The 144179-nt window shown below is 42.9% G+C and overlaps 2 protein-coding genes across 4 annotated transcripts; both read left to right on the forward strand.

Annotated features, from left to right (window-relative positions):
• The first annotated feature begins 2765 nt into the window (after positions 1–2765).
• Positions 2766–71529, forward strand: LOC130106794 (constitutive coactivator of PPAR-gamma-like protein 1 homolog). Of its 3 annotated transcripts, none has more exons than XM_056273049.1 (17): positions 2766–3527; positions 5676–5922; positions 6033–6115; positions 17131–17259; positions 22927–23017; positions 24156–24253; positions 24363–24610; positions 28978–29071; positions 29177–29398; positions 30038–30209; positions 30330–30579; positions 30836–30950; positions 35827–36036; positions 38375–38573; positions 52601–52724; positions 58430–58526; positions 69863–71529. In XM_056273049.1, exons 1-17 carry the CDS (start codon positions 3054–3056, stop codon positions 70163–70165), a joined length of 3156 nt encoding a protein of 1051 aa, XP_056129024.1. In that variant the 5' UTR covers positions 2766–3053; the 3' UTR covers positions 70166–71529. The 3 variants fall into 3 exon arrangements, with proteins under 3 accessions (XP_056129024.1, XP_056129025.1, XP_056129026.1); XM_056273050.1 differs by having other exon boundaries at positions 52604–52724; XM_056273051.1 differs by lacking the exon at positions 58430–58526 and having other exon boundaries at positions 69863–70029.
• A 956-nt stretch (positions 71530–72485) lies between these two features.
• phf2 (PHD finger protein 2) lies at positions 72486–110931 on the forward strand. Its single transcript, XM_056273541.1, has 22 exons — positions 72486–72583; positions 94786–94871; positions 95077–95191; positions 95496–95656; positions 96954–97095; positions 97354–97540; positions 97635–97797; positions 97998–98085; positions 98446–98552; positions 100193–100284; positions 100375–100464; positions 101982–102329; positions 103135–103257; positions 104388–104503; positions 104708–104886; positions 105081–105148; positions 106471–106637; positions 108077–108390; positions 109298–109393; positions 109507–109616; positions 109722–110037; positions 110653–110931. Exons 1-22 carry the CDS (start codon positions 72486–72488, stop codon positions 110739–110741), a joined length of 3255 nt encoding a protein of 1084 aa, XP_056129516.1. The 3' UTR covers positions 110742–110931.
• Positions 110932–144179: the final 33248 nt, after the last annotated feature.

A 144179-nucleotide genomic window follows, 5' to 3' on the forward strand; every position in this document is an offset into this window, starting at 1 on the left:
TCCACTCTGCGGGGAGCCACAGTGTATTCGGTGATTGATCTAGCAAGTGCTTACCATCAGGTGCCTCTACATGAGGAAAGTCGGGACCTCACCGCTTTCATTACCCATGATGGTCTCTTTTGCTACTGTCGTGTGTCCACCAGGACATTGCACACCACAGAATGTACTACCCTGCTGAAAATGGCGCCATCAAGCGTTTCAACCGTGTCCTGAAACAGAGTGCGCAAATGGCAATCTCACAGTCTGAGCCATGGAAACCTGCCATTACTGCCTTCCTGATGACTTATCATGCCACACCACATGCAGCTACTGGTGTTTCTCCCTTTCAACTATTGCATGGCTGGAGCCCGGGGGATGCGTACGAAGTTGAGTGTTCAGCCGCCCTCACGTGCTGACTGTGTCTCGGATGAGCAAGTATGAAGGAAGGCCACACGTCATCAAAACAAGATGAAGTCATATGCTGATCAAAAGTGAGGTGCGCCCAAGGCTCACACAAAGTTTGGCAAACCTCAACGTATCAAGAAAAAGGTGGCCCATAGCACATACCTACTGGAGGATGGTCAAAGATGGAATGCCTGCCATTTAGCTCCTGATGTCTCTACAGTTCCAAGTCCACAGGCCACTCCTGCTCCACGCACTCTTCCATCCTCTCCAGACCATCCACGAGTCAGAAGGAAGCCTGCTTGGATGCAGGATTATGTGACTGCTTAACTATGGGTCTCAAGATAGACTGCATACAAATATCGTTTCAGTTTTCCAAATGTGGAAACACACCTGGGTTGTGTTGATGCTTTGTTATGCAGAATAATACATGATAATGTTGGCTAGAGTCTATGAGTAATAACACTCTTGGTTATGTACACACAATATTATTTTCTTTGTTGTGTTTGTTATTTATTACACAGTACTGCATAGAGATAAGGAACAATCAATATGTGTTACCTGTGTTGCAGGTTTACTAAATTCATTATGTTACCCCAGAGGAAATTTCTTTTTTTTTTTTACAACGAGGGGAAATGTTTCCTCTTATTGCTTGTATTATTTAGTTGCATTTTAATTTAAACCACTAGATGTCACTGTAACTTTTGAGTATTGCTTTGCCAGAAGCGTTGTTGTGTGGTAGAAAGGAAGTGACATACATGGAAACAAGAAGTAGAGACTGGAAGCCATCCATGCTGCAAGATGTTCATTAAACTGTAAGCTAAAAGTCATCCATGTTCTCCTGCGTGTTTTATATGCCACCCATCTCTACAAAAGGATCATACATACTGGTGTCATTTTGCAAGTTTAAACCCATTCAATATAAAATGAGTATAGCCTACCAATTGTCCCTATTTTTTAATTAAAATCTTCAGTTGATAAACTCATCATAAAATTCAGGCGAATATTTACGTTAACTTGGGGAATACACGTATATACGAACATCATAAGACATTATACACCCTGGATACCCTCTGTTTCAGCCCCTCCCACCAGGTAGGCGCTTCAGATCAACCCGCACACGCACAGAGAGAGAAAAACAGCTTCTTGATTCTATTTTAAGATTTTTATTTATTTTTTGTATTGTTAGTACAATTACTTAATTTTCAACTTATTTAGAATGTCATTCATCTCATATATAGGTTTTTTTGTTGATGTTATCAGCTCTCCTGTATTGTATGTTTTTGTTTGTACCTGACATATTATGTATTGTCTTGTTGAATAAAGTTATATTAAAAAAAACAGCTTATTTCAAGCTGTGGCACTAATGAACTCAGACATCTCCTCAGTCCGATGAGAGTGATGTGCTGCTACCACTGGGTACGTGCAATATTTACTCTCAGGTCACTTTAAGCCACTTAATACCTGTCCACCGCACCTTTACTGCATTCTTGCTGATGTTTTTGGACCTCGTAAATTGTATTTTATCGTTAATTGTATAGCATTGTATACCATATACTGCTTATACTTTGCACTTATATATTGTTTAGACTGTACTTTTTATTGCTGATATTTTATATATGTCATCTCTTATGTATGCACCATTTTAAGGTTGACATACTTGCAATTTCGTTCTGCTTTGAACAATGACAATACAGTTTTTTTCCTTCTTCGTCTTTCTTTTTTCTTCGTTGGATTTCGTTTGGAAAACAATCTTTTCCAGGGGCAATTTTCTGAAATTAATCTTTCAACTGTATTAGTAACATTTAAAAAAAAGTGACAATAAATGTTTGCTGTGACGGATCACCTATCTCAAGCAGGTTTGAGGTAGTTGATTTTCATACTACGTCACGACGGAAACCAGAGGCTGTCTGCAAGGCAGAAAAACGCGTTTAAAAATCCTGACTTAGACACTGTGGTGTGCTTTGGAATTTATTTTTTTAAATATTTTTTAATAATTTTATTTTTTCCCAAAATGATACATCACGTGTAGGATGAGTGAGCACAGTGCAAACACAATTACAACCTGAGCAAAATAAGAAGTAAACAAAAAAAACAAACAAAAAATAAGCTAAGGGGGCTCTTCTAATAAGTGTTAGGCATCAATAATATTCAGTCATTTCTTTGCAGTTTTCTTGTCCATAAATTGCAGTTACAGTTTTAGTTCTCGTCGAGGGTAATGTTAAGTTGGAGTAAGGTGGGCTGTAACGTGCACAACACCGGTATGGTTCTTTAACAGAGGACAACCGAGGTACACTTTGACCCCACCGCGAATCAGGAAGTAAATACCGATACGTGGGTACTTGCGTCACGACGTCGCCATGGTTCTGGTGTCATCTGCCAAGAAGGCAGAGCACATCCAGAGACATGGCTCCGTGAAACGGCACGTGGCAGCTAGCAGCCATGGACCAAAAAAGAAAAAAAGGAACGCGCGTAAACCAGAAAATGTCTAAATAAAGGCTTTATTCCGGTTATTTTGGAATCACTCCAACACCTGCAATATTCATAGCCACAACTGGTTGTCACTGTCAAGGGGAGAAGGCACCCGGCTGCTACCTAACAGCTGCATTTAGTTTGCTATTCGCCTTCTGCGGTCAGTTTTTAAAGCACTATATTTCTTAAAGAAGCTCAACATGGGTGTGCAAGGTTTCCAAGAGTACATCGAAAAGCACTGCCCAAATGCTGTCGTGCCGGTGGAGCTGCAGGAGCTCGCTCGGGGGAGTATGGTCGGAGGTGGCAGGCAAAGACCACCACAGAGACCGCTGAGGCTGCTGATGGACGCCGAGAATTGTCTCTACCGTCTCTACGGCGGTTTCAACACTGACTGGGTTAGCGGGGGCCAGTGGAACCAAATGCTGGGTTACTTAGCGGCACTGTCTAAGGCCTGCTATTACGGGAACATTGAGCTTCTGGTGTGCTTCAATGGCGCACTGGAAAAGGGCCGTCTTCACGAGTGGGTCAAGCGGCAGGCGAATGAGAGACAGACCGCCCAGCAGATTGTCAGTCACGTACAGAACAAGGGGACTCCGCCGCCAAAAGTCTGGTTTCTTCCCCCAGTATGCATGACCCATTGTATCCGACTGGCGCTTCGCTGGTTCCACATCGGGGTAAGTTCCTGGCCTGGCTATGTCTGTTGAGTTTCGCCGTATTAACGTTGGCAGACATTTGCAGTGTTTCTTGAAATGCTAACTGACGCTAACACGACATTATTGCCAACTTGATAGTTGGGAACACCCCCCCCCCCCACCACACACACACACACACACACACGCACACATACACGCACGCCCGTCAATTTGGCAAGTATGGTTCCGATTACTTGAAATTGTTGAGTAGTTTAACTCCGTGACATAGCAGAGCCTTAGTAAGTCCTATAAACATCCTAATGGATTTTTTAAAGAAGGGATCTGCCATTTTACTTTGTAGCTGTTGCTAGTAGAGCTCAAAGAACTACCATAGTCGTCATGGTGTCAGTATTGGCTGTCAGTCACTGTCTTTCACATGCAAACAAAATTGCACTTTGTGGCAAAGCTAATGTTAGTATACGAGATAATGTCAGGGCCACAACAAGGGCTGCAACAGACCTTTGTTGGCAAGATTGATTTTAGATTAATCTTATAGTCTGTAAAATGTCAATACATATCAGATGCCCATTACAAGTCCCCAGAGCCCAAAAGTAGTGTCTTAAAACTGTTTACTTAGTCTGACCAGCAACCACAAAATTCCTAAAGTATTCATTTTATTATGATGTGAATTGGGAGAAAGGCAAGCAAATCTTGGGATTTTTGAAGCTGTAACAGGCAAATGTTTTGCATTTTTAATTGTTAAGTGTCTAAAATGATTGAGTTACCAGAAATATATTGATTAATGTTCTGTCGGCTAATCTATTAATTGATTAATACTTTGAGCACTTGTCATAACATTACCAAACTGTCAATTCACATCTTTGGATGAATTTTGTATTTGAAAATAATGGGTTTTTATGGAAAGAAGAAGGTTCTGGGTTCGAGCCCCGGGGTAGTCCAACCTTGGGGGTCGTCTCGGGTCGTCCTCTGTGTGGAGTTTGCATGGTCTCCCTGTGTCTGTGGGGGTTTCCTCCGGGTGCCCTGGTTTCCTCCCACAGTCCAGAGACATGTAGGTCAGGTGAATTGGCCGTACTAAATTGCCCTCAGGTATGAATGAGTGTGTGTGTGTGTGTGTGTGTGTGTGTGTGTGTGTGTGTGTGTGTGTGTGTGTGTGTGTGTGTGTGTGTGTGTGTGTGTGTGTGTGTGTGTGTGTGTGTGTGTGTGTGTGTGTGTCAGCCCTGTGTGATGACCTGGTGGCCTGTCCAGGGTGTCTCCCCGCCTGCCGCCCAATGACTGCTGGGATAGGCTCCAGCATCCCCGCGACCCTGAGAGCAGGATAAGCGGTTCAGATAATGGATGGATGGATGGATGGGTTTTTATGGAAATATGATGAAAAATATGGTCATCTCAACTGGCAATTCTTAAAAGTCCCACACTAGTACTCCTATAATATGGAGGCCAACACTTTACAGCAGTAGTAGGGCTGGGCAGTAATTCTGTATTATCATTTATCATCCTTAAATGGTATTGGTATCAGGATGAAATTTGGAAGCTGTCATATTGTGATACACAATTTGGTTGTCTAAATAAATGAGGTTTGAAATATTTGAGGGCAAATAAATTGAAAACTAGTTACCAAACCGCTCAATATGATGAATGTCAGTTGGATTGTTAAAAATGCTAGTTTTACATATGTAACCAGGTATTGTGATACATATTAATATTGTGTAAAATACCCTGTGATTATCATATATTCCATATTGGCCAGCTTTAAGCAGTAGTAGTCCTGTCATCAATACTGCACAAGACCTCATCTTACACTAGCCTGTCTTGACAATACAATGTAATGCATGGGTTTCAGTGGTTTTTATACTTTGAAAAACCTTGGCTCTGTAATAGTTGTTGGACATTCTTAAACATTGTGTTAACCATTGTTTATGATGACAGATAAACCTAGAAGTGGTAATAAAATACTAAGCATTTTTTAAAGATTGTTGATGTGCGCAAATTTTTCCAAGAGATAGGATTTTCTACTTAAAATATATATTCAGCGGTCATAGAATACTTTTTCTGATCAGTCTGTTTCTAACGGCTGTTGTTTAGTGATCTCTATTATTTTTTTATATCAAAGAGGTTAATCTTGTAACATTCTCATCTAATATGTAAGTCTTTTCTTGGTCATTTTTTCAGGTTGTCCAGAGCATCGAGGATCACCACCTGGAAGTGATAGCCTTACGCAGGGAGAATGGGTTCCATGGCCTGGTGGCCTATGACTCTGAATATGCTCTCTGCAATATCCCATGTTACTTCAGTGCCCAATCCTTCAAACTCAGCCGCAATGGCAAAAGCCTGACCATCAGCCAATGCTTGGTGCATGAAGTGGCAAAGCAGCTTGATCTCAATCCAAATCGTTTTGTCATTTTTGCATCACTTTTAGGTTGGAAAAATGCTCTCACATGCTGAGAAGATATATTTATAAATAAACGGTTTACAATTTCTGTGGACAACAGATTAGGGCCTAATCGTACAATTGTGCCTTTATTACAGGAAATCACATACTGCCCGATGAAGACTTGGCTGCCTTTCACTGGAGCTTACTTGGTCCAGAGCATCCATTAGCATCTTTAAAGGTAAACTGCTGTTTGATTTCTTGTTTTAAAGTTACACTGTGCAAGTTGCACAGTACTGTGCACAGTAACAGTACCTACTAGTTTGCTGCAAGTGATGCTTCCTTGGTGTTTTCAATATAGATCACAAAGCTTCAGTGGCACACATTTATGAAAGGCCTGGTGCCAAAACATCTATTTTTAGATGCAAAGCACCTTATGGACTTGGCCTGTAACTCACTTACACACTCACTCACATTTAGCAGGCTCGAGATTTTCCAAAATGGGGAACTGACCATATGCACAGGACCAGGGGTGCTATGTAAGAACGATACTTCAAATCAGTGATGCTGTATGTGCTTGATTTGTCTACCTCCATGTAATAACCTATACATATCTACTGAAGAGACATTAGTGCTTGTACCTTCCTTAGTGTGTGAGAGCTCTTTGTTTGTTACTGACAATATCACAAAACCAGACATATACGTGATATGCGAGAAGATTGCAAGAAGGCTGGTTGCACCAGACCATTTGAAACTCTAGCAGCGGAACTACTTGGTGTATTGAATCATCAGTCGGTGCAATTTTCACAATATAAACCCAAAAAGACTTGATCAAAAAATTGCATTATGTAGCTTTAATTTAGGAGAGCCCTGGGAATCAATATGGATATCTAGATATTAAATGACACTGGGAGTAGAAGATTTTCCAAAAGTTGTGTGTGTGCGTGCGTGCGTGCGTGCGTGCGTGCGTGCGTGCGTGTGCGTGCGTGTGCGTGCGTGCATGTGCATATATATCTCTTCACTCAACTCTTCACTACCACCCAATGCCTTTCTTAACTCCTCCCTGAACTCCACACAACAGTCTTGCTTCTTCAACTTCCACCATTTGAGCCTTGGCTCTGCCTTCATTCTCGTCCTCTGCTTGATCTCCAAGTCTCCAAAGTCATCCTACAGACCACCATCCGATGCTGCCTAGCTACTATCTCCCCTGTCATAACCTTGCAATCTCCAATCCCTTTCAGATCGTGCCTGCTGCATAAGATATAGTCCACCTGTGTGCACTTTCCTCCACTCTTACACGTCGCCCTGTGTTCTTCCCTCTTCTTGAAATGTGTATTCACCACAGCCGTTTCCATCCTTTTAGCAAAATCCACCACCATCTGTCCTTACACATTCTTCTACTTGACACCATATCTGCGCATAACCTCCTCATCACCTCTGTTCCCTTCACCAACATTCCTATTGAAGTCCACTCCAATCACCACTCTCTACTGTTTGGGTACACTCTTCACCACATCATCCAAAACACTCCAGAATTCTTCTTCTTCCATCTCACACCCAACTTCTGGAGCATATGCGCTGATAACATTCATCATCATTCCTTTGATTTCATGCTTCATACATGTCACTTTGAACGACACCCTGTTCACCTGCAACACACTCTTGACATACTCTTCCTTCAGAATTACCCCGTGTCTCCTCCTATCCACTGATAGAAGAGTTTAAAACCACCTCCAATGCTCCTGGCCTTACTCCCCTTCTACCTGGTCTCTTGCGCACACACGGTATATCCCCCTCCCCCCCTTTTTTTTCTCTCCAATTGTATCCGGCCAATTACCACTAGGGATGCCCCCCGAAACCCGGTTCTAAACGGGAACCGGTTCTAAATTAGTAAAAACCGGAGCATTTTTAAGATCCGACGTTTTCAGCTCTGCTATCGGTAGTCGGTAGGTACTCGAGAAATCATGGAGTGAGATTTATATTGTGGCAAATGTGTTTTTCGAGGAATTTGAACATCGCGAACATAATCTTGTTTGCCGTTTTCTCCATCTCTCTGTCTCTCTCTCTTACTGCACGAGGGGCGGGGCTGTGCTGTGCTCCACACACTCGCTCACACACGCACAGACAGCTCTGCTCAAGTGCTCATCATGGCGGAGAGAACTAAACGTTCAAAGGTTTGGGTATATTTTTCAAAAGTCGATGACAACAACGCTCGTGGCCACAAGTGCAACAAATCATTTGCCAGTAAGGGTGGCAATACAAGCAATCTGTCGAAACATCTTTTGTCGAAACATGGTATTAATCTGCAGAAATGCGGAGTTTTCCACTGCTTTGCTCGTAGTGTTCCATCCACGTCCACTGCAGGTAAGCCGTATGAGCCATAAATACGGAGTTAACTAGGCTAATAACGAATTATTACGAATAGGCCAATAAATAAAATATAATTGCTTAGCTAATTGTTTAGCTACAAATATATAAGCCATAGATACGGAGTTAGCTAGGCTAATAACGAATTATTACGAATAGACTAATAAATAAAATATAATTGCTTAGCTAATTGTTTAGCTGCAAATATTTGAAAGATTTCACAACTTTTTGTAGATTGTCAGGCTGAGGCTGCAGCCACCATGTCCCAGCCCACCCCGCCTCCCTCTACCACCACCGGTCCCAGCCAAGCCCAAAGTTCCTTCACGCTAGCAGCTAGTGGAAGGATGACGGAGGATAGGGTGAACGAGTGTCACAGGGCTGTGACCCAGTTTGTTGTCAAAGGCCTGCACCCCTTCTCTACAGTGGAGTCCAAGGGCTTTAGGTAACAACTAATCAGTCAGTGTATATTGAGTTTTTTTTTAATACATAGTTGTCAAAAAGGGGAGCAGCTTTGTTATAAGTTATTGAAGCAGCTATTCCCACCACTCCACACAAATTTACAATAATTCAATCCTTTCTTTACTTTAGGGAGATGACCAATGCTCTCAACTGCAAATATACCCCTCCCTGCAGGAATGTCCTCAGTAGCACACTGATTCCTGCCTGGTATAATGTTGAAAAGGCCAATGTTATCGCAGAGCTTAAAGATGTGCCAAAGTTAGCCATTACAACTGATGGGTGGACCAGCTTAACTCAGGACCACTACCTCACTGTTACAGCACATTACACAAGCCAAGGCAGTGTGAAACAAAAGGTGTTTAAAACCAGAGCTGTTTACCAGGCACAAACAGGAGATGTAGTGGTAGAGGAGATCACAGATATTCTTGAAGAATTTAGCATAGAAGTTGGCAAGATTGTAGCAGTGACAGTCGACAATGCTGCTAATATGGATGTTGCCATAAGGAAACTCCATGTCCTGAAAATCGGATGCTTTGCTCACACTCTGAACATAGCAGCGCACAAAATCTATCAGATCAGCGCCATTGACAGGTGGGCAGGAAGAATCACAGCAGTGGTTGTCTGGATGAAGAGGTCATCCATGGCTAAAACAGTCCTGAAAGAAAAGCAGCAGCTCCTAGGTAAGAAGCCAGTTCAACCTATTAAAGCATTTTTTTTAAATTCCCAATCAAATTTTAATTAATTTAATTATATATTCAAGTGTGCTGTGATGAAAATTTTGTTTGTTTCAGACCTTCCCCAACACACAATGATCCTTGATGTGAAAACAAGGTGGAATTCTCTCTTCCTTATGGTAGAAATATTCATGGAGCAATACCCAGCAATCCAAGCTGCATCCATGGACCCACGACTCAGGAAACAGATGGAAAAGGATAAATTGGGCCGGCTAAAAGATGAGGATTTCCAGAAGGCTGAGGAGTTTGTACAACTCATGCGTGTCATGTACACATCCACCCTGTGCGTCTCCAGTGAACAAACTCCCACCTGTGGCCAAATCCTCCCGATCCTCAGGAAACTTGAAGACCATTTCACAGTGCAGGAGGAAGACACACTGTTTGTGTCGAGCATTAAAGAGAAGGTTTGGGGGAATCTCTCTGGACGTTACCAGGAAGAAACCATCCAGGCCTTCCTACTCGAGGCGACAGCGATGGACCCCAGGTTCAAAGGGAAGATGGAGAGTGATGCCACCTGGGACCGGTTGAGGGAGGCAGCTGTAGCAGAGGAGGAGGGCCACACAGAGGAGCAGGGCCACACAGACAAAGACCAGCAGCAACAGGAGTCAGAAGAAGAAGGAAAGGAGGAGACAGCCACTCCACTCTACAAACCAAGGAATGCCTTGGAGGAGCTGTTTGCTGATGAAGACATGGAGCTGCGGACCACCATGCAGCAGAACACCTTGTCCGTCAGTGAACGAGTTGATCACGAACTCCAACTCTACAAAGGCCTGCCTTCCATCCCCATGTCAGAATCCCCTGCTTTGTGGTGGTGGGAAAAGAGAGGTACTCTGCCCCTGCTGACACAGCTTGCAACCACCTACCTCTGTGCCCAAGCCTCCTCCACCCCCAGTGAGAGTGTCTTCTCTACAGGCGGGGACACTATAAGTCAGGAGAGATCACGACTCCTGCCGGAGAAGGCAGATATGTTGATTTTTCTGCAGAAGAACTGTTAGGATAATCTTCTAGGTTCTTGTTTGTTTGCACTTCCGTTAGCCTTTTGCTGTAAAAATTTATTTTTAATATATATATTTCTTTATCTTTATCTACTTTTATTTTTTTATCTTGTTTGTTGTTGTTGAATGTTGATTATAAAGTCTATAATTCAGACGCATTTAAAACATTGCTGCTGCTGTTGCTGCTGAATAAATAATATTTGTTTATATTTATATAAAGTTATATAATAGAATAATAAAGCAATGTCGATTCTGTTCTTAATTGTCTTTTTTTCTTGCATAATAATCAAAAAGAACTGATAAGAGTATCGATAAAGTACCGAACCGATAAGCAGTATCGATAAGAGTAGTAGTATTGATAAAATCCTAACGATACCCATCCCTAATTACCACACTCTACCAAGCTGTCCCGTGGTCATTGCTCCATCCCGTCTGCTGAGCCGGGGAGGGCTGTAGACTACCACATGCTTTCTCCCATACATGTGGCATTGCCAGCTGCTTCTTTTCACCTGACAGTGAGGAGTTTCGCCAGGAGGATGTAGCATGTGGAAGGATCACACTATTTCCCCCAGTTCCCCCTCCCCCCCTAAACAGGCGCCCCGACCAACCAGAGGAGGCGCTAGTGCAGCCACCAGGACACATACCCACATCCGGCTTCCCACCTGTAGACACGGTCAATTGTGACTGTAGGGACACCTGTCCAAGCTGGAGGTAACATGGGAATTCGAATCGGCGATCCCCGCTATGCCACCTGGACACACACATAGTATATCTACCTCCTTCTCTCCATCATATCAACCAGCTCTCTCCCTTTAACAGTTATATTGCCAACAGTCAGAGTTCCGACCCTTACCTCCTCACTCCTTCCCTACCTCCTCTCCCGCTGCCTCTGGATATGCCTTCCCCCTCTCCTTCAACCTACAGTAGCATAGTTTCCACCCTGCTGGCCAACAGTACGGTGGCAGTTGTTGGTAACCTGGGCCTTGACTGATCCGGTATGGAAATCTGATTTATGATCTACATATTTGGTTTGGCAAAGGTTTTATGTGATATGCTCCCTGACGCAACCCTCCATATTTATCCCGGCTTGGGAACAGCACTAAGAATGCACTGGCTTACAGTGGCACCTGTCAAGGGGTGGGATATATTAGGCAGCAAGTGAACAGTCAGTTCTTAAAGTTGTGTTGGAAACAGGAAATATGGGCAAGTTTAAGGATCGGAATGACTTTGTCAAGGGCCAAATTGTGATGGCTAGACAACTGGGTCAGAGCATCTCCAAAACAGCAGGTCTTGTGGGGTGTTCCCAGTAATGCAGTGGTCAGTACCTACCAAAAGTGGTCCAAGGAAAGACAACTGGTGAACTGGCGACAGGGTCATGGAAGCCCAAGGCTAATTGGTGCATGTTGGGAGTGAACGCTAGCCTGTCTAGTCCAATCCCACAGAAGAGCTATTGTAGCTCAAATTTCTGAAAAAGTTAATGCTGGCTATGATAGACAGGTGTCGGGACACACAGTGCATCTCTGCTTGCTACGTATGGAGCTGCATACCAGAGTGCCCATGCTGACCTGTCCACTGCCGAAAGCGCCTACAATGGGCACGTGAGCATCAGAACTGGACCATGGAGCAATGGAAGAAGGTGGCCTGATCTGATGAATCACATTTTCTTTTACATCATGTGGATGACTGGGTCCATGTGTGTTGTTTACCTGGGGAAGAGATGGCATCAGGATGCACTATGGGAAGAAGGCAAGCTGACGGAGGCAGTGTGATGCTCTGGGCAATGTTCTGCTGGGAAACCTTGGGTCCGGGTATTCATGTGGGTGTTACTTTGACATGTACCACCTACCTAAACATCATTGCAGACCAAGTACACCCCTTCATGGCAACGGTATTCCCTGATGACAGTGGCCTCTTTCAGCAGGATAATGCACCCTGCCACACTGCAAAAATTGTTTAGGAATGGTTTGAGGAACATCACAAATAGTTCAAAGTATTGCTTTTGACCCCAATTTCCCCCCGATCAAGCATCTGTAGGATGTGCTGGAAAAACAATTAAAATCCAAGCCCCACCTCGCAACTTACAGGACTTAAAGGATATGCTGCTAACGTCTTGGTGCTAGATACCAGAGGACAACTTCAAAGGTGTGGTGGAGTCCATGCCTCGACAGGTCAGAGCTGTTGTGGTGGCATGAAGGGGACCTACACAATGTGGGGCAGGAGGTTTTAATGTTTTGGCTGATCAGTGTATATGTATCTGTGTATAGTTCGTTAAGTTGCAAGTTTAATTGTACTGTAATTTTCAGTACCAGTGCCTGTTGTATTTCATTGATTCCGGAGAATATGCTCATTTATCATCCCAAAAGAAAAAATGTAGATTTGTATGTTGTCACTGAGCCATTTGGGGGAATTTCTAAATCACTAAACAGGTGAAAAGGGCAAAGATCGCAAGTTAGCATAGCTACTAATACAGATGGGTACCAGTGCTAAATTAGTAAAGACTGTAGTATTAATAAGCTCTGACGTTAACGGTTCTGCTATTGGTATTGGAGAAATTAAGAAAATAAATTTCCTATTTATTTAGGCCACTTAAACTTTATCTTGCACCTTTTCTCATCAACTCCGTTTCTAATTTGCCATAAGGTTAAGACATTTGTCTATGATATATTTTCACTATCCCCAATCCAGAGGAAAGATCTCTCTCGGAGACTGTCATATGTGCAGGCCGAGGGATGGGGCCAGCTCTCTGCCTCTCTTTATCTTGATGCGCAAGCACACAACATACACACACACACACACACACACACACACACACACACACACACACACACACACAACCTGCTCTTAGTGACAATGGCTGAGAGAGAACTAAACTGTCAAAAGTCTGGTTATATGTCATTAAAGTCGATGCTGACAATCCTCGTTGCCACAAGTGCAACAAGTCTTTTTCATGTAAGGGTAGAAACACAAGCAATCGTTTGAAATATCTAGCGAGAGAAATGCACAGTTTGACTGCCTAACTCATAGTCTCTCTCTTGTTGCCCCATCCACCTCAGGTATGTTATGTATGCTAGCAGCAATGAGCCCACACGGAGTTAACTAAATTATACAAACATGCGTTAATGATTTAATGCAAGGCTCTGGCCAGATATGAGTAAATAAAGCAATGCTAATTCTGTTCTTAAATTATGTTTTTCTCATAAAACAATAACAAAAAGAACCGATAAGAGTACCATTTAAGTACTGGATCGATAAGCAGTATCGGTAAGAGTAGCAGTACCATTAAAATCTTAACGATATCCATCCCTAGCTACTATTTACCACCATGCTAGTAATGGACAAGTAGAATACAGCTGGCAGAATAATAACTTTTGAGATGTAACACGGTAAATTCTAGTGAAAACGCAATGTGCCCACCAGGTGGCACGGTGGCCCAGTGGTTAGCGCTGACGCCTCACATCAAGAATTACCTGGGTTTGAACACCTGGCTTGGCTAATGTTGGGGGTCATCCCAGGTCATCCTCTGTGTGGCGTTTGCATATTTTCCCTGTGTCTGCGGTGGGTTTTCTCCGGGTTCTCCGGTTTCCCCCACCATCAAAAAGACATGCATGTTAGGGTTTATACTCCTGTCTGTGCCCCTGACTGAGGCATGGTAAGACGAACTGGAGTAGGTCCTCGGGTGCTGTACAGTAGCTGCCCACTGCTCCTAGCTACACAGCTAGGATGGGTTAAATGCAGAGAAGAATTTCCCCACGTGGATGAATGAAGTATATCAAAATGAAAAAATAAATAAATTCTTCACCGTTCATGAAAGTAGATGACTGGAACTAGTCTATACTTTTGGAAAATAACTAGCATCAATTGAGAAAAAAAATGCAGTCTTGTTTAGGGTGACATAACCTACTGAAGGCATATACTCCTCCACTACTGCGGGGCACTGAAAAGGACTTAAGAGTACAACTGTTATACCACATCTATTATCTGTATTTTGTTATTGTGGACGTAATCTTTTTTTTCTGAGGTGGAGTCTGTGACTGTTTCAGAAACTTAGTATTAATTTTTCCACAAACTACTTTTGTGTCATCAATTATAAAAGACCTTCAGTTCAAACTGGCCTTGCAAAAACTTTTGAAAGAGCCAGCCTTTTCTCTCTCTCTCTCTCTCTCTCTCTCTCTCTCTCTCTCTCTCTCTCTCTCTCTCTCTCTCTCTCTCTCTCTCTCTCTCTCTCTCTCTCTCTCTCTCTCTCTCTCTTTCAACGGATGTCACTTGGCCAAATAGATTTCTTCAACAAATAACAAAACTGGTGGTGTTCTTTGATTGCAGTCTTCAAGCAACTGATGCACCCTAACAATTGCTACTACTACTACTACTTTCGGCTGCTCCTGTTAGGGGTCACCACAGTGGATCATCCGTTTCCATTGCTTCCTGTCTTCTGCATCTTCCTCTGTCACACCAGCCACCTACATGTCTTCCCTCACCACATCCATAAACCTCCTCTTTGGCCTCTCTCTTTTCTTCTTCCCTGGCAGCTCCATATTCAGCATCCTTCTCCCAATATACCCAGCGTCTCTCCTCCACACATGTCCAAGCCATCTAAATCTTGCCTCTCTTGCTTTGTCTCCAAACCTTCCAACTTGAGCGGTCCCTCTAATATAATCGTTCCTAATCCTGTCCTTCTTCATCACGCCCAGTGAAAATCTTAGCATCTTCAACTCTGCCAACTCCAGCTCTACCTCCTGTCTTTTTGTCAGTGCCACTGTCTCTAAACCATATAACATAGCTGGTCTCACAACCATCTTGTAAACCTTCCCTTTAACTCTTGCTTGCTGGTACCCTTTTGTCGCAAATCACGCCTGACATTCTTCTCCACCCACTCCACCCTGCCTGCACTCTCTTCTTCACCTCTCTTCTGCACTCCCCGTTACTTTGGACAGTTGACCCCAAGTATTTAAACTCATATGCCTTGGTCACCTCCACTCCTTGCATCCTGACCATTCCACTGACCTCCCTCTCATTCACACATAGGTATTCCATCTTGCTCTTACTGACTTTCGTTCCTCTTCTTTCCAGTGCATACCTCCACCTCTCCAGGCTCTCCTCAACCTGCACCCTACTCTCGCTACAGATCACAATCTCATCCACGAACATCATCGTCCATGGAGGCTCCTGCCTGATCTTGTACTTCAACCTGTCCATCACCATTGCAAACAAGAAAGGGCTCAGAGCCGATCCTTGATGTAATCCCACCTCCACCTTGAACCCATCTGTCATTCCAACCGCACACCTCACCATTGTCACACTTCCCTCATACATATCCTGCACCACTCCTACACACTTCTCTGCAACTCCCAACTTCCTCATACAATACCACACCTCCTCTCTCGGCACCCTGTCGTATGCTTTCTCTAAATCTACAAAGACACAATGTAACTGCTTCTGGCCTTCTCTATACTTCTCGATGAACATTCTCAAAGCAAATATCGCCACTGTGGTGCTCTTTCGTGGCATGAAACCATACTGCTGTCCACTAATCATCACTTCTGCTCTTAACCTAGCTTCTATTACTCTTTCCCAAATCTTCATGCTGTGGCTGATCAACTTTATACCTCTGTAGTTGCTACAGTTCTGCACATCGCCCTTGTTCTTGAAAATCGGTACCAGTATGCTTCTTCTCCACTCCTTAGACGTCCTCTCACTTTCCAAGATTGTATTAAGCAATCTAGTTAAAAACCCCACTGCCATCTCTCCTAAACATCTCCATGCCTCCACAGTATGTCATCAGGACCAACTGCCTTTCCACTCTTCATCCTCTTCATAGCTGCCCTCACTTCCTCCTTGCTAATCCACTGCATTTCCTGATTCACTATCCCTACATCATCCAACCTTCTCGCTCTCTCATTTTCTTCATTCATATGCCCCTCAAAGTAGTCCTTCCACCTTCTCAGCACACTCTCCTCGCTTGTCAGCACATTTCCATCTCTATTCTTGATCGCCCTAACTTGCTACACATCCTTCACAACTCGGTCCCCCTGTCTAGCCAATCAGTACAAGTCCTTTTCTGCTTCCTTAGTGTCTAACCTCTCATACAACGCACCATACGCCTTTTCCTTGGCCTTTGCCACCTCTCTCTTCGCTTTACACTGCATCTCCTTGTACTCCTGTCTACTTTCTTCATCTCTCTGACTATCCCACTTCTTCTTTGCCAACCTCTTCCTCTGTATAATTTGCTGTACTTTCTCATTCCACCACCAGGTCTCCTTGTATTCCTTCCTCTGTCCAGATGACACACCAAGTACCTTCCTAGCTGTCTCCCTCACTATTTCTGCAGTGGTTGCCCAGTATTTCCCTCACTATTTCTTCAGTGGTTGCACACTAACAATTGCTGTAACTACAAATTATACCCCTCTGAAATTAATATAATCCTTCTCTGTCCAGCTGCATGAGTCCCCTTAAAATTGGAAGACTATACCAAAAAATTGGCTGAGAGTACAGTGATTTTGGTGGGGAAAAAAAAAAAGGAACGGTAGAAAGTCCATCTATGTATATATGTAATCTATAATTTAACAATTATTGACTGAAGTGAGTCTTGGACATATGTCCAAAACTCACTTCAGTCAATAATTGTTTTGCGATCCTTATTGCTTGCTAATTGATTTGAACTGTTCATGTTTGAAGAGAAAAATTGGTTTGTTTTCTAACCGCAGGTGCGTGCCCACCAGCTTGTGCTTCCCCCTTGTGATGTCGTCATCAAGGCTGTGGCCGACTATGTGCGCAACATCAAAGACATCAACGACTTGGAAGCCATCGCTAAGGACATTTTCAAGCATTCACAGGTATATAGATATATATGGAAGGCACATTAGTTCACAGTAATCATGGTTCCAGATATTCCAGCTTTCATTTTTTTCAACATTTAAATTCAAAATATATTTTAGGGGGTGTCCGGGTAGCGTAGCAGTCTATTCCGTTGCCTTCCGACACGAGGATCGCCAGTTCAAATCTCCGTGTTACCTCCAGCTTGGTCGGGTGTCCCTACAGAAGACACAATTGGCCGTGTCTGCAGGTGGGAAGCCGGATGTGGGTATGTGTCCTGGTCACTGCACTAGTGCCTCCTCTGGTTGATTTGGGCACCTGTTTGGGGGGGAAGGGAAACTGGGGGGAATAGCGTGATCCTCCCACATGCTATGTCCCCCTGACGAAACTCCTCACTGTCAGGTGAAAAGAAGTGGCTGGCAACTCAACATGTATCGGAGGAGGCATATGGTAGTTTGCAGCCCTCCCTGGATTGGCAGAGGGGGTGGAACAGCGACCGGGATGGCTCGGAAGAGTGAGATAATTGGACAGGTGCAATTGGGGGGAAAATTATAACTTTGACAGCTAATGATTGCTTATGGCATGAAACAAGCTTGTACTGTCTCATAAAGAATTTACTTGACTAACTGGATTATCAGTATTATATAGTGCTTTTCTAACACTCAAAGTCACTTTATAATAAATGGGGTGAAACAAGACAACAGATAAACATAAACATACAGAGGTGGATGGGAAGGGGGGCTACGAGAGGGAGAAGCGGCAGCCACACACGACGCCAGCAGTACTGTCCGACTTAAACAGATACAAAAGGGCAAGAAAAACAAAAAACAACAGCACTGTAGATGTTGATTTTCTGTAGGGGTTTACTCCCGTAGCCTATTCTTACCCCGAGGTATCCACTAGGCAGTGGCACTATTTATCCCATAGCTGGGGGCTGGTTCGTGGGCATCAGGGAATATCCACACACCGGTGGGCCTGCGTACCGCACGTCTAGGGGCCAGACCTCCGAGTCCCTTGTAGTTCAGCCAGGGTCCAAGGTGTACCCAGTTACCACGAGGAGGCACTACATAGGGCTTGCTGTTGTAGAGGCTATGTACGGGCAGGGAGAGACTTAGGTGCTCAGCTCTCCTGTTTGCATTTCTTTGCGGTGAAGGTTGAGAGTGAGACGTGACAGGCACAGAACACTACACCAATACACTACACGCTTCGCAACAACCCGACGTCTTACAGAAGAATGTCAGACACACACACACACACATATATATATATATAAAATCCAGTGAGTCAAGTAAATTCTTTATGAGACAGTACATGCCTTTTTCATGCCATAAGCAATCATCATGACTCACTGGGTTATTTTGGTCCTTATTTGTTGAGCACTTTCCCTACTGTTGAGTGTTTCTTTTAACAACATTATATACACTCACCGGCCACTTTATTAGGCACACCTGTCCAACTGCTCGTTAACGCAAATTTCTAAACAGCCAATCACATGGCAGCAACTCAATGCATTTAGGCATGTAGACATGGTCAAGATGATCTGCTGCAGTTCAAACCGAGCATCAGAATGGGGAAGAAAGGTGATTTAAGTGACTTTGAATGTGGCATGGTTGTTGGTGCCAGACGGGCTGGTCTGAGTATTTCAGAAACTGCTGATCTACTGGGATTTTCATGCACAACCATCTCTAGGGTTTACAGAGAATGGTCCGAAAAAGAGAAAATATCCAGTGAGCGGCAGTTCTGTGGGCGAAAATGCCTTGCTGATGCCAGAGGTCAGAGGAGAATGGCCAGACTGGTTCGAGCTGATAGAAAGGCAACAGTAACTCAAATAACCACTCATTACAACCGAGGTATGCAGAAGAGCATCTCTGAACGCACAACACGTCGAACCTTGAGGCAGATGGGCTACAGAAGCAGAAGACCACACCGGGTGCCACTCCTGTCAGCTAAGAACAGGAAACTGAGGCTACAATTCGCACAGGCTCACCAAAATTTGACAATAGAAGATTGGAAAAACGTTGCCTGGTCTGATGAGTCTCGATTTCTGCTGCGACATTCGGATGGTAGGGCCAGAATTTGGCATCAACAACATGAAAGCATGGATCCATCCTGCCTTGTATCAACGGTTCAGGCTGGTGGTGGTGGTGTAATGGTGTGGGGGATATTTTCTTGGCACACTTTGGGCCCCTTAGTACCAATTGAGCATCGTGTCAACGCCACAGCCTACCTGAGTATTGTTGCTGACCATGTCCATCCCTTTATGACCACAGTGTTCCCATCTTCTGATGGCCACTTCCAGCAGGATAACGTGCCATGTCATAAAGCTCGAATCATCTCAGACTGGTTTCTTGAACATGACAATGAGTTCACTGTACTCAAATGGCCTCCACCGTCACCAGATCTCAATCCAGTAGAGCACCTTTGGGATGTGGTGGACCGGGAGATTCGCATCATGGATGTGCAGCCGACAAATCTGCAGCAACTGCGTGATGCTATCATGTCAATATGGACCAAACTCTCTGAGGAATGTTTCCAGTACCTTGTTGAATCTATGCCATGAAGGATTAAGGCAGTTCTGAAGGCAAAAGGGGGTCCAACCCGGTACTAGCAAGGTGTACCTAATAAAGTGGCCAGTGAGTGTATATATATATATATATATATATATATACACACACACACACACATTATTATTATTTTTTTAGGTCGTATGATACAAAGAAAATGTCACACGCTCAATGCCCAAGACAGGACATTTATGTTATTATTTTTTTAGGCTGCCTATTCTCAGGGCAATTATTGGATGCTACTAAATATACAATTGAAGGCTCAAATAAGCTTTCTGGAACTGACAAATGTGATACCGCAAACTAAACTATGTATAATGTTAGTCACAATTATGATGTCCTCCTAAATGGAAAAGTGGCCAACTGATAGTTTTAGGGCACCATAAACAAGTAAAACGTTGGATGGAGCCATGTGTTCATTTTTAGTAAAAATTATTTTTTTCCCCCTCACTTCTGACACTCTTTATGACCAGGCTTCATTCGTCATTATGTGTTCCATTGTGGAAGAATTTCAGTTTTAAGTAACTATGAAGAAAAATTCATGGTTGAGGACTTAAAAAAGTTACTCGGCCAAGTTTTTGAGTGTGAAAATATCACTTAGTTTTAATTAAAGATTCAGTTCAGAATAAAATCTCTGTACACATTATATTTTCCATATTTCCATTAGTAAATCTGTAAATATTGACTTATGTTGGGGTGTCTTGGTGGCGTGGTGGTATAGTCTATTGCTTACCAACACGGGGATCGCCAGTTTAAATCCCTGTGTTACCTCCGCCTTAGTTGGGCGTCCCTACAGACACAACTGGCCGTGTCTGCGGGTGGGAAGCAGATATGGGTATGTGTCCTGGTTGCTGCACTAGCTCCTCCTGTGGTCGGTTGGGGCACCTGTTCAGGGGGGAGGGGGAACTGGGGGGAATAGCGTGATCCTCCCAAGCGCTACGTCCCCCTTGTGAAACTCCCCCCTGTCATGTGAAAAGAAGTGGCTGGCGACTCCACATGTATCGGAGGAGGCATGTGGTAGTCTGCAGCCCTCCCCAGATTGGCAGAGGTGGTTGAGCAGTGACCGGGACGACTCGGAAGAGTGAGGTAATTGGCCAAAGTAAACTGGGGGGAAATAGGGGGGGGGGATCCCCCATCCCCCCTCCCCCAAAAAAAGGAATAATGTTAAGGTTTCCCAGCTATGGTGGATGATGCCATCTTAAATGAGAGTCTAGGGACCGGGGGTGTATCTACTGCTACTGTATCTATTGTTTTAACTGTGAACATCTGTGAAACTAATTGGGTTTGGAGTCTAGATAAATGAACCTTGCTTGACTAGTTGTAGTTAGCAGTCACTGTGTCAGAATTAAAAGTTGCACCCATGTTGGTTGAACTCTGCCATAGACGCTCATTCCCCAATGTGTACGTGTCTAAATACTTTTGTTCATAGACACAACATGCTTAAAAATATTACTGCCCCCAATGAACAGAGACAGTCTGATCCCAGCTAACCACTCCTCGTTCCTTGTCTGTTGGTAGAACAGCCAACCCCCACCCCCCTTAAAAATTTCCTATTTCTGGGAATTTATTTTAAGATGAAAAGGAGTGTAGCACACTGATACTGGAGGTAATGTTACTCTTTCTGTGTATATGACAATACTGTATTGCTTACAGGCGTCTACCCAGGGAGGTTAAGTATTGTGTTTATTTGACTTATTTCAGAAGTGCAAACTTACAGTTCAAGATCAGTATTCTAAGGATTAGCTCTTGGCTGTTCATAAAGATCATTTTGTGATTCTGTAACAGGCCTGATGTGATTTCAAAAGCTAACAAGATGGATCACTCTTTGTAAGCTATTTAACTAGTCTTGGCATGAGGGCCTGTTGTTTGAGAGAGATATTTGTCTGGTCACCAGTTTTTCATTCCTTGGTGTATCAGAATTATGGCAGGTTTTTTGTGTGGGGTGAAATAAGCACAGTTTCTGTACAGTCCCTTGATGCATTTGTGACAGTTTGCTGTTAAACAAAGCACCCTATTTTCTCTCATATTATGTCTTACAGACACATTTTCTCACTGCATCTTGTACAGATTTGATAGTACATACACATACATTATTAAATTGTTTAGCATTTTTCGGTTCACGTTACGGGAACTTTTCCAGGCAGTTTTCTTGTCATTTTTAGGATCTTTAAGTTGAAAAAAAAAAATCTAACAGCAACCGACAACCAGCTGTGCAATAATAAAATTGAATAAATTACAGCCTTAATTAAATTAAATAAATTACAGACTATAACAACTAAATTGCTCATATGTTTGCCGTATTGATTAGGTCCTACTATCCTTAGGCAGGGCGGCACGGTGGCGCAGTGGTTAGCGTGGTCGCCTCACAGCAAGAAGGTCCTGGGTTCGAGCCCCGGGGTAGTCCAACCTTGGTGGGTCATCCCGGGTCGTCCTCTGTGTGGAGTTTTCTTGTTCTCCCCGTGTCTGCGTGGGTTTCCTCCGGGGGCTCTGGTTTCCTCCCACAGTCCAAAGACATGTAAGTCAGGTGAATTGGCCATACTAAATTGTCCCTAGGAATGAGTGTGTGTGTGGGGGGGGGTCAGGCCCTGTGATGGCCTGGCAGCCTGACTGCTGGAATAAGCTCCAGCATTTCCGCAACCTTGAGAGCAGGATAAGCGGTTAAGATAATGGGTGGATGGATGGATCATTAGGCTGTTATTGTAATTATTATGCTATTGAGAGACAAAGGCAAAATTGGACAGTTTTCAGGTGATTTGATGAACTCGTAGATTTGTTGATATGCCAGTTTGTTTTGGTATATCTGGCAGTGAGCTTTTTGAGGGTCATCTTCACAAATTTTTAAGTTATTACAGATTCCAGACACTTGACTTTTTGGACATCTTGCCAAACTAGCTGTAAGTCACATCCCATGATGTTGCATTGGGTGTGGAAATGACAAGAGCTAGCATGCTGCATTCACGTGGACATCGTTTTTCACGTTTTTCCCATGCCGTATTGCCAACTACCGTTTACCATCTCCTGGGAGGAAAAGAAAAATTCCAATTACTGATTTTGCTGTTGATTACCATGGCAACGATTTGGGTCAGCCCTGTTCAGATGACTTTTTTGCTTTCTTTCCTCTAGTCTTGCAAAGATGACAAAGTTATCCGCTTCAGGAAGACAGTGGAGTACTACTCAGCAGCCAGCAATCCCCCTCAGATCACTCCACGGTTAGGTATGTTTACCATTTATCAGCTGCTCATGTACTCTGATGGTATGCTATTGATATTACTAACATTATATTGCTAAGCTGACTGCTGTTATTGTTTGAATGATCACGGGTATATACTAGCTCCAGTGCCATGACACATGGCTTACCTATTCCATGGCATCCTAAATTAAAATGTATGTACAGTATGTCACAGAAATATAGGAAGATGTCCCTGCCTAATTTCACAGATCCTAGTTTCACAGTGTTTGATATGGCTGCCGTGTTCTCCAAAACAAGTAAAGTATTCCCAATGGTTTACTGCAGTCTTGCGTTCCTCTGGTGGGGATCGCTGTAACAAATGGCCGTGATCTGTATGTTGGCTGCCAGGGGCCAGTCAACAGATATTCCTCTCCCACTTAACCCTGCTACTGAGTTTTTCTTGCTCTTTTGACAATAAAATATCCCAAAGTTAGCAGTATGAGGTATTTTTACATGGGTCAAACCTTTAGAAACGATTACTTTTTCCAGCAGAGTTAGCAGAGAGGCTCTCACTAATGTGTGGAATGTTCCCACTTGCCTCAATGTCGTGTATGCTTTGAAATGGCTGCTATGCACTGTGCATACAAATTGTCTTCTTGGAAAAAGGTCCCTTGCAGAGAGGCAGTATGTTTGGTTGAATTCCTCTCCACTGTTCCTAAAAGAAAGGAAGGGCCAACTAGAGAAGTACATATAATTCTGGGAGACTTTTGTGTGTGTGTATGTATGTGTGTGTGTGTGTGGGGGGGGGTTCTTTTCGTTTGCAATGTGACAAAGTAAAAGGGTTTTTTCAGCCATGTCTACATGGAAAAGTGAGTAATATAAGGTGTAAGGTATGTGAATAAAGTTGTTTGTATGTGTATCTATTATGTTTTCAAATATGTTTTAATTTGCCTTCAAACAAAGCTAAAGGTGGTTTCTTTTTCTAATGTCCTATTTTTGTCAGCCAAGTTTAGATTTAGCAATACAATCTTTGACATACTTGATGGTAAACAGAAAAACCTGCATGGTGTTGAATTGCACATTTAATGAATTTAATTTGGCCCAAGATCCTGTCAGCTGTGTCATTAAAAGGACTTTTAATGTTGTATGTAGTCTGTGATGAGGCTTTGTCTTTGTTTCACAGTCAAACCAAAACAGATTGGAGTGCCTGCTACCGTGCCACAATATACATCTCCAAAAATGCTCAACATTCCGCAGGCTCCTCTGCCCATGAAATCTGGGGTGAATCTCATGACCATAACCTATGAATATTCATTATGCAATGCTGAATATTCAGTGCAGTTTTTTTTGTGATCAGAAGAACAAGTTGTATTTGTTGTCACTCTTCCAGGTCCATCCTGTCTCTCCAACCCCACCAGTGGAATGTAGTTTGGCTGTGAACTCAGTAGCGAAAGGCCTGCTTGAACAGAACAGCTTCAGCAACATTCCTCATGAAGGGAGGTACACATCCCTATATGAGAGGTCCTCTCCCATCAAACCTGACCAGTGCAGCAGCCCCAACCATGTAGACACCACTTTCTTTAACACCTGTTCCACATCCTCCTCAGAGAATGAGGAGACCATGGCCACAACTGCCAAGTGAGTTTAGCATAAGCACTTTTTGTTAAATATTTGTGTGTCCGATATGGAGATGACATTTTTTAGATGTAAAGCAGTATAAGGCTGTGATTTATGTTAAACTGTTGGCGGCATGGTGGCCCAATGGTTAGCACTGTCACCTCACAGCAAGAAGGTACTGGGTTTGAACCCTGGGGTTGTCCAACCTTGGGGGTCATCCCAGGTTGTCCTCTGTGTGGAGTTTGCATGTGTCTGCGGTGGATTTTCTCCGGATAGTCCGGTTTCCCCCACCATAAAAAAAAGACATGCATGTTAGGGTTAATGATCCTGTCTGTTCCTTGACCAAGGCATGGCAAGACAAACTGGAGTTGATCCCCGGGTGCTGTACGGCGGCTGCTGGCTGCTCCTAGCTCCCCAGTTAGGAGGGATTAAATGCAGAGCATAATTTCCCCACGGGGATAAATAAAGTATTAAAAAAGACATGTGTGTTAGGGTTAATGCTCCTGTCTGTGCCTCTGACCAAGGCAATAGGAAGAAACTGCAGTTGGTCTCTGGGTGCTGCACAGCAGCTGCCCGCTGCTCCTAGCTATAAAGCTAGGAGGGGTTAAATGCAGAAAGTAAATTTCATTTGTATGTATGTACAAAATGACTAATAAAGAGTATTCTATTCTATTCTATCTAAAAAAAAAGGGGGGGTGTCTGGGTAGCATAGCTGTCTATTCCTTTGCCTACCAATACAGGGATTGCCAGTTAGAATCCCCATGTTAGCGCCGGCTTGGTCGAGTGTCCCTGCAGACACAATTGGCCGTGTCTGCTGGTGGGAAGCCGGATGTGGGTATGTGTCCTGGTCGCTGCACTAGCGCCTCCTCTGGTCAGTTGGGGTGCCTGTTGGGGGGGGGGTGTAGCGTGATCCTCCCACGCACTACATCCCCCAGGTGAAACTCCTTACCGTCAGGTAAAAAGAAGCGGCTGGCGACTCCACATGTATTGGAGGAGGCATTTGGTAGTCCGCAACCCTCCCCAGATTGGCAAAGGGGGTGGAGCAACAACCGGGATGGCTCGGAAGAGTGGGGTAATTCGCCTAGTACTATTGGGAAGAAAAAAAGGGGTAAAAATCCCAAAAAAAAAAAAAAAGATTGAGAAAATTGAGATTGGCAGTGCCCACAATTGTGGCCATTCTAATGGGATGCTCACATTTAAGGCTGCAACTAGTGATTATTTGGTAATTAAGTATACTGCCAAATCAAATTGCAATATCGTATTTTTTAAACTTAAACCTTCTGTGTGTAGGGTTTTATGTGATTGCATCATACTCGAATATCTCATGATCGCACATATGTTGGTCTGTAAAAAAAATTAGAAAATTGTGATAAATATTACACAAAATTCTTTAGTGTGGTCATAGATAATGCATTGGCTGGATTTGAATGAATTTAAATGGTATTGCCGAGAATCAACATTATACTCAGCCATAAATAAATTGTAAAATCAAGAATCATCATTTTCAATTAAAACTTCTTAGATGTTAGATAGAACACTGTGGCGACCCCTAACAGGAGCAGCCGAAAGTAATAGTTGTAGATGTGTTCTGTTAGAGTTGCATAAATGTAATTTCGACTAGTGCTATTTGTTATATTTGTGACTAGTTAAAAATGAATAATGGCCAATGTTATGATGGCTAATTGCCTTGTTGCAAGTCACTTGTGTTCCTTAAGAAGGCACCATTGACTTGTGAATGAATGAACAAATTGTTAGTATTTCCATTTGAATTAGTTTTGACTTGAAAAGTTAACATTGCAAGAGCCTGCTAGCACTCTTCATTATGGTAATTGTCGTTATTGTAATGCTGAACTGTGTTCAATATCTCGCATTTGAAACTACATCACAGAAAGTTGAATCAGTTCATCTGGACACATTTGAGAGAAACGTTTCATCACTCATCTATAAGTGACCTCTTCATTCTCAACTGACTGCAGGTATCCCCACCCTTATAAACAATACAGTGGGTAAGGATGAGGGTATAAGGGTGGGGATACCTGCAGTCCGCTGAAACTGAAGCGGTCACTTATGCCCCTTTTCCATTACATGGTACTGCTCAACTTGACTCGACTCGCTTCTGTGTCATTTTCCATTACCGTAGCAGTACCCCCTCAGTGTAGCTGGTCGTCATAGCGATGCCTGGTTTTCAATTTCAAAATGTACTTTTAAGATAACTCCGCTTCGGTATTGAAAAATGCCGGGTGATATCTCATGTGTGCATTGATGATGCAGTGATGCAGAATGACACAGTGACGCATTTCTCTGACCAATCAGAAGTCTGCATTGATTTTGGTATCCGCTCCAGTTTTTTTTGGAACCTTGACAAAGGTGGTACCAGAAAAGTGGCAACAGTTACCAAAATGCCGGTACTTTCCAGTAATTGAAAACAAAAAAAGGTCGAGTCGAGTTGGGCCGGTATCAAGTAGTGGAAATTGAGCATGCATAAAGATCTTTGAAACTACAGTTTCAAGCAGGCTAGATGCCGCAAGGCTTACTGTAGTCCTCCACAATTGATAGTACATATTGCATGTAATTTTCCCCCTGATCACGAGCTCAAGAAAAAAAAAAGAAGAATGTAACCCAATGTTTCTAATAGTTAAATCGATCTCTGTCTGTTTATTTTCTAAAAGTCAAAAATTAACAGTAATTTTTGTGAATTGCCCAACACTAGAGAAAAGTTCACTATTCCAAGTAAGATGAAATCAATAAAAGCACTGCTGGAAAGCAGCATTAAGGGGCTATAAAATATTGCTCCAGTGGTTGTAGTCACAGTTTAATAATAGATGGAAGGAGATCCTACATGAGCTACATTCAAATTATGTTGCAACAACCAGTGTTATGGAAATAAAACCTGAAATTATATACCAGTCAGTGGATACTTTATTAAGTACAACTATCAAGCATTAGGTAGGAACCCTTATGCCTTCAGAGCAACCTGACATCTTAAGGTGCCAGAAACATTCCACAAAGATACTGGTCCATGTTGAATCATTGGCATCACACATTTCAAGCAGATTTTTCCTCCACATATTCATGTTGTGATCTTCCCATTCGAATTATCCCAAAGGTACTCCCAGTGGGTCAAGATCAGGGTACCGTGCAGATCACTGGTGTAAAATAAGGCACCATCATCAGTGTTTCCCCTAGAATCTTTTCAGGCCGAGTGGTATGAGCCAAAATCCACCTAAACAGGTGCTGGTATATTGCTATCTGTTTCCATCAGATATAAGGCCGCAAAACTCTTTTTTTTTGTTCACTTTGTGTTTCACAAAAATTGAATAGGCCTCAAAAATCTGGAAATACATCTTATCCAACCTCAAAAATTGTCAGAAATATTATTTGGCCAAGTGGTGGCTTATTTTAGACCAGTGGTGCACTGGGCCTATACAGTTGTAGGGGAAACACTGATTATGTTCCTTGAATAATGTTGGTGATTCATGCCATGTGACATTGCACATTGTCCTGCTGTAAGCATCCTTATGAAAATGTTAGTCTGTTGTTATGAAGGACTGCACCTGGTCAGAAACTATGCATAGGTATGCTGTGGCATTCAAGTGATTCTTTTTTTTTATTCTGGATGCTTGCTAAGAAAACATTCTCCACGCCATTATAACACTACTTCCAGTGTGTACATTTGAGACAGAATGGGATGGATCCATGGATTTGTGCCGTTTATTCAACAAGCATGTTGTAACAGAAACTGAAGTCCATAAAACCCAAGTGATGCTTTTCCACTTATTAGTTGTCCAGTTTTTGTGATAACCTGCCCACTGTAGCCTCATCGTCTTGCTGACAGGAGTGTAACTGGGTGTGGTCTTCTGATGTTGTGGCCCATCCACCTAAGGTTTGATGAGTTGTGCCTTCAGAGATGCCCCTCTGCATGACACTGTTGTACTGAGCTTTTATTTGCGTTCTTGTGGCCTTGCTGTTGGCTTGAAAGAGTTTTGCCATTCTCTACATCTCATTAAAAGGGCGTTGTCACCCACAAAACTGCCACTGACTGGATGTTTTTTTGTTTGTTGCATCATTCGGCAATGCACGAAAATCCCAGCAGGGCAGCTGTTCCAGAGGTGCTTGAGCTACTAAATCTGGCATTCACGATCATGTCATATTCATGGTCACCAGGGATACATATCTTGCCCATTCTAACATTTAGTGAAACAGAGAGTGAACCTCTAGACCTTGTTTGAACAATTTATGAATTGAAATGCAGCCACTGATTCAGTCTGGAGGAGCAGGCGGTTTGCTTTAACAGGTAGTTGTATCTAATAAAGTGGCCACTGAATGTATTAAGCCGTGTCCTTTTTACTTTGTGTTAAAATAAATGCAAACCTCTGCTATTGTTTTAGCCATGTTAATGACCATAAAGGAAGATGGGACAAAAATGGAAATGATTCTCATTCTGAAAACACATCAGAGCGAGAACTTGAAGACCAAACAAAAGTGAGTTTAATGTCAAGAAATGGCAACATATAATTAAACTGACACCTCACCAGTTAACTAAAAAAAACAAAACAAAAAACAACTACTTGTGTTCTAACTTCTCAGGGTGACCTTTCACTGATATCCCCTGTGAGTCCAGAGTCACAGGCAGGAAGCCATCACAGCCTGAATGCCCAGATCCCTTCTCTTCTCTCCATGCCAACCAGGAACCACATGGACATCACCATCCCACCTCTTCCTATAGTGGCCCCAGTGGTGCTACGGGTTGCTGAGCACAGACACAAGAATGGCCTCATGTACCCTTACATCTACCATGTCCTCACTAAGGTAAGAGGATAGTGTGTTCATATTTTAAGTATAACAAACATGGGTGAAATTATTGTTTTTAAAAAGCAAATATTTGATAATTTTGCATCCGATTTAATATGTTGCCATTTACCATTATACAGAATATGACATAGCAGCCCTTGTGCCACAATTGAGAGCACACATTGAAACGCAAGCCTCAAACAGAAAACAAATATACAAAGCCCTGCCTATACACGTTGTACAAATTTATCAGTGGTTACCGTGCAGCGACATTAGCCTTACAGTGTAATAAATCTATTGGACCTTCTCATAGGGAGTGTTGTTCCCTAAACTATCTGATACTGGGTTGAACATGTATGTTTAGACCTGTCATTGTGTTAGCAAATAGGAAGCTTTCTTTATAATATGCATGCAAGTGAGAGGAGAGTAAGTTGGAGTGAGTGTTGTATTTCTGTGTGTGCTAATGGGCATTGCTCGAGCAGGATATAGACTGGGGCTAAGGTATTTGGCGATGTTGATCCTGGTTTGATACAAACCCAACCAGGTTAGTGTCATCTACACAGGAAAGCAATATTTGTTGGTGGAATTAGACATAATTGTAGCTAGCTGTTTGTTGTCCTTTTGGTTTGGAAATAATGTAACAACATTTCTTTGCAGGGTGAGATTAAGATATCTGTCACCATTGAAGATGAAGCTAACAAAGACCTGCCTTCAGCAGTGCAGCTGTTTCGGCCTATCCGGCAGTATGTTTATGGAGTGCTCTTTAGCCTAGCTGAGGCCAAGAAAAAGGCAGAGAGACTGGCCATGAAGAAAAATTGCCTCCCTCAGTGTGAGTCTTATGATCCGACATTGCCATTATTTCTCTGTGTAACCTCCTGTCTTTGCCTCATCCACATCCAGGTTGAATGTTGAAGCTGTGATCTCATCCATTCTTTTGTTTTTCCTGAAGATTCACCTGTGATTGTGAAGGAGTGGGCAGCGTACAAAGGAAAGTCTCCCCACACACCAGAGCTTGTGGAGGCCCTGCCCTTCAGGGAATGGACCTGTCCCAACCTGAAAAGGCTGTGGCTGGGGAAATCCATGGAGTACAAGAACCGCAGGATGAGAGCTTTCTTGGCTTGCATGCGCTCTGACACCCCAGCTATGCTGAACCCTGCCAATGTCCCCACCACTCTCATTGTGCTCTGCTGTGTGCTGCGGTGAGTGACTAGAGTAATTTGCCAGTGTACCCCACGAGACAGGCAGCCAAAATGGACATGACAGACAGACTGTGGCCTGACAAGCTCTTAAACACACTAGTAGAGCTTACTGTCTTGATTTTATGAATTAGTTCTACTCTCAGAGAACTAGAAAGGATCCACTGCACTAAGACTGAGACATTGTAAAGATAAAATAAACACAGAATAAACTCAGTTCCTGCAATTTTTAATAATTTCCTTCTTTGTTTTGCCTCAGGTATCTGTTACATTGGCCAGGAGTAAGAATTTTGCGTCGTAATGAACTTGACGCTTTCCTAGCCCAAGCACTTTCTCCTAAACTATATGAGCCTGACCAGCTCCAGGAACTGAAGGTGATTTTAGTAGAATTTTTTAATGAGGAGGATCCCTGAAACGTCTATGATTATTATCCACGCTTTCAATGCAAGAAACTGATCAGAGAAATGGCAAACTTCTCCATTTTACAAGTGTTTCACAAAGAGGAGATGGTGTTGACCTCTGTTTCTCTGGATGCTCCTCATATTGTTAAAACACAGCTATGTGCTTAACAAAACATAAATGTATCATGTTTTGCACAAGCATGTTTCCTTTGGAGACCTAGCTTTGCGTTCATTGATGTTGCATCATTTCATTGCTTTGAATGACTGAGGGATCCATTTTGCATGTGTGGATAGTCTACTGATCTTTTTTCCCCTCCAATTATGACAGAGCTCTAAATTCTCATTTTGACTCTGTATTATGTTGGCCATTTGATAATGTAAACCATCCACACAAGCCCTGCACTTCGGTCTTCATGCTGTCTGTGTGTCCGATTTGTCAGTCTGTGACTGTCTGCTCTCTGCCTTGCCAGACTGATTGTTTGCTGGCTTTTTTGTGTTTGCTAGATTAGGTTGTCAACTACTATCATTTAGGCAGTCTGACCTTGTTTGTGCTATCCTTTTTTTGTCCTTGGTTGGTTGAAATACTCACTGGGTAGCTAAGGGGAATGTTTTTGTTTTTTTTCTGTTGAGCATTTTAAGTGACTTGAAGTTGAATCAGTTCATCTGGAAACGTTTATTGAGAGAAACATTTCATCACTCATCTAAGTGACCTCCTGCAGGTATCCCTACCCTTATAAACAATACAGTGGCATAATTACCGAAAACAACGATTGGTTTCATATGCAAATTGCCGTGACAGTTAGCTAGAGTTACAACAGCAGTGTGTACCTTTAACAGAGGAATGGGGAATGGTTGCAATCACAGCACTGTAAGATGGCGACAGATGTACTCTTAGCCCCCCCTCCCCCCCACACACACACAGTTCAGTGATAGTCATTCCCTCTTCACATAGATGGCCTCTTTGACTCCCCATTCAAACCTCTTGGCCAGCATTTGTTTGGTTTCCCCAATGTACAAGTCCCAGAAATCCTCCCGGCACTTAACAGCCTACACTATATCTGTCGCCATCTTACAATGCTGTGATTGCAACCAATTTCCCAATTTTCTGTGAATAGTACAAATTGCCATTATAACTCTAGTTAATGGTCACAGCAATTTGCATATGAAACCGATCGTTGTTTTCAGTCATTATGCCGCTGTATTGTTTTATAAGTGCGTCAGGAAAGACTATTTGGCGTAAAACCTTTGCCACATCAAATATGCGGATCATAAATCAGATTTTCAAACTGGATTGGTTGAGGCCCGGGTTACCAACAACTGCCACTGATACTGTTGGCCAGCAGGGTGCCGGTGGGAACTATGCTATGGTTGGGAGAAGGGTAAGGAGAGGGGGAAGACATATCTGGAGGCAGTGGGAGAGGAGGAAGGGTAGGAGTGTGGTGGTGAGAGTCAGAGCTTTGAATGTTGGCACTATGAGTGGTAAAGGGAGGGAGCTGGCTGATATGATGAAGAGAAGGAAGTAGATATACTGTGTGTGCAAGAGACCAGCGGAAAGGGAGTAAGGCCAGGAGCATCGGAGGTGGATTCAAACTCATGTGCCATGGTGCGGATAGGAGGAGAAATGGGGTAGAGGTAATTCTGAAGGAAGAGTAAGTCAAGAGTGTGTTGGAGATGAAGAGACTGTCGGACAGAGTGATAAGTATGTCGCTGGAAATCAAAGGTGTGATGATAAATATCATCAGCATATGTGCCCTGAAAGTTGGATGTATGATGGAAGAGAAGGAAGAACTCTGGAGTGAGTTGGATGATGTGGTGGAGAGGGTACCCAAGGAGGAAAGAGTGGTGATTGGAGTGGACTGCAGGGGACATGTTGGTGAAGGAAACAGGGGTGATTAGGAGGTGATGGGTTGGTATGGTGTCAAGGAGAGGAATGTAGGACAGATGATGGTGGATTTTGTGAAAAGGATGGAAATGGTTGTGGTGAATACATATTTCAAGAAGAGGGAGGAGCACAGGGTGATGTATAAGAGTGGAGGAAGGTGCACAAAGGTAGACTATATGTTATGCAGGAGGCACAATCTAAAAGGGATTGGAGATTGCAAGGTGGTGACGGGATAATGTAGCAGGGCAGCATCGGATGGTGGTCTGTAGGAGGACTTTGGAGATCAAGAAGAGGAAGAGAGTGAAGGCAGAGCCAAGGATCAAATGGTGGAAGCTGAAGAGGGAAGACTGTTGTATGGAGTTCAGGGAAGAGTTAAGGCAGGCAGTGGGTAGTAGTGAAGAGTTGCCGGATGGCTGGGCAACTACTGCAGAAATGGTGAGGGAGACAGCTAGGAAGGTACTTGGTTTGTCATCTTGACAGAGGAAGGAAGACAAGGAGACTTTGTGGTGGAATGAGGAATTACAGTAACACATACAGAGGGAGAGTTTGGCAAAGAAGAAGTGGGATAGTCAGAGAGATGAAGAAAGTAGACACGAGTACAAGGAGATGTGGTGTAAAGCAAAGAGAGGTGGTGGAGGCAAATGAAAAGGTGTATGGTGAGTTGTATGAGAAGTTGGACACTTAATGAAGGAGAAAAATACTTGTACTGATTGGCTAGACAGAGGGGCTGAGCTGGGAAGGATGTACGGCAGGTTAGGGCTATCAAGGGCAGAGATGAAAATGTGCTGACAAGCGAGGGGAGTGTGTTGAGAAGGTGGAAGGACTACTTTGAGGGGCTGATGAATAGAGAGAGAGAGAGAGAGAGAGAGAGAGAGAGAGAGAGAGAGAGAGAGAGAGAGAGAGAGAGAGAGAGAGAGAGAGAGAGAGAGAGAGAGAGAGAGAGAGAGAGAGAGAGAGAGAGAGAGAGAGAGAGAGAGAGAGAGAGAGAGAGAGAGAGAGAGAGAGAGAGAGAGAGAGAGAGAGAGAGAGAGAGAGAGAGAGAGAGGGTTGGATGATGTGGGGATAGTGAATCTGGAAGTGCGATGGATTAGCAAGGAGGGTGTGAGGGCAGCTATGAACAGGATGAAGAATGGAAAGGCAGTTGGTCCAGATTAGTATTTCCCAACCCATTCCTCAAGGGCCCCCTATCCTGCAGATTTTCTTTGCAACCCTGAATAGGTACCTGTTTATAGTTATTCAACCAATCAGTGATGAATGATGTCAGATTTTGCACATCTTGCATAATTAAGTGCCATGAGATGATTGGTTGAATAAGTACAAGCAGGCCTACCTATGCAGGGTTGCAATGAAAATCTGCAGGATAGGGGGTCCTTGAGGACTGGGTTGAGAAACACTGGTCCAGATGACATACCTGTGGAGGCATGGAGATCTTTCGGGGAGATGGCAGTGGGGCTTTTAACAAGATTGTTTAACACAACCTTGGAAAGTGAGAGGATGCCTGGGAAATGGAGAAGAAGCATACTGGTACCAATTTTCAAGAATAAGAGTGATGTGCAGAGCTGTAGTAACTACAGAGGTATAAAGTTGATCAGCCACAGCATGACGATATGGGAAAGAGTAGTGGAAGCTAGGTTAAGAGGGAGAGGTGACTATTAGCAAGCAGCAGTATGGTTTGATGCCACTTTTTTTTTTCTTTGCTTTGAGAATGTTGATGGAGAAGTATAGAAAAGGTCAGAAGGAGTTACACTGTGTGTTTGTGGATTTAGAGTAAGCATATGAGCGTGCAGAGAGAGGAGGTGTGGCATTGTATGAGGAAGTTAGGAGTGACAGAGAAGTATGTAAGAGTGGTGCAAGATATATATGAGGGCAGTCTGACAGTGGTGAGGTGTGAGGTAGGAATGACTGGATGGGTTCAAGGTGGAGGTGGGATTACATCAAGGATCAGTTCTGAGCCCTTTCTTGTTTGCAATGGTGATGGACAGGTTGATGGACAAGATCAGGCAGAAGTCTCTGTGAAATGTGATGTTCACGGATGACATTGTGATCTGTAGCGAGAGTAGGGAGCAGGTTGAGGAGAGCCTGGAGAGGAGATATGCAATGGAGAGAAGAGAATGGAAAGTTGGTAGGAACAAGATAGAATACATATGAGTGAATGAGCGGGAGGACAGCAGAATGGTGAGGATGCAGGGAGTAGAGGTGGCGAAGGTGGATGAGTTTAAATACTTGGGGTCAATTGTTTAAAGTAACGAGGAATGTGGAAGAGAGGTGAAGAAGGGAGTGCAGCCAGGGTGGAGTGGGTGTAGAAGAGTGTCAGGAGTGATTTGTGACAAAGGTACCAGCAAGAGTGAAATAGAAGGTTTACAAGATGGTAGTGTGACCAGCTATGCTGTATGGTTTGGAGACAAAGGCACTGATGAAAAGACAGTAGTAGGCAGAGTTGAAGATGCTAAGATTTTCGTTGGGAGTGATGAAGAGGGACAGGATTAGGAATGAGTATGTTAGAGGGACAACTCAGGTTGGATGGTTTGGAGCCAAACAAGAGAGGCAAGATTGAGATGGTTTGGACGTGTGCGTAGGAGAGATGCTGGGTATATTGGGAGAAAAATGCTGAATATGAGTTGCCAGGCAAGAGGAAAAGAGGAAGGCCAAAGAGGAGGTTTATGGATGTGGTGAGGGGGGACATGCAGGTGGCTGGCATGACAGAGGGAGATGCAGAGGACAGGAGGAGATGGAAACAGATGAGCCTCTGTGGCGACCCCTAACGGGAGCAGCCGAAAGTAATAGTAGATGCCACTGTATTGTTTATAAGGATGGGGAAACCTACAGTCAGTTGAGACTGAAGATATTATTGAAATGAGTGATGAATAAATCTTGTGTCCAGATGAACTGATTCAACTTTCTGTGATTTTTACCTGGATTATTGAGCATGCATGAAGACATTTTAAAAGTGATTTTTCCTCCCCACAGATTGACCACTTGGATCCTCGTGGTGTCCAGCTTGCAGCTCTGTTCATGAGTGGAGTGGACATGGCTCTGTTAGCCAATGATGTGTGTGGCCAACCTATTCCGTGGGAACACTGCTGTCCATGGATGTACTTTGACGGAAAGCTGCTTCAGAGTAAACTCTTAAGGGCCAACCGGGACAAGGCCCAACTCATTGACCTCTGTGATTGTCAGGTACCTTGATCCATATCCAGCAGATTTTAACAAAACCTCACTCATATTTATCTCATCTCATCTCATCTCATCATCAGCCGCTTCTCTGGGGTCAGGTCGCGGTGGCAGCAAGCTAAGTAGGGCACTCTAGACATCGCTCTTCCCGGCAATGCCCTCCAGCTCCTCCTGGGGGATCCCAAGGCGTTTACAGGCCAGATTGGGGATGTAGTCTCTCCAGCGAGTTCTGGGTCTACCCTGGGGTCTCCTCCCAATTGGACATGCTCAGAAAACTTCCAAAGGAAGGTGCCCAGGAAGCATCCTAATCAAGGTGGTTCAACGTGAAGGAGCAGCGGCTCTCCTCCGAGCTCCCTCCGGATGTCTGAGCTCCTCACCCTATCTCTAAGGCTGAGCCCAGACACTCTATGGCGGAAACTCATTTAGCCGCTTGTATCCACGATCTCACCCTTTCGGTCACTACCCAAAGCTCATAACCATAGGTGAGGGTTGGAACGAAGATTAACTGATAAACTGAGAGCTTTGCCTTCTGGCTCAGCTCCCTCTTCACCACAACAGTCCAGTACAATGTCCGCATTACTGCTGATTCTGCACCAATCTGCCCGTCAATCTCCTGCTCCATCCCACCCTCACTCATGAACAAGACCTCGAGATACTTGAACTCTTTCACTTGAGGCAACAACTCATCCCCAACCTGAAGGGAGCAATCCACCATTTTCCGGGAGAGAACCATGGCCTCAGACTGGGAGGTGCTGACGCTCATCTCGTCCATTTCACACTCAGCTGCAAACCACCCCTGTGCGCACCGGAAGTTGCGTTCTGATGAAGCCAACAAAACCACATCATCTGCGAAGAGCAGAGATGCAATTCTGAGGTTCCCAAAATGGACACACTCCTCACCTTGGCTGCACCTTGAGATCCTGTCCATGAATATCACAAACAGAATTGGAGAGAAGGGACAACCTTGGCAGAGTCTGACACCCACCGAAAACGTGTTTGACTTTGTGCCGAGAATGCAGACACAGCTGTCACTTTGGTTATACAAGGACTGGATGGCTTGTAGCAACTGCTCTGGTACCCCATACTCCCGCAGTACACTCATATTTATGAGCAGATTATTCTCCACACAATTACTTGTGTACAACTTTATAATGTGACTTAAGTTAATTACATGACATCGACCAGCAACCACTGTGAGTTTGAAGAAGGCTCAGTTCCCTGAGTTTACTAATCTTAAATCACATCCACAGTTTCATGTGATAAATGCCACCATTACTTAATCTTAGGTGCTCAGCTCACCTCAGTGTGAGGAACAAGTAGTCTAGTGGGTCAACTTGAAATCAGATTACCAGCTTACTCACCCAACATTCACATGCTTTAAAAAAAATAATATATTTTTTTATTTATTTTATTTTCCCCCTTTTTTCTTCCAATTGTACTTGACCAAATAACTTCACTCTTCCGAGCCATCCCAGTCCCTGCTCCACCCCCTCTGCCGATCCAGGGAAGACTGCAGACTACCACATGCCTCCTCTGATACATGTGGAGTTGCCAGCCGCTTCTTTTCACCTGACAGTGAGGAGTTTTGCCAGGGGGACGTAGTGCGTGGGAGGATCACGCTATTCCCCCCAGTTCCCCCTCCCCCCTGAACAGGCGCCCTGACTGACCAGAGGAAGCGTTAGTGCAGCGATCAGGACATATAACCACATCCAGCTTCCCACCCGGAGACTCGGCCAATTGTGTCTATAGGGATGCCTGACCAAGCCGGAGGTAACACAGGGATTCAAACTGGTGATCCTTGTGTTGTTAGGCAACAGAATAGACCGCTATGCCACCAGGATGCCCTAGAATTCTCATTTTAGATATAGATAATGCACAGAATTGGAAAGACTAAAAATATTTTGAAAATCCAAAATAAGACACGACCAAGGCAAGAAATTGTGCTAAATGGTCTTGATCACAATGCTATTAATATCCACACCCAATCAGAAAAGAAGTAAAATAATCTGGGTGCGTAGGAACAGCAAAACATGCACCTGGTTTTTGAATTCTTGGCTGGTATGTTTAAACAAATATAAACATACCATGTTTACATGGAACATGTACAAGGAACATATTTTTCATGAAACATGGAAACGGATGATCTGCTGTGGCGACCCCTAACGGGAGCAGCTGAAAGTAGTAGTACTAGATGTTTAAACAAATAACTTTTCCAGAGAAAGTGAGAGTATCTTAAGCCACACCAGTGTTCCCAGTCCTTAAAGTAAAAGCTTACAAGAGTTATTGATAAGTGTCATCTGGGGTTTTACTGTAGTGGCTTTGATCTGCTTCTCTTTGTCTTTAGCCTGAACTGGTTGCTAAGGTGGAAAAGATGCGTCAAAGTATCCTGGAGGGACTAAACTTTCCTCGTCCACCTCATCCTCTCCCATTCCCACCGCCGCCCCTACTTCTTCCTCATCGCATGCCTTTCTACCCACACACTGGCTCCTTCTACCCTCCACACCCAATGATACCTCCTCAGAAGAGAGGAAGGGGCATTCCTGGTAAGAACTGTCAAATTTTAAGCTTTTGCAATGTTACAAGTATGTACAATATTTATGGAAATGTAATCACAAATTTAAGTTGTCTGTCAGAAGACTTGTCACCATGGCACCATTGTAAAACTGGTGTTGCTACCCTTAAATGCTGTTTTTAACTGGTATTACTGCCTTTTCTAAGGAGCATTGTTGGTCTTATGTGCATTTCAAATTCTCTGCCATCATGTTTTACAATGACTCTCAAAGTTTAAATTCCTCATTTCCTGTAATTGACCCCAAACTCTGTTGTAATTTGATACCAGCATCTGTTGTTTATTAGTGATCAGCACATTAAGTTCCCTCATTTAACCTAGGCAACCAGTGTTGACAATGGACCACTACATTTTAATTTTGTATTGACAAAATGATGGCATAAGGGGATTTAAATTTTTACTACATGTATTCCAATACCATATGCCACCAGAAAACTACTTCATGGCGACAAGCCTGTCAGTCAGAATTAGGGCTGCACGATTATGACCAAATTGATAATCATCATTATTTTGATCAATATTGAGATCACGATTATTTATCTCAATTATTCATTGATTTTAGGGACAAAATATAGAAATTTTTTATTGAACTTTCACATTTTAAATAAACAGAGCACTGCTTTAACTTCCATGTTGTGCTGCATTCCTGCTCATTAACAATACTTTGCATCAAAATAAGACGGTTCTTATTCACCTGAATTCAGTGCATCTCTTAGAAGCAAAATATAAATGAAATTGTATCCGAAATATAGGCTAACTAAAAATAAATATGCTGCCACATAATGCAACTAAATGAAAACAATTCAGGCCTATGCAGAAAAGGCAATAATACCGAGTTTACAGGTTTTTGGAAAGAAACACCAGCCTGTCAACATTTTCTGGCTTGAGAGACGAGCGAAGGCAGGTCATTTCATGTTCCCCAGTGCTAAAGACCCTCTCTGAAGGGGAACTTGTGGCTGGAATGCATAAGTACTTTTTTGCCAGTTTTGAGAGTCGTTGAAGAGTCTCTGGTGTTCCCTCCACCAGTCCAGCGGGTCCTCCTCACTGTTAAGGTTGCCTAATTGTAGGCAAGACTGTAGCTCAGAGGCTATAGCTTGTTGTTCCTGGTGGGGTCTTGGTGTGGTTCCCTTAGCGGTCTTGAAGAAGCTCCTCAAGGTCTTCTTTTTCTTTGAAGTGGGTGCATCCTCAGCAGTCACAATGTGGGTTGTCAGTTGGGCCCATCTCCTTGAAAAGCGTATGGTAAATAAAATATTGATACCAAATTTAGTCAAATGAAACATATTTAACATCCATATCCACAAAGTAGAAAACAGCACATTGCAGAACTTGATTTCATAGCACATTTTAATCCACTTCATTTCATTCATTTATAATAAATTCTGTATCTGTATGTAATCACAATAATTACTACTACCATGCCTGCAGGTACAGTCCTCGCCATCTCAGAAGTCAGTCTGGTTTGGATTAGTGCAACATTGTCCTTACTGTTTGTTTCTCATCTTGAACCGTGGATCAAGAGCAGAGGCCATTTCAAGCAGTTCTTGTGTCAGAGGATCCTTGTACTTTTCATCCAGGTAGCTCAGGATTTTGGTCTTGATGGTGCATGTTAGATTTGGATCATCATCCTTCACTTTCAGGACAGAGGAGCTGAAAATGTGGAGGACTGGCTTTACAGAGGAAACACTGACACACTTTCAATTGGAAAGCGCATCAGTAAACTCAGTCAGAGGGTGGAGGGATTTGTTGATGACCTCCAGGACATCCGTGTCCTGCCATGTGGGGATGAGGGGTTGTGCCTTTCTGTCAGTAGACAAGACATGAACAATGGCCTTCTGCTGCTCCAGGACTCTTTCTATCATGGCCTGCCTCGATCCCCACCTTGTGGGTCACTCCGTTTTCAGTGCATGCTCTGGAAGCTTCAGGCCCCTTTGCGCCTCTGCTGGCTCCTTTTTATGCCTCCAGCTGTAGGAAAAACTGCTCACCGGCTTTTTGCAAAGAACCACTGCATGGATCTGTCATTACATTCTCTAAAAAAAGAACATGAGAGATTCATATGTAAAATTAAAGCACAGAATAAAACCTTATCTGCTTCACTACACATTTGATAAACAACCCTTATCATATTATTGATATATTACTATTGTTATTAACAAAGCATTCACTTTTTAACACAATCAGCACAGATTACATACAATTAATCTTCACAGATTACACAAAATATTTCAATTAATTACATGCACTTTTTTCTTTTTTTAAATATATCCTGCTACTCATCTATTGCTATTGCTAGATGGAGCCTGTGGCCAATGCACTGGAGCCTCGTCCATTTATTCAGAGAAGCTGCCTTCACAACGTTTGAGCCGTTGTCTGTTGTAATGCAGATAAGTCCTGCAAGCTCCAAGAGGCCACCGCTTCCCTCAGTCCCTGGGCAATTGATTCTCCTGTGTAGTCTTGTGGGAAAAATTATGTTTGCAATCATCAACTATTCATTTTGATGTAATTAATTGTCAGGCTCAAGTACGGCTCCATTGTTCTGCTTGACCATAGGTCAGTGGTAGTCGCAAAGTACTCGACAGCTGTGACATCCCTCTCTATTTCCCCTCGACATTTTGCATACAGCACAGGTAATGGCACTTTGGAAAAACAGTTGCGTGAAAGGATCACATATCTTTTGTCCAGTGTGTTGACCGTTTTCCTGAAGCCTTCATTGCTCACAGTGTTTATCGGACACACATCTTTAGCCAAATGGAATTTGATTGCATTGGTTGTTTCAGTCTGTCTTTGGGAGCTGGATGGATACAGTGACGCGCTGTACAGTGTAGATGTTATGGATGTCTGAGTTGACTTTGGACAAGGACGGGGGCTAACTTTAGCAATGTTATTCTTCTTGGCCTTCATGCATTCATCGTACTGCAGTTTGTGGTGTTTTTCAGGTGTTTGAAAAGATTAGTTGTGTTGCTTTGTGGCTCACACACCATTCTGCGTCACTCTTTGCATATGTCTTGTTCTTGGTTGACATCACTACCCCGAAATCCAAAATATTTCCAAACAAGGGATGATGATTTGTTTTGAGGGACTAGCTCTTCAACTTCTGCTCCAGATATTGGATATTTGTTTTGTCCTTTCTCGTCTACTCTGGACTGCAGTCGCAACAACCAAAAATTTTTTTGCACAGGCTGCTGCTGCAGGGTTGGCACTTAAAGGGAACAGCTGTGATTGGTAAGGCAGGTAGTTTAGGAAGCACTTGATTTGATATGAGGCGACGCGTTCCATGAGCAGAGCACGCATTTTAAACGTCAGTATCTCAGTCGATCATGTGATCGCGACTAATATTCAATTAATTGTGCAGCCCTAGTCAGAATTTGAGCAAGACAGAAGAAAATGGAGAATTTATTTGTGTTTTGATCATGTTATCATGTTTATAATTGCAGTGAACCACTGATCTACAAAAAAACTCTAGATAGATGATAACGTAAAATCCGTGAAGCCACCACAACGCCATCTTGGTACTCCCTAACTACATGAGTATTGTAGTTGGACACAGATAAGTGGATAGGCATCGCCAGCAACTTGTTTCCCACTGGGCAAGCATTTACACTGCCCATAATATTGTTGAAGTTATGATTATCATTGTGCTTAGTATGCCACGTTAATACCATTAAATCTCAAAACATGCAATTCACAACTACTAACGTTAAAGTAACATTGCAACCATAATAAATTACTATTTATCCTCATGTGGCTATTAACCTCTGTATAGTTTTACCACATCTTTTTGTAAATGTAGTCTTGCAACTGTATACTGCACAGGTGGTCATAGTGACAAGCCAACAGAAACCTCAGACACAATTGCCTTTTTAAGGAATACCAAGATGCTGTTTTGGTGGCCTCAACCACAGTGGGTGTCTGTCATAACTTTATAAATCCAGGGCCGATGCTGATTTTGAGAGGGCAAGGTGGGCCGATGTAATGCCGCGTTTTTTTTTTTTTTTTCAGCCAGTGTCTCCCAACACATTCCTCTGTCCTGCAGACTTTTATTGTAAATTGTAGGCCTGCTTTCACTTATTCAATCAATCAGCAATCAATTATGCAAGGTGTGCCAAATCTGGCCGAATTAAATGCCAAAATGTGCTTGGTTGAGTAACTACAAGCAGGCCTACTTATACAGGGTTACAAATAAAATATGCAGGACGGGTGATACTTGTGTTCTCGGCTGGGAAACGTGTTCGGCTACTTTGATTTTATTTATCATCTTGCCTTTATGGCTGAATTGTAACATTTACTTACACATACACATGCGTGCACACACAGGGTGTAGATTAGCAGCAGTTAGGCCCTGTACATGTTGGGGTTTTTTTTGTTTTTGTTTTTTGTTTTAGTAGGGGCATTTTGGGTGTTTTCAGTGGAGCCGTGTTGTAGGCGGGCTAAGCTGTGCGGCTTTTGAGGTCCCGCATGCAGTCATGAGGTCCACATGTGCCTCTGCACTTTTTTTTTTAAGGGCATCCAGAGGAGGGTGCCCTATTGGGCACCTCTCTCTCTCTCTCTCTGGATGTCTCTCTGTCTCTCTCACTCTTTTTCTCACTCTGGTCTGTTTTCAGGTGATATTTTTAACAGCCACAAGCATGGCTTGAAGCACTTCACTTGAAAAGTGTGACCAAGCTGCTCCAGAGCAACGCACCTCTCATTTTCTGTGCTGTAAAAGGAAGCTCTGTGTACGAGGCCTCACCCCTCTCTGCATTCTGAAATGAATGTGTTCAACATGTTTGTAAACAAATGTGGTTGTTGATAATATGTTTGTCAGCAAACATTTGTGGCACAGTGTTGGGAGGGTTACTTTAAAATGTATTCCGCTACAGATTACAGAATACGTCATGAAATGTAAATTGTAACATATTCCGTTAGATTACTCAATGTGAGTAAAGTATTCTAAATAGTGTGGATTACTTTAATATTTTCTTACATTTTGTGTAGCAGTATACGTAGCATTCACACAATACTACTTACTTGAGTAGACTATTTTGTTTCTTCTATTGTATCAACTGGCTGAATGCTTTGAGTCACCTTAAATATATATTAACAAAGGCTAGAAGAGTATGTAAACACAAAAGATCTATGATTTTTTTATCTGGTAAAAAAAAAAAAAGAAAGAAAGAAGAGAAGTTTCCCTTTTCTTTATTTTCATAGCTGTTAGAATGAAAAACCTTCGACAGAGATTAAAATATAGCATACTGTTTTACTGAATTTACTGTTGAACTAACATTTAGGTAGTTAGGTAGTAGAGTTTAGGTTACTGTCTCCTTCATTCTCTGAAATCCTTTATCAGTATGCTGCATTAATGTTTTCCTGCACATGGGTGTCTTTCCTCCACTGATTCTTTCGATCATCTTACGGAATAAGGCATTCTCCACTAAAGAAAAGGCTTGCACATCTCCAATTATGAACTCAAAAATAAGTGCATTCACTTTTCTCTGGGTGATAGATGGGGAGCTGAGTGTTGCTTGTTTCAATGGAGGTACACAGGTGAAATTGGCACTGCATTCATCACCATCATCTGATGGCCTTTTAGTTGCTCGCTGCATGGCACTGGAATGCTTCCTCTAAGAAGACAAAAAAAAGTGCAAAAGAAAAAAAGTTGATTAGGTAGGCTACATATTGCTAACAAAGAAATGAATGGAGTTTGTGAGAAACATTAAGTAGGTTACTGTTGCAGAAAAGTTTGCTGTATAAATCTCACAAGAACCAACCTAATGGTTTCATTACACTTACAGACAATTGACTGTCATATTACAAGTCACACTACATGAGAGCCTATTGCACAGACATCATGTTCATCGCCCAGTGGAAGCCCTGTGTAGTTGACCATGTAAGGAAACCGTTTTGCTTGCTCATTGGTATCACTAATTTACACAACTATAAACACATTTCAATAGGGGCATGCATGAATACAACTAAAACAGTGTTTAAAAACATTTTAACATTCTAACAGTTTTCAGAGCAGTACTGCACCTTAATACCCATAGAAATAGCTATAAGTTAATGTTAGCTGTCTCAAAATGGCAGTCGAACGACATGGCTAACGCTAGTTAGCTAGACATAAATAGCCATGGTTGAAAATGCTTCCAGATAGTCAGTTGGCAATTTGGCTAAGTAGGTAGCTAGCTAGTAAAGTTAGCCAAACTAACCAGTGAGTTATCAGACAACTTTAGTCAGACAAAAAAGAACTTAGTTCAAGATACCTCTTCAAGTTCGAAGTCGAATCTTTCAACGCTGACAGCAGGCAAGCATAGGTTGCACTGCACAGTGATGTTGCATGTGTCACCTTTTTCTTTTTTATAATTACATTTTTTTTTGGAACTTCCATGATTGAGAGGCATTCTTCTCTTGGCTATCTGCCAACTCCATCTCATTTACTTGGTACGTGCATGCATTCCGTCAGAGACTTTGATTCCGTTCATGTAGTTGCACTAACCCGAGGGCTTCTGGGAAATCCGCTGAATTGCTGTTATTTAATTTGAAAGCGAATAAACAAGTAAACTAAGAAATAAATCCTTTCAAGTAATCCATTAATTTCAATAATGTAATTGTATTCTGAATACCATACATTTAAATTGTAACTGTATGTGAATACAGTTACTCATATTTTGTATTCTAAATACGTAACGCCGTTACATGTATTCCGTTACTCCCCAGCACTGGTGGCACATGACACATTCTGGCTCCATTTCAGATTAGCTAAAAGTGAACAGCCTTGTGGAAGGGGTTGTATATCAAACGGGACATGAGGGAATCATGATTCTAATGTATGATAGGTACCTGTGCCAAGTTAAAGCATAGTAATGTGATACAGTGCAATACTGCACAGGTTTTAATACTGTAATGTCCAAGCGGAAATCTAGATAATTCTAGAGGTGACCTTTAGTGCTAATGCTATTTGACTTTTTTATGTTGTATTTTGACAATACACTTGGATATACCATGATAACACAAAATATTGATGTGGATTACTATTACTGAGAATCATCTTCCCAGTAATGGAACCATTGTATGTAATATATACAAAATATAACATAAAACATAAATAAAAACTAAAATAATAACATGAATCCAGTGTTGGGGTCGGAAGGAACCAGAGCAACTCAGGGGTTGGGCATGTTCAAGCCCATAGGCGTGTTTATTGGGAACAGGGAGGGGAATTTGCGGGACGTGTATGGCGCAACTAGAATTCTGGATATGAGATGTGTCACTGACTATGTGTATGAGTGCAAAGCGAGTGTAGTGCATGTGTGCCAAATGGGAATGTTGGAAGTGTTGTTAGTGTGCGTGTAGGCTAAGGCGTGAGCCCGGGAGACGAGGTGTAGTCAAGGCAGCGTGGGGCACTAGAATCCCGGGGTCTGCGAGGACACTCTGGGGGGACCCAGAGGACAGGCCCGGGAATCCGAGGGGGCACAGGAGACACTGAGGAGGGGAGAGACACAGGGTCAGAATGGCACGACAACTGGAAGCACAGCAAGGTAGGAAACGTAAGTCTAGAATCTCAGGTACATACCATCAGGACCTAGAAGGCACTATTGACTCTAGGTTTGCTGGTTACAGATGAGCGATCAGTACGCCCATGCGCCCTCAGTGCGCGTGCTGATGTGGAGGGATGAGCAGTGCACACAGGAGATCTCGGTGGTGATGTGCTTTTTTTCTGGCGGCCGCACCACAACATCCAGATCAAGATCTGTTTCTTCACCGTTAGTATCTTCAGTGCCAAGCTGCACGGGCACATCCACATGCCCCACTGCAATACAGTCCTCTTCTGCGACAGAGACAATGTCTGGTACTGCACTGACTTCTACTTTCCTTGCATCCACACACTGTCAGCTGTAAGCATGTGGCTTGTACAGGTTCCTTGGTAAGAAGCTGGGGGACCAGCATACCATTCATCATGTGCCAACCGCAATTGATTGGTGAGGGCAGCTGTGGATGTGTCACTAGTGACTGTTTCCAAACCTTTGTTTGGTAGTGGGCCCTCATGATGTGCATTGACAATGCATCTTCAATTGGTGGTAAAGTATCAACATTGGCTTTAAGTTTCGGAAAGAGAGCGCAGCGAACTTCTTGTATAGAGTTGCTGGTTGACTTAAGGTCATAGAACTTACATACAAACTTTTCTGCCAAGGATAGAGAAGTGGGACTTGGTACTTCATCCTCACCAAAGTTGTGGAGAAGATGAGGGTACTGCTGGAACACATTCCATGCTGTCCTTTTTCCGATTCCGGTGAACTGGCTCGTAGTGTCACATCCAGTGATGGCATGAAATGCCAACAGACCATCGAGCATCTCATTTGGCAGTTTGATATCATGAACTTTGATGTAGCGTGGTTTCTTAGCTGTCCCTGCTTTCATCCAAATTTCTTGGCTCAGTTGGTTTGCAAATACAAGAAGTAACAGCAACACATCTGTGTCTCGGCACTGAATGATGAACCTCTGATACCCTTTTGTTGTTGCATCAGCTGCATGTAGCAGTATGCGTGTATCCACTTCTTCATGTGTAGCTTGTAGGTGAGATACATCAATCCCAGCCACTGACGTGACTTTTTCAGGATCCTCAAATCCTCCACTGATAACAATTTCCTCATCATAATGCTGCACATGATTCTCAAGCTCAGTTCATAGGAAGTGGGTAAGGTTGGCTTTGTTTTCATCCATTTCATTGAAGCTATTCCAGTTGGCAGGTAGCTTTACATCTCTACTCACAATTGTGCAAACCTTTCGCTGAGTAGTGCTGCGTTTTGTTCTTGTTCCATTCTTAATGGAGTTCTGTTGGTACTGATCAAACACTATACCACTCTGGTGATGTTCCCATGTAGATTACATGTCACTCTCTGTGTGAACACATCTGCATATTCCCCAAAGGTTGATGCATTTTGAGGTTTTCCCATGGCTCTTACTAAGGCCATTCCATCAATGATGGTGCATGTTCTCATAACAGATGGACTGAGCTCTGTTTCCTTTGCTCCAGCTTGTAGTATGGTGGCTAAGTCAGCTTTGTTTGTAGGCCTGAGCACTGAATCTGTTGTGGCAAGTGACAGGGGGACTGCACACGTTTCTTTTTGGAGAAGCTCATCCATATTGACCTCTCTGCCACTCTCCATGGATACAATGATGCGGCGAAAAATATCCCTGTCAGGCTTCACACACTTGGATCTGAGTTTGTTCAAGCCTGGTGTCTGTGCTGTATAGGCTTGAGAATGTTTTCGGTTTTCTTGGTGAGACTGTCTTGGAAGTCTGTGTTCTTTGTTCCCAGTCGGTTTTTCACCAACTCAGTGATTATTTTTTTTGCCAGACTCTGCAGCATGTGTAAGGTCATTCAGTATCTCTTCTGAGGCAACATCACCAGTTGTCAGGGACACTAAATCATACGTTCTTGTTGGAAGACGTATCTCTGGAACTGATCAACAAGTTGAATGACATCGTTATTATCCCTTTTGATTCTTGATTGAAGGCAGTCTTTGTTGGTTTCCTCATCATCGTCGTCATCATGTGTCAGTCCAAACAGGAATCTGGTATCCTCTGCCAAGGATGCACGTTCATTGTAGGTGATGGACCAACGGTTTCTTGCTGGATCATTTCTAGTGATGCCTTGCAATCCTCCAGCAACCTTTCCTGTTTTATTGATGTGTTCAAGGCGAAGGTCGAAAGGCACCTTGTTGAAGCTGTTTTTGGTCTCCTTGGCTACAAAATCACCATCTAGGAAGCCCTGGTAGACCTCTGGTGCTGTCTGTGCCAGCTGTTCCATGTCTGCTATGAATACAGCACCCCATCTTGTGTAATGGGTGTGATCATACGCAGCAAACCAAGGCATCATGCTCTTGAAGGCTGACATGTACAGGTTCCAATCACCACATCTCAGTGCCCGGGTGAACGCAAGGAGAATAGACACAAGGTCCATGTACTGTCTCCAGAAGATAAAGGTTGGCTTCTCTTCATTGGCCTTGTCAAACTCTGCAAGGAGATCTTGAAGCTCTCCAACTTTCAGCACAAGTTCCTCATAGCATGCTGCAGCTGCTTCCATTTCTCCACTTCCTATGTGCCCTGACGGTGCATCTGCCAACTCAAAGCAACTGTTGTCTATTGTGCTGTCATTATCTTCCATCCATTGCAGAAAGCTCGGCCACAGTATTATCCAAAGTGCTTCAAAAGTTAGTTTGTGTGCACGGGCTACACGGTTCCATCCCTCTCCCTTCATGATGTTTTCAGCTGTGTTCTTTCCAAACACAGCACTTTCCTCAAGGATGTCTCTCAGTCCAGAATCAGCAAGATGCTGGCCAATGACCTTTGAAAAGTTCATTTGCACATGAAAGCCACCCAAGAGAATAACAATACTCTCACACTCTTTTTGGTGATGCCACTGAAGCATCTTTGCTTTGCAGTAGAGCTGCTCATCAAAGGTTATGACTGTGTACCTTTGGCCCAGTTGTGTAGTCATATGGTGGCAGTTTTGTAACACCGTCCAGATTGTGTTATAGTCGTGTGCTGGAGAATTTGTGATATGCATCATTCCAGCTACTGTTTTTTGGTGATCTGATTTTGACATAAGGTGGTTGAAGCCACTCCAAGATGGAACAACTTCCGAGTTCTGTTGCCTACACAGAATCCAGGCAAGATCCTGGTTCTTTGATTATTTAGTTAGTTGTGTGTCTGCATCATATATTTCTGGTGTAACTGGCCCATGAAATTTTGGAGGGGGCTTCTGTGATTCCATTTTAGCATCCTTGAGCTCAAACATCCCTGATGGAATTGAGAGTGACTTTGATCTGCCTGATTTCAGCTTCACTTTGGGGATTTGTTCTTGAGGTTCACTTCGTCTGAAAGCTGCAGTCTGGGAGGCATGAAAGGTTCCTTTCCCATCAAGGGTTTCTTCATTAATGTCGATGTTGTCATTTGCATACATGATGTATCCAGGGAGCCTTGCATTGACAAAGTTTTGTGGAATAAATACTCTACCATTGTCAAAGTATTGCTTCACAGCCTCGTTTGCTATAGCAGTATCTGTTTTCAGCATTGACTCGTAGCTTATACTGTGCCCAGCAGCATGAAGTAACTGCGCTAAGCCCTTTGAGCGTGTAGCTTGGTGTACTGCAACTCCAATTCCAATGTGCTTTGGTGTTGGTCTCTGTCCACCAGATGCCAGGAACACAATGTCTTGAGCAATGCTGAGTAGCTTTGTGTTCACGGTTTGTTTATCCATATTTTCTTGGTCGCCATCATCAGTGCATAGAAGTCGTAACAGCAGGTACAGACTCTCAGGCACAACTTCTTCTGCAAGGTGCTGATCAATCTCTCCAATGACATCATGTCTTGGGGACTCCCTCATGTCTGCCTTGATCTTTAATGACACCCAATACAGCCAACTCAGTATCTCATCATCACAACTAGCCATGCTAATTCCTTTAGTGTCATCTTGGGATTCCTGTTCATCATCCATTGCTTTCCTTAGGTTTTGGAGAGCAGCCTCAGCTGTAATTTCAGGAAATATCATTAAGGGCTCAGTTGGGCTCAGTGATTGCACAAATAATGCTTTCCCTTTAAGCAATTTGTCAAGCTTTGTCTTGAAATGATGACATTTGTATATTCCTGGTTCTAAGTCAAAGTCTTCAGTAATTTCACAGTATCTTTCCCAAACTGTTTTCAAAGAGTATATTTCACCTCTGGCAAGGCCAGTTCTAAGCTCATCTGCCAAATTGTCTAAGCAAATGGCATATGGATTTTCTCCTGGCGTAGTGCTTTGGTACTTCCTGGCGAATGCCCTGTAGCAGATAAGATGATATTTGCCCTCTGCAGCAATCAAGTCATTGACTCCTGCAAGCCTGCGTCTCAATACTGTGTCTAGCCGAGCTAGGTGAAGAATATTTTCCGATGTACATAAGACTTGAATGTTGTGAAGGTTTTCCCGAGGCTTATCCTTCTGACAAAAAATACATTTTTCCCAAATGACTGGAGCAATTGAGCTTCTAGTGGAACGAGGGTGGCTTGCAGGTTCCAGTGTGTCCTTAGTGTTTTCAAAGTGCCGCTTAAGACAATCAATGACAACGGCATGGGTAAAATCAGCATGGCATGTCTTGTGCCACTGGATCTCTTCGGCTTTTGTGTCCAGGAACTCCTGAATTCGATCTAGAGTATCAACATATTCTACATCTTTGTATTTTACTCGTTCACTTGCTCTAAGTCTAATGCATTTCAGTCCATCCTCAGATACTTTTCTTAGCAGTTTATCTTGCCTGTTTTTCCCATAGTCATGTTGACAAATAAAGCATTTTCCCCAATTAATATCATTTGCCATTCTTCTTATTTTTTACACACTACAGCTCCCACTGGCTCCATATTGGCTCATCTGAAAGGCAAATACATAGTATCACTACTCTAGTCTCTATTCTACTTGACCACTTCTTGTGAGGAGAAATAAAAAAAGTGGATCACTGCAACATCTTCAGCTGTAGCCTACATTATCTCAGGAGCTGGCTAGCCAACCAGCAGATTTAAACTTCTAGTATTCTAATAAATGCATAATAGATGCTGTAGCTATATTCCCAGTACACATGCTCACAAAAACTCATGTGCACATAGTACTCCTTAATTATAACTGTTGGTGAAGTGAAAAATTGGAAATAAAATAAGATGAAATGATCTGTGCTTGCTAGCAGATGGAAAACTGTTTAGCATACCTGTTTTTTGGCAACACTTGGTGGTCGAATCCGGAGGAAACTGTTATTTGGTCGTCAAATAACAGACTTAAACCATTTATTATCTCAAATCACCCATTACTTGATAGTTTTGTTTGAACTGTAGAACTCTTCTGTGATTATCTTCACTGTCATTGCTGCTGTTTTTTGCTGTATCAAATCACAGCTTTGCTGATCGCAAACAGCACCCCCTGTGGTAGGCTATGATATTGTTTTACCATTAGTTGATTTTTTTTATCAATAGTTAAGATCATACTTTCACAGGAGATATATTGAGGGATAATATTACAAATTTGCTCAAAATTGCCAGAGCAAATTTTTACTTATTTGGCAGCATTGTGAAAAAGGGTCCGATTTTTACCACTTACAATGATAAAAAAATCATTTTCAAAGATGTCAACATAGCTAGAACATATGTCAAGGGTTTAAACATGAATACTGGATAGGTTGACAGCTTCTACCCAAAAGCGTCAACTTAAGTTGCAATTTCAGTTTTGGCCCCCTGACTAACAGGCAGATATCAGACAGTAGAGCAGGTTCCAGCTACTCATCTACCATAGTTCTCAACACAGGAGCACCACAAGATTTTTTTGGTCCCTTACTCTACACTCTGGTCACACATGACATTGTTTCCAAATATCCTAATAGCATAGAGAAATTCGCAGATGACACCACAGTAATTGGACTGATAAATGACAACAATGAAGATGCCTATAGGAAGGAGATGAGGGACCTTTCCATATGGTTTCAAGATGACAACCTCCCCCTAAATGTTGAGAAAACAAAGGAGATAATTGTTCATTTTATGATGTATATTAAATGCCTTTTGCCTTGTTTATCCATTCCTTAGTTGTCAGGTCAGTGTCTCCCAGAGTTTATTTACATATGTTGCCTGGATATGTGGGGTGTCAGCATATTCTGTTTTACATTTGTTGTGCTCTATGTATACTAACTCGCACATCCCTTTGTGCCCATTTATGTTTGTGGCACATCATTGGTGTTCATGTTAAATTAAGTAGGCTAAATAAGAATTGTAACTGTGGAGGTGTGTATTATTCCATGTGATTATAGGGTTGACTTTCAGCTTTGCTTCGGCCTTCTTAAGAGCAAGATCGGTCAATGCCTGTATTCATAAAAATGTTAAATATCAAACATCATATCTGCCAGGGCCGATCATCGGTCGACCTCTAATGGGATGAAACCCATGTCAAATCACATTTGAAAATTAACATTTTAATACTTTTTCTTTTGTTCTGCCAATGGGGACTTCAAGCAGTTTCATCACAGGGTGGGAAGCTGGAAATAGCTGGCACTGTGGTGGGTCAGTGGGCAGGCAGCAGACATGGAAGAGGAGGCTTCCCCATCCAGGTGGTGTCAGTTGGTGGGCCAAATAGAGGGTAAGAATAAAAAATGAAATGAGGAATCCTATGTAGGTAAACTATTTTTATGCTATTTGAAAATAAGGTTATGGAAAATATTGTATGAGCATGATGATGTGTATATTCTCTATACTTTCTATAACTAGAAGTTACACATGTTTTTATGCATGCTCAATAACCCCCTTTAAGGAAATCACAGAAAGATGAATCAGTTCATCTGGACACAACGTTTAGTGGGAGAAATGTTTCATCACTCATCCAAGTGACTTCATCAGTCTCGGCTGACTGTAGGTATCCGCAACCTTATAAACAGCACAGTTGCATAACGACTGAAACCAATGATTGATTTCATATGCAAATAGGTGTGAAAATTAACTAGAGTTACAATGGCCATGTGTACTATTTACAGAGGATTGGGGAATAGTTGCAATCACAGCATTGTAAAATGGCGACAGATGTACTCTTAGCCCCCCCAGTTCAGGGATGATCGTTCCGTCTTCACTTAGATGGCCTCTTTGTCTCCCCATTCAAACCAGCATTCCTCCCTATCAAGGATGTGTACATCCTCATCCTTGAGGTGGGCCAATTTCTGTTGTCCTCGTGTGAAGTTAAAAACTGCTGTTGGCCTTCTGGGCAGTTTAAGGAATTGCATGGACTGACTTGTACACCCATATTAACTTGTACATTCCTCCCTGACCTCTTTGGCTGACATCCCAGTTTTAAAATTTGAAAATGAGATGGTGTCTGATTTTATTGCTCTGCAGCCTATTGCACCAGCTGAACGTATTCTCTATCGTAAGTTTCGGTGTAAAGTCCACACTAATGGCTACGTTGAAACTAGTTAGTTTGCGGTCTATTCCATTGCGTACCAACACGGGGCTTGCCAGTTCGAATCCCCGTGTTACCTCCGGCTTGGTCGGGCATCCCTACAGACACAATTGGCTGTGTCTGCGGGTGGGAAGCTGGATGTGGGTATGTGTCCTGGTCACTGCACTAGTGCCTCCTCTGGTCAGTCGGAGCACCTGTTCAGGGGGGAGGGGGAACTGGAGGGAATAGTGTGATCCTTCCACATGCTACATCCTCCTGGCAAAACTCCTCACTGTCAGGTGAAAAGAAATGGCTGATTACTCCACATGTATCGGAGGAGGCGTGGTAGTCTGCAGCCCTCCCCACATCGGCAGAGGGGGTGAAGCAGCGACTGGGAGTTACCTCACTCAATAACTGGCCAGATACAATTGGGGAGAAAAAGGGAGGAGAAAATTGAAAAAAAAATGGTTAGTTTGACACTAAAGCTGTATCTTTGTTTTGCTGCACCACAGAGACTTAAGTTACATCTTAACTAGTAGACTGTAAAGGGGCCACTAACCAAAAACATTGTCGCAGACAGTGACGTCATCGCCTGCTGCAGCAAATCCAAATCAAGGGTTTCTATAGTAAGATCAGCGTAGCTTCAGAAATAGATCATGTGACATTATAAACTATTAACATTGTAAACGTCAAGCATAGGGGTGTGTTATAAAACACAAACATGAGAGGGTGAGCACATGTAGCCTTATAAGCATTGTAAGGATTCGTTTTTAGCTTACCAGAGTTAATGTAGGCCTAGGCAACAGGGATATCAAGCGGTTATATCAACAGAGTAACATTAGCTAAAAGCTGTGCAATCCCCTCTCATTACCAGGTGGATAATCTTAGAATACCTGTGGTACTGATAACTAAAGAACATCTGAGATTTGTTAAATGCATTATTAGTGTGTCTCAACTGTGGTTCCCTTTTCACTATCCAGCATCTTGGCTATGTGGACTATCACTGCTTAGCAAGTTGCATCGCGGCACATGGCTGGTGCTTAAAAAGGAGAGTCAACCCTGTGAAATTGCGCACAGAAATTCTTAATAATAATAAACCCCGCTATTTGGTAGAATTTCTGCTGCACTTTGTTTTGTTGTTCCAGCTGCAGAGGAAATCACACATAATCATCCAGGCGCCAACACAATGCCAAAGCCACCAATCTTATGGTCCTGCTAACTGGATTTGTACTGAATCCCCCACTAAACTTTGAAATGCCTCTGTGGCAAAGTATCTCAGTGAAACACAAACTTGAAGCGATGGACTAAGAGCTCCATTCTTATCAGTTTCATGTTGTAAATCAACGGTCAGTAAATCAGTTATCTTCTGCATCTCTGCTCGATGAAAGTGGAATTGAGGGTGGATGTCAGAGTCATCAAACATATAAAAGGGATGCAGTCTGTTAAAGAAGCGTGCATGGCCGGGGTAAATTAAAGAGAAGTTGTTTTTCCGCATCATCAAATGATAGTCTCTGTTGTTGTTCCGACTTATCAACAGTTGGTTTAGGAATGACTGTACACATAGTAGGAGGTAGGTGTACATTTAAAGTTATATCTTAGCTAATATTGGAACTAACTTATCTAGTGCAACCAGTTTAAATAATTTTATAGCGTAAATCTACCCCTTACGTTCAAACTAAGCTACGGTCAAGCTTATGCATAGCTGGCGCAACAGGCTGCTGGGCACAAGTTGTTGTACAAAGCAGTTTCTCCCATGCATCACCAAGATTGAATATTTTTTATTTGGCAAAGAGATGAGACCATTGTACTGGATCTGAAGCCTGACAGGATGATCTGATCCTTATGAGAAGTCTAGTTGAGTATGAAATTATGCTGAGGCATCTATCATAAGAATAACTGGCTGTCTGAGGTGAATGTTGATCAGGATGTATGAGTTTGTGCATAAAAGGAATCAAGATTTGCTCATTGGATTCCAAGCGAGATAGTAGTCTGTATAAAACCACTTTCTTTAGGTCTTTTTTTTTTTAACAATTGTTATGTCTTCAGATAATGTTGAGGGTTCAGTACCATACACAGTTGTCATAATGTACCAGGCCTCTTGAAAAACTCTGACTCTTTCAAATATTTATAACTATGTGACAAAATGTTAGCCTTGTTTGCAAAATGTCTCCATGATCACTGCACATGAAATTTGGCTGAATTTAATTTTAGTTACATGTTTTTGAAGAAGAGTTTTTCACAATTTTCTTAATCTAAACAAGTCCCTTTATATATACCTTAAGTTGTTTAAATAGAAACAGATGCTTTTTCTGAGTAATTTTTTTCCCACTTATCAATGAATATTCTTCACAATATCACAATGTTCCTCTTTGTTTTATTTCCAGGCTGGTAGCTTAAGATGCTATGCATATTGAAGTTCAATACTGAACCAAATAACACACCCAGGTTTACCATCATTTCCTGCAATTCAAAAAGAAAATACCACACAGATCTGTGAGCACAGTGCACTAGAAATGATCCCTCCAGCTCCAGAATACCCATTAACATTTTCGCCCTGACATCCACCACGTCTTTTTTCCCTTCTAGGGTTACAAGAATTACTAAGCTACATTTATGTCAATGTAGGTCCTTCCATTTTTCTGTGAGTATGTTAACTTTAGAGGGTAGATATTTAACCTTATCTCCAGAAGCAGTAGCACTACCAGGTTTTCGGTGATTGAGTTTTCACTGATTGCTAAATTCCGCCAGGTCACGGTAGGTCATATATATCTGTAACACTGAAATTTTGCTATCTTGGCACTGAATTCAATCTGTGAGTCAGTCTGTGGAGGCATGGAGATGTTTAGGAGAGATGACAGTGGGGTTTTTAACTAGATTGTTTAACACAATCTTGGAAAGTGAGAGGATGCCTAAGGAGTGGAGAAGAAGCTTACTGGTACCGAGTTTCAAGAACAAGGGCGATGTGCGGAACTGTAGCAACTACAGAGGTATAAAGTTGATCAGCCACAGCATGAAGATTTGGGAAAGAGTAATAGAAGCTAGGTTAAGAGGAGAGGTGATGATTAGCGAGCAGCAGTATGGTTTCATGCCACAAAAGAGCACTACAGATGTGATGTTTGCTTTGAGAATGTTGATTGAGAAGTATAGAGAAGGCCAGAAAGAGTTGCATTGTGTCTTTGTAGATTTAGAGAAAGCATACGACAGGGTGCCGAGAGAGGAGGTGTGGTATTGTATGAGGAAGTCGGGAGTTGCAGAGATGTAGGAGTGGTGCGGGATATGTATGAGGGAAGTGTGACAATGGTGAGGTGTGCGGTTGGAATGACAGATGGGTTCAAGGTGGAGGTGGGATTACATCAAGGATCGGCTCTGAGCCCTTTCTTGTTTGCAATGGTGATGGACAGGTTGACGGACAAGATCAGGCAGGAGCCTCCATGGATGATGAAGTTCGCGGATGGCATTGTGATCTGTAACAAGAGTACGGTGCAGGTTGAGGGGAGCCTGGAGAGGTGGAGGTATGTACTGGAAAGTCAGTAAAAGCAAGATGGAATACCTATGCGTGAATGAGAGGGAGGTCAGTGGAACGGTCAGGATGCAAGGAGTGGAAGTGACGAAGGCATATGAGTTTAAATACTTGGGGTCAACTGTCCAAAGTAACGGGGAGTGCAGGAGAGAGGTGAAGAAGGGAGTGCAGGCAGGCTGGAGTGGGTAGAGAAGAATGTCAGGAGTGATTTGCGACAGAAGGGTACCAACAAGAGTTAAAGGGAAGGTTTAAAGGATGGTTGTGAGACCAGCTATGTTATATGGTTTAGAGATAGTGGCACTGATGAAAAGACAGGAGGTGGACCTAGAGGTGGCAGAGTTGAAGATGCTAAGATTTTCACTGGGAGTGACGAAGAAGGACAGGATTAGGAATGATTATATTAGAGGGACCGCTCAAGTTGGAAGGTTTGGAGACAAAGCAAGAGAGGCAAGATTGAGATGGCTTGGACATGTGTGGAGGAGATATGCTGGGTATATTGGGGGAAGGATGCTGAATATGGAGCTGCCAGGAAAGAGGAAGGCCAAAGAGGAGGTTTATGGATGGAGTGAGGGAGGATATGCAGGTGGCTGGTGTGACAGCGGAAGACGCAGAAGACAGGAAGAAATGGAAACGGATGATCCGCTGTGGCGACCCCTAACGGGAGCAGCCGAAAGTAGTAGTAGTAGTAGTCTAATTTCCCCTCTCATTGTCATAGACATTGCTTTAATCCTTGCATTTTCATTTTTCCATATTTCTGCCTTTAGAAACATATCTGCCTTAGAATATAAAGTCTTACAGCAGCAACAGTGCTGAATTTCTTCCGTGGCAGCTGGGTGATCTGCAGCTTTTAAGGCAAAATCAATGTTGCAACAACTGCTGCCCCATCCTTTCTTTTGGCAATTGTTTGACACTGTGCAGTGATTGAACTCATCCAGAGTATTGATTTTACTTAGAGGATTTTGAAACTATTTCAAACAAAAATAAAGCACTGAAATGTTTTCTGTTTGCTTTTTATTTTTTCGAATTTTCCTGCAACAGCTGTTGTCATTGTTGTCATCCCTCAAAAAAAAATTTTTTCACCATTTTTGACAGATTTATCAATCACAAAACGAACAAATATGAATACAGATAAAACTTAAAAGAAGGCAGAACAAGCACATCAAGTTTCATAATTGCTATTGGAACCAGTGCTTGTGTCTACATGTGCATAGTTGACAAACTCCCTCAATATGTCTCTATGCATGCTCAGTAATCCAGGTAAGGAAATCACAGAAAGTTGAATCAGTTCAATAGCTCAGTTCAATAGTTCAAAACCCTCAATAGCTAGTGGCAACAGAGCAAGGTTGAAACTTCAGTTAATGCCATGTTGTATTTTGTCTTTTTTTCCATTGTGTAGTCGTCCAAGAGGTGTGATTTCCGTGCCTGTCATAAGGACCATTGATCAGAGAATGAAATACCATGGTCGAGGTTTCAGGAGTCAGGGTAAATACCAGGTATGTTGGTAATGAATGATACTGGCACAGTCCTTGGTAGTTATTTGTTAGATGTAATGAACAAATATGCTATTTTCATCACAATGAATGGAAACTTCCCGGGAAATAAGATCATGAACTTCTCAAAGTAAAATCAATAAAAGTGCAGCCAAAATATAGTTTCCAAAAGCTACATTCAGACAACACCTTAAATTCAACCCAATTACAACTTTTTCTCAAATGTGCTACAGATCAGTCTTTTTTTCTTTTACTTTTTTTTTAAGTGTTTTGACACAAACACAAAAAAAAAATCACCTTTTTAATCCAATATTCACAGTCAAATTTGGTCCTAGATCTGAAACATGTGGCCATGCAACTCGAGTCAACATATGGTTAAGTTTGAATTTGTGTTCTTTGTCACTGTCCATGGAAAAGATTGGCGGATTTGTGTCAGCAATATGGCTAGTCTTTCACTGACCCATCATTATTTCTCAGGTTTGAGGAAAATACCTGTATCATGTTGAACCGGTAGATGTGATTTTATGGCAGAAGTAGGGGAGAAAACAACTCTGATGGAAGTCAGTGGACAGACAGCAAAGTCATGATTTGTATATCTATTCGGGTAGATGCCTCTGTACAAGCTAAACTTTTGGGCACATAATTGCAGTCAACCAGTATTTCAAAAAATTGTAAGTAAAAAGATGAGTGGTCAAAAAACATCAGATGTTGTTCGTTTGGTTATGTGACTCCTTTTGGGATGGAGGTCTTTTCCCACTCTCCTGATAAAGTTTAAATTCAAAATTTACATGATTAATGAGACAAAAGAAAATTGTGATGAACAAATAATCTTAATTGAGCATTGAGGCAGGCAGTCTGCAGTCAGATATGCACACAAAACTACAAGGTTACAAATGATGGGCAGTTAAGTTGTCTTTTTAAATAGACAGGACACACGCATAGTATGTCAACTTTATATGCTGTAGGTAACCACTGACCTGCAGTGAGGTCAGTGGCTGGGTAGGCAGTGGGCATTCACAAATCTAAATTACATCCTGTTGTGCTCTCTAATGTTGTATAACAATCTGATCCTTCTTCATTCTTCCAACTGCCACAGAATTCTAGAATATTGTGCCCCTCTGACTGAACTACATTCCAAATGAAAACCTAAACAAAAATATTGTCAAAGTATATATGAAGTACTTTTTTTTTGTTTTATATGGTTTTTGATAACTGTGAAATGACTAAATGACACCATTGCCTTTCCTTAGAGCTCCCAAACCATTGTGGATTTCATTGCGGTCACTACAAACAGCAGTTATGAGATTCTGTTTGTAAATATTGTTGAAACATTACCTGAAAAGAAGAACAGAGATTTTTCAGACATACCACACGCAATACAATGATAGCTGCTCTTTATTGGTTGTGTCAGTGGCCTCATACAATTCGATGTTCTGGAAAACACTGAGAAAACTTCAAGATGCATCGCCAACCGCTGGTCTTTCTCCACAATGAGGTTTAAGAGCTGCACATAGTTTCCCCGGTTTGATGAGCCGGTGCTTTCCTTGTTTCCCCTGAAGGCTAATTCCTGTTTTTCTAAGTAGCAAGTAGCACGTATCAAGTCCTTCAGAATTTCAGATTTTCCCTCACCTCCGTGTTGTGTGTGGAGACTTGCTGTTTGTTAGCCTCGTTTAAAGCTAGGTTGATTGGAGTGCAGTTTCCAAATAAATGCTATTTGATGTTGAATGTGTGCACTGGACCACTCATACTTGACTAGCACTGCAGGCAGGTTGTTCAGGTCACAGTAGCCGGCACCTACCCATACATTGTCCCACTCTCTGGAAAACAGCAAACAAGGGAAGCAGTACAGCCTGCTGGTAGCATCGGAGCCGCAGCCGCATAGCCACTCTTTCCTTATGTACCACTCCGGCTTGGATGATTTTCTGCCCTTTACGCTGGTGGAGGTCAAGGAGAGCTGGTGTAGGCCTGCCTTGCTTGATGACAAGATGTACGATGGTCGACATTTCGCTCTGAAGTGTAGCTAAGCTGCTCAAATTCAAATGAGCGAGCTTGCTTTATTGATAGCACAAATATCTATGATGGAGCAATTTAGCACCTTGATGGCTCTGATTGGCTCGCACTGCTGCCATAAGCAGTGCCTTTTCTCATCTGTTGATTTTGCCTTAAGTTACGCAATACACTTGCACGAACTCTGAAATTCACAACGTTAAAGGCAATCCTGAAAAAAGTAGAGCCTACCCTTCCCATTGAAAAAGTAGGCGAGCTTGTGCGCTATACAGCATTTCGTTCTGAGAAGTTTAAGGACTTAAAAAGGACAAGCACATAAAATATCATTGAATATGTTATAACCCAGCATACTTGTAACTAGAGTGAGATTTTGATGTGTTATGAATTTGTTGTATGGTTATTTTGATTAAATTATCACAGGGTAGACACTGCCTACCCTGAGCGCACATGTATGTAGGTGACACTGGATTTGATTGCTTGTTTAACTCTCTCTTTGAGTGACTCTGGAATGGAACCAAAAGAAAAAGAACATCATTCACAACAGCAAGTTTTGATGTGTTTCATATGGAAAATAATTAATTGTCTCAAACAGGGACCTAAAAGGCAAATGGGGAGATCAGATGTCATGCCCAAGGGAAAAGTTCCTGCTGTGTAGCGAGGGCCAAGTGTGTGAAGTCTTATTGGGTGGGATTTATTTATAATCACCAAGAAAAGGTGTTTTCAGTGAGTTACCAATGCTTTTATATATATAATGGCCTCTTAAATTCAGAGTGAAAGGAAGGCAGAATGAGATTTGGTTAGATTTGTAGGATTGGTAATACAATTAGTAATTACTGTTTGCCTCTGAGCTAAAAATGTCTGGAGCACCTCTTTCATTCCAGTTTTAGTGTGACTTGTTTAATTGAAGTGTTCATCTCCTATTGTGCATTGGTTTATCAACAAGACCAGTTTGGCAACAAAGGACAAAGGTGCACACCCAGGAATTGTAATTGTCCTCTAACTTAATAGCGTCTCTTCTGGTTGAACTGACAAAATGTTCCACACTGAAATACAAAGGGATGAGAACTTGGGCAAGTAGACCCGATTTGCATTTTTAATACCACCTTGAAGAAGACTACATTTAAAGTTTTATTGCTGCAGTGCACCTGGAAATGTATGAAATGGTAATTGAGAGAAGCAGATACCCTGCTTGCATTTTCAATGTTTATTAAAATCCGCAATAATCACAATTTTGATAAAATCCTCCAGCATCACTTTGTTAATCTAAGAGATATCTATATTCTAATTAGAGACTTCGAAACAGTTAATGGTGATGTCCAATTTTGCGTGCAATGCTTATATTATTTGATAGGCTCCAGCATCCCCGTGACCCTGAGAAAGGATAAGCGGCTTGGATAATGGATGAATGAATTAATCTTGTTTTTGGCAACAAGCAACTGACACCTGTTCATCCATTTTAAGAAATGGGTATAATTTTGCTAAATTCATGCCTATGTTGGTTTCACAGCTGTTTTTAATGGGAATTACAGGGAGTTACTAGATTTTAATTGCTGCTTTTTTAGGTATCTGTGGCCGAAGCTATGATTGTCAAAAAGATTTGATCAAATAACCTATTACATTTGAATTTTGGCTCTCATTGTAATTGCCGATCACTGCCCCCTTGATAAAACACTCACCTCACTTCTGGCTTCAATTATGTTATGATTGTTTGAAATGACGTTATTTGACCCTTAGTTTTATTGACAGAACCTTTGTTCATGACAGCATGTAACAGATAGGGGTTTTGCCTAACCGCCACATCAATTGGAAAGGGGTTTTAACAAGGGATGCACGATGGTATCGGCAAGTCATCGGTATCGGCAGATAAAGGGTTTAAAAGTAAATATCAGCATTGGCCCAAAATGCCAATATGACAGGCCAGTAAGATGATGCTTTAATTATGTGCACACGATGTGAACCGTTGACTAGGCACAGATGCGACGTGTCACGTAGGCGGGGCGCATAGGTGCCGATTTATGTTTTTGCCTGTGGGTACCCAAGTTAAGTGAATACCGCCAAGGTGATGATTGTCACAAAATCACTTTTATTGCTCTTGCTTTAGTAATTACTGTGATGTAGGCTTACTAGGCTGCTGTCTGTTGGCTATAGACACAAACTATAACGAAATGCGACACTGCTCTGCTACAATTACCCCCCCCCCATCTTTTTCTCCCCAACTGTCAATTGTCCTTGGCCAACTACCCCAATCTTCCGAGCCATCCCGGTCACTGCTCCACCTCCTCTGCCGATCCAGAGTGGGCTGCAGACCACCACATGCCTCCTTTGATACACGTGGAGTCGCCAGCTGCTTCTTTCCACCTGACAGTGAGGAGTTTCGCCAGGAGGACGTAGCACATTGGAGAATCACGCTATTCCCACCAGTTCTCCTTCCCCCCCGAACAGGCACCCCAACTCGACCAGAGGAGGCACTAGTGCAGCGACCAGGACACATCGACATTCGGCTTCCCACCCACAGACACGGCCAATTGTGTCCATAGGGACACCCAGCCAAGCCGGAGGTAACACGGGGATTCTAACTGGAGATCCCCGTGTTGGTAGGCAACAGAATAGACCGCCATGCCACCCGGACACCCCTCTGCTACAAATTTTAACAGACTACACCATACCAGCACACAGTCTTTTTTATTTATTTATTTATTTACCTTTTTGGATCGGCCTTCTCCGTGGGTGCTCAAGCATCCACTGGATTGATGCCTATGGTGTGGTGGAGCGGGTTTTTTTTTTTTACCTGCTACACCAACTACGTCTGTGTTACATGTGGTTATGTCATGTGCCAGCTATGATTTCTGAGTTTTCTGAAGAGATTTCAAGTAGACTACTTTGGAAAATGGGTAAGTTAAGCGGCAAATGCTGCATGTTCTCCCCATGTCTGTGTGGGTTTCCTCTGGGGGCTGTGGTTTCCTCCCTCAGTCCAAAGACATGTAAGTCAGGTGAATCGGCCATACTAAATTGTCCCTAGCTATGAATGTTTGTGTGGGAGTATGTGTGTCTCGGCCCTGTGATGGCCTGGCAGCCTGTCCAGGGTGTCTCCCCGTCTGCCACCCAATGACTGCTGGAGTGGGCTCCTGCATCCCCACGACCCTGAGAGCAGGATAAGCGGTTCAGCTAATGGATGGATTTTAAATACAGGATCGTGGATACATAACGATTTGATTTAGTATTTCAATGTGCAATAATAAAAAAAAAAGGGTTTCATTGCTTGCTGCAGTCGCACTGCCTCTGGTACAATTAGGTATTTATTTTAATCATTTTTAAACAGATTGTACTCATGTTTTACACAGTTCTATCTAGTTTTTACCTGTTAGAGGGCCGCATAGAGGGAAAAAAAATAGACCAGCCATAGAGATCAACTGCAGCAGCTTCACTTGAGTCCACAACAGGAGAGACTTAAAGTGCATATACCGGTATCGTCATTGGATGCCCTTCCTGACGCAACCCTCCCCATTTATCTGGGCTGGACCGGCACTAAGAATGCACTGCGTCCTCAGTGGCTGGGTTACAGCTACTATGTTATATGGTTTGGAGACAGTGGCACTGTCGAAAAGACAGGAGGTGCAGCTGGAGGTGGCAGAGTTGAAGATGCAAAGATTTTCATTGGGAGTGATGAAGAAAGACAGGATTAAGAACAAGTATATTAGAGGGACAGCTCAGGGTCGATGGTTTGGAGACAAAGCAAGAGAGGCAAGAGTGATGGTTTGGACATGTGCAGAGGAGAGATGCTGGGTATATTGGGAGAAGGATGCTGAATATGGAGCTGCCAGGCAAGAGGAAAAGAGGAAGGCCAAAGAGGAGGTTTATGGATGTGGTGAGAGAGGACATGCTGGTGGCTGGTGTGACAGAGAACAGGAAGAGATGGAAATGGATGATCCGGTGTGGCTACTACTAACGGGAGCAGTCAAAGGTAGTAGTAGTAGTAGATGCCATGCACTGTATTGTTTATAAGAGTGGGGATACCTGCAGTCAGTTGAGACTGAAGAGGTCACTTAGATGAGTGATGAAACGTTTCTCTCTCAGTAAACGTTGTGTCCAGATGAACTGATTCAACTTTCTGATTTCCTTACCTGGATTATTGAGGATGCATAAAGACATAAATGTTCAGTGTTTTGAGTTTGCCAATGGACAATGTTTGAATTTCCATTGAACTTGAACTTGCTATCACTGTCAGCTACACCGATTTGACAGATTTGTATATCATGTCTAGATTCCTTACCTTTCCTTACCTACTACTACTACTACTACTTTCGGCTGCTCCCGTTAGGGGTCGCCACAGCGGATCATCCGTTTCCATTTCTTCCTGTCTTCTGCGTCTTCCTCTGTCACACCAGCCACCTGCATGTCTTCCCTCACCACATCCATAAACCTCCTCTTTGGCCTTCCTCTTCCCTGGCAGCTCCATATTCAGCATCCTTCCCCCAATATACTCAGCATCTCTCCTCCACACATGTCCAAGCCATCTCAGTCTTGCCTCTCTTGCTTTGTCTCCAAACCGTCCAACCTGAGCGGTCCCTCTAATATAATCGTTCCTAATCCTGTCCTTCGTCGTTACTCCCAGTGAAAATCTTAGCATCTTCAACTCTGCCACCTCCAGCTCCGCCTCCTGTCTTTTCGTCAGTGCCACTGTCTCCAAACCATATAACATAGCTGGTCTCACAACCGTCTTGTAAACTTGCCCTTTAACTCTTGCTGATAATATTCTGTCACAAATCACTCCTGACACACTTCTCCACCCACTCCAACCTGCCTGCACTCTCTTTTTCACCTCTCTACTGCACTCCCCGTTACTTTGGATAGTTGACCCCAAGTATTTAAACTCAAATGCCTTTGTCACCTCCACTCCTTGCATCCTGACCATTCCACTGTCCTCTCTCTCATTCACGCATAGGTATTCCGTCTTGCTCCTACTGACTTTCATTCCTCTTCTCTCCAGTGCATACCTCCACCTCTCCAGGCTCTCCTCAACCTGCACCCTACTCTCGCTACAGATCACAATGTCATCCGCGAACATCATCGTCCATGGAGACTCCTGCCTGATCTTGTCCGTCAACCTGTCCATCACCATTGCAAACAAGAAAGGGCTAAGAGCCGATCCTTGATGTAATCCCACCTCCACCTTGAACCCATCTGTCATTCCAACCACACACCTCACCATTGTCACACTTCCCTCATACGTATCCTGCACCACTCCTACATATTTCTCTGCAACTCCCAACTTCCTCATACAATACCACACCTCCTCTCTCGGCACCCTGTCGTATGCTTTCTCTAAATCTACAAAGACACAATGTAACTCTTTCTGGCCTTCTCTATACTTCTCAATCAACATTCTCAAAGCAAACATCGCAACTGTGGTGCTCTTTCGTGGCATGAAACCATACTGCTGCTCGCTGATCGTCACCTCTCCTCTTAAACTAGCTTCTATTACTCTTTCCCAAATCTTCATGCTGTGGCTGATCAACTTTATACCTCTGTAGTTGTTACAGTTCCGCACATCGCCCTTGTTCTTGAAAATCGGTACCATTATGCTTCTTCTCCACTCCTCAGGCATCCTTTCACTTTCCAAGATTGTGTTAAACAATCTAGTTAAAAACTCCACTGCCATCTCTCCTAAACATCTCCATGCCTCCACAGGTATGTCATCAGGACCAACTGCCTTTCCACTCTTCATCCTCTTCATAGCTGCCCTCACTTCCTCCTTGCTAATCCGCTGAACTTCCTGATTCACTATCCCTACATCATCCAACCTTCTCTCTCTCTCATTTTCTTCATTCATCAGCCCCTCAAAGTATTCCTTCCACCTTCTTAGCACACTCTCCTTGCTTGTCAGCACATTTCCATCTCTATCCTTGATCGCCCTAACTTGCTGCACATCCTTTGCAGCTTGGTCCCTCTGTCTAGCCAATCAGTACAAGTCCTTTTCTCCTTCCTTAGTGTCTAATCTGTCATACAACTCACCATACGCCTTTTCCTTTGCCTTTGCCACCTCTCTCTTTGCTTTACGCTGCATCTCCTTGTACTCCTGTCTACTTTCTTCATCTCTCTTACTATCCCACTTCTTCTTTGCCAACCTTTTCCTCTGTATAATTTGCTGTACTTCCTCATTCCACCACCAAGTCTCCTTGTCTTCCTTCCTCTGTCCTGATGACACACCAAGTACCTTCCTAGCTGTCTCCCTCACTATTTCTGCAGTGGTTTTCCAGCCATCTGGCAACTCTTCACTACCACCCAGTGCCTGTCTTAACTCCTGCCTGAGCTCCACACAAGTCTTCCTTCTTCAACTTCCACCATTTGATCTTCGGCTGTGTCTTCACTCGCTTCCTCTTCTTGGTCTCCAAAGTCATCCTACAGACCATCATCCGATGCTGCCTAGATACGTTCTCCCCTGTCACCACCTTGCAATCTCCAATCCCTTTTAGATGGCGCCTTCTACATAAGATATAGTCCACCTGTGTGCACTTTCCTCCACTCTTGTACGTCACCCTGTGTTCCTCCCTCTTCTTGAAATATGTATTCACCACAGCCATTTCCATCCTTTTCGCAAAATCGACCACCATCTGTCCTTCCACATTTCTCTTCTTGACTCCATACCTTCCCATCACCTCCTCATCACCTCTGTTCCCTTCACCAACATGTCCATTGAAGTCTGCTCCAATCACCACTCTTTCCTCCTTGGGTACCCTCTCCACCATGTCGTCCAACTCACTCCAGAATTCTTCTTTTTCATCCATCTCACACCCAACTTGCGGGACATATGCGCTGATAACATTCAGCAATAAACCTTCAATTTCCAGCTTCATACTCATCACTCTGTCTGACACTCTCTTCACCTCCAGCACGCTCTTGACATACTCTTCCTTCAGAATTACCCCTACCCCATTACTCCTCCCATTCACACCATGGTAGAAGAGTTTGAACCCACCTCCGATACTCCTGGCCTTACTCTCCTTCCACCTGGTCTCTTGCACACATAGTATGCCTACCTTTCTTCTTTCTATCATGTCAGCCAGCTCTCTCCCTTTACCAGTCATAATGCCAACATTCAAAGTTCCAACTCTCACCTCCACATGCCTACCCTTCCTCCTCTCTAGCTGCCTCTGGACATGCTTTCCCCCTCTCCTTCTCCTTCGCCCAACAGTAGCATAGTTTCCACCGACACCCTGCTGGTTAACAGTACCGGTGGCGGTCGTTGGTAACCCGGGCCTCGACCGATCCGGTATGTAAGTCGTATTTATGATCCGCATATTTGATTTGGCAAAGATTTTACGCCGGATGCCCTTCCTGACGCAACCCTCCCCATTTGTCCGGGCTTGGGACCGGCACTAAGGATGCACTGGCTTGTGCATCCTCAGTGGCTGGGTTACCTTTCCTTACCTGAGATTGTTAAATATTTTCAGATTGACCCCACAAAAACATAGTAAGTAGGTCACTGATACCATTTCATAAAATATTATTTTATTGTTTTTTATTTGGAAATGAAATTAGTTAGAATAACTGAATGTTATACTACTATTGTCGTTGTCATAAATTTAGAGAAGTCTTACAGGGTGGGAATGTTATAAAAGAGCTTTTCAGCTGACTGGTTATTGTCTCTTAATGATCTAAGTTTTAAGTATTTGTCCTGATTTTTAGTTCAGCACCTAAACAAAGGGAAGTAACTTCAGGGCACACCTTCAGATAACAAAATTTGGTAGGCAAAATAAAATAAAATAAAAAAAAACACTGAGTTTGAGTAATACCTTTCATGCCTCATTAGAAATAGGAGGAGGGTCAGTAGTGGCCTAAACGTATTTCTCCTACTTTACTACTGAATTTATGAAGATTGATGGCGTATCTTTTTGTCTAGGATTTCAAAGATGGTACCTGTGCAAGATAGTGGTACATTTATGATTGCATCAGATGATCGTGACAGTTTCAAAGTCTGATGCAGCCATCTGTCCATCCTTTAGCCTTTGTTGTTTCACTCTTTTACTGAGTTAACTGTCTCAGAAGAGATCAGAATTGTCAACAGATTTCAATTTGATCTTGTTTAGTTGTTGTAAAGGTGGAGAGTTCAGCCCCTGCCAGGTACAGAAATACATCCACAGGTCTTAATTAACTTGGTGAAATCTAACTGGGATACATCTTGTGGCTATATTTGATGTTAAAACCAAAATGTAAAATGATCTTGGCGCGTTCTTGGTATCGTTTGAGTGTGGCTGGAAGATGGTAATGAATGTGTGCTATACTTGTGCTTCAGGCAAACAGTAGGTGTGGGCACCTGTAATCTTGGTGTCTCTGACAACTGAGCTTCAGAAAACCACAGCGAGGTGGTGGCAGCCTATGAGAGAGACACGATGACAGGTCTGGCCAGGCTCCCATTACAGTGGTTTAGATTAACCAAGGGGCTCCTCAAGTTTTTTTGAGACCTAGCAGCCTGTGTATCAGCCAGCAGCAGGAGGTTCAGCCATGGTTGAGTTAGCACTAGCAGCAGACATGGACAACCCACCACCCTACCACCACCCTCCTCATGCAGCAGCAGCATCTCTACAGTCCGAGGTCTGCAACTGGCTGCTGTACTCACAGTCCAAAGGTTCTCCCTGAGCAATTGTGTTGGCGATGACTAAACGGTTTTGAAGGTTTGATTGTGCAGGTTTGATACCTAATGTGTCTTTGGATGGGTAACTCATTTCTTCATTTCTTGTGTTTTATAAACGCCTCCATCTGTATCGCAGAGTAAATTGATGATAAGCTGTTTGACCCTGGCTTCACCCTGCAGCGTTTGCTGAGGAAGGAAGGAAGTGGTACTCTGGCCAGCTACCTTTTTTATCATGACTTTAGGGGGGGGGAAATATATATACATATATATATGTATAAATTGTGTGTGTCGTTTTTTTTGTTTGTTATTGAAATGACCCTTTTAATATGCTAAACTCCTGAATTCACCAGTTAAAACATATTGCATTTCACTGCAAGAAAATGTACGGCTCATGCTTTTCCACTGTGTGTTTTATAGTCCAACAATAGTTAACAAAATCATCTGTTTAAGCGTTCAGTTTGGGATGAAAGGAAAGACTTGTTAAGATCGAGAACACCAGACTGAGCGGCTCTTAATGCAGTCTAAATCCCTTTGATTTTACTGTTAATTAACTTTCTGATTGCTCTATGTCTCATTTTATTATTTGCCGGCAGAATTTTCAATTTGGCTCTCACATCAGTGGGCCAAATGATTTCTACATGAATTCAGTGTGTCCTTATCTGATAATAATTTAAAATCCTTTTTATCTGCACTCTACTAGAGTAAGCCAGTTCATACATCTGGACGGGATGTGGTGAAGGAGCGAAGGAAGCTGAAGCCAGAGAGGAAACCCACTGCTGTGCCATGCGAAGGTGTCACCACAGAGAACGGAGTGGAGGGTAACGAATCAGAGCAGCTGAATGGAGATAAAGACGAAGGCAGGGCTCTCATCCAACCTGAAAGTGCCTTTAGCAGTGACTCCAAGATGTGCAATGCTAATCCTCACTTAAATGCACTAAATGCAGACGGTGACTGCTGTAGAGATGAAGCTCTTGGTACCTCCGTCTTAAAAAACGAATTGTAAGCCTATTTTTCTAGAGAGGGTGAAGAATGAGTTATGGGACAGGGTTAGAAATATCTGGACAGTTGTAAAGCCTTACAGTTACTGTATATTTTTCCTCTCAAAAAAAAAAGAAAGAATACAAGACAAGTTTCAGATCCCTCTCAGTAAACACAAGTGTACCAGTCATATGACAATATACCGCTAATTAAAAGTACAGCAGTTGTTCACTCCCTCGTCACCAAAGTTATACACATTTCATGTTTGTGAGGATGGCACTTTTACTTTTCTCAAAATTCCTTAAGCCTCAAATTTTAGCTCTAGAAACTTAAGTTGTTTTTAAGGTGGAGATACTCATCCAGTACTTGGCACCATATATTTTGCCGTCGTTAACTGAGTTTGTGTTGTCACAGTAAATGTGTGAAACCTGAACCTGAAGAGAAAACACAACATTTCTCCCATGGATCATCACTGCTGGTTTGAGTTTTATTCACCGTTAAGTAATTCTAGTGAATTAAATGCTGCAACATTAGTTCAGGATGAGCTCAGTGGGATTTAAGTCATTTCATCATAGCTAACATTTTAAGAAACTGCTACAAAAATCAGATGCAAAAGATCTTGCCAAAAAAAGAAAGAAAAAAAATCTGATTTTTACTCAAAATCGCTGATGAACGTGGTTTCTCGAAGAAAGTGTAGAACTGTAGTATTACTGTGTCAGCAAAACCTTCTGCATGATTCAGTTTAAGAGGTTTGTAGTTACTATGCACGTTGTCTTTTTCTCCCATCCTTTACAAGTTCTGTGCCCATTTGCAAATTTAAGAGATGGCTAATACCAGTAATACTACTGAAAAGGTGTTAACTGTTGGTCAGAATCAGATTTGCTCTGACCTTAAATTTATGTGATATTGACCTTTTTTGCATTTAATTGAAAAAAAAGTTTAGACATATTTGAATAGTATATTCATTCTATACATTCTTTGTTGCCGTTTTCCACATTAGTTAAGTATCTCAACAACAAACAAAAAAAAATCATCATAAAAAGCTTTGCTCTTAAATCAGCCCATTTTGTAGCTGGAGGTAGCTACGAAAGGTCAGCCGGTACATCCGTTTTGAGATTTACATTAGTATTTTCAGACTCATCGTACTTTTCAACCCCAAAATCCTTTACCTAACATCTAAATTCTCCGAAGCTTTTCATCTTCATTAGTGATCAGAAATATGGTGTATCCCCCCCCCCCAAGTCCTTTGCAAGAGCTTAATCGGTTACCTTTTATGTGAGTTGAACAGAGTTTCTACCTGATTCATTAATTGTTAAAAGATTGAACTGCTGTTGGGTTTGATTGTATGCCGATGGATTGTGATGTGGTGTATTTGAAGGCAATGCAAGTTACAATGCTTAATAAAAGTTTATTCTTTTAGTATAACTGTCGTTTGTTTTGTTTTGTCCCCCCCCCCCAATATTTTCTCAGCATTTGGGTGTTGTCACGTCAGCTATGCAGGTTCACTCACCAACATCCTGCCCCCCCCCCCCCATTATTCTCTTAAAGGTTACAAGAGGAAACACGTTAAGGCAAAAATCAAAAGTAAACGTTTTGGAAGCTTTTGGCTGCCATCTTCTGGGAATGGAAAGTGTCTTGTTGCGATCAGATTCTCCGTAATTTAATACGGGCAATTGCAGAGACTGAAAAAAAATCCGTTTTAAAACACTAAGATCATTGTTCGATGATCTCTTGTTTACGGAGAGGATGGGTTCCACTAATTGGGTGTGAGACGTAATTTTCCCCTTCTTATCCTGATGTAATAAAGTGCGTACATTATCATCTCTACATTACGTTGAACGATCGCCAGCTAATCATCTTCACGCTGATTTTTCCAAAGATGCTGTCTGGACTGGATAGAGGGACTGGCGGATCATTTGCGCTGGCCAGAACTGTCTGTAATGTGCTGGGAAACCCGTGGAAAATAGCTGCAGTGTTGATGAGGGGATTCATTCATTAGATTTGAGGACGAAATTTTGTCCTGCTTGCTGACTTAATATTTTTTTTATTTTTTTAAACTTTTTATTTTTTTATTTTTTACAATGCACGTATACCTTTTCTTATGGTTTCTGGACATCTCCGTGCTGTACAGTCACCAGGGGGCATGCACCTAATAATGCATTTCAGGAATCCTACGAACCTTATCATTTCCACAACATCGTTGGGATGCGACACGGACGTGTGATGGATGACTGGCTTTAGGTTTATGTCCAGCGGGACAAGCCTCGTTTTCAGAGATCATATTGTATATTGTTGCAGGACGGTTCCTGCTGCCCCCGTCTATCCGACGTAGTTGTGAATTGAACATGGCGACTGTACCAGTATATTGCATCTGCAGATTACCTTACGACGTAACCCAGTTTATGATCGAATGTGATGCTTGCAAGGATTGGTTCCACGGCAGGTAATACTCGATGTTTATTGTATCATTTTGTGGCATTTTGCATTGTTTTTGGCGAGGTCTGTAAACATTTTGACAGCTTTTGTTGCTCAATCGCCCGTCCGTATCTGAATTGCTCCGAGAGCGAGGCCGCTTGAAGAAGAAGGCGGAGTTAAATATAGCTGACTGGGTTATGACATTTTTACAAATAACACTAAACGCATTTCACGAAATAAGAACACATCGCGGAGCCATCTGGGTCCAGGCTTCGACAATTAGTGGCATTTTGGAAACAATTCAGCGTCCCACACAGTCCGAAGTTGACGATTATTGTTGTAGCGTACGAGCGAGCGGAACGCCAGCAGTGGGTGTCTGAGACACATTGGCGAGGGAGCCTCGCAGGAATCGCTGAACGTTTTGCGTCCGGCGCCTTTTTCTCTCCTGCATCGATTGTATTTATTTGCACATACTGTCACAGTTTGGTTTTGCGTGTGCGTCATATGGTACTTGGCAGAGCTGTGTTTAGAAAAAAATAAATAAATCACGGTCTTATTGTCAGCCCAGCTGGACCGGCTGGAGCCGTGGCTTACCAGCAGTTATGGCTGACAATAGCCCATGTTCGATATTCGTAGGTTTGGAAAAAGAAAAGACTTTGCGTTCAGTGTGCCAGGCTGTCTGTCTGTCGTCTCTGCTCGACACGGGCGAGCTGGTGATATCGAGGCCACTCCGTGTGATACAGACATGCATACATACAGATCGTTCAGCGCCACTTATCACTTTATCCCGCCGTGGGTAGCGTATTGTGATCTTGGTCAAATCTCTGCGTATTTCGCAGTGGTGGCGTTAGTGTTTTCACACAGTCTTGGACATTTCGGTAACATTGCGGACGTTTGATTAGAGTGATGGGTTAATATGCCACATTTAAGCGAACAAACCTTTCGGATCATTGAACGGTATTTACGCGCCTGAAAATTAACCCTTTGGTGATGGTCTCTCTACAGTGTATCGTTATCAACGCTGTCACAAATCCCATTTCTTCTCTGTTGGGCTAAACACACACACACACACACACACACACACACACACACACACACACACACGCGCGCGTACATAGATGGACTCCGTTGTTGAACTCAACGATAAATTAGTACCTCGTAAAAGGCTCATACCGTCAATTTTCAAAAGCAGCTCAGTTGTGTTTAGCGAGACAATACGGTTTTTGTATTATTTATAGCCTCGACCTGAAAATGTATCAAATTGTGTTTACTCTCGACAAAGTCTTGAGAATTTATCTTGCCTGTTGCCACATCCAAGGACAAGACCGCATTGTAAATCAGACCGTTTTATCAAGTCAACTCTCAAATGTTGTCAAGTGACTTGGGGCTGCTCAGAATTGTTGCTGATCCCATCTAGTCACTAACATGTTGATAAGTCAGAAAAGCTCTGCCCATGGGTATTACAAAGTGGAATCAAGTATTGCTGATGAATTTTAATTTTTAAATGTTGCTTGTTCGACCGAGAGCGAAGCTTTGGAGGTTTAAGTGCATGCTGCTGATCTTTTTTGTTTGTTTTTTTTTTTTGGAAGATATCTTCGGCCTTGGCTTATCCACTAACAAGTGAACGTCATACTCTATAACTACCAAACAGTGATGGGTAAACCTTGGAGGTGGTTACTGCAACAGTAGCCTACACGCGTTTGTTGGTGGCAGTTAGCCCTTCACTTCAGTTGTGCTGCAGCGATTCCCGAAGCCGCTTGTGGTATCCAAATAATCTCTTTTGCTATTTGAATTCCGTTTGTCTGCTGCGCTAAGGACATTTTTTTTGGCATCCTGCAGAGAACATTTCTCAGCCTTCTCCAATTCTCACCCCTTTTGCTTTACAACAGTACCATGCCATTCTAGGGCTAGGAGATATGGACAAAAATCAAATATCATGATATTTTTGGACCAAATACCTCGATATCGATATTGTGGGGATGACTATCGATGCTTTCAGAAAAGATTTACACAATCAGATTTTTGATAAATAATCGTCAGTAATGCCCATATAATAACTTAAATGGGTAAAGACAAATAATAGAACAGCCGGAACAGTCTGGTAAGTTCAGAAAATTACATCACTTTACTGTAATTTAGCCTTTACAACCAGGGAAAAGACAATACTTATGCCATATCACAATATTACGATATCCAAAATCCCAGACGATATCTAGTCTCATGTCACGATATCGATATATTGCCCAACCCAGTACCATTCTGTTTTCCTGTAGATTTATGTAGATGATACACAACTATACATGGCAATAAAACAGGTTTGTATAGCACAGATACATATACTTATCTTCTATTTTAGATCTCGAAAAAATTGAAGATCAGCAACTTTTAACTTGAATTCGGTTAGAAAACGTAAATGCTCATTCATGGCTTCTAGATGGCAACAAATGTTGCCCATTGGATATTTTTTTCTCAATATGAATGGTTGTACAGTTTCTCTGCAAGACTCAAAGACAAAGCTCCAACCTTGTCTTTTCTCACCCTGTTGACGTCTATGGGGCTAGCATTGTTTCCTTTTGCTGGTCCCAACAAAAAAATAACGAATGCCTTTGTGCCTTTGTTTCTTCCACCTTTGGCTACTTTAATTGGGGGTACAGTGATACTGTTTAGGCAGACATGAGTAGTAGTACAAACAACCAGTTTTGAGTAAGTGCCAGTGCTGAACACTTATACCAATACTGCACCATATTGACCCGAATATAAGACGACGCTGATTATAAGACGACCCCCCACCTTTTTCTTTTTCAACACTCATTTTTGGAAAAGAAATACTTTTTGAAGACCAAATGTTGTTTTTATATGGAAAATAATTTTATTCGAAAATAATGACAATAAAAACACACTGAATAAAACAAGGTAGGCTATTGTTTTTAACATCTTTTAAATAAAACCATGTTTTCAGTATATTTTAATCACATTTGTAATTGAATGGTTTATAGTATTTCAATACCCTAAAAATGAAAATAAAATATGGTCTATTGGTATTTCTATTACCAAATAGGCTATACATCTCATAGCGAATAAACAACCATGTAGCCTATCAAATTTTCAATAAAAGCATAACCATCAAAGTGAAGTATACTTGTAGAACAGCTTTGAAACAAATCTGACGAAGAGAGAAATCAAGACTAGGTTAAAACCTATCATATGGTGGGACTGCGACTACATTTAGAAAGTGGCTGTTTTTGCACAACAACGTTTGAAAAGCGGCTGTTTTGACATCGGTTCTGTGAACAGCAGCTATACTGGACAGTCATTTTCAAGCCCTGATTATTTATTATTTATATTATAGTGGAAATTTATTTTATATGAAATAATTATCTTGCTACAATCACTGCTGCCATAATCACTGGAAAGTCTGGGCGTGACACCCCTTATAATAATAATAATACAGTTTATTTGTGGGCGCCTTTCACAGCACTCAGACACCTTACAGAACACAGTTAAAAACAAAATGCACTGTATCAGACAGCATAAAATCAAAACAAAGCAGGGTAGACAATAAAAAGTTAATACAACCGATATGTATAAAATCATCATCTGCACAAAACTCAATGAAGTGTGGATCATACTGAATATGCTAGTTTGAAAAGGTGCATTTTAAGATGGGATTTGAAGGTTGAAAGAGAGTCAACATTGTGAATGTCTTGTGTGAAAGAGTTCCATAGGCAGGGCGGGGGGGGGGGGAGAATGACTGAAGGTTCTAGACCCCATGGTATTCAAGCGGGCCGATGGTGTAATGAGTTGGAGAGCAGAAGAGGATCTGAGAGTGCGGGAGGGCGTGTGGATATGAAGGAGTTCTGAAAGATATGAAGGAGCTAGGTTATTAAGAGCCTTAAAAGTGAGAAGCAGGATCTTGAAGTCTATGGAAGGAGTTCTGGTAATGATACGGGCAGCTGAATTCTGGACCAATTGAAGTTTATGAAGACATTTGAGGAGAAGGCCAAAGAGGATATAATTGCAGTAGTCAATACAGGATGTAACCAGGGTGTGAATGAATATGGCGGTACTGTTAGGTGTAAGTGATGGGCCAAGACGATTAATATTGCCTTGGAAGTATGCAGACCAAGTAACATTGTTGATGTGAGCTTCAAAAGATAATGTGCTGTCCGAGATGACACCCAGATTCCTAACATGAGGCGATGGAGGAAATATAGAATGGTCAATAGTCAGAGAAAAACTATCAGGTTTAGCTAAAGTAGATTCAGTACCTACTAGGAGGGCCTTCGTTTTATCACTGTTAAGTTTGAGGAAGTCATATGAAAACCAGGATTTAATTTCTAATAAGCAGTCAGAAAGAGAAGTCGGCAGAAGAGTGGTGGTAGGCTTGATGGATAGCTAGAGTTGGGTGTCAACCGAGTAGCAGTGAAATTGAATGCCAAATATCCTGAAAGTGTGGCTAAGAGGTAATAGGTAAATAACAAATAGGAGGGGGCCCAATACAGAGCCCTGGGGAACACCGGTAGTAACAGGAATGGACTGTGATCTCAGATCTTTTAAGTTGGACAAACTGAGTGCGGCCAGAGAGATATGATCTAAACCAGTCAAGGGGGGGGGGCAGTGATTCCAATGGAAGCTAATCATCTCATAGGAGGATGTTATGTGAGATAGATTCATAGGCTGCACTCAGATCAAGAAGGACAAGTATGGTTAAGAGCCCAGAGTCAGCTGCCATCAGCAGATCATTAGTGATTTTCACCAAGGCTGTCTCCATACTATGCATGGAGCAAAACCAGACTGGAATTGTTCAAACAGATTGTTGTAAGTCAAGTGTGCGTGTACCTGAGATGTGACTGGTCTTTCAAGTGTTTTAGAAATAAATGGTAAATTTGAGATTGGGCGAAAATTATCCAAATTGTTGGGGTCTACACCAGGTTTCTTGAGTATGGGCATTATTGCAGCTGTTTTGAGAAATGAGGGAACAAGACCAGAGGTAAGGGAGGAATGTTTGATATCAGTTATTAAAGAGGATCGAGAAGGTAGACAGACTTTTACTAAATGAGTAGGAAGGGGGTCTAACTGACAGGTAGATGATTTGGATTTGCAAATAAGACCAGATATTTCAGCAACATTTGGGAGTTTAAAACTAGATAGTGGATGCGCTTATAATCAATCAATCAATCAACCAAGTTGCATTTTATATAGCACTTTTCTAGCTGCAACAGCCACTCAAAGCGCTTTACAAATAATCCATACATTATCCAAACAGCTTATCCTGCTGTCAGGGTCGCGGGGATGCTGGAGCCGATCCCAGCAGTCATTGAGCGGCAGGCAGGGAGACACCCTGGACAGGCCACCAGGGCAAGGAATGGACGTCAAACGTAAATATTAAAATAAACACAGTTCTTAAAGTACTTGAAATGCAAAGTCCAAAGAATGTAAAAGTGTCCTTAATTATAAAGAGTACAATTATCATATGTGAATATGAGGGTAAATTTAACAACAGTTTCTTTCCTTTGCTGTAGTTGAGCAGGTGAGTATTAAATGTTCACTGGTTCGGTCCGAGTAGTTGTTCATGTTACTCACCTTATTGGCAGTATCGTTGACTGTATAGTAATAGAGTAAGACTCAGTTCTCCATCAATGTCAATGACTGTGACTGTACTTGACCATTGCACCGAGTCCATGTGACTGCTGCCCTCACAGTCGATCCGGCGTCGACGCGCGGGAACATGTACTGCTTGATGAATCCAAGTTGACAGCATGTGGCGACGTAGCAGCAACAGGCATGCCGTGAACACCCTCTGTCGCGGCACGTAACTGAGGCAACAAGTCGTTGGGATCGATGAGAGTCAAGCTCTTACTTCCGTTACACCTTTACACCTTTTTTTTTGTTGGTCCGATTTTTAGCTGGTCCGATGACGGTGAGTTGTCAATGAATTGTGTTCCAATCAAATGAGTTGTGTTCCAATGAAATCAGTTGTGTTCCAGTCAAATGAAATGAGTTTACAAGTAATACAAATACAAAACTTCAAATCACAATTACTGAAGGTTAGGTGTCCAAAATATTACAATTCTAGACTAACTGACCTTCCTTTGAATATGTGTAGGCTTGATGATGACCTAACAAAGGGTCGAGCATCAGTTTAAAATTCAAGAACCATTGGCGAGTCATCATGATCATGCTTACTTATAAATGCGCTTTAGTTACCACCAACTGTCTGACTCGGACCATGCAAATAATTTTCACTCTTAACTGCGTGTGGCTAGTAGTGCTGATGTTTTATGAACTGGAGTTTTTTTTTTTTTTGCAATGAGGCGTTTCTGCAAACCGCTGCGCTGATTCACGGCAAGTAACGGAACTTCCACTTCTGTGTTTACCAGTGACGTCGTTGATTAGCTGACCAATCATGTGGCTTCAGTGACGTTGTTTGTTGTCGCTCGCTGGTGAACGTCGTTGGTCACCTGATCCAGCGGCCCAATCGTGTCAAAGTGATCCCTGTCAGTCACTCAGGGACATTCGCGTTTGTAAACCCCGTTGGCTGGTCCAGCCAAAAAGAGCAGGGGAACACTAGTTTTACAGATATTTGACGCCATCTGTTGTTGTGCGTGTATATTGACACTTAAAAGTCTCGACCCCGAATATATGACGACCCCGCTTCTTCAAACATATTTCCATGAAAAAAGAACCCGCCTTATATTCGGACCAATACGTAATTATGCATCTTCTGTAATAGGATGTTATTTCATAATCAGATCATTACACAAAAGCCACTTTTAGTCCATGTATTTCTAATTAAATAGCAAGTTTTATTTTTTGTTTATTGATAAATATAACGTTCACTCTTCTATTTTACAAGTAGGTGGACATTTCATTCACCTTTTTTGTACGCAAATTACTCAAATGAATGAGACATCGTTTCAAGTGAATAAGACACTCATTCATTTGCAAGCAGATCAAATGAATAAAATTACTTTGGTTAGGGCGTCCGGGTAGCGTAGCAGTCTATTCCTTTGCTTACCAACACAGGGATCGCAGGTTCGAATCCCCGTGGTACCTCTTGCTTGGTCAGGCGTCTCTACAGATACAGTTGGCCATGTCTGTGGGTGAGAAGCCGGATGTGGTTATCTGTCCTGCTTGCTGCACTAGCGCCTCTTCTGGTTGGTCAGGGCGCCTCTTCGGGGGCGAGGGGGAACTGGGGGGAATAGCGTGATCCTCCCATGCGCTACATCCCCCTGGTGAAACTCCTCACTCTCAGGTGAAAAGAAGCGGCTGGCAATTCCACATGTATCGGAGGAGGTATGTGGCAGTCTGCAGCCCTCCCCGGATCAGCAGAAAGGGTGGGGCAGCGACTGGGACGGCTCGGTTGAATGGGGTATTTGGCCGGGTGCAATTGGGGAGAGAAAAAAAAAGAAATGACTGGTTCACTGATTGTTTTTCTTTTGAAGAGATCCATTGATTTTATTGGCTAAAGGCTGCTTCAATCAGCATGATAAAAAAACAAAAAAACAAGAGGGATTGTAGCGGTAGTGTGCAGCAGCAAGTACACAAATTAAAAGTGTGAGCTACTGACTCAAATGATGGAATCATTACGTGACAGTGATTCACTACATTTGGTTCACCTAAATAATTTGTTCTAAAGATCAAATCGTTAGGGTCCGCGGTGGTGTAGCGGTCTAAGGATCGGTTGTGTGTTGATGCTGTTGCCCACTGGGGACCGGGGTTCGCGCCCCGGTGACGTCAGATCCGTTTATGGACGGACTCGATGAAGCAGCAATAATTGCAACGCTGTCTCCGGGAGGGGGGCGGAGTCGGCTTGTGTTCGTCACATGAAAGCGTCTTTGTGTGTGTCGGAAAAAGCAGTGGTTCGGCCTGGATTCTCCTTGTCACGGAGGTGGGGAGGCGTCTCCTTCGAGGCTGCCGGCCGGAGAGATGCAGTTGGCGAACGCATGTGGTACGAGGGTGGGTGTTTGAACTAAAAATAGGGACCGATTGGCCACTAAATTGGGAGAAAAAAGGGAAACATCTGAAATAAATGTATATAAAAAAGAAGATCAAATCGTTTGCAAACGACACAACGCTAACTGTACAAATCTTGAAATGTGCTTGTCACAAGCAGCAGCCTGCACTCTTGACCTCGCGGTATAAGATTATTTGCTTTCATACTAGACTAAAGCAACAAAGCACTCAGATGTCCCAGCTCCACCCTCCACTTTTACATGCTGGTTCACTCTTTTGAACATGCTTCCTGTCATTCTCATTGTATTAGACACTGGCTCAAGACTAGAGACCGACCTAGTGGGTTCAGCCTGCAACAAAACTCAACTTCCATCTGACCAGCCATTCTACCCCCTTGTCAACTTCACTGAAGTCTTTCACATCAGTTTGCTAGCCTGGTATTCTTATATCTACTACATGCTTCTTGCCCATTTCTTGCTGAATGGAGGTGACCCAAACGGGACTTTAGAATAAGCTGTTAATAGCCACAGGTACATATTTATCTCAGGTGTAGTAGCCCATTTTACATCACATTAGTTCAAAATATGTAACTTCCATTGAAGAAAGACATTTGAAAGTGTAGGGCCTGGCATTTTGAAAAATGGCCTGATTGTTATTGCTGATAGGAAGCTCTTAAATGACAAGCGAGAGCTACACATTTCAAGTGTCATCATAGGGACAAAAGACTGATAGTTACATATCTTTACAAGTTATGTGGATTTTACCTCCACTTATTTTATACAGACTTTATTGACTTTGTTAATGGAAAATAAAAACTGCAAAATACAAAAAGCCTACTGAAACAAACTAGTTTAAGGGTTTAATGGTGGTTCACAGCAAGAAAATATATATCATTATTTTCTATTTTCAGACATTTTGTGATTAGCTTATATATGTATATAAAATATTAATTTTTTTGCAAATTTGCTAATAAATTCAACCCTGCCACGTGCAAGGTATAAAATCACAGCACACATTAGATTTTGATGGTGTTTATTGTTTAATTCCTTTGGCAGGCTGCCCTCAGAAGGCTTGAGTTGATTGTCTCATTTCCTTTTGGCTGCTGAATAATACAATTAAAGGATAACACTGGTGTAATTTTATGTTTTTCTCATGGTCAAAAAATGCTATGAAAAGACTAGATTCCCCCATGCATTCCCCATTCTCTCAAGTCTTTTCAATCCCACATCCAGGAAGCCATAAGATCCGATTGATTTGAAAATCATTAAATGTCACTCATAGAGACATAGCTTGTGTCTAATGTTTAGCTTGCTCTATGTTCTCGTATTTTTTGAGGGCCCTGGTCAGTCAGGGGTCCTTGGAATCGTTCTTTCCACCCCCTCAGGTGGTGCTGCCCCCAAATATGCACAGTGATTTGTTCAAGTATGCCAGAAAGTAAACTGCTTTCCATAGATCACAAAATAAATATTTGCTACTTTATAAAGTCGTTTCAGGAAAAATTGAAAAACACACATTATCACAGTGATGGATCATAACTGACCTTGGCAACAGTATGACTTCATATTGATTGTTTGCTTGAAAATAATGGCATCCTGTTGCTTCCTAGATGGAAGCTAAGTGTGGCATGGGCTAGTTGGAAAAGACTTGCAAGTATGGGGAATGCATGGGAGAATTTCGTCTTTTCACAGCACTCATCAGCAATAAAAAAAACAAAATTATACGACGAGTGTTATCCTTTAAAGAGATGTTGAGCCCGTTAAGTTAAAGCTTGTTGCATGTTGCTTGCGTGGTCTCTTTGTAGAGGACTTACAGCTTCCCACTTTAAAAGTTATCTTGTGGCGGACACTAGGGGCTATGCCTCTCACCCAGCAGGACTGTGAGCTGGGGGCGTGGTTTACGTTCCTTGGCTCGCCGGTGCAGGGTTGTTCCTGCTGCAGTTGGTTTTTGGAGTTGAGGAATAAACATCAAATTCGCCTTGGTCTCCTGTGCTTTTCCTCATTCCTGCCACATTGGTGACCCCGAATTGAACATGTTTGGAGCAGAAGAGGAGTGTGAATCCACCTCGGCCACGCCGCCCCAACTCTCACAGCCGGCCGTTCTCGCCGCGGCTGTGAAACTCCCAGAGTTCTGGCAGAGCGACCCGGCCTCGTGGTTCCAGCATGTTGAGGCGCTGTTCCACCCACCTGCGTGGAATCTCCGCGGACGACTCCAGATACTATCTGGTCGTCGCTGCGCTGGACCAGCAGTCCACACGCCGGGCCATGCAGCTGTTGCGCGCCCCTCCGCAACACGATAAATACGTCGCCCTCAAACATCTTCTGCTCCGGAGGTACAGCCTATCTGCCGCAGAGAGGGCAGATAGAATCCTTTCCCTATCCGGTTTGGGCGACGGGAGGGCTGTGGATCTCATGGACAATATGCTGTCGCTGCTAGGCTCAGACGACGGTGGGTTCCTTTTCCCGCACGTTTTCCTGCGCCAGCTCCCGTCTCCTGTGCGCGTGGCTTTGGCTAACTCCCCGTGTCTGGCCGCTGGTGACTGCCGAGGTTTGGCTGAGGAGGCCGATCGGGTCCTGCTGGCTACCAGACGGTTCTCTGTGCAGAGTGTGGCATCGGAGCCTCTGCAGCCGACGTCGGAGGACGCGGACCCGGCAGTGGTGGCTGAAGTGACTGTCTGGAGACGGCGCGGGAGAGGCCTCTGTTTCTTCCACCAGCGGTTCGGCGGCGAGGCGCTGCGTCCCTCCGTGCACGTTTGAGGCGCTGGGAAACTCCAGGGCCAGCGCTCAGTAGCAGCTGTGGGCGCTGGCGGACGTAGTGAGCTGCTCTTCATTAAGGACACGATGTCAGGAAGACGGTTTCTGGTGGACTCAGGCTCGCAAAAGAGCCTACTCCCTCCTGCTAAGACAGACAGGTCGGCCGAAGGCGGCGGCCCACAGTTAAGTGCAGCTAACGGTTCGTCTATTGCGACGTTTGGCACAAGGTTGGTGACTGTTTGCTTCCACGGGCGCCATTTTGAGTGGGACTTTGTAGTGGCCGCCATTACTGTTCCTATTATCGGCGCGGATTTTCTGTGTGCTAATGGTCTGCTTGTTGATGTTGCAAACCGCCGTTTAATTGATGCTGTGTCTTTCGCCACTGTTCCGTGCGAGACAGGGGGAGCCGGGCCGTTAACACACGCTAACTTTTTAGCATTAGGGGATGTTTTTCAGCGTTTGCTGGCGGCTTTCCATCGGTGACTACGCCTGCCTTTTCCACCGCGGTTACTAAACACGGGGTAGAACATTTCATTCCCACTCTGGGACCGCCAGTTTTTGCGCGCGCGCGGCGCCTCGACGCGGTAAAATTGGCTACAGCCAAGGAGGAGTTCGCCATCATGGAGCGTCTGGGTATCGTGAGGCGTTCCAACAGCCCGTGGGCCTCGCCGCTTCACATGGTGCCCAAGGCGGATGGGTCGTGGCGGCCTTGCGGCGATTTTCGCCGCCTGAACAACGTCACCGCCAATGACCGCTATCCCATCCCACACATACAGGACTTTTCCATACGCCTGGCAGGTACCACTATTTTCTCTAAGGTGGACCTGGTGCGCGGCTATCATCAGTTTTCACAGTGGACCAGCAGCAAGTTTTCCGTCGTCTGGACGAACACGGCCTGATAGTCAACCCGGCCAAGTGTCAGTTTGGACTGCCGGTGATTGACTTCTTGGGTCACCGCATTTCGCCGCAAGGCGCGGTCCCGTTGCCTTCTAAGGTGCAAGCGGTGGCGGAATTTCCCCGCCCAGTCTCTGTTAAGGCATTGCAGGAATTCTTGGGAATGGTGAATTTCTATAACCGTTTCCTCCCTCGCGCTGCCCATCTCCTTCAGCCACTTTACGAAGCCCTGCGGCTTAAGAAGGCTAACGACCCTGTCGACTGGACTCCCGAACAGGTCCAGGCCTTTGACGGAGCTAAGTGCGCCCTGGCTAACGCTGCCCTCCTCGCCCATCCCACACCCACGGCGTCCATAGCTTTAACAACCGATGCGTCTGACATAGCCGTGGGGGCTGTGGTTGAACAGCGTGTGGCGAATGCGTGGCAGCCACTCGCATTTTTTAGCCGCAAACTGCGAGATAGCGAGCGCAAGTACAGCGTTTTTGGCCGGGAGTTGCTGGCACTGCACCTTGCAACCCGGCATTTCCGCTTCCTGCTGGAGGGTCGCCCATTCACAGCTTATGTGGATCATAAGCCGCTGACTTTTGCCATGTCCAAGGTGACTGAGCCGTGGTCTGCTCGTCAACAGCGCCACCTAGCGGCGATCTCCGAGTTCACAACGGACATTCAGGATGCGGCCGGGAAGTCCAACCCTGTTGCTGATTGTCGCGTGTGCTTGTGTGTTTGTGTGTTGTCTAGTTTTCGATTCGATTCACTCCCTCTCGCACCCTGGAGTTCGGGCGTCGGTGAAGTTGGTCGGTTCCAAGTTCGTCTGGCCTGGCCTCCGCAAGGACGTCAAGGGGTGGGCAGCTGCGTGTGTAGCGTGCCAGCGCGCTAAGGTCCACCAGCACACTAAATCGCCCCTCGAACCGTTTCCGATCTCGGCCAGACGTTTCGACCACGTGCATGTGGACCTGGTGGGCCCTCTACCTTCTTCACAGGGTTTTACGCACCTGCTCACAATGGTAGATCGGACCACCAGGTGGCCAGAGGCTGTCCCTCTATCCTCCAGAACATCCTCGGATGTTGCACGCGCTTTTCTTTCCTCCTGGGTCGCCCGTTTCGGCACTCCGTCAGATATCACCTCAGACAGGGGCCCCCAGTTCGTGTCAGAGCTCGAGTCGGCACTTGCACGATCCTTGGGTGTGCAGCTACACCGCACTACCGCGTATCACCCTCAGGCTAACGGCTTGTGTGAACGTTTTCACCAGTCGCTCAAGGCAGCGCTGTGCGCTGCGCTCTCGGATGTTAACTGGGTGGATCGTTTACCTTGGGTTATGCTCGGGTTGCGTTCGGCTCCTAAGGAGGACCTCGACGCGTCACCCGCTGAGCTTGTGCTCGGTCAGCCGCTCCGCGTCCCGGAGGAATTTTTGCCTGGGAGTTCCGCTCCTCGACCCCGTCCGGCCGTTTATCCTTTTTTGTCCGACAGCACTCGGGTTCCAGGCCCCGATCACCACTGTTTTCCGCGGTCGTTCGTGCCTGTGGAGCTCATGTCGGCTCGTTTTGTTTTTGTACGGCATGATGCTCACCGCTCGCCCCTCCAACCCCCATACGATGGCCCATTTCGGGTTCTTGAGACGGGTCCTAAGGGTTTTGTGCTAGATATGGGTGGGCGTAGGGAGCATGTCAGGCTTTATAGGCTTAAACCGGCGCACAGGGTGGCAGGCAAAGTTGTGTTTCCGTCCCAGGTTCCCTGTCGGGGTCGTCCTCCTTCCAGGACCCCGGCAGTGTCTTCACGGGTTCAGCGTTCTGCTTCTCAGCCGGCTTTGGACTGTGTTTCACCTACTGTTTCGGCTGAGGGACGGCGCAGCCGTTATAGCAGGCTGCTTAAGCCTCCAGTGAAACACAAATTTTCTTTCCAGGAGTCCCTTCTGGGTGTTTGGGGGGGGGGGGCTGTGTGGCGGACACTAGGGGCTATGCCTCTCACCCAGCAGGACTGTGAGCTGGGGGCGTGGTTTACGTTCCCGGGCTCGCCGGTGCAGGGTTGTTCCTGCTGCAGTTGGTTTTTGGAGTTGAGGAATAAACATCAAATTCGTCTTGGTCTCCTGTGCTTTTCCTCATTCCTGCCACAATCTTACCTTTTCCAGTTTAATAAATGACCTGAATTTAGGAGCACTGCGTTTTAGCATTGTGTGTGATCCCTCTGTGAAAATGCTTCTATATTTGACCACTAGGGGCTCCTGACACCTTTTTGAGGGTTTGTCTGGGTGGCCTAGATCAGGGGTCCCTAACCTTTTTTTGCACAGTGGACCAGTTTAAATACTGACAATGTTTTTGTGGACCAGCCAGTCAATAGCATCATAACATTTAAGTAACGTTTGGATATTAAACACACGGCGTATATTTTCTTCACATGAACATGTTAAAAACATTGCAGAAACATTGCAACCAATATCACTAAATCAGTGGGAGCCCTGGGCTTGTTTCCCTGCAACAAGACGATCATGACATGCGAGTCATCGGTTGCAGTAAAGCCATATTTTAGGTACGACTCATTGTATTTGCTTTTGAAGGGAGCTTTCCTTCTTTTTTTTGCAATCTCGGCCTCTGCTGTCTCTTCGTTATCATTCTCGTTAGACCTTTTATTTCCCTTACCTCTTCTGAAGAAACTCTCAAGAGATGTTTGATTTTTGCTCATGGTAGCTAGCTAGTTACAACACGCACATGGAGTAGGTAAGTGGGTGATGACCGACTGATGACCTTGCGTGCATTGCATTACTCAAGATCAACTTCAGCATCCTCATCTTGTAGGCGGGACAGGGAATGGTGAGGAAAGGTGCAGCATAGGCGGTCCATGCCAAATTCAATGTGATTAGAGTACAAATAGTCTATAATGTCATATATTCAGGTTTTTTAATTTAATTTACTTTATTTACGGTGGTGCAGAAGTTAGCACGGTCGCCTCACAACAAGAAGGCCCTGGGTTCGATTCCCAGGGTTGTCTAGGCTTGGGGGTCATCCCGGGTCATCCTCTGTGTGGAGTTTGCATGTTCTCCCCATGTCTGCATGGGTTTCTTCCGAGTGCTCTGGTTTACTCTCACAGTCCAAAGACATGCAGGTCAGGTGAACCGGCCGTACTAAATTGTCCCTAGGTGTGAATGTGTGTATTTGGGTCAGCTCTGTGATGGCCTGATGGCCTGTCCAGGGTTTCCCTCCGCCTGCCGCCCAATGACTGTTGGGACAGGCTCCAGCATCCCCGCCACCCTGAGAGTAGGATAACTGGTTTAGATAATGGATGGATGGATTTTTCTTCTTTTTTTTTTTTTGCCGAATCATATTGTTTCATGCAGCCCAGTAGCAAATGCTTTGTAGCCCAGTGCCGGTCTGTGGCCTGGTGGTTGGGGACTGCTGGTCTAGATGGCCTATGACTACAATTCATGATTGCTTGAATGTATTTGCTATAAATTGGTCACTTCTTAAATTGAAATTATGCATTGAGTGTAGGCTCACCACGTCCACAACCTGGTTGTGAAGGCAAACTGGGAAAAAGATCACTTACAGATGATGACCATCATATTACCTATTATTCCTCATTCTTTCTTTTGAAATTATTAAGTCAGGATGAACCTATATTAATCAGCTTTGGTTGTGCTGAATTAGTCAGCAGTTGAGTGTTGTTAGGTAAATTGTCTAGTCAGGTAGAATTAGGGAAAATGAATCCTTTCCCCTTATCCTTATCCTTGTCTTTCTGTGTTGCACCCCTAAAAGGTAACGTGCCTCAATAAAAGATAACATTTCTGTCAAAAATTATCAGTCATTACAGTGACCAGTGACCACACTAGCTCAAATGTGTGACAGCAGCCCTTGTTTCACTCAGACCCTCTAAACTCCTGTTGATTTTAGTATGCAAAACAGAATGTTGCACAATAAGTATCTGACTATGTCATGAATACATTTTTAGAAATACAGTATGAATAAAAAAGGTAATGATGACTATCAACCCTGTGATGGCCTGGCGGCCTGTCCAGGGTGTCTCCTTGCCTGCCACCCAATGACTGCTGGGATAGGCTCCAGCATCCCCGCAACCCTGAAAACAGGATAAGCGGGTTTGGATAATGGATGGATGGATGATGAATATCAATCACTTAAAATTGTGTGTGGACCTTTTTTGATAGTAAGGAGTGTTTTGCCTCTTGAAGTGAGGACCTTAAAGCAAAAAAAAAAAAACTTACTTGCTCATAATCATGAAGTCAAGATACATGCTTTTCCATTCAAAAACAGATCAACACTGTTTGATTTTGCTCCTTGGGTATTAATTGATGACTCATGCTGTCCTTCTAACCTCTCAAGGCATGTATTTCCTGTTTGTTGGCAGGTTAGCTGAACTTGTGCAGTTTAAATTTGATGATGCATTTTCGTGTCACATTTCTCTGTCACCTGTTTTGGTACCTTACACAGACTGAGACGTTCAGAACTGTATGATGTCAACATTACTATTCCAAGTCAGAGGTAATCTTGAGTAGGGATGAAGTGAGATGCTCTGACGGCACTTAACCTGTTCAAGCTCAAAGGCAGCATGTTCAGTTTTAACGTTTGTGCAATTTTTGCTCAGTATGAGTGTTTAGAAAGTGGTGATTTCTCACGTCTTAGATGCTTCTGTGGTCGAACTCTCAACTTGTGCCGTTACTGGGTGTCTTTGCTTGCAAAGTAGGTCAGCTAAAGGGGTGGAGGTGATGCAATACAAAAATTCTCATGATCACAGCACACTTTCTGTGATTTCTGCAAATTCATTGATTCAGCACTTTATTATGCATTGATTCAATCAATATGTGGACTTGCACTGTTTATCAAAATGGAGATATGTTTGGATATGCATTTCTACAGTATTTTCCTGTATTTGGAGGGAGGACAGTATTTTGGCTTTTCTCATACTTGATCATATTTTCTAATGTTTTATTGTTTTTCAAGTCTGTTGCTGCTATGACAAATGGATGTAATTATCCTTCCAGGATAGGTTAAGTATGTGCCTATCTACTTGTCTACCTATTTGTCTAACTGTATTGTGTATTGTTGGTCTGTATGAGTTGATACAGAAATTGCGTAAATTCTTTCTTTTTTGTACAACTACAACCGTAAAGGATATTATTGAATTTAAACAGCAGACCTGGTCTAACTGCACCTGTATGCATTATGTATATAAATTGGACTTCCAGAGAAATATGTGTGATGTAACTGAATATGATCACTTTTGTGACTTGCAAGTAGTCTCTAGGCTGTATTCTCTCGAAATGGCTTGGAAAGAATGTTTTAGTGAACAGTGTATATTAGCATAATATCTCAAAGCAGAAAAATAATTTATAACCATAAGATTTCAGTCTCGTCCATCAGTAGTTCTCACAGTGTGAGTTTGTGAACTGTCAGAATGAGTGATCAATACGACATCCCTTGCTTTCACAGAAAAGTTTTCCAAACTCTTCAAACACTATGGAGTTATGTCAGTCACCAGCAGTGCCCGAAGTAGGTAATGATTAGACATGGTGTGGAGACTTAGACTCAATAATTAATGAGTTGCAGATATCTCAGTATCAGCAGGTGTTTACACACATTTATCCAAACAACTTTCCCTGGTCCTGTTTAAATGGTTTTATATCTATGGTGATCTTGTGGGCATATCTTGGTGTCTGTATTTGTTTAGTATAGTAAAGTGTTAAGTGTTGGTATATTTGCTGTAAAAAAACAAAATTATCAAAATCTTCATAATGAGTAGATACAAATGTGTGCATGCTTGCTGTGGCACTGTATCATTTGTATGCCATATCAACTGAGTATGCAGCTACCATACACTGCATTAAAAAAATACAAGGAAGATACACTTTAGAAACGAGTGAAGAAAGTAGAAATGCTTCAAATACTTCCCCTCAAAGCAATGCAGCCAACCATGTCATATGACCTGGTAGACCAATGGCAGCGGGCAGTTGCAGAATTCGAATCAAAGGCTTCGACTAGTTCAGCAAGTGAGTCTGTGGTAGATTCACAAGTCAGTCTCTAAACGCTTTGCTCAACTTGGTAAATTGGTAGGTGGAGATCTCCGATTGTCTGGTATTGTGAGAGTAAATCTGGTCTGTGGAGGCCGAAGCCACTGTCCGTTTTTTTTTTTTTGCTCTGCATGTGTCCTCCCGACGGTGTGCACTTGTTAACTGCATTCCTGCAGTGAGTATACTGAGGCCTTAATACTGAAAATGTGTCCCTTCATGCTACCGTGAAGTTATGAGTCATCATTCCCCAGTAACCATATGTTGGTTAAATGATTATTAGTATTTACATTTTTGATTGCTTTAGTTTTACTTTTTCCAGATGTGAGGTACTCTTAACACATCTGACATCTGTATTTTCATTTCATTAATTGCAAAAAGTAAAAAAATGTGTAAGATAAACAATAAAAATGTCAAACTTTTATCTCAGCCGGGCTACTTAAGAATAAAACTGGGCAAATCCTGTAAAATTGAAATATGTGAAACCAAATTATGTAAAAGCCTTTCAGGGAAATTCATTTTAAGGCGCGATTTCAGTCAGACAGGGACTTGCAGAGCCTGCTGGTCTGGATAGCAGAGGCTGAACAATATTTGTTTTTTGGCCATGAGGACCCTGCATGAGGAGCTCTGAAGATAAGCAGTAGACAGGGGTTAGAAGTTGCCAATGCTTAAATATAATCAAAAATAATTAAATCGGTTGTAAACCTAACAACTAGAAGAGTGCACTCAGTAGAGTGCAGATCCCTGCCAGTTGCATCTCCCCTCCTCCAGTGCTTGGTTATAAACCAGCTGAGGAGTTAGCACTCAACTGCGGTATAAAACAGATTTTACAAAGTTTTGAATCCCCTCAACTATGAGAGGTCCTTGATCGTACAGTTATAACTGTGCACAAAAATGATTAGGCTGACAAGACCAGTAGTATACGAGGATTAGCAGCGGACAGATGCGCGGACAGGGAAAACAGTGTTTTCCTGCCATTATAAGACTTTTGCGTAGAGCCCAAGTCGACTGAATGGGAAATATGGGGAGGGGGGGGGGTTTAATATGCAGCACTCAAGCTAAAATATCTACCTAATAGGGCGTCTGAGTAGCGTAGCGGTCTAGTTCGTTGCCTACCAACACGGGGATCGCCGATTCGAATCCCCGTGTTACCTCCGGCTTGGTCGGGCGTCCCTACAGACACAATTGGCCGTGTCTGTGGGTGGGAAGCCGGATGTGGGTATGTGTCGTGGTCGCTGCACTAGCGCCTCCTCTGGTTGGTCGGTGCGCTTGTTCGGGGGGAGGGGGAACTGTGGCGAATAGCGTGATCCTTCCACGTGCTGCGTCCCCCTGGCGAAACTCCTCTGTCCGCTGAAAAAAAGCAGATGGCGACTCCACGTGTATCGGGAGGCATGTGGTAGTCTGCAGCCCTTCCCAGCTCGGCAGAGGGAGTGGAGCAGCGACCGGGAAGGCTCAGAGAGTGGGGTAATTGGCCGGATACAATTGGGGAGGAAAAGGGACCGGGGGGGGGGTCTACCTAATAAAAATGTTTTGCCTGTCAGTCTGTGGATGTGCAGACTCCTAGGCGGACCCTCACACAAATAGCACCAAGTCTAATATGAACTTTCCAAAAAGAAAAGGTTTTCTCTGCGACCATTTAGGTCTAACCCTAACCCTGGGAAAATAAAGAGAGATGTTATTATTTTTGTTTCATCCAGTGCTCATCCAGTTCTCCCGTGCTGAGATCAGCAGTGAATCATTTGCTGACTTGCGAATACGATCGACCTCTCGTTCACCTTTAAGACTCATACCCAAATACTTGTTTTGACACCGTCGCCGACTGTTATACCGTAGATGTGAGTCACGCATTCGCACAATTGACAGAACGGGCAGCAACGGGAAGCAGCGTCGGTCGAGCAAGCTAAGATGGAGAGAGGGAGCGGCGATAACGAGCACAAACGTTTTTCGAAGGTTTTGAATCACTGCGACCACGAGAGGTTCTTCATCACACACTCATAACTGTGCACACATTTATTAGGCTCATAGGTCCAGTGCGAGATTAGCCGTGGACACACACACACACACACACACACACACACACACACACACACACACACACACACACACACACACACACACACACACACACACACACGTAATCTAGAGCAATCAATGCATTTAAAAAGGGGACTAATGAATTGTCTTCAATGTGAGGTAGCATAGAAACATTTATAATTCTCACTTTTAAAACACAAAACCCTCAAATCTTTTCTTTTTTTTCACAGGTCGGTGAATACACGTCTTTGAAAAATAAATGAACATTAAAATATTAAAGACTTCCGAACTGAGGTCATTATACTGAGGAAAAAAATGCAGCAATTAAAAAAAAAATTTTAAATTTATTTCCACATGCAGTTAACAGTTATTAAACTGCCAATAAAGGTGTATGTATACAGAAACGCGTAATGTGCATCCATGCTGTAGAATAAGTTTATTTAGAAGTTGCATAACAAAGCACCGTAAAATATGTTATGATCATCAACAGCCATTTCCAATATTCCCAGACATCCTGCACTTCCTTATTTGACCTCACTGAATGTGAGTAGTCCATACAGTAAAATCATTTAGAAGTGGGTGGGTATGAATTGGAAACCCCCATGTCTGAGTTTGAAAGCAGCGGCTCCAAATGGAAGGAATTTGCTTGTGCAAGGGAATTGCAGCTGCCGTTGGAAATAGCGTGGAGGAGTCATAGACTGTCATTTATCTGTGATCATTCAAAACAAAGCTAATGTTTGTCTGAATGAGAGGCTATTTATCAGTTTGATGACCCCCTTTTGATCTTTTTTTCTTTTTCTTTCCACAATCTCGGTTGACCAGACAGTATTATAGCACTTCAAACGATGCACATTTATGTCATTATGCTTGCTAATAATGTAGGTAAACAAATCTTAGAGTTGAATCAGTTCATCTGGACACAACGTTTATTGAGAGAAATGTTTTCATCACTCATCTAGTAGTTGACCTCTTCAGTCTCAACTGACTGCAGGTATCGCCACCACCCCTTACAAACTATACACAACCGAAAACAATGATTAGTTTCATATTACCCTCTTCAGTTACCCTTCAATGTGAAACGCTTTGGGTGTCTAGAAAAGTGTTGTATAAATGTAATGATTATTATTGTTATTATTGTAATTGTATGCAAATTGCCATGACCATTAACTAAAGTTTCAATGGCGATGTGTACTACTATTCACAGAGGATTGGGGAATAGTTGCAATCACAGCACTGTAAAATGGTGACAGATGTACTCTTAGGCCTCTTAGCCCCCCCCCCCCCCCTCCGTTCAGTGATGGTCGTTCCCTCTTCACATAGATGGCCTCTTTGACTCCCTGTTCAAACCAATGTGACGGGAGTTTCGGAGCTGTTGAGACACATATTTTCCAAACACCGCGTCTCAGTTGCTTTCAAACCCCAAAACATGTTGCGCCATAAATTGGCCCACCCCAAGGATCGGGTCCCCCGGCACAAACAGATTAATATAGTGTACGCTGTTAAGTGCCAGGAGGATTGCTGTGAATTGTATATCGGGGAAACCAAACAGACGCTGGCCAAGAAAATGGCACAACACAGAAGAGCTAACACGTCAGGCCAGGACTCCTCAGGCTACCCCCATCTACAGGCCAGTGGCCACTCTTTCAAGGATGAGGATGTGCACATTCTTGATAGGGAGGAACACTGGTTTGAACTGGGAGTCAAAGAGGCCATCTATATTAAGAGGGAACGACCATCCCTGAACCGAGGGGGGCTTAAGAGTACAATCCTCTGTGGCCGTTGAAACTCTCGTTAATGCTCACAGCAATTTGCATATGGAACTAATTGTTGTTTTCGGTCATTATGCCACTGTATTGTTTATAAGGGTGGGTATGCCTGCAGTCAGTCAAGACTGGAGAGGTCACTTAGATGAGTGACGAAAAGTTTCTCTCAATAAACGTTGTGTCCAGATGATCTGATTCAACTTTCTATGATGCAAATTCTTGTAACTTTTAACGTGTCAGGAATGTTGTCTACGTTCTATAATCCCCATCACGTATTTCATACTATTTAGTTTTTTCAGTGTAAAGCCCCCATGGTACACTAATAATGTACAGTTTGACAGTCACATCTGCTACTACAGCTGCAACTGTAAACCATGGTGCTCAAATAGTAAAACCTGACTGATGGCGACTATAAGTAGGGTGACATAGTATTGTAATGCCTACTATGAACTATGCCTTGTACTTCCCTGCCCTCTCTTGTCCATTATGCCTTATTTAAGGTCTTACATGTTACTTGTGTGCTGAAGGATTATGTGATTTTATGCTGTCTGATACAGTGCTGCTTGTTTTTTTTTTTGATGGGGGGGTTTAACTGTGTTCTGTAAGGTGTCCTTGAGTGCTCTGAAAGGTGCCCACAGATAAAATGTTTTATTACTATTGTTATTATTATTATTATTATTATTATTATTCCCAAACACTTTTAAGTATTTGCTGTTGTGGCTAAGTTGTCTTTAAAATGGACAGATACATTTGAGTTACTGAGTATGTAGAATGAAGCGATTTCATTCTGATTCTGAGGTTGTTTTTTTCCCCCCATTTCAGCTGTGTTGAGGTGGATGAAGATGACGCTCCAGACATTGACATTTATCATTGTCCAAATTGTGAGAAGACCCATGGAAAATCCACATGTAAGTTACAGTAGCAGCCTGTGTTCAATAGGTTTTATGTGTTTCTGTGAATCTGCGTGCATGTGCCAAACCTGCATGTGTTAAAGCCGTGCACACTGTATTACCCCTTTATTTGGTGCTGGCGCATTGCTATATTTTAACGATTTATCCGTGTCAAGATGCGGCTCCATGCCTTGTATTAATCCTCCCTCTTGGTCCTCCTCAGTGAAAAAGAAAAAGAACTGGAACAAACATGACACAGGACAAAGCACAGACATCAAAGCTGTTCAAAATGGCAGTCAAGTTTTTATAAAGGAACTCCGCAGTAGGACATTTCCAAGGTAAAACCAACTTGTTAATATTCTGCACAGTTCAAAGTCATGGCCCAGCAGACTGATTCAACCACCATTATTCTACACTTCATCAACATTCCCAAAGGGGGCAGCCTCTAATAGCTTTTCAAGATTCCCCTATCAGGCAGGATGGTTTTTTTTGTTTTTTTTTGTTTTTTCATTTCATTTTCTAACTGATTCTGTCTATTTCTTCATGTCACAAGGAGCTGACTAAAATTCATGAACAAGCATTTCATGCATTGCTTGAGTGGAAGTGTGGGTGACACGGTGGTGTGCTTGTGTCTGTCTGCAGTGCCGACGATGTCGTGGTCAAACTGTCGGGCAGTCAGCTGTCGATGGAGTACCTGGAGGAGAACGGCTTCAGCGAACCCATCCTGGCGCTGAAGAAAGACGGCCTTGGGATTTCCATGCCGGCTCCAACTTTCTACATCAGCGACGTGGAGAACTATGTCGGTGTGTGTTTCTGCCTGTAGCATATAATGAGTTTCCTGTTTTCAGATATGCTGAATCAATGACATATATATCCCTGCTGGGACAAAGCATAACTGATACAACAAGCGAGCAGCCGCTAGCTCGTTTAGGTTTTATTTTATTTACATTAAGTTATTTATTATCCATTTGTACTTTTATCTGTTCTTATTTTTCTCATTCGTTTTTGCAGTAAAACTACTTTTAAGTTAACTAACAGCAGCATATAGTCTGTGAATGTTCTCATTCAGCAGCATATATGCTATTAATTTGTTTTTAGATTTTCATTTTCCATTGTTGATTCTAAAGCACTTTTAAACGGACTTTTTTTGTTGTCGTTTGTTTTTTTCTTTAAGTCGGCCTGTGGTTCATTCAATTTGTGTGCTTTTTAAAAAATTATTCCTGTGGTCGTAAAGCAACATGCCACAAATGGATTAACATTTGGAATCAATATCTGTGCAACTATAAGTTGTGCTTACACCAAATGACAGCGTCATAATGTCTGTGGTGGTAAAAAGGAGAGCGCACTTGATGGCTGGACCTCGGTTTTGGACCAGCCTCTGTCATAGCAAGCAGTGGTTTGATTTGTAGGTTGCTATCAGTTACACAATCTGATGTTAGTAATACCAGCTTGCTTATCCTATTAAGTGAGATGGCAAACAACACAGGTTTACTCACAGTTGTTCCAACAAATTCAACTCAATTCATCTATAGTCCTGCAGGTTTACCATGCTATTTTTTAAAAGTGTATGGTAGTCAGTAGATAGACTCGCCCCCCCCCACACACACACAGAAAAACAAAGACAGCTCTTCATCCACCCATTACGATGTTCTGCACTGTTGTGTCTCGTCAAACTTTCAGTGTCACCCAGATAATGTTTGAATTCACTTTTTTTTAATTCAGTCAACTCATTCATTAAAGTATAATCGGTGATGATAATTTATCTCAGTTCACCCCGAGACATAAGTCTCACCCTTAATCATTATAAATGTTTTGGACAGTATGTGTTATATTCCTGTCCTAGTCAGTGATCATTACTTCACTCCAAAGGAAAAAGGTGCTCTCAGTTTGTCTTTCAATAGAGGGCGCCACTGATCTACTTTTCCTCTCGTCATTCGAGGCTGCAATGTAACAGACCATTTAGTTTCTTGTAAAGTGACATTTATTTGTCTCTGATGGCCAGTGATTTTTTTCCCTTACTGTAAGATTTATTTTTCTGCCCTTAGGTTCCTCTGTGGGCTAGTATTTAACTTTTTGTTTTTGTGTTTGTGTTTTCCCAAGGTCCTGATGTCGGTGTTGATGTTGTTGATGTTACCAAGCAGACTGACAGTAAGATGAAACTCAAGGAGTTTGTCGACTACTACTACAGCACCAACAGAAAGAAAGTGTTAAACGTAATCAACCTGGAATTTTCAGACACAAGGTAGACGGATTTTATCTGACAGCTGAATTGACTTATCTTTGACGGGGGGAAAGTACGTTTCATTAGATATATCAGAAGCCCACATACATTTTCAGTTCAGCTTTCAACATTGTTCTGTCTGTAACTCAGGGTGCACAGAGAGCTAAAAAATGTGTGGTGGTTTGGATTAAAAATGAAAATGTCACCTTAGAACAGAGTCATCAGATGGCCATCTGAAAAACGAAATTGGTAATTATTGTTCCTATTTTTTCGTGACAGGATGAACAGCATTGTGGAGAGTCCCCAGATAGTGCGGAAATTGTCCTGGGTAGAAAACTACTGGCCTGATGACGCTCTGCTCGGGAAGCCCAAAGTCACCAAATACTGTCTCATCTGTGTGAAGGACAGCTACACAGATTTCCACATCGAGTGTGGCGGTGCCTCCGTCTGGTACCACGTCCTCAAGGTCTGCCATCTCTCACAATCCGCACATTAGAACCTTCTTACAGCCTCTCATACAGTGACGGTCCCAAGAAACTGATCGTGTTTGTCTTTTGCAGGGAGAGAAAATCTTCTTCCTGATTAAGCCTACTTCCGCCAACCTGTCTCTCTACGAGCGCTGGAGATCATCGTCTAATCACAGTGAGATGTTCTTTGCCGACCAAGTGGACAAGTGTTACAAGTGCACGCTAAAGCAAGGGCAGACTCTGTTCATACCGTCAGGTCAGAATTACGTCCAAGTAAATAGTATAATCGAAATTAATTTGGCACAACGCTCGACGACCTGCTAACATGTGTGTGAGGGGTCCTGTGTTTGTGTGTCTTTTTACAATTAGCATGTCATTACTTTTCCCTTTAGTGAGTATTTGATTAATCTACTGTATACAATTCTGCCTTGGCTGACATTTGACTGTCCTCGAAAGGTTGGATCAATGCAATACTCACCCCGGTGGACTGTCTGGCATTCTCCGGACACTTCGTCCACAATTTAAGCGTGGAGATGCAGATGAGGTGAGGACATCTGATTTATTCCACATGCAGACATCCTTTTGACATCAGCCCTTGTCAGTGTAGATGTATTTGGTAACGGCTCTGATTGATAATTGGTTTGGTATGCTATACCAATGACCTAGATATATCCTGATCCTAATTTAGGGGATTGAGTGAGATTCAAAAGCATTTAGCCTTGGCGAAATTTAGAATTTACTGTTTGTCCTTGCTTAGGACTACTTTTTAGCCATTGTAGTTTTCCACAGATGTGGCTATTAAAATCTCAGTGTTTGGAAATGTTAATTGGAATATGAATTGAGTACTTTGATGCAACAATCCTGTCTATACTGTATGTAAGGCTGTTTGGTTAATTCCCTTCAGAGCATATGAAATTGAGAAGCGGCTAAAGGTCAAAACACTCACCCCCTTCCCTAATTATGAGACGGCATGCTGGTATGTGGGACGTCATCTCCTCGAGCGTTTCAAAGGTGAACATTCACTTTTCTTGAATTACTGTAGTTTGAAAACCTCATTTTTGTTTTTTTGTTTTTCTAAAGTTGATATATACACCTGCTTTTCAGTCATATATTTAAAATTTCATGTCAGTGCAGGCCTATTTCCGGCAAACAAATACCTTCATTTATCTCCCCGATTCTTTCTGAAAAGGTTGCATGAAAAGCTAGAAAAATGAATGCACTGTCACATCTGCCGTTTACAGCACTCGGGAAGCATGCCGTTCTTCCACGCTATATTGCTGTTGTATGTCTGCTGCACAGATGAGGAGCTGGATGCTCTAATATTATTTCAGTAATTAAATCACTGAATCAGAGTTCACAGATGATTAGCTTCGAAAGAGCTGGCTGACGCAGAATCACTTGCTCCATTACAAGCCTGTGTTTAAAATCTCCTCAACTGGCTTGAGGCAGTTGTTTATTTTTCTACTATTTTCTTTGTGTGCATGTGTTGCATTTTAGATTGCTTTTGTGCTCAACGTACACTACTTCCATCACTGAAGGTCATGCCGTTAATATACCATTACTCTTCTCAAGGTCATTCTTTTTTGGCGCAACATAGTTAGTCCTTTAATCTCAGCTGGTTAATTCACCCTTGAATTTTTCCTGGTGCTGCTATTTTGCCTTCATGTTATTAATTATTTCCTGTAGTGGCTGCGTATCCAGTTCACTGTAAACAGTGTTGGGGCCATTCAGTTCACTCAAGTGCCCTCAAAAGCCTTTGGTTTGAAATATACGTGTCACGAGTTAATAGAACCATTAGATTGAATATTTTCTATCATTAAAGCACAATTAAAGGGTAAAAAATCACATTAAAATTTAATTCACATAGCGTCGCCTCATTCAATCATACAGTCTAAAACAGTTCATTCTAGATTTGTGAACTGAGTCCTTCCCAGAACTAGAATTAAAAGAATTGAGGCTAAATTGTAAAATTGTTAAAAGGCACAATCTGGGGCTGCAGCATTGATAGTTAATGAGAGTTTCACTTTTTAGATTCATAGCATAATGGCTTTACATTCAAATAAACTTCATGTAATTGCATTTCTAACATTTCTGATACTGCAAATGAAATCATATTCAAGACCATGAAGTATTACATGCGACATTGTAGGAATTTAGCTGATGCTTGTCCATAGTCCATAGTTGGGCGGCATGGTGGCCCAGTGATTAGCACTGTTGCCTCACAGCAAGAAGGTCCTGGGTTCAAACCCCAGGGCATCCCAGGTCCTTTCTGTGTGGAGTTTGCATGTTCTCCCCGTGTCTGCGTGGGTTTCCACCGGGTGCGCCGGTTTCCTCCCACCATCAAAAAGACATGTATGTTAGGGTTAATACTCCTGTCTGTGTCCCTGACCAAGGCAATGGAAAGAAGAACTGGAGTTGATCCTCGGGCGCTGCAGCTGCCCACTGCTCCTATACAATAAATAAGTCTAGGATCCATTATCTACAAACAATGTATTATGTGCCTTCTTTATAAATTATAGTCGAATTTTTTTCACTTTCAAATTATTGGCTTTGAATTCTTCAGGCTTGCCACAGTTCTTAGAAGAAAAAAAATCAGGGTCGCTACAGGGTCCATTAAGAGAACAATAATATTTGCATTTCCATTGCCACAGGTTTACATAAGGCAAATAAGCAACCAGCCCCATACCTGGTCCACGGTGCAAAAATCATCAATGGAGCATTTAGAGCTTGGACTAAAAAACAGGTATGGACATATATTATCTTGTCAAATGTGCATTTGTTAATCATGCATCTAAAATGTTGTGTGACAACAGCTTTATTGTATTTCACACAGGCTCTTCTTGAACACGAGGATGAGCTTCCAGAGAATATGAAGCCCACGCAGCTCATTAAGGATCTTGCCAAAGAGATCAGAATTTCAGAGGTGTTTGTCTATTCTGTTGGCATAGATATACTATTGTCAAGACATGATCAGTGCAGTGTCAACATAGATTTGAACAGCATGCGAGACACAGATTGGCTTTAAGGCAATGTGGTCAGACTCACAAGTCAGTCCCTAAATGCTTTGCTCAACTAGAGACTGAGGACAATCTCCCAGCTTTTCGTTGCTAAAACTGGGTGGAAACAATTAGAGAATTTAAACAAAAAACCCTGCACTGCAGAACCAATCCAGTCTTTAGGGCGGCCCTTCATATTGGGATGGTGACATGTACAAGTCGTGTGCTTGTAAACACTGTCATACTAGCAACACGTGCATTATAGGATGGCTCAGCAGCAGCCACCGAGCAAAATCTGCTCCTCCATTACGGACAGCAAAGGGCATATAACCAGCACCATGCATTTCTGTCCCTGTGCTGACAACAAGTCACAGACAGTTGGCCAGGCTTGATAGACCAAACTTTTCCTGTAACCAGTTGGTAAACAAGCCAACATGTCTTTCTTGTCCTGGGTTAAAAGTTTTTGACAAAGTCAATGTAAATCCTTAATTTCACCAATCTTGGGCACTGAGCACACATTCAATACAATGGAATCAAATAATGTTAAGTTGCTCCGGACATCCATTTTCACTGTTTTAAAAAGCTCTCTCCATGTTACAAAGTGATTCGCTATATCTCCAATTTGTTTCACTACAGAGGAGGATGAGGGGAGAGCACTGTTTCCGGTAAGGAGTGTCCTAGATTTCCAAAGCAATAGGCTTAGGTTTGTTAGCAGCCATTCTCGCCACCGTTGTGGCAACATTCTTGCATTTAGAAGTCCCCAGACATTGGTAGACGGAGATCTCCAATTGTCTGGAATCGCAAGACTAGGTTAAAATCCGAGTGAAATATTTTTTTTTTCATATCTGGCATAACTTATTACTTAAATCATCATGCATTTTGTACTCTCTTCCTACTAAAAACAAAAACAAAAAAAAACATGCTTTTTTTTCTTTTTAAAAGAGCTCCCCATTGTTCAGCTTTTCTCAGCTGATATTTTTTCCAGTGCTCATGATGTCATCAGACACACTCATTTACAAACAGCCTATCGGATCAAATCATCAAAATATTAAACCCTGCCCACCATTACTGCCAAAACTTGCTGGATAAAGCTGTAAGAAACAACATTCGTCATTTACAAATAAAAAAAAAAAGATTTGCTTAATGTTTTATTATACCGTGTTCAACATTTTTAGACATGAAAAATTAAATCTGATTACCGATTATTGATTTCGGTACAACTTTAGTCAAGTCAAGTTTATTTGTATAACCCAAAATCACAGGCAGTCCCAAAGGGCTTTACGATCAGTACAATAAACAACAATATATGACTTGCGACACCTCCTGGACCCAAATGGGTCTCTTAAATTGTGATGGTGAGTGTTGATAATGGAGGTGTAAACAACACCCCAGAGCTTATTTCTCATCATTACGTCAACATCATATTTCCTGCTTTCTTTTCTAGAGTGCCACAAAAGTCATTAAGACTGAGCCCAGCATTAAGGTGCCAGTGGAGGAAGCGCCCTCTACGCACTCGGAGCCTGAAGAGCCGATGTCCCCGGCTCACGTCCCCTCGCCCAGCAGAGAGAAAACAGCCAGAAAGAAAGCCTCCAAACCCCCTAAGCCGCCTAAGCCCCCAAAGATGCCCAAGGCCCCCAAGCCACCAAAGGTGCCGAAGGTTAAGGAAGGAGGAAAAAAGAAAGCAAAGAAAGCGAAAGAGTCAACCCCCCCTCCTAAGCCGTCTAGCTTTGCAGCTCTGGAGTCCCATGCGAAGGACATCTTGAGTAAGATGGACCAGCCGAAGAAGGGGAAGGTGAGTGGTCTCTTTGTTTCACATGACGAGGGTCTAATGTATGGGTTTTCAGTACAAATGTTGCCTATCAATGAGAAATCAGTGTTTCAGCTTTTTTCTTTTTGGATTTTTCTTTTTCAAATTAATAAATTTTAATTTTCGGTGTTCGGGTAGCGTAGCAGTCTATTCCATTGCCTACCAACATGGGGATCGCCAGTTCGAATCCCCATGTTACCTCCGGCTTGGTTGGGTGTCCCTACCGACACAATTGGTCGTGTCTGCAGGTGGGAAGCCGGATGTGGGTATGTGTCCTGGTCACTGCACTAGCGCCTCTTCTGGTCGGTTGGGGCGCCTGTTAGGGGTGGAGGGGGATACCATGATCCTCCCACGTGCTACGTCCCCCTGGTGAAAATTCTCACTGTCAGGTGAAAAGAAGCGGCTGGCGACTCCAGATTATCGGAGGAGGCATGTGGTAGTCTGCAGCTCTCCCCGGATCAGCAGAGGGGGTGGAGCAGTGACCGGGTGGCTGGGAAAATAGGGTAATTGACCAAGTACAGTTAGGGGGGAATTAAAAATAAATAAATAATTTTAATTTTCTTAAGTGTTGTACCGCTTATATCCTTAGATTTCACTCATTGTCTTGATTCCATGTGCTTAAAATAAGTGATGACCATTTTGCATCCCTCTGAGTGCAAATTTTATTTAGGAAAAGGAAAATTATGAAAATCTACAGAAGCAAAATGGTACAAAAAGGACCCATAGAGATAAAATTTTATAATTTTTATCATGATATTGTTTCTAACTCAGGGTTTTTCCTTTTTTTCAGGCTGTAAAGAATGTCCTGAGTATGTCAGAGAAAGAAATATCAAAGCAGAACAATGTGGAGAAGTTTGAAATTAGAGAGCAGAACAAGAACAAGACAGAGCAAGACAGAAAGTGGAAGTATAAGGTAAGATTATTTTAAGCTGAGAGCATTTTGTCATGGTTTGAAAACAAATGGCAAGTTTGAGAGGCCAACGTAAATAGTATAACGGTCTTTTAAACATTAAAATAAACCAATTGGATGGTTATTTTTAAAGAAGATTCAAGTGGTTGGGAAGCATAGAAGCTATGAGGCTGAACAAAAAAAGTTCATGATCATCCAAAAGTGATCTGCACACTTCACTTCAAAGTAATAAGGAAAAATAATGATGCGTCTATGTCACACATTTTGGGCCTGCAGCTCATCAAAGCTGCTGCAGAGACTTTCACCCTACCAGGGTTTACCTAATGGAATTAAGCTATGTCATATGCACAACATTTCATCTAAGTATTTACATATGCACTTGTGTTTTGTGTGCATGTGCGTGTGCGTGCTCGTGCGCACGTGTGCGTGCTCGTGCGCGTGTGTGTGTGCGTGTGCACACTCAGATGCATGAAAAGACAAGTTTATTGTATCATGGTTGCTGAACAACATGGAAAGCTTTTTTGGAGTAAAAGTGTAATTCTCTTGAACGGAAGACATTAGTGGACTCCGGTTTCATGGAAAATTCAATGCCAAACTGCTTTGGAATGTTTGTAGTCACTCCAAGGATTTTGGTCCATGTGCTCCCTCACATCAGGCCAAGCATTTGCAGATGGAGTGGATACCCTGTTAGATATTTACCAAGGTCATTGGAGACCACATCTTCACATCTGATCATGGTTGATTTTTGTAGAGGCTAACAGCTCTTTTTGTGCAACACGAACAGCAATACTGCCTATGTTTGTGTTGATTAAAAAGAAAAGAAAAAAACCCTGAAAGTTGGTTTTACTCTGAGCAATTTTAGCTTTCTCTTTTAAAGTGGGATGAAGATTTACCTCTAATAAATGAAGAGTTGAGAATTTTAATTATTTGTTTTAAAATAATGAAACAATTCCCTTTGCAGTGATTTCAGGACAGCAATTTTGCATCTCCCTTGAAAAGATTTGATTTAATGAGGGTTACAAAATGGGAAATTCATTAAAGTGACCCATGTGTATTGTGTAACATTTAATTTTACTTCACTGGTGTTGCATTTTTTTTTATTTAAATAATGTCTTTGTATCTATATTTTACAGAATAGTAAACCAGATTCCTTGCTAAAAATGGAGGAAGAATGCAAATTTGACAGAACGCCACTGTCAGGCAATAAAGACAGGTTCAGCTTTACCATGTCTCACAAGAAAATGCTCGGGTAGGTATGGAACAGATATAAATGTTTCATAATGGAGCCTCCCAGAAGAGAGTGTTTTAACCTTCAAATGTGCTGCAATAGGATATTGTAAACCTCAGTGAACACCGGCTCCATATCCATTAGACTTATTTCAAGGACTTTCTGAGTATGCAGGCCTTTATGAGTCTTGTACCAGTCCCTTATCGCCTCTTGTTCCCCTGTCAGCTCCAAGGCACTGAAACCTCAGACCAACTCAAGTGTTTTTGGATCATTACAAAACTTAAAAGAGGGCAAAGCTAAGCCAGTGAGAGACGAGTACGAGTACGTTTCAGATGAGGGGGAACTGAAGATAGACGAATTTCCCATCAGGAGGAAAAAGAATGCCGTTAAGAGAGACCTGTCATGTGAGTACTGCTGCAGAACTCAGCAGTGCGCTGAACACTTCTTCTCAACATTTTTTTTCTTGCATGCGGTGGGATTCAAACTCCTTTCTTACTGCATTTACATTGATTTTCTCAAATCTCTTAAATCTGCACATTTGGGGGGGGGGCAGATTTTGAATGAGCTGTTGTCTATTGACTATTCTGTATTTGTCTAGTTTTGTCAAACATCCGAGAGCCCATTCAACCAGCCAAAAAGCCAAAGCTTCAGCCTTCAGTGATTAAGGTATGTGTGCACAGTCTCTGCTCCATATGATGATCTCGATAACCATTAACAAACTAGCCACCGTACTGCAAAGTACCAACGTTTAAGTCATTTGTATCAAATGCAAGTATACCTTGGACATGAAATGCTGCTCAGTCTTAAAGAAAAGATGGACTCGAGCTACTTGCCAAAAATCCTTCATGAGCCCTAATACCTTTCAGCTGAATATATTCAAAAAACGCGTCACGCGCCAATACAGATCACATGTGCCAGTGGACGCTGCAGTTCTGCCTTTAAAGCTTAGTTTTAAAAACAACATACAGAATGAATCATGATGATACGCTCCTGAATCTGGTTGTGGAACGCCACGTACTGATTAGGAAAATTTGTATCATGCGAATGATGTAAGAGGAGAAAACGGGGTTATGACAGACGCGATTATTATTTTGTATATTCATTCATCGAGAGGTTCTCGGTGGGACAGATAAAGTAGATCAGCTGGATCAGTGACTGTCATCAGTAACCTCAACCTCCCTTTTCAACCAAAAAGTCAGCCTATGAGTGTTGGATATGTGATAAGAACACACTTTAGGGGCATCCGGGTAGCATAGCGGTCTATTCCATTGCCTACCAACATGGGGATCACCTGTTCTAATCCCCGTGTTACCTCCGGCTTGGTCCGGCATCCCTACAGACACAACTGTCTGTGTCTGTGGGTGGGAAACCGGATGTGGGTATGTGTCCCGGTCACTGCACTAGTGCCTCCTCTGGTTGGTAGGGGCACCTGTTCGGGGGGGAGTGGGAACTGGGGGGGGATGGCGTAATCCTCTCACGCGCTATGTCCCCCTGGTGAAACTCCTCACTGGCAGGTGAAAAGAAGCAGCTGGCGACTCCACATGTATCGGAGGAGGCATGTGGTAGTCTGCAGCCCTCCCCGGATCGGCAGAGGGGGTGGAGCAGCAACCAGGATGGTTTGGAAAATAGGGCAATTGGCCAAGTACAATTGGGGAGAAAAATGGGGGGGGGGTCTACTTTTCTCTACGCCGGTATTTGACTGTGTGTGAGATCCTTTTGGATTGACTGACACATAGTCTGCACGCAGGAACCTACGCGCCCGCCAGGCCGTGAGTTACAGGCGCGACACCCATCTTGTCGACCATTAAAAAAAATCAATAGCAATTGTGTGTTCAAGTGGAAATCCTAAAAAATTCCAGCCCTGCAGTATTCCAAAGAAAATAAATCACAAAAAAAAATATGACACACTAACAGCTGGGTTTGGCAACGAGTCCTTTATTTCTGTCTCTCTGGTCTATTCATACGTTCTCCACCTCTTCTGAAAATAGAGCTTGGACTCCTCAGATGAAGAGTCCCTACACATAGACACAGAGGTCAAGCCAGAGGTCAAAGGACGCAATTCGAAGGTGAAGAAAAAGGGCGGCAGCGCAGCCGGAATTCTTGACCTGTTACAGGCCAGCAAGCAAGTGGGTGGGATTGACTACAGTGCCAACAGGTACAGCAGTCCTCTACCAGCACATCTCTTTCATTTCAGCAGCTTCACTGGAACTTAAACAACTTCACAAAGTGGTTCTCAAACTTGTTGGACTAAAGTCGAGCTCCGCATTTGGAGCTCCACGAAAACCACAGCATCCAAGTACCACCCATAAGCCAAAGAAACATCTCAATGACAAACGAGTACATGCACACACACACACACACACACACACACACACACACACACACACACACACACACGCACACATGCTTGACTATAATCTCTCATTGTGACAAAAGTTAAAAGGATGCATGTGAATGGATTTCTTTACTAGCAAATGCTATCTCACCTCCAACACTGTACTATGTTGATATGATTATACTGTGATTATATCAGCAAAGTAAATCACAAATTTCAAATGATCAAATATTTTAATGGTTTTAATTAGGCTTCGCCAAATTCAGAGCATACAACAAATTTCCAGAGTCATGTGGCATACCACCAAGGGGCTCTCTGCATACCACCATTGGTTTGAGGGCCACTGACCTGACACATCTGAAATACAGATACAGCAGCATACATAGACCGGATACTGCAACAAGTTGTTCCCACAGCGTCATTAAGCCATTACTTTTTTTTTTCTCCTGCAAAACTATTTCATTTGGAATATGAATTTAGATCTTACTCTCCTTAATGGAACAAGCCATTGACAAACAAATGGCTGACTCAGTGTCAGATATAATTTGCTGAAAAAGCAGAACCTAACCTGTTGTGAGTCCAAGGTTGAATACTCCCAAACTGAAAAATCGTCTTGTGAAGCAACAATTTACCCACACTCTGTCAGCAGTTTGCATGTTAAGTTTGTGTTTGTTTGATCTGCCGTCAATTTGTCAAATGCCGCCTGGCTCCAGGCTCTTCCTCTGCCTTTTGTTTGCTGTTTTGCTCAGCTTTTGATGGTCTGTTTCAACCACATTGAAAGCTACAAATGAGCAATGAAATAAAGAAAGAAAACATTGCTAAAATATGGTAATTTCTCAAAATTATTTTCCTGCTTTGAAAAGGGGAACATGAGTCAGTGATTAGGGGGGGAAAGAAATGACCACGGTTAAATCAGAACCACATCCAATAGGCACATTGCTAATGGTTTCAGCTCACTAGTTAATCGCTTAAGAGGCAGTAATCTGAATGATCAGAGTTTTGTCAGTAGTAGCTTCTCAGTGTGACAGTGGGCCAACGGAGAATATTTGAATATGACAGTTGTCCGCTTCAAACGGTTCTACACCAGGCTTAATACTGTGCAGATGTCAAATGACAATGTTAAATAATTCAAGTGTGTGGCTTTACACGGTGCTGTAGAGACCATTTTGGAGCATTTCTTTTGATCGCTCTTTATCTCATCTGTCTTTCTGAATTGTCACGGGCCACATGTTATGCTTTTCCTTCTTGACCCCTTCCAGTCAGCCACCTGCGTCGCCCAGCACACAGGAGGCCATTCAGGGCATGTTGTCCATGGCCAATCTGTCCTCTTCAGACAGCCTGCAGCAGCCCTGGAGCAACAGCCAGTCCAAGAACAACAGCCAGTCAAAGAACAACTCGCACAGCACGCAGGCCACCAAGAAAGCCAGCGGATCCAGCGGCGGAGGTGGTAACAACAGCAAGCGGCCCACTAAACGTCTCCCGAAGAAACCCAGGAAAAGCAGTAGTATTGACAGCATGGACTTTGATGATGACCAGGATCATATGGACGCATGCTTCAAGGACTCCGATTATGGTATACGGAAAAACTGTTCATGGCTTTGTTTTTCTTCTGTGGATTTTGGAAATATGGCAGATAGATCAGATATCTGAACTAACTGAGGTCAGGCCAGTGCTAAGGAAGGTTCTTTATTTTCTTTTTTCTTCTTTTCATCTAAAATAAAAATAATTACTGTATCGACTATGTAAAGTCCATCTTCACCACCGCCAACAGGTGCCTATCAAAACAGATTTACCTCTGGAGTATCAACATGTCGCTCCTTTATTTTCAGTTTGACCAGGAAGTTTTCATTAGAATTAGAGTAGTTGATAGGGTTTGTGTTTACTTTTCGTAAGTCCTTTCCAAATCCGCTCTTTGTCGTTGCTCTAGCTAGATTTCCTTGCAACTTTCATTCTGTGATCCCCATCCAAAAACAACAGTTTTGACCCTCACAGCTTGTTAATAACCCATTAACAAGAGTGCAGAATTGTTATTTTACATGCTTTTCAAGCTGGGTATTCAATTAGTCATTAGTAACATCAACGTTCATGCCAGGGCAAGCCTTTTCTCAAACAATGGCACTCTCCTCTTCCTTAAACAAGGCATTTTTTTTATTGTGAGCATCCAATTATTGGAATTAAAATACCATCAATTCAATGGGTGTTTTCAACAAATCTTGGTGCGAGCAGGCAATAAAGGGGCAATAAACAGATGTCGCGCAGCTGTCTCACAATTTGTTGCAGGGAAATTAAAATCAAGTGCATGGCACGCATCAATGGTGTACATTACTTAACACATCCAACATTATTTTTTGTATTTATGTAGTTTTTCTTTTTTGCCTCACCCATCCACTAGGATAAAATTATTGAATGTTTGTTGGTTGGTTGGTTGGTTGATTCATAACTTGGACGTCCTTGCTGAATAAATGATCTGTTGATTTCAGTTTACCCTTCGCTGGAGTCTGAAGAGGATAACCCTGTTTTCAAATCCAGATCAAAAAAAAGAAAAAGCTCTGATGACACTCCATACAGCCCAACAGGTAAAAAAAAATTCCCATGACAAATGAATATGTGTATTTCTTTGATTAGTTGAATGATTTGGCATTTTCTCTTTTTTTTTTCTTTCTCTTTTTTTGCTCATCTGTGGTCATAGCACGCGTAGGCCCCTCGGTTCCTAGACAAGAGAGGCCAGCTCGCGATGGAGCCCGAGTGGCTTCCATAGAGACAGGACTTGCGGCTGCTGCTGCCAAGCTTTCCCATCAGGTACCATGACTGACCAAGCTAATGTTATCCAATGGTATAAATTAAAAAAATACACATGCACCATCCAATTTACAAGTGTAACCCCTCTTTTTATGTACTGGAAAGGAGGAGCAGCAAAAAACAAAGAAGAAGAAGAAGAGCGCCAAAAAGAAGGTAATTGCAATTGAGCAGCCCCGGAAAATCTCTCAGGAAAGCAGCTCACCGGAGCACAATCTGGATGCCCAAGACGGCAGTCTGACCGACCAGGAGTACAACACTGGAACAGGCAAGTCGCCGGTGGGGCCACAGCCCATGGCGCCCGGAGTTTTCCTTACCCAGAGACGACCGTCTACATCATCTCCCAACAACACCACCAATGCCACCAACGCCACCAACAGCACCACATCTAAAGGGGATCGCGGTGGTTCAGCAGAGGCCAAAGGTGAGCTGGAGGGTGGATCTTTTTACGCAGTGGCATTAAATGTTATCATCTGTGAATGGTTTGTTAAGCTTAGTTCTAATACTAACATGGCTGAAAACGGTAGATGTGCGCAACAGGAGTCCTCGTGATAAACAATTCCCACTGTTGCATTTCCAGGCTCATTCTTAAAGTTGTGGTTCCCCGAGAAACTTTCAGATAACCATTTATGGCAGATTTTCAGCTTGATCTTTTAAATGTCTATGAAACAACCGAACTGATTTTTTTTTTTTTTTGGTTATGATCCTAATGTGTGCATCCATCTTGCTGATTCAATTCAGCGGCGGTAATTAATAATATATGCTGCTGTAATATTTCAGTATAATTGCAAATGAACAAGCTCAAATCTAATTTGCCAAAGGTCAATGTTAATTTATTTATACAACTGCTATACGACAACAAAAATTATTGATTGTGGACATTTTCAATCACTTGCAGTAAAATCGATATTAATTTAACACCAATAGCGATTTAGATATGATGCAAGACAATTTTTCCTAATCTGTCTTTAATTTGGAATTGCAGATTATAACAAGCTTTACAGAAGTTCCCATTTCTTTCCCTGTCCTTTTCTTACAGCGAAGCGGCTAAAGAAAGGAATGGCAACTGCCAAACAGAGACTCGGAAAGATTTTAAAGATCCATCGAAATGGGAAGCTCCTCCTGTAGCATGCAACAGATTGTTGTAGGACTGGGATTTTCATGAACTGGGTCCTTACCCCTCTTTACTGATTAAAGCCAACAGCTGGAAGAAAAAAAAACACTGAAACGAAATGAGAGAGGAAACAGATCATGCATTTTTTTTTCAATTTCTAAGAAGAACATCGCTCAGATAGGTTTTTGCCTCTAATTATACTTTATAACTTTCAGATATTAAAGTGTACAGAACCTACTATAAATATTTTTCAAGAGAACATATCTCATTTTACTACAGCTGTCAGTTTATCAGGGTTGCTAAAACATTAAGTAGAAGTACATTGCAGTCATTCCAAGATTTCTGAAAGTATCCTTTGCATGTATTCAGTTGCATGTTTGGGGATTTTACAGGCAATTTCTGCTATATGGATGCAGCTTATCATTGCCACACTGATGATCAGTGATGTAGTGTAAACATGGAAAGTTACCTGGATATTGCAAGGACCTCTTCCCTCTGAGCCAATCGTCTGCGTACCGCATAGGTCATGGCTTTGATTCATATCAACTAAGCCCTTGTATTTTTTTTTGTTTTGTTACACTTTTGTTTGCAAAGCACTATCAGTGATGTTATTTATTTATGTGTCAGGTCATAGATAGGAACACAAGGCCCTTAAAAGGCACTTATAAAAGCTCAACTTTAAAGCACAATGTGATTTCACAAACAACGCGAAACATTAAAAAAAACACTGTGTTGAACTGCTGAACAGCAGCCGTCATCTAATCCCGCAGATTACATATAAACGAATATATCATCAGTAAACAGGGCAAGCGCATTTTACATCATTTTTACCCCAATGTTGTTTAACCCAAATGCCTACCAAGTTGAATTCTGCAAAAACACTTGCAGATGGTGTCGTTCGGTCTGCACTAAGTCCCAGTGTCCTGAAGGTAATCGTTGACCATTTACTAGGTTTTCCTCTGGGTGGCTTGAAGATTCACATGACTCCTGAACATGTAAAACTAAACGGGACCCGCAAGTTAATGATAAGCCTCATCCATGTCAGGTCTGTGGTTACATGGGGATACTTTCTCTCTTCTTTTGATTTCACAGGCAGCACCAAAACCCTTGACTGATCTCTGCATTTTTATGGCTTCACACAGTATGTAGAATGTAGCTTGTACATAGCCTTTTAAATTACTACTTTTTGTATCCTTTTCCCTTAAGACTTAATTCTACATTTTTACCAGTTTTGCTAATTATGAATATATATATATAAATATATAAATATATGAATATATAGTCCTAACTCTTGAATTTTCAAACCTTTGTTTTTATTTCCTCGTCATTTTTTTTAAGATCACAGAGTTTCATTTTTATCCTTTTTTTTTGAATCTAAGGTGTTGCCTGGAAAACAACTGAAGAACTATTACATTTATTGTCATATGGCCTTACATACACAAAGCTAATTGTATTGTGATTCTGTCTGAACAAGAGACAAAGCTTTGAGGAAAACTACAGAAAAGGAAGAAAAAAAAAAAAAAACAACCCACTCATAACAAAGTTTCTATGACCAGCCTCTTGTTCAAGTTCTAGTATCCTGAAGGGTTTCAGAATTATTTTACTAGCACCTTGTGAAGTGTTTCAGTGTCAGTGATGTAATTTATTAATGTTTGTAGCTTTTTATACTTGTACAATTCTTAAGAGTTTTGTTTTTCAATATTTCATCTACTTGTGAAATGACCCCTTGCAAACTTTTTTTTCTGGCGTGTGTGTGCGCGCGTATGTGCGTGTGTGTGTGTGTGTGTGTGTGTGTGTGTGTGTGTGTTGGGGGAACATCACTAAGTTTATACACACTAGGAGTCTGTTTGTATTAGTAAACATTTTTATATTCATCTTGTCCTCACATTGTCAATGTTACCATGGTAACATGGTCAACATTCAAAATGTTACATGTCATTATTACTATAATTCTTATAGTTACTATTATTACTAATCAGGTATGTCAGCGCCTCCATCATGCCCTTTTATTTTGGTCAGAACATAATGTATATGTGCATTTTAAATGCGGTTTCACATGCTATACCCAATAGCAGTGTTTTACTCACAAATGTAAAGTCACGCGTCCACTTCTTGAGAAATGAGATGCGCTCCGATGAAATTTTGTCAGTGGGACATTTTCAGGTTTTTATTTGTACAATATGTGTGTTGCTTTGTTGTGGTTTATTTTTGTATGTCCAACCTATTAAATGCATCCACTGCGCCAGGACAGTGAATGATACTTGTCGTAGCTGTCTTCCCTCACTGTTAATTACAGTACTTAGTAGGTATTTGCAATCCTTTTTGACCTGAATCTATATTTTTCTGTATCTAGACAATTCTGTTTGAGGTGATGACTCGCTTTTTTAAAACATCGAGAAATGGCAAATTCAAAGAAGCAAGCATATTGTTGTTGAATGATGATATGATTGTCGGCCTTGTTTACTTTTGCAATACAGTTAATGTGGAAAACCTATTTTGTAATGTGTTCCTCCGCCGTTGCAGTGTGACAGCGTCTGTGGTGCACGCACAGTGTAGTAATCACCAAAAAAAACATTTCCCTCATTCATATTCTCGTGGCTCGGAGAGCGCTCACCTCAAATCCAATACCAGAGTTGCACCACATTGTCCGCAGAGATTTTGAGAACTCGTAATATCTGGTCATTCAAACGGTTTAAGGCTCAGGTTCAGCAAATTTTGACTGTGTTTGGGCTCTCGCCCAAGAGCTGGAGGACACGGGGAAGGGAGCGAAACAATGTAGTGTGTTCAGCCAATGCATAAATTAAATCAAGCCCAAGGTTAACACCATTAAAACAGCATTAACATAATACCACACACAAGTAGCTTACTCATACCTTTCCTTTCCCTGTCCCACAATAATCTGAAGGTGCTGCGTAAGGTCTGTTTACACCGGGGAAACAGTTTGACGTGTGCTCAAAGGAGATTTTGCCACTTGAGTTACTGTATTTGGTTTTATACTTAAATGCTCAGGGCGCTTTTCATCCTCCCAGTCAGCTCAGACGAAGGATAAAAATATTGAGCAGCAGCAAGTCTATACCACTAGATGGAGTAAAAAAAAAGAAAGAAGAAGAATCCATGTTGGCATGTTTTATCTTATAACCATCTCATTGCATTTTTGAAAACATTTCAGCCACATCCTGTGACAGTAGAGATGCACATACGTTGTAAGGCGCTACTATTGGTTGCTATAGTATGATGTGCACATTAACCTTTTTTGCTTAAGTTCTTAAGACCCATAACCTGGAGAGGTTAAGAAACTTAATAGGTATTTTAAACACAACCATATAGCACGTTTTGAATGGAAGCATTTTTTGTGTGTGTGTGTGTTCACCATATTCATAATTATCATGCAATGTCACCGAGAAGTAAACATGATGGATAACCACCATGCATAAAAAACATTTTCCTTCTTATTTAAGATCGGTTACTATGCAATTGAGGATACTGTAGTGTAGTGTAGTGGGTGTTTGTTAGTTAAGCGCTTTAGCAGTCAACTGAATGTAACAACAGCCCTGTTTGGTCAGCTAACGACATTATTAATAGATGGGATACCTTTATGTGTCAAGTTTGTACCACAACATCTTGACCCTTAAGCATTTGCAGACACAACTGATTTTAAGAAGGCGTCACAACCCTGATCTCTAATTCCTTACTTCCTAATTGAAGTCTGTCTGAGGGATACTTGTGGATCTAAAGTTGCGTAGATGTGAAAAGATGTGACCTTTTGCCACCCTGGTTAGCGTCCAACGAGTTGTTATTGTTATCTAATTGTTAACACGAGACATCAAGTGTTCTGAAACCCGTAAAGGAAACAACCACATCGGTTGACATGTCACACCATTTTTTTCCGGTCACATGAAATCGATGCCACGGTGGCAAAGTTTTTATGTTTTTTTTTTACTTGTGAGATTAAAAACATGTAAGGGAGACAACTAGGCAAACTGAATAACATGGAAAAAGAGGTTTACTTATACCGCATATTTACCCTCAGTATTTTAGGGTTAGATTGTAGTAAGGGTAATAATTAATAGTAAGACTAGTAATAGTAAAAAAAAAATTAATATGTTAACGCTTGTTTTTTTTCCCCCAATCATCTATTGATGGATATGATTTCAAATTATTTGACAATTATGGAACACACAAAGCTAAATCTGTCTTGGCCTGTGTGTTATGTTATACAAAACTTTATTAAAAAAAATGAAAAAGACATTATTTTTATATGTACAATGTGCCTTGGCTGCCACTGCACTGTTTTACTTAGTGTCAGCTAAACCTGTACACCATCAATGCCTCACTGTATAAAATAAAATAACTCGTAAAATGCCAAAAAAAAAAAAAGGAAACTCACTACACTGTGTTTTCAGAATTCAGGCCTTTGTAGATGATTGCTCTGCCCATATCTATATAGTTATATCTATATATCTATATATAGATATATAATATATAGCTATATCTATATATATGTATCGATATCTATCGATATTTATCGATATAAATATGTACATATATACATATAGATAGATAGATAGATAGATAGATAGATAGATAGATAGATAGATAGATAGATAGATAGATTTTTTTAAGTTTCTCATTTCTTCGTCAGTCACATGGTGTTGTTGGTCCCCTCAAAGGGGCAAGTGGGATCACAATTAAAACGTCAATGTATTAAAAACAATGCCTGCAGAGTGTTACACTCTAACTGCCTTCATGGTCATGGTGCACTCATTTAGTGATCACAGATGTGAATTGCCGGCCCTCTGTGGCTTTGAAAACCCTCCGGTCCTATATGGGAGTCTCAAGTGGTCAACTGAAACGTGCCATATGAAAGATGTCTTAATTATAGAGGAATGTCAGGTTGAGCTTTGCCTTTGTGTGGCCATGCAGTGATGCAAACATTACTATTGCTGGAGGTTTTTTTTTTTCCTCCCCCCCCCATGCTCTGGTGTGTGCCGCCTTTTTCTTTTTTTTCTTTTACATTCCATCTTTCAGAGTTCATGGCTGTCATTAGTAATAATGCTTCGTGATTCACAGAGTCCTAGTTTCCCTGTTTTTGTTTTTTTTTGTTTTTTTTGTGTTGGTGATGAAAACTCAACAGACTCGGAGCTCGAGTTGCTCTGGAGCTGCCCGCCTTCCTTTCGTGTGGATTAACTGATCTGTCAGCCAACGGCAGCTCATCTCCTGTTTTCCTGCACCAAGTGCTGGAAGAGCACGTCTTATTTTTAGACTTGCCTCCGCACAAATACGGGAGCATTTTCTATGGTGGCGTGTTTGACTAAATTTTACTAATCCACTGTACCCCCCCCCCCCCACACACACACACACACACGCTACTGCCACCGTCCCACAAACTGTTCTTACTGTAAAGATCCAAACACGTATTCGAAGGGTAATACAAACACGGTGTGGCTGTCTGAACAGTTTTACCATTTAAGTGTCAAAAATCAGTTCAGGTTTCAGTTTCAAGGTAAATGGGCGATAAAACTAGAAACAATACCTCTCCCCACGGCACTGTATTGACAAGCGATAACTTGGCGTGTGTAGCCAAAACACCTCTTTGGCTTTACACAGATGCACTGTTTTATGGGGACATGTTTCCTTAACCTTTGGCAGGCCTTAAAAGTTAAACTCGAGGAAAACACTTCATACCTCATTTTTGCCGCCCGTCAAGGAAATGACTGTCACGACTGAGGAGACGACCCAGCTTCTGTTTTATCCATACGAGTGTGATCAAGGCCTCGGCGGATTAGCCATGCTACTCACTCGCTGCTCACTGTAGCTTCGATAGCAGCACAGTCACGGAAAGGGCAGACCGATGAAGAAGAAGAAGAAGAAGAAGAAGAAGAAGAAGAAAAAAGCAGCAACACAGATCCTCTAAAAAACACAATAGGATGTGATTTCTTCTTTCGTTTTCTTTGCATACATGTGATAAACAAATGTTTTACGAATTAAAACAGATTCTGTTCTCGGAGAATTTTGTTTCTCGTCAACGGCTTCGCAGTCACGACACATTAACGTCTTTCAGCGGAACTTGGATGTTTTTTTTTGTTTTTGTGTTTTTTTTGCACACTTTTCTGTTTTAGTGTTTTTACTGGTTGATCAATTTGAACTTTTTTTGGTGATCGACGCCATTCTTTACAACCCAACTTTCTTGGGAGTATTTTCTGCGTGGACTCCCAAATCAAAGTGATGCAGCTGTTGAAGTTCGTTTGAGATCTGATCACAGGTTGCATCCGTGGACGCCCTCATTACCCGATGAGAAAGAAAATGAGTCGAATCAAGTGTTCATACTATTATTGAAGTAGGGCCTCCTGACATAAACACCTGTGATCTGTACTTCATGACAGGTCTCTATAAACACAGAGGCCAAACAACACATGTAACGCACAAAAGCAAACATCTGTTTGAATACTTGGCCGGTTATTTTTAGCACGGACTGTTTATGAGAAAGCGCACAAGAGTACAGTAGATTAAACAGTTTGTTTCCCCACTAAATTAGTAATAAATATCTTAAATTTATCTTCTTCTTCTTCTTCGTCTTCTTCTTCTTCCTGTCTCTTTTTTATCAGTTATTATTTTTATCATTATATTTATTTTTATTGATAGTATTGGCAGTAATAATAGTAGTGGTAGTAGTCAAACGATGGTAGCAGCATTATTATTGTTGCTGTATTGACTGAGAATTATTTTGATAAACTTATACTACATAGTTAAGTGCCAAAAGAAGAAGAAGATACTACAAGAGTGAAATCCATTTCATTAGGGATAGTTTAGGAATAATGTACATTCAACTGGCTATGGGAGTCTCCCAAGTACAATTGCTGTGTTTACATGCAGTAATAAGGGGGGAGATTTGCTTTTGAAAGCCCTCTCCAAGGTCATGGTTTTGTTGTTGTGCATAAGCCTAATGTTTACTGGAGTAGTTCAAGGAAATCCAACGCCATATTAAGCATCAAAAAAGTGCCTTAAATGGCTGAAACAAACACTAGTTTTTACCAGAAATGAGGCAAATGCAATCCTAATCCTTTTATGGGGCTTCTGTGACAGGCCTTGCCATCACAGTCTGCTGTAAGACAACACGAGTCCACTTGAGACAAGGTGCCGAGGTCCCTCAGGCAGCAAATAAACAAACAACTCCAATTGTGTGCTTTATTTCTTGGACTTAATTCAATAAACAATTGCCTACACAATGTATTTACCAGTGGCACACGTCTCTCGCTACAACCCCGATGTGGTCATCTGTTGTTAATTATTCATCATTACGGATGCGAATTCCAGTGCCATGTTGCATTGATGAGGCGGCAGTACTCCTCTGCGAAACAAGTGGATTTATTTTTGAAGGGTGCGCTCTCTGCTTTTTCTCCATGGCCAGATTGCTCAAAGAGATTGGCTTTCTCCAGGCTGTGTAACAGATACCATCTAAATCATTAGGGCTCATTCATTGCCATGTGCCACTCCTGGGCTCAGGTTCCTGTGACCCTGAGGTCAAGCGGCTGAGAGCTCCCTGACCTCCAGCACTTCCTTTGAATATTAACAGGGTAGTTATGTAGTCAAAAGCCCTGATATAGAACATTGATTCATTTAGATAATAGCCAATCAGGCAGAGCGGCGAGGAGTGCAGCGATCTCCTCAGGATAGCTGGGCCTTTATGTGGCTTACTGAGGGCATAATGACAGCAAACAGAGGAAGCGTAGGCCTCTCTGGCTGAAATTATGTGGTCACATGCCTGCTGGCTGTAATGCTTTCCTTTAACCCAGCTAAGTTGGGCTCTTTATGTAGGGACAAATCCAGCCAGTCTCTATTATGAAGATGAATGTTTAAAGACATTCTGGTTCAGTATGAAACAAAAGCAGAATGGCACTGTGAGAGCTGAAAGGGCAACGCACTAACAGAGACATTTAACTCTGTTGCAATGCCTTGCAACATCTGCACACACAGGATCCATTCACACATCATTTGTGTTGAAATATTCAAATGATTTTTTCGAAAACCCTTGCATGTCCCAGTTTACATGAAACGGAATTGATTACTTTATGGAGTTTTGTGAGCATGTGTTTTTTCGGTGTGTTTGCATGTGTGTGAATGTTTACATGTGCGTGTGTGTATGTATGGGTTTGTGCAAGCTTGTGTGCTAGCATCTGTGCTTGCGTTTGTGTGTGTGTGCGTGTGTGTGTGCGTATACGCGTGTGTAAGTCCAAGTTAGCGTTCTAGCGGCATTCGGTTTTCATAAGCCAGACAACCGTCTTGGTTTGCACTCTGATCAGGCCATTTATAAAGCCAACAGGAACATATGGGGGAAAAAAGTACTTTAATGACAGCTAAATAGCTGGGTGGTGTCCATTCTGAAGAGGTTTGCACCAATCTTTTCCCAAACAAAGTTACTTAATGTGAAATGAATGCAGTACAAGGGGAAGGAGATTTCAGTTCACACGAAGTAGTTTAGCCATTGGTAAAATCGTTTGATATTGCTAAATGTAGCTATTATGTGACATAGATAAATGTATGATCTATCTTTACCCATCTTGGCCGCAGCTCCTTTTAATGTTTGCCACAGGATCAGTTACCCCATTTCACCGCTGAACAGGCAGTGTTCATCCCAACCCCACTATCAGGCCTTTAATCAGGAAAACATAGCCGGTTGTTTGTGAAACTGAAATGGAGCGTGACGGCCACTGGAGGCTGAGAGAGGCCATATTTATCACCCCGTGTGTTTAATTGTCCGTATGCAAGCTTGTAGATCTGAGGGATGAGACCACAATTATCATCCATTGTGGCCAAACACTTGATGATAAGTGGTGGAGAACAATTGTTGTCCCCTCAAGTGAAAAAGAAACTGTTCTCTTTTTGGGGGACGGGTCCTGTTTTATGAGACACACCTGTCTGCAAGGCTGCACCTCTGTGCTTTTCTAGGTTAAGCATTGTGGTTGCAATCCCACCAGTGATGGAAAGTAATGAAGTACAAGTACGTTGGTGCTGTATATTTTTCAAGTATCTGTGCTTCCTTAGGCATATTACATTTCAGAGACCTATACTATACTACGTTTCAAAGCACCTAGCTATATCTTGGTGCACGCTCAATAATCCGGGTAAGAAAATCAATGAAGGTCAATAAATGTTGTATCCAGATGGACTGATTCAACCTTCTTTGCACCTATCTATACTTTTTATTTCACTGTATTGTCTTCAATTTAATCATTGTTGGTAAGTTTTTTTAAATATATTTTCTTTTGCCCAATATTCATTGTTGAAATCCACGTAGAGAAAAAATGTCTCATCCTGAATGGTAGAATCATTAACGTCTACAAGTGGAAATTTGGTTTGTGTTATCAGATCTGGTTCTCATCAGCGACCGGGTTTATCAAACATCTAAAAGGATGACTGATTTAGGACTGCTCATCAGTGATTCATTGGGTCCATGATATTGCAGATTACCACCTAGATTACCACCACCTATACTATTTTTGTTATAAATAAAGTGTAATCAGGATATGCATGGAGCACTCATCTGGAGAGGGTATGCATCAGCACTCATCTGCGGAAAAAAGTACAGTAGCCATACTTTGTGCCAGGGCACTGAAAATGACAAGAACTTTTACTTCCAATACTTTACATACATTTAAGAACAACTGCTCATACTTTACTTGAGTAAAAACGGCAATATGGTATTTTTATTTTTGATAAAGTAAAAGTACTTTATTAGTGCTTCAACTCTATGTCCACAACCTGCAAAGTTTACAACAATGTTTTAAATTTGGCAACATCAGCTGGCTCTCAGAGTCCTTTTTGACAGTGGGATATGACGGAAATATGCCTGGCACTTCCCTAACCATCGAGAGCGTAGGAGATGCCATCCTCAGCTTGAATGCATGTCAGCTATAGCCACATTCTCCTCTGCCTCAGCGTGTAAATAAACACTCTAAAATCAGTGGATAATCATTGTGGCCACTTTTGTCTCATTGCAGAATATGGATGACATATGGAATCTGCATTCAGGCGGATCCCCCACTATAAATAGTCGGCAGCAATCAAAGAAAATAAATGAACTGTCAGAGCGCAAGTATTTACAAGCAGAGCAAAAAAAAAAGTTCAATAATTATAAGTGAATTTGGTGCATTGCTGAGTAAGTGGTAGCAGATAAGGTCCCCGATAGAGAAGCAGTGTCGTGCGACAGGTTGATATAGAGACTCCCAGCCGACACTGGTGGGAGTCTCTGTAAAAAAAACTCCAACCCCTCGAACAAGAAGAAGAACAAGAAATAAACCACCCCTCATCCCGCACTGACCACATCTCAATGGAGAGGAACGCTGAAGAAACCCGCATGACCATGACACCACAGTGAGCTGCACATCAAGGCCTGTTTGGCCGTGCTGGTACTTCTTGCTAAAGCTCATTCAAAGTGACAATTTGTTTAGCTGATGATTATCTTTTTGCTCTTGGATGATTATTTCTTTCTTTGAGGAAAAAAAATGCTCCATTTGTTTGCAATTGCCCCGTTGAATGCTGTAAAGTTGTTTACGGAAACCAGTGAATTACTATCCAACCGATATTAAAAAGAAAAAAAAATTAAATAAAATGAGTAATGGAAAATTGACGAGTGTGACTTCATCGCATGCTCATTTAAAATGTTTGTAGAAAATTTAGCCGGTTAGTGGTTGCAGATATTCACCATATTTCTATTTTTGAAACCATACACGTCAGCCATGTGACATGATTTACATCTGTCAAGTGATGATTTACATCTTGATGGCCTGATTTATGTGGCTCGGTGTGGATTTGCATGGCCTTCCTCCATGATTACAGAGTGAATTCTGCTGTTATAACAATGCATGCTGTATTCAGTGCTTTGAGAGCAAATCTTTGTAACCAGAGGGTAATTATAGGTGTTTTCCCATTTGGAATCTGTCATTTGGTAAGTCTGTGGCATATATTCAAAACTACCCTATTTTTTTGGGGGGGGGGGGGTCTTCAGCTGGAAGGTAAGTTAACGCTGGTAGAAATTGGGCTGCGTGAAACAAAGAACACGCCCCTACCTGCATAAAACGAGACTGTTCACCTTAAGGGCCATGTGGTGACCCCTGCCCCCTCCCCACCCCGCCGTATTTTTTTTTTGCTTCCTAATGGGACAGTAAGCAAATGACAGATAAGGAATGATTTGCTAAAAGCAATACCTCCAAAATAAACAAACCATTAGGCTGTGCTGCAGGAGAGCTAGCACCGCGAGCCGGGTTAGCGGTTCTAATTCAGTGGACTCCAGACAAATTTCCCCTGGCTGGCACACTTACAGCTGTAATAATACAGAGAGGGCTGTTGAGTGGCTGGGCCACAGACCGGCCTGCACAGTGTCCAGACATGGCCCGAGTCAAGCTCTGCATATCCCAGCAACACCTCACACGGCAGACCTGACCTGTGAGTGTGCGTGTGGGGTGTGTGTGTGTGTGGGGGGGGGGGGCAAATCTGTAGAGGTGTGTGGTGCGTTTGTTTCAGGCATCAATGGGGGAAACATGGGATGAAGAGGTTCTGTGTGGACAGCAAGACAAAGAGGAGAGAAGCAGCCATGTTTTCTTTGCCAGCGGCAGTGTTTATTTTTTGTTTCCCTGGTTTCAAAGTGTGGGCACCGAAATGCAAACGAAACCAGAATAATTAGAATTAAAGTGCTTTGATTGAATGCTGTTTTTCCAGCCTGTGGCATAAACATTTGCAATTTTGTTCTTTTATAGGGATTCTAACAACCTGTTGGGAGCGCTTCGCCCTAAATGATGTGTTACGGGGAAATAAGCTTCAAAAGAGATATGGTTCCCGGTGCACTCTTGGATCAGCTTATGTAAAGTGGATTAATGGGTTTGATGCTTGCAACAATTACCCAACATTTTTCATTCTTTGCTTTTGTCATTCAGAAAAAGCTCGCTAGCATCGTGCCGCATCTAAAAAGTGGCTTTGACTTATGATTACCTGAACGAAGTAAAAAAAAATAATTAGGGATTCTGTTAAACTGCAGAATGAGCCGAAAAAGTAGAGTGATAAAATGAAGACATTTTGCCTACAAGTTACACTGAAGTTGTTTCCTTACTCCACCTACTGCACACTCTCTTGTATTTACATCACAGCCCTATTGGTCCGCCGTGAAGGAAGCCGAGCTCATCCGCGGGCCGGCATGCGAGTATGCAGGGCAGAGCAATGACACGGTCCTGAGCGCCTGATTGCAGTCATCTTGAAAAGATCTGGCTGGCTCAGGCTCACCACAGGTCTCCTTTCAGTGGGCTGTCATTACTGCGGAGGTAAGCTCTCACACGCGGACCCACACACACACTGACACACATGCTCGGGGATGAATGAACGCACTGAGGCCTGGGCCTGATCAAGCGGCCGGCGGCCGGGAGTTGGTGTAAGAAAATCCTCTGGTGGGACTATCAGTGCACATTAGACTGACCAGGCCTGGCCCAGCAACACGCAGCTGCAGGGAGAGCACACTGAAGCAGTATTTCACTAGACCCCTGCATTCTTTTGCTTTAATCCTAGTATAAATATGTTAGCTAAATCGAGAAAAGAGGTCTCCTTTTCACATTTCATAAATATTCTATGTAACAAGGATTAATTACTTATGCAGACGTTAATCATCGAATAGTAATGAAAGGTAAAGAGGTAAGGAAGGTGAGGAAAGATTGCTGCCTCCATCTATAAACTGACTCGAGGGATAAAGTTGCCGTTTGAGAATTTTTTCCTTAACCTACTATTGGAAATAGCCTCATAATCTTTACTGCAGCTGCTTTTTTATATGGAATGCACCTGGAGTTTCTGACATTTGGCTAAATGGAAGATTATGCATAATATAAACAATCGTAAAATGAATCCATCAGACTCGCGTTTTCGGAGGAGACCATTTCAGATCGGTTTCCAGAAGTGCACGAGGATGTCTGTGGGTGTCTGACAGGTGTGTGTGGTGGCACTGCCCCTCATATAGAAACACATGCAATCAGGGAATGTTTGTAAACTGTCTGTTCTTTCTCACAAGTGCCTTGGACATTACCTCAAGAACGTCGAATTGAAGCAAAACTGCCTAATTTGGCCCCGGGCTTCAGGTTGTATGCTTGAGTGAGCGTAATTGCTGCAAGACTGAACTTCAGTTTTGCTATCTTTGGGAACACCTTTGCCTACTAACAACCGTGGGTGAAATGGAATCCGCTCTGTGTTTGCTTCACAAGGTGATTAGCCAGAGAAGTTAGGATTTCAAATGGCCATAATTGCACTACAATATTTACATTTGTTTCAGATTTATCATTGAATTGATGATTAATTTGAACGGATTAGCCCCACGCATTCAATTTCAGTGTAATTGAGTTTAAGTGGAGCATGCACAGCAATAGATTGGTTAGGAAAATTGGCGTCATTATTGGAATTATTTGCTATTTGCACAACAAGCAAACAATATGACCCCCCCCCCCCCCCCCGTGTTGTGAATGGACAATACTGAGGATGTTGCCTTTGGGCCTCTGTCAAGTATGATGTAGACATTGCCCAGTAACTAAATGCAACTGCACTTCGGAGTTTGATGTCTGAACCACTGTGCTGTAGATGGACTTGTGGAAAGGGAACCTGTTGAATTTGCTTGTATGGCCACCATTGTGCAGTATCTCTCATACTGGTATCCCCATCATGATTGGTCTGTGAGGCCTGTGAGATGAGTGTGTTAGCAGATATATGATCCGGCCAGGCACAGAGCAACGCGCTGGGTGTCAGACAAGCTAAAATGTAGCTGTCAACACAAATGCTTTATGAGGGCACTTCCTCCGCTGCTTTGACATCTGCTGTCACTTCAGTGGGGTAGAGACTTCCATCTGCCCAGTAACCGCCACTGCTGTCAGCATCAGCTCAGCTATAACACATACACACACACACACACACACACACACACGCGCGCGCGCATATGCACAAACACACATGCACAAACACACACATGCACACACACACACATGCACAAACACGCACAAACACACACATGCACACACACACATGCACACACATGCATACATACACACATGCACACACGTGCACACATACACACATGCACAAACACATACACACATGCATGCACATGCATGCACACATACACACACACACACACACACACACACAACATATTCAGTCAGACATTCACTCAACAGATCCCTGTGTCCAGTGCTAAGAAAACTACCTGGATGGAATGGATTAGAAATACATCAGGCTTTGACAGCTTGTCTCTAAAATACTTTTCATTACATATCAATCACTGTGGGGACATGTGTTTTTTAACTTCAGCTTTGCATATACCGTACTTACATAGTTTAAAGCATCACGGTGAAATATCTTTACACTTCACTCGCTTTCAAGTTCACAATTTTTGATCGGTAAACATCAACAAACTTAAAAAAAAAGAAGACTTAAAACGAGTGACTCTTTACCGCTATGGTCACCTCCTACTTGGAAAGATCAGTTTGGAGGTAATGAAGAGAACAGATTATTCATTTAGTCAAGCCAGACTTGGTCAGAGTGTGAGATGGATGGCCTGAGCAGGCCGCTGGACCACCCCTCGGGAGCAACAGACACAGTGTTTGTTGGGTGTGATAAATTGGCTGCATGCTTGAACCCAAAGGTTGGCAAATTAACAGTTAATTAGCGGTTGATAAATGACAGATCGACACAAGCCCTCAACCACCACGGCCCCTCTTCCACTATCTCACTGAGGCAAGTGTTTATGCACTGGTAACAAGTGTCGGAGCAGACTGTTATGTCTGCATTTTGTCACACGCTGCTGCGATTGCTCTCAGATGTGTACCCCCACCCCAGCCCGTCCCCAAACACCCCACCCTTCCCTTTCAATCCTGCCCCCATTTACCCCAGGTCCGCCTCTCGAGGCCTGGCCCTCCTTCGCCTCTCTGCACTCTTGTCGACACACTTATCAATCCCTCTTTAAACTCTGAGCACCGGCGAGCCCCATGAGCAGACCTACTCCGTCATCGCCTTAATTCCAATTTAGCCGCCCCGTACTGTGCATAAAGCATGGATAAATATTTGGAAACACCTAAAAAAAATTGAGAAATGCATCCCCCCCCCCCCCAAGTACCTGGAGTTGATACTGCTCAACGGTCCACAGAAAAGACATCAACTTGTCCGCCTTTTTCTTTTCTTTTCTCCTAATGGACTTTATAAGCACCGTTGTTTTCCTTTTCCACTAGGAATCAATCTGAGCATGATAATTGCGTTTTTGCTGCTGGATTGTGTTTCCACCGTGACTGAAGGAAGCAATAATTTTGGGCCTAATGATGTAAATTAGAGGCAGGTCCTATGGGCTTGACATCTTTGTAATGAATGAGTGGAATGGCAAATTTAAGTGAACAATACAGCCTGTTGTTGCTGTCCTACGACTCCCTTACTGATAGGAGTTCAGAGTTTTGTCTTCTATATAGTCAGTCCTTTGAACCCTTCTCTCAGACGATCAAGGAAAATAATTTCTTAAATTCTGGATTTCAGCAATAAACCAGCAAAAAAAAAAACTAAACAAAAAATGAATATGAAAATGAATAAATTCTTGCATAGATATATGAATAAAATTTAAAAAAAACAGGCAAACAAATGCATCTAAATTAAAAAAAAAAAAGATATGCAATATTTCTTGATGCATGCTCAACAACCCAGGTAAGAAAATCAAAGAAGGTTGACTCAGTTCATCTGGCTACAATGTTTACAAACAAATATACATTTAGAAATAAAGGTTGTATCCAGATGAACTGATTCAACCTTCTTTGATATGCAATATCAATTTAGTAAATTAAGTAGATAGATAGTTAGATAGACAGACAGATAGTTAGATAGACAGACAGATAGTTAGATAGACAGACAGACAGACAGACAGACAGACAGACAGACAGATAGACAGATAGATAGATAGATAGATAGATAGATAGATAGATAGATAGATAGATAGATAGATAGATAGATAGATAGATAGATAGATAGATAGATAGATAGATAGATAGATAGATAGATTGCAAGAGCAAAGTTGTGAGTGCAAAATAATCTCGGTGATGTGGGGCAGTGATCAATGTTCAATCTGTTTCTCCTCTAATAATTTTCAAATAGAAGCCAAATTGCCGAAAATGTAAAACAGCGCAGCATTTGCCGTGCCATATGGTACCCAGCTATAGGAATGACATTTAACTGAGTGGTTCTGAGGGGGAGAAGACAGTTTGTGAAATATGTCCTGAGACGCTTTCGAGTCATTTGTGTTTCAACAGTCGGGGGGGGGGGGCATGCAGGCAGAGGAAACAGGAGCATGTATGTACATTCATTACTGTAGCCTTGGCATGAGAAGAGAAATAATGCGTTTCAGCTCACTGAGTGACTGCCAGAACAGCTTGCTCCTTCATCCGTCGGCCCCGTGTACTGTGTACATAAAGCTCCTCGGCCCCCACAGCTACACATGCTGGCCCTCGAGAAGGAGGCAGCCATCCTTTCAAGCATGCTGTTTTCTAGGACAATATCATCCTGGGATATACATTTATGTGTCTTCGAGGGGAAGTTTATACAAAGAATGGGAAAAACAGTAGGACGCTGAAGCCATCATGCCGAAATCCCTGAAAATGTGATTCCCCTTGTCCATTTTTATTTTTTTCGCCCAGGCCATTTCTTTTAAAACAGCTTATTCAGGGGCATGTCGTTCATCACTTTAGAGTGATTACCAGCGAGAAAATGGAAAAAGGGCTTTTCGCCATGCAGACAGCCAGCAGACCCAGGAAGTGATGGTTACCCAGAGCTCTTGACTGATATCATCCAAACCTCCTTGTGCAGATCTGCTCATGCTAGACATGAATTGGGATCCTCCTGGGGGGAAATGCAGCCATAAACTGGGTTGCCTCTGTATTCATTCCAGCTGCTCTGGCTGTGGAGGCTGGAGGAGGCAGCTGGCTCAGACGCAGCCCTGTGTGGACAGCCCCGTCGATCTCTAGGAGCCTATGAGAGTACATTGCCTGTCATTAACACATTGAGAAATTAGCAGTCACTAACAGACCTCGCCTGGAGGCCCTCTGTCCAAAACCAAACATCTAAATGTTTGTATCTCCCTACTCATCTGAAACGGAAACAGTTTGGTTTAGTCCTAACAGAAAAGTACATCTCAGTGCCAAAGGCATTGCCGTGCATTCAGGTCTCCGGGTGACGGTTTGACAACTAATTTTGTGAATCACAAAGCATGATGCTTATTGATTGATGGATAGGTTGTTCAACAGCCATTGTTCAGATGTAAAGAACTGAAATAAGCATGCTGAGGGAAAAAAAAAAAGAAAGAAAATATATGAGTGGGAGGTCTTCTTATGGAGGGACGGTAGATGATGTGTGTGGGGATGTGTGTTGGAGGGGTAAGGGGGAGGTCCAGGAGGGGGTGGGTGAGTGGTGGGGGTGCATCTGGAGACTGCCAAACAATTCCTGACAGAACAGTGCCTCCCTCGGCCATTTCCTTCAAACAGCAATCAGGCCGAATCAAAGCAGCTGCTCTGTTCTTGAATACCCCAATTGCTCTAATCAACTCCGTTTACCAGCTCACAGGCAGGCGAGGGGCGGGTTTTGTGTGTGTGTGTGTGTGTGTGTGTGTGTGTGTGTGTGTGTGTGTGTGTGTGTGTGTGTGTGTGTGTGTGTGTGTGTGTGTGTGTGTGTGTGTGTGTGTGTGTGTGTGTGTGTGTGTGTGTGTGTCGGGAGCTCTACTGCACAGTACGGTACCTACTGAACACACACAGGCTGGGTGGTGTGGCGTGGTATAGTGTGGTGTGGTGTGGCCCGGGCCACCATTCAAAAGACCAGTCAGAAATAATAACACTTATTTTATTAGGCCTGCTGGGTCTCAGCCAACAATGTTAACAGTCTTACACATATTTAAATGAATGCAGGCACGAAAACGGTGAGTCGAAGGACTGTTAAAGATTCATACAAATTGTCCGTTCGTTTCTTGTCCACAGAAGTGAGGCTTGAGCCGCAAAGTGGAAAGGCAGAGGGAAGATAAAAACTGAGCATAAACGCAATAATGCAGCTGCGGGAGGGAAATGTCCCATTATTCTTCTGGATCTGTTACTCTGCAGCAGCTGTTGTATCTATTGTACATGACAATTCCAGTCTAAACAACACGGCACTAATCCGCCAATTTCCATTCACTCAGATGACAACTATTCAGGTTAATCTTGTGCATTGAAAGCTACAGAGCAGCAATCCAAACAAATGCCTGGAGGAAAGCGTTGCCTTTTTTACCCTTGGATGCTCCGATAAAGGAAACAATGCTAATTGTTCTGACTCGCCATGTGATTTCAGCTCTGACTCAGTCCACACAAATTCATTTTGGTGACTTCAGCGCTCACTCGCTCGCTGTGATCACCATTACATAAATCCTAACATGTAACAACACAGAGAGGAGGAAGTCCAATGCGCACAAAAAAAGTGTTTCAATGTGGTCTGACCGTGTAGCCTTGGCCCATGGAGAGACTTCCTCTGTGAAGTATTTAATGTTGGAAGCTCTCGCTCTCCAAACACAGAGCACCTGGGACAACAGCTTTGGTTCCAGACACAGTGTTAATCAGCGTCAATGGAGGCTGGCAATCAGCAGAACCCACAAGAATACAATTAATACAGTATGCTGGGTTTGTATGAAACTATGCTGCCTAACTTAAAAAAACAAAACAAAAAAAGCAACAGTGTTAAACTACTTTAAACACTTGAGAGAGGCCGATGTGGCACATCCAGAGAAAATCATCTTGATTGCTCAAAGGATTTCAAAGAATTTGTATGTAAACTGGATCAAGGAAAAAGAAAAAAAAATCAAGGGGCCTTAAAAGCATTCTTTACCCTACTGCGATAAATTATTTTCCTCTGTACCAGGCAGAAAACATGTCCTCCGGTAGTTTTTCACCATCACTGTCTTGACAGGATTTAAAGACATCCGTGGTTGGTCATGATGACCATCAGATGTAATGAGGTAAGTGACAGGTTGACTGCCAAGTGCTCAGACTAAAGTCGGATATAGAGAGATCGGAGGGGTCATTTAATGCTCAGCTGCTGAATAAAGTATTAGGAGCAGGTTAGGTCGAATCTGAGGTACCAGTGTGTGTGTGTGTGTGTGTGTGTGTGTGTGTGTGTGTGTGTGTGTGTGTGTGTGTACACACACATCAGCTGATATATATATGTATATATCAGCCATGAAACAGGCTTGCACTGTCTCATAAAGAGTTTACTTGACTCACTGGATTAAATATATAATATAAAAACTTTGTTTAAAGAAACACTCAACAGTAGGGAAAGCGCTCAACAAATAAGGAGCAAAATAATCCAGTGATTGATATAGTATATATATTGATATGTGTGTGTGTGTGTGTGTGTGTGTGTGTGTGCACACATATATATACATACATATATACATATGTGTGTGTGTGTGTGTGTGTGTGTGTGTGTGTGTGTGTGTGTGTGTGTGTAAACACACATATATATTTAAATAATACATACATATATACATATAGCTACATATACGTATATATATGTGTGTGTGTATATATACATATATACATATATACACCTCATGCACCAGAGTTAAGTTATATACATATATATGTGTGTATATATTTACACACACACACACACACACACACACACACACACACACACACACATATATATATATATATATATATATATATATATATATATATATATATATGTAAAACACAAAGTCTACTTCAGCTATGCATACTCATAAACATGTCATGTTGGCTATCACACTAAAATTTGCATGCACGTCATTCCCATTTGAAACTCTATTTTCACTGTCCATTATATTATGGCGAGAGATGAAGTGTAACATGACCTCTTAACCATCTAGACCACAGCAATACTGCCATAAGAGCAGAGCTCCACATAGCAGCATGCAAAAGGGTCGAGACTAATGGCCTATTTGAAAAAAGTGAATACCAGCAGCATTTGAGAGTGGTCAGTCTTGTCATTAAGTTAATGCTTGGCCACAGTTTGGTCTAAACACAGAACCTTTTATGGTATTATCCTAATTAGTCTGACCATTAGCCTTAATGGGGAGTAATGGCCAGTTATATGTTATTTGGTAAAACAACACGCCACAGGCTGGAGGTGTTTTATTACAACCCTATATTAAGTTCATTTCTGGAAGGTAAAGAATGTTTCCAGATCGCCGGCAAAATTGCCTGGGCGTTAATTCAGTTTCCACATCAAGTGGGGAGTGGACCACCCACCAGGAAAATAACACAGTGCAATATGCTTGCTGTATGCTAATATGTGGTCTGCAACGACAGCGCCGCTAAGGATTAGATTCAGAGGTCTTATTTAGTAAACTGGCTTTAGCCGGGCTGTGTCCGTTTGGGCAGCGTGACACTGGGGTCATTTCTTTTCAGCGGCTGAAATAATGCACCCTGTGAAAACACAGCATCCTTCATTCCCTTCAGCACAACTTTCAAGATTTGTTAAGAAAAATCACATCAGCGATAATCTTTATTACTATTACTTTAAACCAAACATGGCTAAAATGTGACATGCAGGATGATTTTTTTTCTTTTTTCGAAGCTTTGAAAGGTTAGGCGTGAAGATTTTGCTTTTATTGTAATATACAAATCACAGAATTAATAAACAGTGTGCTGTTTGAAATCACAAAACTGCATTTTTAATAATGTAGACATGGTGTGCAGAATGGATTAAACATATACAGCCACACTCCAATTAGAGCAATCAGTGTGATATTTGACCAAGCATTTTTATGAGATTATATCCAAGGGAATTTTTTCTTCTTCTATGGTTTGGCTCAACAGTGGTTTGAATGATTAAGCCATCACAATCGCCTGGGAACACAATAACCTCTGGCACTAGTCACATGGTGAAGACTGGAGCATTTTTTTGCATTGTTGATTTTCTGGCACAGTTCTGATTGCGATGTTTGTGTTGCATTCCCTTTGGAATGGCACAGTGCATTAAATCCCATATGACTGTTTTTAGGGTTGCAGGAGAGAAACCACGGCTACAATCACACATCCTCGAATGAGGCAACAAAATAAATAAATAAATATCTCACACCATATAACTTAACTCTGGTGCATGAGGTGTTGATGCCTCGATAAATGATTTCCAGATCGCATGCTGGCTGTTGTAATTACCATTTCCAGGGGAATTCCTTCACACAAAGCTTCTGTAAACAGAGCCAATAATGAGTTAATTACTTTACAGGTTGAATGATAACCAGCTATTTAGTGTCTCAAGAGCAGTGGACACCCAAGTGTGAAATGTGGATATAGTGTCACCACATACGCTGTCTACGAGATTTATGATGCATTTACCAACTAGTTTAATACCAGTGTCAGTGTTTGAGCTTTGCCGCGGGCCATTTGCTTTACACAAGCACCATCTTTCTTCAGCTGACTGCATATTGTCCACCTTTATGGATAACGTCCAACGACTGAGACATTTTCTAAAGACGTATCCTCCCCTTAGATAAACCTGTCACATCAGTGATTTATGGCCCTATAATTGCATTTCAATCACAAATCTGTGACCAAAAAGACTTGGTTTTGATCGTTGTTTTGAGTTCACTGGGGGGAAAATATTTGCCATTGACCTGCTACAGATCCTGTATGCATCGAGAAAAATATGGAAAAATTAGTGCTATACCATTTAGCATACCAGCTCTTTACTGATGTTATGCAAAGTTAAGTGTGTTTATGGCTGTATTTGAAATGTTGTGAGTAATCCTAAATCCAGCGAATGAAATAAATACACAAAATCTGATGCCTAATTAGAATGATTATTAATAGTAACTCACAGGTGTTAGCCATTAGAAATATAAATAAATTGTTCAATCATTTTCTTTTCATATTAACACCTACTCAAAACTGGCATAAATCTTTTTTTTTTTGATATGCTTTATTGAGCCCCATAGGGAAATTATGCTCTACATTTAATCCATCCTAGCTGTGTAGCTAAGAGCAGTGGGCAGCCACCATGCAGCACCCGGGGACCAACCCCAGTTCTTCTTTCCATTGCCTTGGTCAGGGGTACAGACAGGAGTATTAACCCTAACAAGCATGTCTTTTTGATGGTGGGGGAAACCGGAGCACCCAGAGGAAACTCACGCAGACACGGGGAGAACATGCAAACTCCACACAGAGGATGACCTGGGATGACCCCCAAGGTTGGACAACCCTGGGGTTTGAACCAAGGACCTTCTTGCTGTGAGGCGACAGTGCTAACCACTGCGCCACAGTTCTGCCAATGACAATAAATAAAAGACACCAATATGGAAATATATGTTGATTTTAACAAATATCTCAGCATGTTTTACCAATGTCAAATGCTTCCTCATCAGTCCACCGCCAACCACAGGACATGCTGAATTCATAAGGTAGTGGATGTACAATCCCATGCAAGCTTTTGTACATCTGATGTGTTGGCTCATCGCTATGAGTCTGTCTGCCTTTTGAAACCAACAACTAAAAGTTAACTTGAGAAGTATTTGCCTGCTTATAATCAGGCATTGGTTTCTGCAGCCATCCCAGTGTTTGTTCTCTTCACTGTGAGTAAGAAGATGCAATCTAGTTTTTCATGTGTTCTTTGGCCTGTCCTCATGGGCATCACAGTAAATCAATTCATCCAAAAAGACAAATGACAAAAAACCTTACAGTGGCATGCGAGAGAATTTGATGATACATAAATAAAAATATTCTCAATTTTCAGCTGGTATATACGGACACTAAACTGGCTCAAGCATCAGGGCTTTCTTTTTGGAATGCCATCTTGGCACATTGCATTGAGTCAAATAAACATAAAACAACACTTGGCCAGCATCTTATTGAGGCAGGGCACCACAATTCAGCCAATGAATGGAGAAAAAAAATGATGTATCACCAGCTTCTGTCTTTCTTTTTTTTATGCTTTCTTTGCCTAGAAGGCTTACGTAAGCCTGTTTGTATAATAGGTTTAGATTTTGGGAAGCACTGCCATGAAGAATTTATTTTGTTTCTATCTCTTGTCTGATCTGCTGCATCAAGCTTTCAATCAGGATTTCACAAAGGGTTGACATAATTGAGGGCTTTGGTTATTACTGTGATTTTTAATTGGTGCTTGACTTTGACTTCAACTCTGTTGCAAAGGAGGGCCTTGCAGTATGTACTGGTTGTATGGAGGCCATAGCATGGCATCTAAAAGTTACAGTCCAGAAATTTGCTAATGAATAGTAAACAAATGTCCATTTTAATCACTGACATATGAGATGACAGCTAATCTATCATTATCACAGTGGCGCAGTGGTTAGCACTGTTGCCCCTCACAGCAAGAAGGTCCTGGGTTCGAACGCCAGGCCATCCCCAGTCCTTTCTGTGCGGAGTTTGCATGTTCTCCCCATGTCTGTGTGGCTTTCCTCCAGGTGGTCCGGTTTCCTCCCACCAAAAAAGACACGCATGTTAGGGTTAATACTCCTGGCTGTGTCCCTGACCAAGGCAATGAAAAGAAGAACTCGAGTTGGTCCCCGGGCACTGCAGCTGCAGCTGCCCACTACCCCTATACAATAGGATGGGTTAAATGCAGAAGACAAATTCATTGTAACCTGTACAATGACAAATAAAGTGGCTTTCATTCAATATCAAAATCATTATTAATACTTTTGTATTTCCTTGCTTGAATAGCTGTTGCCAAGCGGGACTTTCCAAGGAAAAAATGATGCAGTGAATTGTGTTTTGCATCTTCAGTGTATGGGCCACATGCGGAAGAGGGCAGGTAGCAGTGACTTTGATCAGAAGCGAAGCTGTCATGGCTAACACGCAGATATGATGGAAAAACCTTGCAAATTATCTTTTTTGACAGATACTGCAACATCAATAGCTATATCTGTGGTTCAACCACATCTGTTTGACAGTGGGATAAGAGTGGATATAAGCACAGTGGTGATTTTGTTACATTTTGAATGGATCGCTGGAATTTGCATTAGTCAAACACCACTGAAATTATAATCTGTCACCATAGCTGTTATTAAGTCAAGTCAAGTCAATTTTATTTGTATAGCCCATTATCACAAAATTTGCCTCAGTGGGTTTTACAGCAACACAACATCCTGTCCTTAGAGCCTCGCATTAAGCTAAACATAATAAATGCAATGATCCTCACAACTATAACTTAAGTGTAGCACCATTATTAAAATGAGATATGCAACATTCTACTTTTATAGAAAGTCTCTCACCCACTGAGCAAGTAATCTGTTTTATTGCCAATTAAAATCTCACATCACCAGGAAATTAACTTGGTGTATTGCTCAGAGAAACCTCCAATCATTGCCCAAAATTTAACAGGGTAATGATGCAATACACTGTAATAAGTAAGACTGCTGAAAATGGCGAAGGTATAATATGGCTGTACTGAGACCTGCAAGTTTATTCAAAGTGCAATGGAAAACTGTTTGCTGGAAAGTTTTGGAGTTCTTCCAAAACACTATTGAAAATCTGAGCATGTAATGTCTAAAATCTTAATAGATGCATGAAGTGTCAGCAAAATATAAAACATAGAGGCTCTGAGAAAAGCAGCCATTTGTTTAAGTGCTGAGTGACTCCAGTCATCAGTGTCATATTCAAAGAGCCTTTGGGGATTATACATTGTTAGAATGACTGGCAAAATGGAAAAATGAAAGAAAAAAAGTAAGCATGTCAAAATAGGCATATCAAAAGGCTGGGTTAAGCTAGATCCTTCATAACCGATGTTATTATAAACAAACTTAACTTAAAGCTGGCAAAATTGCAAGTGGACTTTTAATTCTGACACACTGACTGCTAACTTGGATAATTTTTTGCCCCAATAATTGGAGCACGCCCTCCGGTGTGCTCCAATTGTCGGGGCATCACACTGCTCAGCCTCCCTGGGAAAGCCTGCTCTAGGGTGCTGGAAAGGAGGCTCTGACCAACTGTCGAACCTCGGATCCAGGAGGAACAATGCGGATTCCGTCCTGGCCATGGAACAACAGATCAACTCTTTACCCCTTTACCCTTGCGAAAGTGCTGAGGGGGACATGGGAGTTTCACCAGCCAGTGGACTTGGAGAAGGCTTATGACCATGTACCCCGCGGCACTTTGTTTATAGGGGGTACTGTGGGAGTATGGAGTACCGGGGCAGTTGCTACAAGCCATCCGGTCCTTGTATAACCAAAGTGACAGCTGTGTCCGTATTCTCGGCACAAACTCAAACACGTTTTCGGTGGGTGTCGGATTCCGCCAAGGTTGTCCCTTGTCTCCGATTTTGTTTGTGATATTCGTGGACAGGATCTCAAGGCACAACCAAATTGAGGAGTATGTTCGTTTTGAGAACCCCACAATTGCATCTCTGCTCTTCACAGATTATGTGTTGTTGTTGCAGCCCCGGCTCCATGGCAAAATTGTTAGAGGAGCATTGTGAATAATGGGGGGGCGAGAGATATTAACACGGAAAATTACCAATCTGACCAAAGGCAATAATTATATATATGTGTGTGTGTGTGTGTGTGTGTGTGTGTGTGTGTGTGTGTGTGTGTGTGTGTGTGTGTGTGTGTGTGTGTGTGTGTGTGTGTGTGTGTGTAAGGAAGTGAGTTACACTTAATCGCCGGCAGAGAGTGAATTTGCATTGTCGGCATGTATTTTTTTCTTGAGCGTTGTCGAATTCTGAGTCTTTTATCCCTCCGTGGCTACTGTAGAGCCAGTTCCATTTTGTATTACAAAGTAAGCGCTGGTATCTATTGTTCGCCCGCATAAATGGGTATTTTGAAATATGTCTAAGGCCCATCACTGTTATACGAGATGGCTGTTATACATGTTTTTTTTATGCAACAGAGCTGATTTTTGTTTGAAAATGGAAGTTGGAAAAGTGCCATTTGATATTTTGCATCGTACGGTTGAGCTAGCTAAACTACGTATTGTAGCGAATTCAGGAGGCAGTCCGGGAACCGCCACAACCGGGAGGCGAACCCGTGGCTCCCACACCGCAAGCGACGACGTTAACCAGTCGACTAAAGAGTACGATCCGTTTGTCAGGGACCAACGTGTCTACTTATCTATGCACGTTACACTACCCGCCTCCATCGGGCATATGAGCTCCCTCACGCCTTTGGGTGCACGCGCCTCCGATGACCTCAAGATTTCACCATCCCACTTATGACACCAATGTAGCGAATTCGGGGGGCAGCCCGGCCGGACCGTCACAGCCGGGACGCGAACTCGAATCTCCCGCACCGCGGGCGACAGCGTTAACCAGTCGACTAAAGGGTCCGACCTGTTAATATCTACTTATCTATGCACCTTACACTATCCCCCCTCTTTCGGGATGCGCGCGGACGCGGGCTGATTCGGGCTGCCCCCCGAATTCGCTGCCCCCCGAAGGAGGGGGGGTAGTGTAACGGGCATGGATAAATAGACACGTTGGTCCTTGACTAACGAGTCGGACCCTTTAGTCGACTGGTTAACGTTGTCGCCCGTGGTGCGGGAGACGCGAGTTCGCGTCCCGACTATGACGGTCCGGCCGGGCTGCCCCCCGAATTTGCTACATTGGTGTCAGAAGTGGGACGGGGAGACTGTAAGGCCATCGGTAGCGTATGCGCCCAGAGGCGTAAAGGAGCCGATATGCTTAAACGCAAGGACGCTGTTATGTCTGCACACATCGACAGTGCTGCATTTGATTTGGTGCTGTTCTATTGTGCTGGGATCGATTGGTGATGCCTGCGGGCTCTGGGTTGTTTGATCGGGTCTGCCTTTGATGCTGTGTCAGTCTAAATAAAGAATGCCACGGAGAGGTTGTGTCGAGCGACAGCGCTGTGTCCTGAAGTGATTTAAAAATACAATATTGGCGACGAGGATGGCTGATATCTCTCTCCCACCACCTGCCCCCTTCCTGGCATTACCTGGCGAGCCTCCGGTACCATGGACTCGCTGGCTACATAGTTTTGAAAATTACATCATCGCCTCAGGGCTCGACGACGTGAGCCAGGCTAGGAAGACGGCTCTGTTGCTACACTGCTTGGGAGCAGAGGGTCATCGTGTGCTCGGGACTCTGGGGAACGTCACAAGCTTTGACGAAGCTGTGGGACTTATGAGCACCCATTTCGCTGCTCCACAGAGTGCCCTCCTTCGGTGATTTATATTCCGTCAGCGACACCAACTGCCTGGTGAGTCTGTGCGGCAGTACGTAGCTAATTTGCGAGGGCTAGCTAGCTCATGCAAGTTTGGCGCGCTTCAGGACGAGATGGTTCGCGACCAGCTAATCGAACACACCAACAACGCAAAGGTGCGTGAGACTCTCCTGCTGGAAAAAGACGATCTGCTGCTGTCCAGAGCAATTACCATCGCACTACAGGTTGAGGGAGCAGCTGAGTGTGCTGCTATGCTAAATACACAGCAAATGGCCACCTCCAGTCAAGCTGCCAACGACTCCTCCCTCTACTCACGGCTGCCCCTCGGGACGCAACCCAGCCAGAGCGAGGCGGGCGCGGACTCCACTGGGGACGTCTTGCAACTGCAACGACGGCGTTCTCGGCCCCGCCCTCAACAGTCCTGTGGTAACAGTGGGTCTCGGTCTCATGTTTCAAGGGCTCAGAACTGCCCTGCCCGTGGCCAGACATGCCGTAGCTGCGGTAAGCACAATCACTTTGCCAACGTCTGTCGATCTTCCCCGGCTGGGTCAGAGGGCCACACCCCCCAGTCTTCAACCGCCGTCATTCACAAGGTGAGCTCTGGGCCAGTGTCATTCAAATCATGCACAGTCAACATTAATGATGTGTGCATCCCCCTGCTGTTGGACACCGGTGCAAGTGTGTCTCTCCTGAATGTTGATACCTACAGTCAAATTTTCGGTTCACTGCCACTGTCCGCACCCTCAGCTGTCCTCTGTGGGTATGGTGACTCCAAAAATCGATCTGATTGGCTCTCTCCAAGTGACTGTCCGCTATGGAACCAAGCTGGTGCCCAATGCAGTTTTTCATGTGGCACGCCGTGGGGCCAACCTGATGGGCCTGGACCTGTTCTCCGCTCTGGGGTTCTCCCTCTTAGACACAAGGGGGGCAGCAATCCTGACTGTTGCCACACCTTGGCAGCAGAAGTGGCCATCGCTGTTTATGGGGCTGGGCTGGCTCTCTGCCTTCGCCCATCAACCTCTCCTCAACCCTGCTGTGAAATCTGTCATCCAACCACTGCGCCGCATCCCGTTGGCTCTCCGTGATGGGGTCTCCGCCGAGCTGCAACAACTGCTGGAAGCTGGCATCATTGAACCGGTGGACGCGTCACCTTGGGTCTCAAACCTCGTGGTGGCTAAGAAGAAGTCGGGGGGCCTGCGTGTCTGCGTCGATCTACGTGCAGTAAATAAGACAGTGGTCCCTGATAAGTATCCACTGCCCACCTCAGAAGAACTCACTGCTCAGTTCTATGGCTCTGAGGTGTTCTCCAAGCTCGACCTCAGACAGGGGTACTTACAGGTGCCCCTCCACCCCAGCAGCCGAAACCTCACAGCCTTTGTGACACATGCAGGAGTGTTTCGCTACACCAGGATGCCTTTCGGTCTCAGCTCCGCCCCTAGCTGCTTCCAGAAAATCATGGTCTCCGTGCTGGCTGGCATACTGGGCGTGGACATTTATCTGGACGATATAGTGGTACACGGGCCCACCAGTGAAATCCACGACAAGCGCCTCAACATGGTCTTCGCAGCCCTGTCCAAGCACAAGCTAACTCTCAATGCTGAGAAATGTGTCCTCTCTGTGCCAGCCATCGACTTTGTGGGGTTCCGGCTGTCAGCGAGCAGTGTAACTCCACTACAATCCAACGTGGACGCCATTCAGGCCATCCCTGAGCCCAGCTCGGCCGCCCAGGTCGCCTCCTTCCTGGGTATGACAAGTTACTACCTGAGGTTTCTTCCCCAGTACTCTGCGACCACAGCCCCCCTGCGCCAGCTGCTGCGTAAGGACGAGCCATGGGTGTGGTCAAAGGCATGCAGTGATGCTGTGCGTGATCTCAAGACTCAACTGACTTCACCACCAGTATTGGCTCACTTCGACATCTCCAGCTCCATAGACAGAGATATTGAGGCTCTGGTGAAGGACTGTTCTGCCTGCCTTGTGAGTGGCAAGACTGGCCACCAGGCTCCCCCACCCCTGCAACCTCTCGCCTGGCCCTCTCAGCCCTGGGAACACCTGCAGTTGGACATTTGTGGTGAGATCCATGGAGTTCCCCACCACCAACGCTTCATGGTGGTCGCCTATGATCTACACTCAAAATGGCCTGAACTCACCACTTCCGGCACTGTGACCTCACAGATCATCATCGACTTCCTGGACTCTCTTTTCTCTCGCTGGGGCCTCCCAAAGACCATCACCACTGACAACGGCCCTCAGCTGGTCTCTGCTGAGTTCACTGCTTATCTCGAAAGCAAGGGCATCCGTCATATACGCACTGCGTACTACCACCCCCAGGCCAATGGCGGCGTTGAACGTTTTCACCAGTCACTGAGGAACGGCCTCAGAGCACACATGGCCCAAGGGTGCTCTTTCACGCAGGCCATCCGTCACACTCTGCTGCACTATCGGGCCACACAGCACTCGACCACAGGCGTCTCCCCAGCCTCTCTCATGCTAGGCCGGGAACTGTGCATGCCCCTTGACAGGCTCCGCCCCTCCACACCTCAGGCACCTTCCTCTGGGGTCAGAGCCTCAGTCACTCGTCAGCAGACGCGGATGAAGCAACGGTTTGACCAGTCAAAACGAACCAGGGTGCCAGACATCAATGTGTCAGACTGGGTCAGGGTCCGCAGGCCCCACAGGGACAATAAAATGGCTTCATACTGGTCCTCTCCTCTCCAAGTCACCCGTCAGCTGGGCCCAGCCACTTACCTCCTCAGCGATGGCACTCGGTGGCACTCCAGTCGTCTACGGAAGGTGTCAGCTCCGCCACACACAGCTGGTGACACAACCATAGCCATTCCCTCAGCATGGCGAGACGCCCCGGGGCTTCATGCAGCTCCTACACGGGCCCCAGACATTCCTGGGCCTCAGCTTCCCCTGCCTTCTCCCTCCCCACCTCGGCCTGCCCAGCCTCAGGCCGCCCCGCGACCTGTTCGCACACGTTTACGCCCTGGCCATCTAGAGGACTTTGTGTCAACCTTTCATGTTTGAAATCCTGCCGGGGGGGGGGGGGGGAATGTTATGTCTGCACACATCGACAGTGCTGCATTTGATTTGGTGCTGTTCTATTGTGCTGGGATTGATTGGTGATGCCTGCGGGCTCTGGGTTGTTTGATCGGGTCTGCCTTTGATGCTGTGTCAGTCTAAATAAAGAATGCCACGGAGAGGTTGTGTCGAGCGACAGCGCTGTGTCCTGAAGTGATTTAAAAATACAATAGACGCGCTTCCCGAAGGAGTGGGGAGTGGGGGGTATTCTAACGTGCATGGATAAATTGGCCATTAGTTGACGATTATGACCCCTTAGTCGAGCGGTTAGCGATGTCTATCGCGGTGCTAGCGATGTAGGTTCGCTTCCCGGCCGCGGCAGCTTTTGTGGTTGCCTCCCGAATTCGCTACAGTATGATAAAATGTTAGCAGACTAAGTAGGCCATTACTTTGTTGGTTAATGATATTTTTCATATGGATTGAGCATTTCTTTGAATGTTTTATTTATTTTTGTGGTCTCAGAAACTTACGAGTTCCGTTTTGTGTTACAAGCTTCCTGTATGCTGTGAGTGGTGCTGTGTGGGAGGAAGCTAATAAATGCAGAAAACCTGCTCTGCCTCAACCGCCATCAGGACTTCTGTCTCCCGTCTCTACAGCTTTCTTCTCCCTCCGTCCGCCTCGGAGTCAGTATACATTATGAAATAACACAACGCAGAGACTGTTCAAGGGGTGTTCGGGCCGACAGACAGAAGAATAAGGTTACATATATATTATAGTATATTATAGACAAATAAAGGTTTGCAATCTAATTGGCACAAAACATCGCAACCCGTAGGCCCTACAGCCATCAGTCCACAGTCACTACGGCGAGTGGCAATATCGCTCACGCGCATTCTCGCTTAACTCACTCACAAATAGGGTGGCGTGGCAGCCAGCCACACAATTTACCTTCCACAATAATTTTGCTAAATAGAATGGAATATTGAACTCACCGATTACTAGAGCTGAAAGCGGCGATTCCGCTGCGAGTTGAATCTCTGCATGACATCGTCTTTCCCACTCGTTGCGAAATCTTGCTGTCAAGTCCGTTTCAAAAGACAACTGTACCAAGTGCGCCTTCCGTTCATGCAGCATGGTTAGCCTTTTGTCTGTAAAGACGTTTTTCAACGCTGAGAACGAGTTTTCACACATGGCGGTTGATGCGCCAAAAGTGAGTGCATGTTTGAATGTCATAACAACACTTGGCATTGCCTCCAAAGCAGTGTGGTAGGTGCGGAGAATGTGGTAGGTGCGAAGAATCCGGGAGATGTTCCAGTTATCATCGCTGGTGATGTTTCCTCTTAGAAGCTGGCGAGCAACCTCGAACTCGGATTCTAGAGCATCAGTTCCAGATAAAGCAAAGATTGGCTGTACCTGCGTGGCATCCAGAAAATGTTCACTACAGTGCTGCTATAGCTTTGATCAGTTCGCCGTTCCTCACACTGAAACAACCACCTCGGGTCATTATATTGACGCTCTTCATCATCAGTTTCTCTCTGTCCGACTCCTGCCTCAACCACGAAGCCCTGTACATTTTTGTTCTGCATACTTGTCCGTTTTTGTGGCCTTTCAGCATCGTGCGCGTGGCGTTGTTCCAGAATGGCGGTGAACTCACTCTCACAGCGAAGTTTTGCCACACATTCTGCCGCACTTCGAATGAGTCCAAGACCATACTGTTCTTTACCTGTAAGTTTGTTGGGAGGATCAAGCAACAAATATATTTTTTGCAGTATTCGTGCATATGAACTCAAAGCTTAATTAAACCCGTTGCCTCAATGCGCAAATCAGCTCCGTATTTGTAGCTGCTGTCAATTTCAGTAAATAAGGAACACATTTCTGTAATTTTCTGTTATGTAATAAATCAAGCTGAAAGGTAATTCTTTTCTCTATGTATTTAATCACGTCTTGCCTGCTCCATGGCTGTCATATGTTCTGATCCTAGAACGTTCTGCGCATGAACCTTAACCCTCTATAAACAAGATATACCAATACTGCCACCTACTGGCCCGGTGGGCACATATTACATCCTCCTTCCTTTGATGTTAATACAAAAAATAATAAGAATAAGAATACAAGGTAAGGATAAAGTCTAGAGACTGTTAAGCTGTAACCAAACTTAATCATGTAAACACTGCACCACATTTTTAACATTTTCCTTTTCGGGTAAAATAACATGGGTAAATCACATTAAGCTATTGCCACACCTAGTAATTTAAACATTAAACAATATATTTAACACGTTTCTTTTCAGTAGAAGGTATACTGTATAACAACAAACAGGTAAGTCACATTATTTCCTTTTCAGGTATCCCAACTCAGTGTAACTTTCTGATAAATTTTCAAATAACTCCACACCGATGTCTTGTAGGATATTGCTAACCAAACTCAAAGTCTCTTTTTTTATCCTACAAGTCCATTATAACTTTCTGTTTTCTAGGCCTGCTAAACCTCTGCATGACTGGTGTCTCAGTCGTTGGGGTAGGTGAAGGAAACTCAGTCTGGTGCACATCAGGAGGATGCACAACAGGAGGTGTCACTTCAGCACCTGCCTGTTCCTGAAGTGTCTCCTGAGTCTTAAGCAGACTTATGCGGTTTCTCCGCAGTACCTGTCCATCTTCATTCCTAATGGTATATGACCTTGGACTTACTTCTTTCAGGACCATTGCCTTTCTGTTCCATGCAGAGGGCTCTTTGATTCCGATCACATCATGTTCTGAAAAAGGTTTCAGACTCCTGGCAGCCTTGTCATGGGTCTTTTTTTGTTCCCACTTGAGCTGCATGTGTTTCTGTGTCAGTTCCCTGCTTTCCTTTTTCACAGGCGTGCATGGCAGTGTGTTGCACAGTTTACGGTTCATGAGGAGCTCCACAGGTGATGCTTCACATGCCAGAGGCGAGGATTGATAGGTCAGCAATGACAGGTAAGGGTCTGAGTTGGTTTCAGTGGCCTTTTTCAGGAGTATTTTCACAATTTCCACTCCTTTCTCTGCCTCTCCATTTGCTTGTGGATGGAGAGGGCTTGATGTGGTGTGTTGGAACCCATACTGTTCTGCCAACATCTGAAATTCCCGGCAGCTATACTGGGGGCAACTGTCACTCTTCACTGTTTGAGGAATTTCGTGTCTGGCAAAGATGCTTTTCAGGTGAGTAACAACACTGCTTGCAGATGTGCTGTTTAGCTGTGCGAGTTCAGGATAGTTTGAGT

The sequence above is a fragment of the Lampris incognitus genome, chromosome 2 (genome assembly GCF_029633865.1).
Source record: "Lampris incognitus isolate fLamInc1 chromosome 2, fLamInc1.hap2, whole genome shotgun sequence".
In the NCBI taxonomy this organism is placed as follows: domain Eukaryota; kingdom Metazoa; phylum Chordata; class Actinopteri; order Lampriformes; family Lampridae; genus Lampris; species Lampris incognitus.

Excerpts from the sequence above, each read along its gene's own strand:
- LOC130106794 (XM_056273049.1), top strand. The coding sequence starts at position 3,054 with ATGGGTGTGCAAGGTTTCCAAGAGTACATCGAAAAGCACTGCCCAAAT. Across the intron at positions 24,611-28,977 it reads ACCATGGCCACAACTGCCAA|CCATGTTAATGACCATAAAG; the intron begins GTGAGTTTAGCA and ends CTATTGTTTTAG. Across the intron at positions 38,574-52,600 it reads GAGAGGAAGGGGCATTCCTG|CAGTTTCATCACAGGGTGGG; the intron begins GTAAGAACTGTC and ends GGGGACTTCAAG.
- phf2 (XM_056273541.1), top strand. The coding sequence starts at position 72,486 with ATGGCGACTGTACCAGTATATTGCATCTGCAGATTACCTTACGACGTA. Across the intron at positions 98,553-100,192 it reads TCTCCTCGAGCGTTTCAAAG|GTTTACATAAGGCAAATAAG; the intron begins GTGAACATTCAC and ends CCATTGCCACAG. Across the intron at positions 100,285-100,374 it reads GAGCTTGGACTAAAAAACAG|GCTCTTCTTGAACACGAGGA; the intron begins GTATGGACATAT and ends TATTTCACACAG.